Genomic DNA, 144,179 nt, shown 5'->3' with positions numbered 1-144,179 from the left:
TCAATGCTTTATCCATTCTGCCACCACAGGTCAGGCAAACAACTCATACTATGTGGTGTAGTATTAAGTACATTTCAACTTACGGTATTTTAATCTATAATGGGTTTATCAGGACATAACCCTATCATAAATTGAGTAACAGCTATAATTTCAAACCTATAGAAATATTGCGAGAATAAGAACAGTGCAAAGGAAACCCATATACTCCCTACCCAGCTTAGTTTAGCCATTGACTTTATCATGTGCACACCCTGTCTCTCTCCCTGCGCATACATACAATTTCTTTTTGTGAACCATTTGAGATTATCTCACCAGAACTCTTTACTTCTAAATGCTTCAGTGTATATTTCCTAAGAATAGAGATATTTTCTTACTAATCCAGCACAGTTAACAACTAAGGAAGATTTAATATTGTTATAATATACCTATTCCATAATTTGTATTCCAGTTATATTCATTGGTCTAATATTTTTCTTTTTCTTTCTTTCTTTCTTTTTTTTTTTTTCGTGACAGAGACAGAGAGAGAGATCAAGGAACAGGTAGGGACAGACAGATAGGAAAGGAGAGAGATGAGAAGCATCAACTCTTCATTGTGGCACCTTAGTTGTTCATCGACTGCTTTCTCATATGTGCCTTGACCGTGGGGCTACAGCAGAGTGAGTAACTTCTTGCTGGAGCCGGTGACCTTGGACTCAAGCTGTTGAGCTGTGCTCAAACCAGATGAGCCCGCGCTCAAACTGGTGACTTCAGGGTTTTGAACCTAGGCCCTCCACCTCCCAGTCCGACGCTCCATGCACTGCGCCATTGCCTGGTCAGGCTGGGCTAATATTTTTCTTTAAAGCATTTTTTTTTTTTTCCTAGTATGGGATCAGTTATCACGTCTCTCTGAATCTGAAACATTTCCGCAGCCTTTCTTTGTCTCGTATGACATAGGGACCATCAGTTTTGATGCAAAATTTCCAGGGAAATTCACTGTTCACTGTTCAGTTAATGCTAGCTTTCATAAAACTTTGAGTCAGAGATAAATCAATATAAGATGTGATTTTCCTCCTAGGATTTCATTAGGATCACACAGAATTCTGGACATGAACCACAGCACCTAATGACGCCTGATTTAATCAGCTTGATGGTCCTGTCGTTCTCTAACAGGCTTCCCTCAGCCAGGTTCCCTCTTTGCCCTGGGCAGTCAGCGGCCAAGACAGACTTCGCGTCTGAGATTCTATGACTAAGAGCTTATTCTGAATTAGAGCGGGGTTGCGAATGAGAACCAGATCTGTTTTTCAGTTAATTAATTTATAACATAAGAGAAGTAAACTAAGAGCTCGAGTTTAAAAAAAATTAATGAGAAGACATTGAAGTCATTAGGAACAAGCTTTTCCCAAATATGTTTCCTTCAGCTTTATTTAATATATGTTATAAAAAAACAAATATAATTAAACTAGATTTAGCACAAAACAAGCTCTGGGATTTATTTATTTTTTAACTGAGGGGAACATTCGATTAAATTATTATTTATCTGAAAATATTATTTTTTTCCCCTTTCTAAGTGAGAGGAGGGGAGACAGAGAGACAGACTCCTGCATGCGCCCAACCAGGATCCACCCAGCAACCTCCATCTGGGGCTGATGCTAGAATCAACCCAGCTATCCACAGTGCCATGGGCCAATGCTCAAATCGGTTGAGCTACTGGCTGCGGGAGGAGAAAAGGGAGAGAAGGAGGAGAGGGAGTGTCAGAGAAGCAGATGGTTGCTTCTTCAATACCTGACCAGGTATTGAACCTAGGATGTCTGCACTCCAGACACTCAATCCACTGAGCCAACCGGCCAGGGCTGAAAATATTATTCAATGGGGAAAAACCCATTAGATGCATAAAGAAAGGGAAGTTAATTGGGAGCAAAGACTCAATCATGCATTTCTTAGAAATGCAGATAACTAAGAAAAAGAATTATTTGTTTTGAAATAAGTTTTTTTTTTTTTACAGTGTCCTGTACAGTTAGTCTAGTTAGAATCATTGTCATGGTACCTTTAGGACCAAAAAAGGAAGTCATATAGTGTATCATGCAACATTTTCACATTGGCTGACTCACTGTCTTGGCACGGTTTTTGCTTCAGATGAGAACAGAGATGGTTCATGTCAGACTTTAGGAAAATGTCTTCAGATAATAACACAGAAATAACATAGTTAAGGAGATGTCTGAATTATTAGATTTTTTAAAAATATTTTTTATTTATTCATTTTACAGAGGGGATAGCGAGAAGTTATCAGCTTATAGTTTCTTCGCTCTGGTTATTCATTGCTTGCTTGTATGTGTGCCCTGACCGGGCAAGCCCAGGGCTTTGAACCCGTGACCTCAGCACTCCAGATTGCTGCTCTATCCCCCACACCACCACAGGCCAGGCAGAATTTTTTTTTTTAATAGAGAATTAATTTACAGGCATATTCTTGTGACCAATGCAGATGACTTAGTTGTTGTTTTTTTTTAAATAAGAGAAATACTAAATAAGAATTTGATGCAGTGGGGTGGGAAGGGTTTTACATGTTTAGGTAATTAACAATTAGTTGATTGCCAGTCAGAAATCCCTAAATAGTAGATACCACTTTTGTGAAAAAGAAAGCTTTTTTTGTTGTGCTTAGAAAACTTGATGAATAAAATGATTACCATTTTTAAAAACTGAATACCATTGTCATTTATAAACCAACTAGTTGTGCGCCTATACCCCAGTCAGGAAGTTAGTAATAAAGCGTATCGAGACAAGCGGACTGACTTACTTGATTCAGTGGTCACCTCCTGCTCTGGAAACCCAAATGACCTTGAGCCCAAAGAAGATCTGCTGGTACTAAGTGTAAAGCATCGCTGATGAAACAAAGGTTTCCAGACACATTTCTAGCCAATTTTTATAATTTACCATACAGGAGGTTAGGCGTGATGCAAATGAAAGGTAGTAATTTTTTTTTAAAGATTTTATTTATTCATTTGAGAGGAAGAAGAGAGACACAGAGAGAGAGAGAGAGAGAGGGAGAGAGAGAGAGAGAGAGAGAGAGAGAGAGGGGGGAGGAGGAGCAGGAAGCATCAACTCCCATATGTGCCTAGACCGGGCGAGCCCAGGGCTTCGAACCAGCGACCTCAGCATTCCCAGGTTGACGCTTTATCCACTGCGCCACCACAGGTCAGGCGAAAGGCAGTAATTTTTTTATGTGAGAGCCACCCACCTTCCCCGGGTCACCTTGACAAAGGACAGAGGCACAAACATGTCTTTCCATTGTGTACAGGGAAGATTGTTTCCTTCTGAGTGCGTCTGTACAGGCTGAATGCAGAAAGCAGTCGTGAGCCCAGGGATAGATTCTGACCTTTGCCTTCCTGCTTCTTGAAGTTGTTTTCCATCCCTTAATGCACCTAAATGGGATTTAGACAGGCTGCTCCCCACTTCCTCCCAAAGAGACAGCTCGTCCAGTGAGTCATGCAAACAGCCACCAGCGTCCAGGGCGTTTTCTCTTCTAAGCACAGACAGGGTCTCATGTTGCCTACAGCGTCAGCAGCCTCCTCCAGTTTCTCAAAGAAACTGAGGAACCCAGGCGTGTGTCTAAGGACCCGACAGAGTGGGAGGGAAAAGCGGGTGGGTGCCCATTTCACAACAGGAGCAGCAGGTGTATACGTGTGGAGGGTGGGTGGATGGGTAGAACTGTGTTGGTCCTGAGGGGAGGGTAGACTGGTGGAGGTAGTAAAGGGATCTAGGGTTTGGATTGCCTACAACAGTATTTTAAGAATTAGGTATTGCTTTTTTTTTTTTTTTTTAAGACAGAGAGACAGAGAGAGGGACAGATAGGGACAGACAGGGACAGAACGACAAGAAGGAGAGAGATGAGAAGCATCAATTCTTTGTTGTGGCACCTAGTTGTTCATTGATTGCTTTCTCATATGTGCCTTGAGGGAGGGGTACAGCCGAGCCAGTGACCCCTTGCTCAAGCCAGCGACCTTGGGCTTCAAACCAGGGACCTTTGGGCTCAAGCCAGAGACCATGGGGGTCATGTCTATGACCCTGCGCTCAAGCAGGTGAGCCCACACTCAAGCTGGATGAGCACATGCTCAAGCGGGTGAACTCGCAATCAAGCTGATTACCTCAGGGTTTTGAACCTATGTCCTCTGTGTCCCAGTCTGATGCTCTATCCACTGTGACACTGCCTGGCCAGGCAGGCATTGCTTTTAAAATCACTATGAATAATTTCCTTTCCATTCACCCAAGAGAGCTCAGAAGTAATCATTAAATTTTCTAGCTTGTAGAAGGTTTTAAACCCGTGGGTTCAGTAGCTGTTGGATTTTATTGACCAGAATGCAATTAGATGATTAAATAAATTGTTGGTTACTTTGCCAGTAACTATGACCCTTGTGGTATTATTGCTTTTGAAAGGCTAAAATTTTTAAACTTCCAAGTTTCCTGCCAATCCGTGTGAAAGAAAAAATTATTCTGATGTTAGTTAAAATGGTAAGGAAAACTATACGGGACTATTATAGTAAAAGCATTGCAGTAGAGGAGAGAGATGGGACTCAACTCCAAATACAGTAAAGACAGCTGGAGGTTAATAAGTGACAAGTTGAGTGAGGAGCTCAGTAGATGGACATTCCAAGAGGAGAACTGGGGGACTTGCAAAACCAACTTAACAGGATTCTTGCCAAAGGCCAAGTTAAGAAATATGCATCAAAGTTGGGGGATGAGGAACTTGATCCCAGTGAGGATGATGGCCAAGGTCAAGGCCTAGTCAAGAAGAGGGCTCAAAGGAATCTGACTCCAGTTTGGTCAAGGAGAGTCTTTGTAACATGTACTAAACTGACTGTCTACTGCAGAGAGGAGACTGGGGCCCCTGGTGCAGTTCATCTGAGAAGGGCAAGAGCTCTTTTTAGACTTGTGCTTAGAGACAATACACACAGAGGGGCTATGCAAGGGCCCAGGCCTTTTCTGAAGGGGTAGCTGTAAATGCTGCAGGGGTCAGCAGCGGAGCTGGGCACAGCTTTCCACCACCACCCAGTCCTGCCACACAATTTGCTGTTAAACCAGATCCAGAAAGACTTGAAAGTCTATGGTCGAATATCCCAGAGTCAAAGTGGGAGAATCACTTTTTGTTAGTGTTATGTGTTAAAAAATATTGGAAATACATTTTTAGATTTTAAACTTGATCTGGTGTTAGGTAAGATAATCGCCTCAAAAACTTACTCAGTTTTTTTTATTGTGACAAAACATACAAAGCATAAAATTTACCGTTTGAGTATACAATTTGGTGGCATCAAAGCATGTTCATTCGTCACATGAAAGTATGTACATTTCACCACCTGAAACTGAAACTCTATATCCATTAAACACTAACTCTTCACTCCCCCCTTCCCTAGTCCCTAGCACCCATTGTTCTATTTTATGTCTCTGTGAATTTATGTATTCTATGAGGTGCTCTATGTACTTCATGTAAGTGGAATCACACAATATTTCTCCTTCTGTGACTGGCTTACTTCACTTACTATGTCTTCAAGGTTAACCCATGTTGCAGCTTGTGTCAGAACTTCCTTCCTTTTTATTTTATTTTATTTTATTTTATTTTTTTGGTTTTATTTATTTATTTTTGTATTTTTCTGAAGCTGGAAATGGGGAGAGACAGTCAGACAGACTCCCGCATGCGCCCGACCGGGATCCACCCGGCACACCCACCAGGGGCGACGCTCTGCCCACCAGGGGGCGATGCTCTGCCCCTCGGGGGGGGGGGGTCGCTCTGCTGTGACCAGAGCCACTCTAGCGCCTGGGGCAGAGGCCAAAGAACCATCCCCAGCGCCCGGGCCATCTTTGCTCCAATGGAGCCTTGGCTGCGGGAGGGGAAGAGAGAGACAGAGAGGAAGGGGGGGGTGGAGAAGCAAATGGGCGCTTCTCCTGTGTGCCCTGGCTGGGAATCGAACCCGGGTCCCCCGCACGCCAGGCCGACGCTCTACCACTGACCAACCGGCCAGGGCCACTTCCTTCCTTTTTAAAGCTGAATAAGATTCCATTGTATGCATATTCCACATTTTGTTTATACATTTATTCGTCAGTGGACACTTGGGTTACGTCCACCTTTTGGCTGTTGTGAATAATGCTGCTATTAACAGGGATGTACAGATAACTGTCTGAGTCCCTGCTTTCAATTATTTTGGGTATATATATATATACTAGAAGTGGAATTAGAGGATCATGTGGCAGTTCTGTTTTTAATTTTTTGAGGAACCATCCTACTGTTTTCCACAGTGGCTCCCTTCCCACCACAGCTCAAGGTTCCAGTTTCTCCACACCCTCCCATTTGTCATTGTGTTTGTTTTATAGTAACCATCCTGATGGGTGTGAAGTGGTATCATTGTGACTTTGACTTGCGTTTTCCTAATGATTAATGATGTTGAGCATCCTTTCATATGATTACTGTTCAAGCCCTTTGTCCATTTATAAATTGGGTGGTTTGTATTTTTGTTGAATTGTAAAAGTTCTTTAAAGATTCTGGATATTAATCCCTTATCAGGTGTATGATTTGCAAATAGCTTCTCCCATTTTGTAGGTTGGCTTTTTAATCTGTTGATTGTATCCTTCGATACACAAAAGTTTTAAATTTTGATAAAGTCCAGTTTATCTATTTTTTCTTTTGTATTTTTTTATTTTGACACCATATCCAAGAATTCATTGTCAAATTCAGTGAAACATTTCCCCCATGTTTTCTTCTTAAAGTTTTATAGGTTTAAGTCTTTAATACACTTTGAGTTAATTTTTTATATGGTATAAGGTGTGGATCCAAGTTTATTTTTTGCATGTGGATATCCAGTTTTCCCAGTACCATTTGTTGAAAAGATTATCCTTTCCCCATAGAATGGTCTTGGCACCCTATTGATCAGTTTTACTTTATATTTGAAGAAGAAACTATTAGAATAACATTATTTTTAGATGTGCATTTCACTTTTATTTTTTTATTTTAGTAAGAGGAGGGGAGGCAGAGACAGACTCCTGCATGCCCCCTGACTGGGATCCACCCAGCAATCCCACCAGGGGGCGATGCTTTCCCCATCTGGGGCTGCTACTCTGTTGCACCTGAGGCCATTTTAGCACCTGAGGCAGAGGCCATCCATGGAGCCTTTCTCAGCACCTGGGGTGAACTCACTCTAATCGAGCTTTGGCTGCAAGAGGAGAGAAGAGAGAGAGAGAAACAGAGGGAGAAACAAGAGGGGGAGGGGTGGAGAAGCAGATGAACACTTCTCCTGTATGCCCTGGCCGGGAATTGAACCCAGGACTTCCACACACCAAGCCAACACTCTACCACTGAGTCAGCCGGCCAGGGCCAGATGTGCATTTCACTTTTTAATCGCTTTTTCAAAATCTATTCACCAGCCCTTTAATCAAGAATCAGTGTGGGTAGTGACTTCATCCCTATTAGGGTGATGAGACCTGGCCAAATAAAGGACTCTGCCAGTCTGATGGTACTTGCATAGTTTGAGGAAACTCAGACCTCTCTAAATTTTTTTTTGGTGGGTATCCTACCGATTAAACTTTCCTCCTAGGGAACACATTCCTTGAGCCTAACAAACTTTTAGAATGCCAGAACAGCCTGAACAGGTGGTGATGCAGTGGATAAAGCATCAAACTGGGACGCAGAGGAACCAGGTTCAAAACCCCAAGGTCACCAACTTGAGCACGGGCTCACCAGCTTGAGTACGGAGTCGCCAGCTTGAGTGAGGGATCATAGACATGACCCCATGGTCGCTGGCTTGAGCCCAAAGGTCACTGGTTCAGCCCAAGGTCATTGGCTTGAGCAAGGGTCACTCCTTCTCTGTAGCCCCTACCCCGGTCAAGGCACATATGAGAAAGCAATCAATGAACAACTAAGGTGCCGCAATGAAGAATTGATACTTCTCATCTCTCTCCCTTCCTGCCTGTCTGTCCCTATCTGTCTGTCTCTGTTTCTGTCACACACACACCTAAAAGAATGCCAGCACACATGGAAGAAATAAAAAAAATACTAATCACTTACACTCCAGTGTGAATTCATTTACAACATGACTTTCCTCCCAGTTAATCAACTGAGGAGAAAGGACTTTTAACTTGAACTGTATTGGAGGATTGGGGAGAAGTAAAGGGAGAGGAAAATATCACATTCCGAAGAGGGCAGGACAAGGGTGTGGTGCTACCCTGGACAGCATGAGGCATTGAGCGCCATGGCTGGACCCAGAAGAGAGGACCACGGCCCAGAAGGGGAAGTAGGAGGATCTAAAGATAAATTTTGCCTACTCCACAGCTGTGCCAGGGAGAGGCCCTGGAAGTGAGTTTGAGTAATCCATAGAAGTGCATGACCAAGACCTGTCCCTTTCGGATTTATTTTTAAAGTAGCAGCACATATTTCTCCAGGCCTGGCAACATTTCTTTTAGGTATTGTCAGTCCGGTCCTTTTTTGGAGGGAAAAATGTCAAGATTTCAACTCGATTTGTGGTGGTGAACACACAATACAGTATGCGGATGATGTGTTGTAAAATTGTGCACCTAAAACCTGTATAATTTTGTTAACCAGTGTCACCATAGTGAATTCAATAAAAAGAAAAAAACTATTTTTACAATGAAAAAAAAGATTTCAGTGCTGAAAAGCATCTAACAAGAGGATTTTCTATCTGTGACCCCCCCCCTTTATTACACACACATACACACAATGATCAGTTGGGGGGATTTGTCATGATTTTGAAATGATTCTAATCTGGGTTGATTGCACGTATTTAAATAGCAGACATTTACCATGTAGACTGTGTTGTTGAAGTTGGATACTTCTGGTAAGTAGTGGATATTTATATATATATATATATATACTTATATATATATATATATATTTATATATACAATGTATACAGTGTGTCCGTAAAGTCATGGTGCACTTTGACCGGTCACAGGAAAGCAACAAAAGATGATAGAAATGTAAAATCTGCACCAAATAAAAGGAAAACCCTCCCAGTTTCTGTAGGATGATGTGGCAGCATGTGCGCATGCGCAGATGATGATGTAACACCGTGTATACAGCAGAGCAGCCCACGGCCATGCCAGTCGAGATGTGGACGGTACAGAGGAAAGTTCAGTGTGTTCTGTGGCTCACTAAATTCAAATCCGTGACCAAAGTGCAACGTGAATATTGGCGTGTTTATAATGAAGTGCCACCACATAGGAATAACATTACTCGGTGGGAGAAGCAGTTGAAGGAAACCGGCAGTTTGGTGGAGAAACCCCATTCTGGTAGGCCATCAGTCAGTGCCGAGTCTGTAGAGGCTGTACGGCATAGCTACCTAAGGAGCCCTAAAAAATCTGTGCGTGAGCCCACATCGAACTGTACTGAATAGGTATGAAACTGGGAGAGTTTTCCTTTTATTGGTGCAGATTTCACATTTCTATCGTCTTTTGTTGCTTTCCTGTGACTGGTCAAAAGTGCACCATGACTTTACAGACACACTGTATATATTTTTTATCTATAAGAAGCCATAATTTTATTAATGATAGAAACAGTACAAATTTCAAAGCAAGTTGCAGTTACTTTTTTGAAACACCAAAAATCAAACAAACAAAATAGTTCTTCTTTTTAGATGGTTACACTGTGAATTCCATAAAATAGCATCTGCAATATTATTACTGTTGTTCTACGAGGCTCAGGCTGGCTTTGCTCTTGATACATTTGCTTGTGACATGACCAATTTTATGTCCTTACCTTCCACACCTGTTCCTTCAACTGCTTCTTTGTCACGCTGCTCTTGTGCAGTTGGAGTCTGTATATTTTTTGAATGTCTGAGACAGCTTCACCTTGAACTTCGAATTTCTCAGCAGCTGCTAGCTCTGCTTGATAAGATAAATCCTCACTCTTGGCTTCCCCTAAAACTATGTAGGTATCTGAAGCTAGGCTCTTGTAGACATGTGGTTTTGTGATGACAAAGAGGATATTCTTAGATTTTCTGACGGTGACTCTAGTAACCCCTGTAACCTATTGAAGACCATATTTGGACAGTCTTCCGTGCCTTTTTGCACTCCAGCTCTGTTTTGCCTTATTGGCAGTTCTTCATTGATTTCAGCTGCTGCCTCCTGGGCTTGTTGTGTGGCTGCCTGTGTGGAATCCTGTTCCTCGAGCTCTGGTGCTGATTCATCACTGTCAGATTCTGTTCCAGACCCTCCCTCAGCCTGGGGCTGTGGTGATCCCACTCTGTAGCGGGACAGTTTCTGCAGCTTCACTAGGCATTTGTGGAGAACACAGAACCAAGATGGCTGAATACTAAATATTTTAATAATCCATTCATATATTTCAAGAATTAGAATTTTTTAAAAATTATTAAAGATTGACATTTTGTCCAGCTCCTGTTTCTAGCCAAAATCATCTATCTCTACTACATACTAAAGAAAATAATTTTAAAATTTGATTTTGTTTTCTCTAAAGTATCTTTTATTCACAAAGGAAAAGAGATGTACCTAGATCACATCCAAAATTTGTAACTCATTAATTGGCCACATAGGCATCAACCATGCTGAATGTTAGTCCCATAAAAAGTACCACTGATGCAAACCCTCATTCCCTCGGTTCTGTGCTAAGGTTCTGCCTCTATCACAGAGCTACTTATCTCTCATGTCTTGGTCTTTGTACTGTAACAGGAGAGTTGACTTGTGACACTAGAGTGCGTGATAGCACAAATCACTCTGGCCAATGCCTTTTCTCTTTAACAAATTACACTTGTTTTTTTTTTTATTCATGATTTCTTTAAATGATTTTTTTAAGACCTGTATTTAACCCCACATCACAGAGCAAGTACAAAATTCCAGTGAGCAATTTTAATTGTATTTCTTGAAACCCTGAAAATAGCCATGAGATCTTAGAAGTTGTCTAGTGCAGCCTAAACATAACATATCATTTTGGGGCATGCATTACTAGTTCTTTACTCCTCTCCCCATAACTGTTACTTTTATTTTAATAATTTTTTAAATTTAGAAATTAAATTTAATAGGGTGACATTGATCAGGAAGAGTAGGTTTCAGGTGACCATCTCTATAGCATCTGAATAGTTGATTGTGTTGTGTGCCCATCACCCCAAGTCAAATCATCTGCCGTCACCATATATTTATTACTCTTTACTCCCCTCCCTACACCCCTCCCCCGTAACCACTTTACTTTTGTCTATGCCCATGAGGCTCAGTTTTATATCCCACCTATATGTGAAATCATATAGTTCTTAGCTTTTCCTGATTTACTTATTTCATTTAGTATAATGTTTTCAAGGTCCATCCATGTTGTCATAAGCGGCAGTATGTCATCACATTTGACTATTTTTAAGAAGTTAAATGAGAGGACCTGGCTGGTTGGCTCAGTGGATGGAGCATTGGCCCAGCATACACACTTCCTGGGTTTGATCTCCGGTCAGAGCACACATGAGAAGTGACCATCTGCTTCTCTTCCTGTCTCATTCCCCCTTCTCTCTCTCTTCTCCTCCCACAGCCAGTGGCTCGACTGGTTGGAGCATCAGCTCCAGGCACTGAGGATAGCTCAGTTGGTCCAAGCATTGGCCTCATGTACTAAAAATAGCTTAGTTGATTCAGCATTGGCCCCAGATAGGGATGGCCAGGTTAATGCATGTGGGAGTTGGTCTCACTATCTCCCCTCCTCTCACTTAAAAAAAAAAAAAGAGTCTGCAAGCAACTCTTACGTATTGCTAGTGAAAATGTAAAATAGTACACCTACTTTGGGAAAAGGTTTAGCAGATTCACATAAAAACCAAACATACATCTACCCTTTGACTTAGAAATTCCACTCCTAAGAGAAATGAAACACATGTTCAAATAAAGAATGTTCACAGTAGCTTTATTCATAATAGCCCCAGAATGGAAACATCCCAAATGTGCATTAGCAGGAAAGTAGATAAACAAATTATGATGTATTCAGACAAGGAATGAACCCCTGATACATTCAACAACATTGGAAAAATCTCAAAAAATGCTGAGCAAAGGCAGCCAGATACAAGAGGACACGCTGTGTGACTCCATTTATAGAAGTCCTGGAAGAAGCTAAACTAATCTAAGGTGGAAAAAACCGAAAGACAGGAGCAGTGGTTGCCTCTGGGGACAAGGAGGAGTGACTGGGAAGGACGGGGAGGCACTGTCTAGGGAGAAGGGAATGTTCTGAATCACTAAAGGACTGGATTACACGTGTGAACCCATTTCTCAGATTATACAGATGGAATTCGTGTGCATTTCAGCGTATGCGTATTTTGTTTCAAAAAACTGCACAAAAATAATTGAGTGGAGAGTAGACAGGTAAAGATGATGCAAGAATGACAAGATAGTGATACCTGTTAAAATTATGTGATGACACCTGGGGGGTTTTATTCTATTTACTTTCTGTACTTTTGAATTTCTTCCAGAGTAAAAAGTTTTTAAAAGTGCTTATAAAATATCCAAAGTGAATTGATTGGAAGGATCATGAATTCTTCTCGCTGCAGCACTTTTCCTGGGCAACGTTCAATTGTCCCGTGTGAATGGAGCAGAATACAGTGGTTTCAGATCAGAAGCTTTGGAACCATTTACTGGTTATCTGGGTTTGCGAAAATTCCTTGGTTTCTTCATAGTTCAGGACCTTCATAGGGCTTTGAGAGGTTTCAATGAGAAGAAATACAGGCAGAGTGCTTTGCCAAGTTCTTGCTCAATAAATGCTATTAGTGGAGGGGAAGGAAAATGTGGCAGGGATCACTTTAAAAAAAATTCTTATTTGGCTTTGAAGAAAATCCTTTTCTGTTTAATTTGAATGTGCCTGGCACTGATATTCGGGGTCGACGTGACGGGGTCACACGGGGAAGGTCTGGCCGAGCAGAGATTAGAAAAGGGTTCCTGCCCTGGCCGTGAACTCTTCTATTTCATGTTTAAGTTGAGAATTAACACCTAAACTTTATTTCCATGAGATTGTCTGCAAATTTGTCACATAAAACTCATAAACTGATAATGCATACAATCCCCAAGTCTTTTTTTCTTCTTGTTTGTGTGCTTTTTGAATTTGAAGGTTTTTTGTTCGTTTGTTTGTTTGTGTTTTGTTTTTCTTTCGAGAGCACCTGTCTCTGGGAGGTTTTGCTTGGGCCAATATTTCAATTGGCTCTGTTTTCTAACTTCAAAACAGCTAGTGGTAGGGAAAGCAGGCTAAGATTTTTGGACCTAAAAATAGCAAGATAAATAATCCCCAGCTGGCTAATAAAAAAACACACACACACACACAAAAACAAGTGCCTACCCATGTTCCATCTCAGGCCCAGAGTGCAGTTCCCTCCGAGTGTCTCTCTTTAGCCACCTGCACCTCCACGCGCTCATATCCATCCTTAGGGGCTCATTTTCCTTCACGGCTGGAATTCTTTCCCTTATTCATTCAAGAAGTACACTCGGAGCCCATTTTCTGTGCCCGGTCTCACTGGGCACTGGGGGGAGGGGCGGTGAAGGACGAGCACCACCCTCGTAGGTCTGTGACCTCTGGAGACAGACAGTAAACAATGAGTAACTTGTGGGGACACAGAGAGGGTTGTCAGGGAAGGCCTCTCGCAATGTCATGAGTGTGGTCCCTGTCAGATGAGAAGGTCTCAATTGGTCTCCCTTTCTTGCTTTACATAGTGTTGGTTATAATGTTGGTGTTTGGTGTCGTTTTTCTTTAGAGGTCCTGAACGGAATTTGCCAGATAGAGCTGTCTTTGACAACTTACTTGTGGTGATCATCTTTCCAAATCCTTTCCCAGGAGTTTCCCTGCGCACCACAATATATTTTGCTTTAGAAAAGCAGATTTAGGCACATCTGCTCTGGGTCAAAGTTCCCCGTGCACCACCGGACGGTGCCGCTGAGAGATTCCCACGCCTCAGCAGTGCAGCTGGAAGGCTGGGATTCCTCCCCTCCCCCTCCCCCCCTCTCCCCTCTTTCCTTCCTTTATCCTCCCCTCCTCCCCTGAGGACACATCTCACGCTCCTGTGCTTCCAGGTGCCCCCTCCTCTCCTTGAAATGTAAGGAGCAGCTTCAAATGGAAGTCAGCCTTCCGCGCATCCTCCCCATGGCATCTATGTGACGTAAGGCACGTCTTCACCTCGTGCAGTTGCAGCACTTTTTTTGTTACAGTCTCATCTTTGTTTCTCTGCTGCTTTTTGAAAAATACAAGCGTTTATACTAATGAAGGTTACAGCTGGTGATTCTTCACCTGTGCACCTTATTGTCCATGTTTGTTCAGGATGATTTTGAGTGGTTTCCCCCGACCGTGCTTCTGATACAGTTACCTAATTTCAGCTTCATTTGGATAACTCAAATCCATACCACTGCACGATTTCCCTGGCTAAGTCCTGTAATCATTTTCTTTCTTTCTTTCTTTCTTTCTTTCTTTCTTTCTTTCTTTCTTTCTTTCTTTCTTTCTTTCTTTCTTTCTTTCTTTCTTTCTTTCTTTCTTTCTTTCTTTCTTTCTTTCTTTCTTTTCTTTCTTTCTTTCTTTCTTTCTTTCTTTCTCTCTGTTTTACGTTTTCACAGACATTTATTGAACACCTACCATTTCCTTGTGTTAAGACTGGGGTTTCTCACAGACCTAGACCTTGCTTCCTGCCCTCTGAGTCCTCTCCATCCGGCCGCCTGTGTCCCCTGGGGCAGGCAGTTCTCCGGGGCTGCTCTGGCCCCCAGCATTCTCTGACCCGTGAGTACTTATCACCTCCATTGCTCAGTGGCAGTTAGTCATAAACTGCCATGTGACATGTACCAAACTTCTCATGCGCTGTCTTCTACGATTACAAGTCTTTTTATCTCTGGACCCTATTATCACTTGAGAGAGTATTCACTTCCTCTGGTGCTCAGATGTTAGAATTTATTGAAAAGATGATCGCTCCTTCCTTTCTGTTCCTCCACCTTCAGCTTCAGCGACCTACTTTGGTATGGAGTCCACCAAGGAAAGTCAACTCCCTTTCGCAAAAGAATGTCAATTATGTAGCTTTACCTGCCTTGTGAGAAGAGATATGACTTTATAGGTCTCTTGGAACAAGATGAGTTGACTGGCCTCCATGGATTTGTGACCTCTTGGAGACAGAACTCAAACAATTCATTATTAAACACCCTTCTGTTTTTAAAAGAGTTGCCTAAGAGATTGCAAAAGACTATATGCCCTAGGCTTTTACGGAACACAGCTCCTTAGCACAGCTCCTCAGAATATAAATCAAGGGAAAGGTTCAGAGTCAAATCTCTATAAGCTTAGAAATCATTTTTGTTTATAGAGATCGACATAAGTTGATCTCAAGCAGTTCTGGGGCCTAGAGGAAACATTGTTCACTCAAGTTGTTTGCCTAAAAACAAAACAAATCAACCCCTCCCCTCCCTACATGTACACACAACTCTAGAAGTTCTGCATTCCACAGATTTGTCTTAACCTGTGAAGATGAAAAAAAACATCTGTCCAGTTGTCTCTTGAAAGATCTTCATGGCAGGAATTCTGAGTGTGTGAAAGGAGTCAAGTTCACAGGGGAGGCCTCTATCTATAGTGCCCTAATGTCTGGAGGGGGCTTTGCTAGGAACTTAATTTTGACTTCCTGCTAAGAATATGTAGAAGGCATTTATTCTTCATTATGTGGTTGCTTTCAACAAAATTTATGAGAAAGCAAAAGGAAGTTTCCAAACTACTGCCAGATGTCAAGTTCTTGGAGCACTCAAATGAGACTAAAACCCAATCAGAAAGAAACATAACATATTTAGGACAAGACGGGGGTACCTCCCTTGAGAATGGCTGAAACTGAAACACTTCCAAGCGTTCCGCGAAAACACACAGGCTGATCATACAAAATTATTCCTTGAGTTTGAGGTTTCGAAATAAAAGTCAAACCTCAGTGACAAAGAGGACCTCAATGACTGCCTCCTATCTGCTGCCTACCTTTTGCTCTTGTTAAGTAAGTTTCTTCTCTGTTGAGGCTGTTTTTGAAGAGCTAGCTTCCTTTTCTCCATCTTTGGTACAGATCAACTGGTGTTGTTACACTCTGGTAGAATGATGGCTTTTCAAAATACAGTTGACCCTTGAACAACATGGGTCTGCTAATAAACTAATGGGCCCTTTGTATCCCCGGATTTCACATCTGCATATTCAACCAACTGCAGATGGAAAATACCAGTTTCTTTCCTTTTCTTTTTTAATTTGAAGGCAAAATTTATTATTCCAAGAACCACATTTATTTTATTTTATTTTTCAATTGCAGTTTACATTCAATATTATTTTGTATTAGTTTCGGGTGTAGAGTCTAGTATTAAGATAATCACATTCTTTACAAAGTGACCCTCCCTGATATTTCAAGTACCCACTTGGCATTATACTTAGTTATTACAATATTATTGACCATATTCTCTATCTTGACTATTTTGTAACTACCAATTTGTACTTCTCAATCCCTTCACCTTTTTCACGCAGCTACCTCCCCCCAATAACCATCAACTGTTCTATGTATCTATGGATCTGTTTCTATTTTATTTATTTTGTTCTTTAGATTCTACATAGAAGTGAAGTCACATGGCATTTGTCCTTCTCTGTCTGATTTATTTCACTTAGCTTACATAATACCCTCTAGGTCCATCCATGCTGTTGCAATGGTGAGATTTCATGCCTTTTTATGGCCGAGTAATATTCCATTGTGTATGTATGTGTATATATATATGTGTGTGTGTGTGTGTGTGTGTGTGTGTGTGTGTGTGTGTGTACTTACACATATATACACCACAGCTTTTCATCCACTTGTGTATTGATGGGCACTTGGATTGCTTCCATGTGTTGACTATTGTAAACGATGCTTCCAATGAACCTAGGGGTGCATATAGTCTTTTGAATTAGTGTTTTGGGTTGCTCCCAATATATACCCAGAAGTGGAGTCCCTGGATCATAAGGCAGTTCCATTTTTAATTTTTTGAGGAACTCTGTACAGTTTTCCTTAGTAGCTGCACCAATCTGTATTCCCAATAACAGTGCATGAGGGTTCCGTTTTCTCTACATCCTCACCAACAGTCATTTGTTAATTTGATGATAGCCATTCTGACAGGTGTGAGGTGATATCTCATTGTGGTTTTAATTTTCATTTCTCCGATAATTAATGATATTGAGCATCTTTTCATATTCCTCTTGACCATCTGTGTTCTTTTTTTTTTTTTTAATGGGAGACAGAGACAGAAAGAGAGAGGGACAGAATGGTACAGACAGATAGGAAGGGAGAGATGAAAAGCATCAGGTCTTCATTGCGTCACCTTAGTTGCTCACTGATTGCTTTCTCATAAGTGACTTGATGGGGGGGGGGCTACAGCTGAGTCAGTAACTCCTCGCTCAAACCAGCAACCTTGGGCTTCAAGTCAGCGACCTTTGGGCTCAAGCCCTGACCATGGGGTCATGTCTATGATCCCACGCTCAAGCCAGTGAACCCGCACTCAAGCCGGCAACTTCAGGGTTTCAAACTTGGGTCCTCTGAGTCCCAGGCCGGTGCTCTATCCACTGCACCACCACCTGGTCAGGCTGTATGTACTCTTTGAAGAACTGTTTATGCAGGTCCCTGCCCACTTTTTAATAGGATTTTATTTATTTTTTTGCTCTTGAGTTATATGAGTTTTTTTTTTATATATAAATTTTGGATATTAACCCCTTGTCAGATGTGTTTTCTCCCATTCAGTGGGTTGCCTTTTTATTTTATTGATAGTTTTCTTTGCTATGCAAAAACTTCTTAGACTGATGTAGTCCCATTTGTTTATTTTTTCTTTTGTTTCTCTCACCTATGGAGATATGTCAGGAAAATATATTACTAAGAGAAATGTCAGAGATTTTACTACCTATGTTTTCTTCTAGGAGTTTTATGGTTTTCGAATCTTACATTTAAATCTTTAATTCATCTTGAGTTTATTTTTGTATATCGTGTAAGAAGGTGGTCTAGTTTCATTTCTTTTTGCATGTATCTGTCCAGTTTTCCCAACATGATTTATCAAACAGGCTGTCTTTACCCCATTGTATGTTCTTGCCTCCTTTGTCATGTATTAATTGGCCATATAAGTGTAGGTTTATTTCTGAGTTCTCCATTCTGTTCCATTGATCTATGTGTCAGTTTTTATGCCAGTACCGTGTTATTTTGGTTACAATATTCTTGTAGTATAATTTGATATCAGAGGTAGTGTGATGCCTCCAACTTTGTTCTTTCTCGATATTCTTGTGGCTATTTGGGGTCTTTTGTGGTTCTATATATTTTTTGGATTATTTGTTCTAGTTCTGTGAAAAACATCATTGGTATTTTGATAGGAATTGTATTGAATCTATAGATTGCTTTGTGTAGAATGGACATTTTAATAATATTAATTCTTCCTATCCCTGAGTACAGTATATGCTTGCATTTATTTGTATCTTCCTCTGTTTCTTTCTTCAGAATCTTATAATTTTCCAAGTAAATTACTTTTACCTTCTTGGTTAGATTTACTCCTAGGTTGTTGGTTTTTTTTATGCAATTGTGAATGGGATTGTTTTCGTAGTTTCCCTTCCTAATAGTTCATTACTGGTGTATAAAAATGCAGCCACTTTTTGAGTATTTATTTTGTATCCTGTTACTTTACTGAGTTCATATTTCAGTCCTATTAGTATTTTGGTAGAATCTTTAGGCTTCTCTGTATGTATAGTACCACATCATCTGCAAGTTGTGACAGTTTTACTTCTTCATTTGCAGTTTAGAAGTCTATTATTTCTTCTTCTTATCTGATTGCTGTGGCTAGGACTTCCTGAAAATAGTTCCTTTTTAAATTTTAATTTTTTAATGAGTTTTAGAGAGAAAGGAAGGGACAGAGACAGAGACAGAGAAAGACAGACATCAACTTGAAGTTTCACTTATTTACACATCCCTTGGTTGATTCTTGTAGGTGCCCTGACTGGGGATTGGACCCGCAACCTCGGCATGCCAGGACGGCGCTCTAATCCACTGAGCTACCTGGCCAGGCTGAAAATACTGTTTTTAATTCATGGTTGGTCGAATCCATGGATGCAGAGAGCTGAAGGTATGCACTGATCTCTGCCATTTATATAAAGGACTTGAGCATCCTCGGATTTTTTAATTCATAACAGGCGGTGTCCTGAAACTGGTCCTGAGGGGTGACTGGTAGTTTTGGGGGAGTCACAACTTATATGTGTATTTTCAACTGCCCAGAGGGTTGGTGCCCCTAACCCCCATGTTGCTCAAGGTCAACTGGATGCCCTTGTAAGAAAATTTATATATATCTTGTTTATTAGTCCATGATACTGTCTTTTCCATTTTTACTGAACCTGCACTGAACTAGTTTTACTGGTCAATTTTTTATAAAACGTCTTCTGTTTTACTGTAATCACGCCTTACTCTGGTACTTTTTGTATGATCCAGGATCATTTAAAAACAGACCAATCAAAATAGATTCAAGATTGTCCTGCTATATAGCAGTGTGTGTGTTTTTAAATCTACCTTTCCCATCCCATTGACTCTGTGTTAATACATTTATAAAGCACTTTCAAATCATGAAAACCTAATTTCTTGAGAAGTAACATGTTGTTCAGAATTCCTATCTCCTCAAGTCAGCACCTGTGTATAGAGGCTGACGCGGAAGCTCAGGGACACCTCTGACACGCACTGGGTGGCACAGGTGGGTGTCCAGGAAATTCCTTGATTGCTTTGCTGTGACCCGGATGTTTAATAAGATCTGGGTTGACATCGTCTCAGTGCTTATGAGTAACAACACGGCGATTTGTACACTGACCAGAGCCTTGAGTTTAAAACTGATTTTCTAATTGAGCTGATCTGTTCTTCTCTTGTCCGGTCTCTCTTGTGACTAATGCACATTTACAGAATAGTGGTGCAGCCTGTGAGCATGAAACAGTGCAAAACCAGCTGGACCACAGGGGACTGAACCCCTGACCCTGTGGGGTCAGTCGTTAGCTCCATTCTTAAACCAGGACGGCCAAGTAGTCAGTCAGTCGTGCTTCACTTGGCAGCACGGGCCGGACGCGTGTGCTGGTCTAGTCCAGACCCAGTAAACTACAGATATCAAAAGAGCGGAATGGCAGCTGTCACGTTCTATGGTTGGGCCACAGTGACTTCTTTGTGTGTCACAATGCTTCACACTGGACTTTAGAATCCCCAACAATCTATCTTTTAGAAACGTAGAATTTATTCCCCAATAGAAGAGAAAAATATTTGCCACTTCTGTTCTTTTCAGTGTTTAAAACGTTTAATCCGATTTTAAAACTTTAGTTATACTATGAGTTCTACAGCTAGACTTTGCTTCCACATCAGGTTGCCCTTCGTCCCTTTTGTTTGTATATTGGAATTTATTCGCCGCTAATATTTTATTCCATTTGATGAGTGTGTTGTACTTTATCCATTCTAAGTGATGGACGTTTGTTCCCAGTTTTTTGCTGCTGTCAGTAATTCTGATACTCCCGTGCATGACACCTGGTATGCACATGCAAGTCTCCGGGAATATCTAATACCGAGGGTTGTAATTGCTGGGTCCCAGGGTACTTCTTGAATTTTACTAGATGATGTCAAAGTATTCCAGTGACTGCATACTAGCAATATCTGATATTGTCAGATTGAAAATTTTACAAATACACTGTGTGCAACTATATTTTAATTGTATTTAAAATTTGTCCTTTTCCCGTTTTCTAAATTACTAGTGAAGTTGAACAGTTTTCCATAGATTTTTTTTAATTTTTTTCTTAAAAGATTTTATTTATTCATTTTAGAGAGGAGAGAGAGAGAGAGAAGGGAGGAGCAGGAAGCTTCAACTCCCATATGTGCCTTGACCAGGCAAGCCCAGTGTTTTGAACCGGCGACCTCAGCATTCCAGGTCGACGCTTTATCCACTGCGCCACCACAGGTCAGGCTCCATAGATTTTTGAAATAAGATCATAGAGGTGTCAAGTGTACATTTCTGTGATACATGACCTATACATTGCACTGTGCGCCCACCACCCAGAGTCAGATCATCTTCAGTCACTATATAGTTGATCCCCTTTATTCTTTACAACTCCCCCCACCCCCTTCCTTCTGATATCCACCATACTGTTGTGTCTGTGAGTTTCAATGTTAGTTTTATGTCCCACATAAGAGTGAAATAATATGGTTCTTAGCTTTTCTGACTTATTATGCTTAACATAATAATCTCAAGGTCCATCCATGTTGTTGGAAATGGCGGTATTTCACCCTTTCTTCTGGCTGAGTAGTATTCTATTGTATATATGTACCACCTCTTCTTTATCCAATCTCCTCCATCAAAGGACACTTTAGTTGTCTGCATGTCTTGGCCACTATAAATAATGATGCAGTGAACATAGGGGTACATATATCTTTGCAAATAAATATTCTTGAGTTTTTAATTTTATTTATTGACTGACTTTAGAGAGACAGAGGAAGGGAGAGAGAAACATTCATTTGTTGTTCCACATATTGGTCGCTTCCCATATGTGCTCTGACTGGGGATTGAACCTACAACCTTGGTGTTTTGGGACAATGCTCTAATCAACTGAGCTAAATGGCCAGAGGCTGTTTTTAAGTTTTTCGAGTAGATACCCAGAAGAGTTGTTACTGGGTCATATGGTAACTCTGTTCTTAATATTTTGAGGAACCGCCATACTGTTTTCCATAGTGGCTGCATCAGTTTACATTCATTCCCACCAACAGTGGATGAGGGTCCCCTTTTCTCCACAGCCTCTCCAGCACTTGTTATTACCTGTCTTGTTGATAATAGCCAACTTAACAGGTGTGAAGTGATATCTCATTGTATCTTTGATTTTCATTTCCCTAGCTAGTGAAGTTGAGCATATTTTCATATATCTGTTGGCCATCGAATGTCTTCATGGGAGAAGTATCTGTTTACGTCCTCTGCCTATTTTTAAATTGGATTGTTTGGTGTTGAGTTGTATGAGTTTTTTATATATTTTAGATATTAACCCCTTGTTGGAGCTGTTGTTTGCATATATCATCTCCCATTCAGTTGGTTGCCTTTTTGTTTTGGTGGTGGTATCTTTTTTTTTTTTTTTTAATGCATACATGCAAGACAGAGAGAGAGGGAAGGAGGGAGAGAGAGGGGGAGGAGAGAGAGAGAAGCATCAACTCGTAGTTGCATCACTTTAGTTGTTCATTGATTGCTTCTCATACATGCCTTGACTGGGGAGTTCAGCTGAGCTAATGACCCCTTGCTCAAGCCAACAACCTTGGGCTGCAAGCCCAACAATCCTGCGCTCAAGCTGGCAAGCCTAGGCTCAAGTCAGATGATTCCACACTCAAGCTGGTGACCTTGGGGTTTTGAACCTGAGACCTTAGCATCTCAGGTCAGGTCAATGCTCTAATTCACTGTGCCACCACCAGTCAGGGTTTCTGGCAGAAGCTTTTTATTTGATACTGTCCCATTCATTTATTTTTGCCTTTACTTTCCTTGCTTTTGGGGTCAAATTAATATAATGTTTTCTATGACCAAGGCCATACAGTTAGTACTTGTGTTTTCTCCTATGTGATTTCTCATTTCAGATCTTCTATTTAGGTCTTTGATCCATTTTGTTTTTTTGTTTGTTTGGTTTATTGGACTAGATAGAATATATTCCTTTTTTAAAATAATTCATTTTAGAGTGTCGGGGTAGTGGTGGGGAGAAGGAGTAGGGGAGGAACAGGAAGCATCAACTCTCATATGTGCCTTGACCAGGCAAGTCCAGGGTTTTGAACCGGCGACCTCAGCATTTCAGGTTGACGCTTTATCTACTGCACCACCAGAGCTCAGGCACCATTGATCCATTTTGAATTAAATTTTGTGCATGGGGGACAAACCATAATCTAGTTTCATTCTTATGCATGTGGCTTTCCAGTTTTTCCAGCACCATTTATTGAAAAGGCTTTCTTTTCTCCATTGTATGTATTTGGCTCCTTTGTCAAAAATTATTTGCCCATATTCATATGGTATTATTTCTGGGCTCCCAATTCTATTCCATTGATCTGTGTGTCTGTTTTTCCATGGATGTTTGTGGCCATTCAGTTTTTTACCTTTTGTAAAGTACCCAATGCAATGTTTTATCCATTTTTCTTTTGGCCTGATCAGTTGAGCATGTGTGTAGTATTTATTACATTCTAGATACTAATCCTTTGTCCATTATGTTTTTTTTTAATTTTTATTTATTCATTTTTTAGAGAGAAGAGAGAGAGAGAGAGAGAGAGAGAAGGGGGGAGGAGCTGGAAGCATCAACTCCCATATGTGCCTTGACCAGGCAAGCCCAGGGTTTCGAACCGGCGACCTCAGCATTTCCAGGTCGATGCTTTATCCACTGCGCCACCACAGGTCAGGCCTTGTCCATTATGTTTTGCAAATATCTTCTCCCAATTTGATTTGCCTGTTTACACTTTATAACCTATAGTTCTCATTTTAATGCGATTGCTTTATATGTTTTGTGCCTTATCATAAAAGCTTTCCTCAATGTCATATAAATGCTCTCTTATGTCATCTTTTAAAAGTTTTAGTTTTCCACTTCTCAGCTAAGTCTTTAATCCATTTGACATTTATTTAGACTGCTACATACATAGATGAGGTAGGGGTCCAGATTCCTTTGTTTCATAAAGGTGACGGCTGGCACCATCACCCGGGGCCCTTCTGCTCCGTCCTGATCTAGACGGCTGGCTCAGAACTCGGGTTTCCATTTGTGTGTGTGTTTGTTCCTGGAGTCTCTGTGTGGACTGCGTATTTTATTGATCTCTGGGCTGGCACCACACTTTTGCTGTAGTTTCATACTGACTCCTTGCTGTCTGCTAAGGCTACTCCCCCACCTATTCTTTAAGCATCTTTTAACTATTGTTGGCTTTTTACTGTCCTGGGTTAGAAGTAATGACATTTTCCAAATTTCCTCTCAGAGCTAATTGAATTCATAATTAGGTAAGAAAGATAGATATAAGATTTAGATATTCTGCTTGGTAAACCTGAGAGTAAACATGTTTATTTTTCACAAAATTTAGAGTTGAGAATTAATGCTTGTATAGTGTTGTCCTCTTTATCAGGCGGTATCTACAAACCCTATTAATACAGATATGTTCAACCCATTTGGTTGGTTGTGCTGTTTTTATCACAAATTTAATTAACATTGAACTTGGACCACTTCCCTGAGCGGTAATACAGATAATGCCTGGCCAATGAAGCCGCATGAGACTATAATTAGATTTCATGAGATAATGATCTCAAATTATTTTAAGTGCTTGTAATTTTTAGTATATGCAGGCTGATGCATAAATATCAAAAAGGAAACTTAACTAGGGGTATGTGTGTGCTGGTAACTGTTTACTAAGGGAGCAGAGAATTTTAATGTACACATTCAGTCTGGGAAACCGTACTGTTTATTAAATAAAGCGGAGAAAGCAAGAGAGGAATTATGCACATGGGAAGTAAGGTCACCAGATAAGGCTTTTATTTTTGCTATTCTGTTTCCTGTTCTGGTGCCTCTGGGATCCACTGTAAAAATTTCATTCCCCTTAACCCAGACTGAAAATTTCCCATTTCCCGTCTCTATCTCCCCCAATTCTTTTTCTTTTTCTTATTTTGGTTTTTGTTCCTCCCTCACTCTTGAGCTGCCAAATGCCAAAGCAGTTCAAACAGATAAAGACACAGTTGATTTTTTGAGGAGCACAGAGCTTTCAGTAAACAGCTACCGGGACATCACTGTGTAGAGATTACAGGAACTTGATCAGCTGAGTACGATTGTACCGTGTCTGGTAGGTCTACCCACACAGCAAGTCAGCTCGTTGTCTTCACAGCTACATAGCTTCAAAAAAGAAGGAGAGACTACAATAGCTACAGAAATGCCTGTTACTGGGTTTCAGAGAGCCCTGTGCTCTTATTTTCTGAATTATTAGAGTGGTGAAAATGTTGCCAAGATTTAAGGGATTAGTATAGAAACAGCAGCAGCCTTTGTCAGACTTATAGATGGTAGAATAGTTAAAAGGCATAGGATAGGGAGGCATTCCAGAGGATTAACAAAACACACCTGTAATGTTTTACTGGGAAACTACCATATTCAATGTAGGGGCAACGTTCGATACTTTCAACCTCTTATTTAACTCGGTAAGGTATCTGACCAGAATAGAGTCAGGAACCCCGGCTGGCCTGATCCCACAGCATCGCTAACTGGTAACTAATTAAAAGCACCTTACTAAGAGAGAAAAATGGGACAAATACAGTCTGCCACATCATTACTTTTGGGCCTGTGTAAGAGCAGAAGCTCAAGAAAGGCAAGTGGCGTTCCTTCTACAAAGTTCATGTCTCCAGGGCAGTGGGCATGTTAAGTAGACGGTGGGAATCCTTTCGTGATATATATACATAACAAGTCACCAAGATGTTCTTTAAATACCTTACAGTTTTGTCAGTTTATACCTCAGTAGAACTGAAAAGGAAAAGTTCATGTCTCTATGTTCCTGACTTATGAAATTCAAGGTTGTGTAAAAAGTAATTTGTAGCAAGATCCCTGATTAACTACATCAGGGGCTTCCAGGTGTCTAACTTGATGATTTAAGAGAAACAGAGTCCAAGAAATCTCGGCTGGACCACATGACACTGAGTCACACATAGCAGAAAGCGGAAGCATCCCTGGAAACCCCAGCCAGAATGCTTTTTAGACTGATGTCGTCTCTGTAGAGACCACTACCAATACGGCGCCTCGGGATTCCTGAAGGGTTTTGCTGTTTTATTTTTCAATTACAGTTGACATAGAATATGTTAGTTTCAGGTGCACAGCACAGTGATTAGACATTTAGATATCTTACAAAGAGATCACCTGGATAAGTCTCAAACCAGTTATTACCGTATTTCCCCATACGTAAGATGCACTGTTTCGAAAAATTTGGCGTTTACAAACTGGGTGCATCTTATACAGTGGTAGTAGATTTTTTTACTTGCATTTCCCACTTTTTTGAGCTTGTTTTTGCGCTCATTGTTGAAGACAGTGATTCATCCTCAGACACAGATGAGGACAAGTGATGAGGAGTTGTATGAATTTTATGATGAATAACACTTGAGTTCAATAACTTTATATAATATTTTTTTTTTCCAGAATTCAGGCCCTCAAATTAAGGTGCATCTTATACATGAGAGCATCTTATACACGGGGAAATACGGTACATAATTGACTGGCTGTACTGTACTTTTACATCCCTGTGACTATTTTTTTTTTTTTTGTATTTTTCTGAAGTTGGAAACGGGGAGGCAGTCAGACAGACTCCCGCATGAGCCCACCGGGATCCACCCGGCATGCCCACCAGGGGGCAATGCTCCACCCATCTGGGGGTGTTGCTCTGTTGCAACCAGAGCCACTCTAGCGCCTGAGGCAGAGGCCACGGAGCCATCCTCAGCGCCCGGGCCAACTTTGCTCCAATGGAGCCTTGGCTGCGGGAGGGGAAGAGAGAGACAGAGAGGAAGGAGAGGGGGAGGGTAGAAAAGCAGATGGGCGCTTCTCCTGTGTGCCCTGGCTGGGAATTGAACCCGGGACTCCCGCACGCCAGGCTGATGCTCTACCACTGAGCCAACAGGCCAGGGCCCCTGTGACTATTTTTATAACTGGCAATTACTAATTCTTAATCCATTCACCTTTTTCACCCAGCCCCGCAACCCCCTTCCATCTGGCAACCATCACTTTGTTCTATGAAATTTTGTTGTTTTTTTTTGATTCCACATATAAACAAAACCATAAGGGATTCATCTTATTTTACGTAGCATAAGCTTTGGCCCATTCATGTTGTCACAAATAGCAGCCATTTCCCTTTTTTTTTATGGCTAATACTCCATTGTATGTATGCACATCTTTATCCTTTCATCTATTGATGGACACCTAGGTTGCTTCTATATCTTGGCTATTGTAAATAATGCTGCAATGAACATAGGGTGCCTGTATTTTTGTGTGTGTGACAGAGACAGAGAGAAGGACAGATAGGGACAAACAGGAAGGAAGAGAGAGGAGAAGCATCAATTCTTTGTTGCGGCACCTTAGTTGTTCATTGATTGCTCTCTCATATGTGCCTTGATGGGGGGGGCTACAGCAGAGTGAGTGACCCCTTGCTCAAGCCAGCAACCCCATGCTCAAAGACATGACCCCATGGTCGCTGGCTTGAAGCCCAAGGTCACTGACTTGAGCAAGGGGTCACGTGCTCTGCTGTAGCCCCCCCCCCCATCAAGGCACATATGAGAACACAATGAACAACAAGGAGCTGCAATGAAGAACTGATGCTTTTCATATCTCTCCCTTCCTGTTTGTCCCTCTCTGTCAAAAAACAAAACAAAAAACCCCCCACAACTCAGAAGTAGCATTGCTTGGTCATGTGGTAGTTCTAATTTTTCAGGAATGAAGGGTTATTTTTAACAATACTGGATAGGGAGATAGAAATCTAGGCTCCACTTCCAGCTCTGCTGTGGCAACAACTAATTATAGCTGTGTGACTTTAAATAGGTCACTTGGCCTCTCAGAGCCTCATCTATAAAATGAGGCAGGATGATATGACTCTTTTTTTTTTTCTTTTACAGAGACAGAGAGAGAGTCAGAGAGAGGGATAGACAGGGACAGACATGCAGGAACGGAGAGATGAGAAGCATCAATCATTAGTTTTTCATTGCACATTGCAACACCTTAGTTGTCCATTGATTGCTTTCTCATATGTGCCTTGACCGCGGTCCTTCAGCAGCCCAAGTAGCCCCTTGCTTGAGCCAGCGACCTTGGGCTCAAGCTGGTGAGCTTTTTGCTCAAACCAGATGAGCCCACACTCAAGCTGGCGACCTCGGGGTCTCGAACCTGGGTCTTCCGCATCCCAGTCTGATGCTTTACCCACTGCGCCACCGCCTGGTCAGGCGGTATGACTCTTTATTAGAAGAGTTAACATATGGGAAAGCATGTAGCAAAATTCATAGCACATCGTTGCTGTGCAGAAAACATGTTCATTTCCTCCATATGAACCTGTGCTGAGGCTGTAAAAACTCTGAGTTGTAATAATTCCTTGATTTTCAAGTTTTGTTATTTATATTCAACAAATGAATGTTAACTGATCCTAGGTGGAAACCATAAGGCTCAGACCTAGTCCTCAAGGAGGTATTAATTTATTAGGGAAAATGGGATATAATCATAATTAGGATGATTGCTCTGAAGTTCCAAAAAGACCAAAATCAACAGTAGTTCAGAATGAAGAAAAATTTCTGGCAACAAGAAAATTTGGAGGTATTAGTGGAAGAAAAACACTCTCAAATTTCTAAAATGCAGGAAAGGTAGAAACTGGCGGGTTTGGGGATGAACACACCCCTGGTTTGGGAAAGAACACGGAGATGGCGAGTGGTGTGTCTGCAAATGTGACCTGTCCAGTTTAGACTGGAATGCAGGGCTGTCAGAAGATAACTGGGAGCCGGGAAACAGACCACAGGCCTCTGAGCACTGACACAGAACTCTGGCATTTATGCTGTAGGCAAGCAGGAGCCAGGGAGCTGAAATACAGCTGGTCTGTGCTGGGCCCGAGTTCCTCTCACAGAACGCCGGGAGGACTGGAGACAGTGGGGCCCACCCGAGGCAGGAAAAGCAGCAGAGGCTGCTCTCACCTGCGGGGAGGCTTTGGAACTATAAAGGACTTGGATTGTCACAGTCTAAATAGATTTTAGGGCTTTTAGCAAGTGATTATACAAATTGGTGGCCTGTACTTAAGATGAGGTAAGGGAATATATTACATTTTTAATGGAAAGGAGCTCTTAAATTTGGAGTGAGGTCTGTTAGGACCGGCCTTCGAACACAGAGAAAAGCCCTGGAGAACGTGACTGAGCTTTGCTTTAAGAGTTGGCTGAACCTCAGCAGCCCAGGACGGAGACCTGATTTGGTGGCAGTGATAGGTAGCAATGGCACGAGACAGACACAAGGTTGCATGAGGGAGAAAATCCGGAAGACTTGGCCTGATTAAATGCACAGGTCAAGGAGAAAAGGCACAAGACTAAGTGTCGAGTCTGAATTAATAAATGGTAGCAGTAACAGGGACATTAATAACGTGGGCAGTGGTTTTAAACCGAGTCATTTTGCTTATTTAAAAAAACAAATTCTGCACAAGTCACTAATGTATGTTAATCTGTCATATTTTTGTTTATAACTAATTTCCAACATCTAAATATTATACAGTTCACTTTTTAGTAGGAAAAATGAGACATTCTCATTTTAAGGAAGAATTTGTCTTGGAGATTAAGTTATCTCCATCTACTGCTCACAAAAATTAGGGGATATTTAATCACTTCATATTCATTTTTGAAATATCCCCTAATTTTTGTGAGCAGTATAGTAACATTTTGGAATACTAGAAAATTGTTTCTCATAACACAAGGTGTAGGGAAAGCATTTCCAAAAGGCAAAAGTTCATTTCTACAAACTATAAAAACAAGAAATACATAAACATTAAATAAAAGATTTTTCTTTTATTTAAAATAAAATGCATTTATACAGTCTTTAAACCGTGGATTATTGGACAACACTAGTAACCCACCCTCCCGGCCCCCCTGGGCTGTGTGAGCCAGGAGTGCTGACTAGCACCGGCGCAGATGGGAACAGCGCAGCAGACAGGACACGGCCAGTCCAGGCCTTCGAGTTAAGGACATTGTGGCGAATCATGACTAGACTGAAGTCATTTTTAATTTAGCAGATATTAAAACTGCACATTCATTATATTTTAAAAGCATTTAATTAATGTAAAGATGCTACATATCTAAGTCATTTGCTAGCTGTGAGTAAATTTTTTTAAAAAACTGTACAATTTTATAAAATTTGTGTTTGTACATTATTACACAGAATGCATACTTCATAGACCTTCACTTCATATCATAATGCAAAAGTTGCATATTTTAGGCAGACAGTGAATATGCTGGTGAATACTAAGTGTTGTAATACAATATGGTGTAAAAATAAAAACACAAGACAATATACATACATGCTTATTCAAGGACAAAAACAAATAAACCAAGCATAACACACTAACAGCATCTTCCTTCAAGGTTAAACAATGACATCATTATCAGACATCTTTTGTAGGCCTGATTTTTGGGGGCGGGGAGGGGAACATTTTAAAAGGTTACCAGAAGAAGTAGGATGTTTTAAAAACACGAGGTCAAATTAAACGTACATTAAAACACATGCATTAAACATGATAAATAGACTTCATATAGGTTAAGCCCTGGATAGCTGTGAAGTAGATGGCTTGAGTTCTTCCTTTGGCTAGCTTCAGTCAGTGATGTTTGTCCCTGACTGCCCAGCACTTCGGTTTCAGTCCTCGGCCCTAGGAATGTGCCGTATTCAGGTTCATACACTGTATCAGGAGCAGGTTAACTGTCGTGCTTGTTAGTGCACAAGGTAACTGGTCTGGTAAGGCAAAAATGTTTTCATGGTAAAATGATAAATTTCAAGCTTACTTTATTAAGCAGCATATAACAAACAACAGCTTTTAAAGTTAAATATTGTTATGGCATGGAGTTTCATTACACAGTACTTCTATTCACACCCAACCACTGGTAAGTTTGTAGAACATTTCTTCATCTAGACTCTCGTTTTGGTCTTTTGCCCGTGTTGAGAGAAATATGTAGCCACCAATGAATTCATGAACCACTTTGCAATCCACTTCAGTACAGAGGAAGGACAGCCGCACTTCATCCGCAAACTCCACCGTGACCTGGAACACAGACAGAGAACTGTGAGCCCAGTCAGACCCCCGAGGGCAGCTCGAAGCGAACCTAGGGTGCTATTTAAGGTCTGCCCCATCACACAGTATTTGGTCCTCAAATACTCTTTTTAGTCCTCAGCTAATAATGCTTTCAAGTCCAAAGAGTAAGGAAAGGTTCCTAGTCTCTCCCGCCTCCTCTTAGTTGTCACGTTCTGAAGAGGAAGACAAGGGGTTCAGGTCATTAAGTTCCCAAACGGTCTCTGGTGACTCAATTAATGAGAATGTCTCTCTTCAAGTCCTGGGAGAAAACCTACTTCCTGTGTTTAATTTAGTATTTGCTTCAGATAGTTAACCTTTTAGGCATCATGTTTAAATATTTCAGAAATATGAGATGCTAATGAAGTAACAGGAATTGATACAACAAACCCAGTGATCTTAAAACAAATGACTAATTAGTAAAAGATTCTGTTTATTTTAAATGATACTCATGTACTCCAAGGCAAGAGGCAGCATGACATATGGTAGTAGATATGCCAGCCTGGAGCCCTAAACATCTGTCTGAATCCTGATGCTGTTACGAGTCTGTGATCTTGGACAGTGACGGCCCTTAAGGCCTCTACATTTTAGTGTCCTCACGTGTCAAGTAGGGAAAATCCATCTAACTCACAACGGCCTTAAAAAAAAAAAAGATCAGGCAATATTCTAAGTAGAGCATTATGTTCTTAGAATTTTAAATACTGGGCTAGTTATGAAAAAGTTTAAGTGGGAAAGTAATAACTAACCATATTTATTATACTTTAAGAAGTAACAGTACAAATAATCTAAAGAATTATAGGGCTTTTTATTCTTAATGTACTAATTTTTAGCAGTGTTCCAGTAGCACTGTTATGGCTTACCATTTTTATTTCCCAGTTTACATTCCACTGCTTCATGTTACTGAAACGCCAGGTTTTGATGGCGTCTCCTGTGCTGGCGTCCATCCTAATCAGTCTGTTGTATGCAATTCCAATAAGTTCTTCTTTTTTGCCTCCTTGGAACCTATAGCAGCAAAAACACAGTAAATAAATGATATTTAAAAACATATCAGGGGTTGGGAAGCATGTTGATCTCTTTTCCTTCAAGATGTGTGTTCGTAACTCTAGTCTTATACAAATAAGAACAAATGCAATCATTTTGAACTTTAAATGTAAAAATTACAAGTATAGAAAATACATTCCAATATTCTTTAAATTTTACTGTAAAACAGGTTAATGGGTCTCAGTTAGTAGCTTTCATGTTTAATTTCTAATTACACAAAGTAGATTAAATAAAAAGGTACCACTGACCTCGCAATAAAGTGTGTGATGCCGAATTCTGGTAAGGACTGCCAAGCTTGTATAAATCTCATCTTGGCTTCAATGAGACTCATCTGAGCTACGTTCTGATGGGCCTCCAAAATTCTTGCCGTTATCTAAATACGACCGAACATCAACATCACTTTACCATGAGACACTCTTCTTTCATGGTAGATTCAAGACAAAAAGAATAAAAAACCGAACTGTGTGCCCCACCCCAAAATCATACATTGCAAGGGCAGGTATTAGAAAGCTACATTTGGGAATTTTAGTTAAATGACTTTTCCAAATAGATCTTCATGTATTTCTTCTTAGTTTCAGTTTCCTATTCCTAATAGTTCAGTTTCAGTACTTCAGTCTCAGTACTCCTAATAGTTCTTTATATTTCAGATATCAAGAAATATAAAGAACTATTAGGAGTCCCTAACTGCCAGTCTAGAGACATATTCCAAATACACACATATATGATACTGCTATTATAAAATGGCATGTTCTAATGCTTATATACATGGGAATGTTTAAATTTAGCATCAGGATATATCATCAGAATGAGTACCTAGAATACAAGTTTCTAGCAGAAATATTTATTACCATAACTTTAAAGTTTTTCTAAAGGAATCAATCATCCATTAAAGTTAAATTTCAATTTACATTATACTTACTTCGAGAAGGCCACTCCCACAGGAGTGGAAGGAAATTAATTCCTGAGGGGAGACTGTAGCTAGGGCTTTAAGTATTTCTACTTTCTTTTTTGATCAATATGAAGAACTTACCAAATCTCTTATATAGCCTGGCTGCAGATGGCAATGCGAAGAAAAGAAAAAGGAAGCAGAGAGAAAAAAAAAGCAATCAGAAAAAATGGCAATGAAGCAAAGAAAAAGTTGCAGTAAACTGCAAACCAAAATTCCAGCCAAAACCATGCAAAAATGACTTCAGGTGGAAACCAAGCAAAGTAAATGCAAGCATGAAAATGAAAACGAGGAAGCAGGCTATTTCCATTCGGAATCTGAGAAACACTCCATATTGTTTTAGGTTAAGTGTTACTAAAATTAAGGGTAGAAGGTTGAGGGAGAAAATAAAAAGAGCAAATTCCCCTTTTCCTCCTCACATACCAGTTTTTACTGGTTAGGATAAAGCTAATTATTTTAGTAGCAAAATCAAAATTAATATTTAAAAGCCTTCAGTATTGTCTCAGATTGAGTCAGATAATATGATCCATGCACCACTCTTCAAAAATAAGCTGAAGGCATAAAATAAGCACCCTGAACATACTGTTTCTTTACACCAGAAAAGCAACCCCTCAATTACCATCTGTTTTTTGCATCCTTTTTCCTGGAAGGGAAAATAAAGAGATGCCATAGGCTACACTAGAAACGTGGCTATAAACATAGTAGTCCATCTCAATTGGGATTAACATGGATAAAACGTCAGAACAACTCTTGTCTTTAAAATGTAAGAGTCCCATTTGGGAGCCATATTCATGTGAAAATATTCACAGCAAGTTTAATTAATTTATAGCTTTGAGGAATTAAAGTAGATACAAATATAACAAAGGCTATCCTGACGACCCCAAAGGAAAGCAATGCACTTTCGCCCTGGCAGGGATGACTGCCTTCAGGGCTACACATCTGCTTGACCCCTGAATGCCCCTGGATTACAGGTTAACAAACACTGAGCACAGGGTCCAAGGTCCAGCCCAGCACCTGACACAGCAGCAAATGAACGTCTGCCCTCAGCATTACTAGGTGTCAGGGCAACACATGGTTTCCACCTGCTGGGAACAACCTGTCAGGCTAGTTAGGGAAAGGAGGGTTTAACGAACTATAGAAACGACCCATGAAAGTCCAGTCTTTGGAAAGGAGGGTTGAAAATGGATGTGCATTTGATGAGATGCCAACGTGGAAGACAGGCTGGAAGGACCTTCCCCACAGACCACACATATCCTGCTGTCCTGCCCATTCAGGACAGTCCCCACTCATGGTCTTTGTCCTCAAAAAGTGTGTTCAGCTGACAACCTAGTCTAGAACTTTTTAAAGTGGAAACTATCGTTAAAAAAATTTGACAGCAAACCAACATTTGGTTGTTTTCACAATTACACTTTAAGATCATTTCTCTTGATATTTGATAGTGAAGATAAGATCGCTAAGATTGGAATTTATACATTGCCTTTGAAGTCAAATGAATCCCCTTTCTGAACGTTTCTTTTCATAAAATTACTAAGAATAAAAATAAGTTAGTATTTGGTTCCCTTTGCCTTTTAACTTGCACTCTGCATTCCCCCGGCTCTCTAGGTGGCACCCCCATTCCTCACTACTCCCACACACGACAGGCCCACGGGGCTTATGCAACCTCAGAAACTTAAAGACAAATTCTTGGTGATTAAAACTTCTGAGTATTTAAATTTCTAGTTAAGTGATTCCGGACTCATCTGATAAGCATTCTAAAGTTAAGATTTACTACGTGTTCTGGGTATTTCACTGGGCCTTTTCAGTAATGTTTAAAAACCATTCCTTAAAGATCAAAATGAAACTAGATAAAAATAAAATATTTATTTTAAAGGTCTTCTTCACCTCCCTCCTTCCAAGCTGAAGCCTTTTCCTTTTATGGCAGGATGTTTGGTGTAGAGAATACTGGGGGTTATCCCAAGTGAAATTCCCCTGCAAAAAACCCTTTAATGTTGTACCATTTTCCTAAATAGCAATCCTTTTATAGTATTAACTTCCAGGAAAGGAATTCTAAACAGAGTGAACAAAAGCAGTGAATTTCAATGAAAATTTACCAAACTTTGTCACATTATGCAATTCTTGGTTAGGTTTTGACTGTTAATGTTAAGAAAAGACGATGTTAAAATGTAGACTATTTCTATCCTGGTAAAATTTACTTCCAAAGATGAAAAAGTCCATTTCAACAGCAAGAAGAGTCAATATAGATTTTGTTGGGAAATGAATAAAAGTGCATGAATTAAAGACCACAAGCATAGATCATATTTAATTCCCTGAATGAGCATCCTGTTAAGAGTGATTTCCTCAAGTTGTTTAGCATAAATATATTCCCAACTATTCTACCTCATTATCTACCAAAATAATGTTTTTTAAATGACCAATTTAAAATGACCGATGGCTACTTATTTCCGATTTTATATTCTATCACCTGATATGACATTAAGATTACCAATTAAAACTCAAAAGTTTTGTGTAAGAGGAGATACTAAAGTATGTATACAAAACTGTTAAACTAACGAGCAGAAAACAGTAGATGAAGTAATATGAATCAGGTACCTGCTTGTTCTTGTACTTCTTTAGATAGCGAGGGGACACCAAACACTCAGGGTTTATATCAGTTGTGATTTGCTCTGGTATTAACTGAGGGTCTGGGTTTAAATGCTGCATCTTCAGAAAGGAAAGAATATTCTGCACTTCTAGGTTGTAAGAACTGTCTGCCATGGTCTTGCCCTTGGAGGCTAATCTGCAGGCTGCCATCCAGTGGGCATACTGTTTTTCCTGTTGAAAAGAAATACCGAGGTATGAACCGAATCACATCATGGGTCTTATGAGTATAGAATACAAGGATGACGGGGTAAGTCACTAAGGAATCAAAGAAAATTGAGGTTTACTTTTAATTGGAAAACTTACATTGTCACAACGAAGCCAGATTTCATTCATACCCTCTGCAACGGGAATCAGGAGTTTAATGTTAAATTTTTGGCCTGAAATGTTTACATCTGGGGTGACTTCACATCCTGTAGTAAAAAAAATTATTAGGATGGTCAAATTTACTTTTAAGAAATCCTAAGGCAATAAAGGGGTCCCTCATTCTGTGGCATCTTAACATGCATAATTTTGCTGTTATGGAATCTACAAGTCAGGGAATAAGTTCTTTATGCCCAGTAACTTTGTTTGGAAGGGGGGCAAAGAGTCAGAGCAATTTAATATAGAGGAAAGGTAATAGCACAGAGGTTGTGGCCCTCACAATTCACAAAACTCGACTGAGAAGAGAAGGAAAGGTCCTGTTAAAAAAGATACTACCCAAAGCCCCAACTCACAACCCAAGTTTTGATATGTGCTGTGTTAGTATCATTCAATTCTTTGAATCTTAAGTTACTTAGAATTTTTAAGTTTCTAAATGTATAGAGATTTAAAAATATCTTTCTATAGTTAAATTGTTCTGGTTAGAATTGATGGCTTTTATTATGCCTTAAAGTGTGTGAGGGGATCAGCCAGTTAAGCTGGTCCTAACTATCCAGGAACCTCTTCAGAGCCCTGTAATCAGCTCTGCTGAGCACTAGCCAGCGGCTTCCAGGAGAAAACACAAATTTACTGAGCATGTACCCAGTTAGGTAATGGGGTAATGGTTGGCATAAATAATCAGTGGCCAGTATAATACAGTGGAGAAGAGCTTTACAATCAGACAGATTTGGTTTCCAGACTTTTTTCTACCACTTAATAATAATGGCCAATTTATTTTACATCTCTAAGCCCAAATTACCTGTGACCTTAAACTCTACTCAAAGGGATGCTGGAAGGATAAATAAGACAATGTGCACATCAAAGCTTGCTGCAAAGTATTTCGGTCCTTTGTACCTAGTCCATGTCACCGCCAGTATGTTGCAAAATTGTTCAGTAGGCTCTACTGATGACAAATGTAAACTGTAGCAGGGCCTGCTACCTTGCTCTTTGTACTGGAGCAACTTCTCTTGGAACCGAGTACAAAGAAAAAATAATAAACCTCTATATCACTACCACAGAAGGAACAAATGTTAAAGCTGGCATATAATCCTTCAAACAGAAACACATTAAAGGGGACCCTCCACTCTTCCAAAAGCAACTCCTAATGTTTGGTGGACTTCTCCCCCCTTATTTTTTTCAAAACACATTTTCTACATATAAATAGCTACAGCATTTAACTCCCTCTCTACAAGCATCAGAAACTCTGAGGAAGTGGTGTGGCAACGTGTTAAGCTGCAAAGTTAAAACAAAGATATTTGAAGATATATAATCTTTTGAAACATTCCATTAATCAAGTGGATTTAAAGTACACAATCCTGTAATAACTAGGCCTCTTTTGTAAGTAAAATCCTAAGAAAATGAAAAAGGGAGAGACAGAGGGAGTGGGAACTCAGTGCCAGTGGGCAGAGGCACCCCCTGGGCCACAGTCTTCACTGCCTACGGCCTCAGCTCCACGTTGCCATGGGGACATGCTGGACTTCACTGAAGCCCAATGACTATTTCTCTGAGTCCTTAAATGCAAACAGCCTGTTCCCATCATGATCTTCAACCCTAACTTTCTTCATACTCTTTGAGGGACCCTATCCTGCGACCCCTCAGCTTTCTCCCGGGACATCAGCAACGTGTTTCCACTTCTTCCTTCTCCCCAGTCCAGTCCAGCCTGGACCCCGTTCTCCAGGTATCACCTCGTTCCCTGGACTCACTGTCTTTCCATCATACACACAGAGCAAAACCTGAAGCCTGGTTCAATCCAACCATCTCTCTCAGTGGTCCCCAACCTTTTTTTGGCCACGGACCGGTTTAATGTCAGAAAATATTTTCACGGACCGGCCTTTAGTGTGGGATGGATAAATGTATCACGTGACCGAGGCAAGCGTCAAAGAGTGAGTCTTAGATGGATGTAACAGAGGGAATCTGGTCATTTTTAAAAAATAAAACATCGTTCAGACTTAAATATAAATAAAACAGAAATAATGTAAGTTATTTATGGCCCACAGACCGGTACCGGTCTGCAGCCCGGGGGTTGGGGACCACTGATCTATCTTGTACTTGCCTCTCTTCAGGCTGCTGAGCACTGTAAGAGGGGAGGGGATAAATGTCACAAAACTGAGCAGATGGGTTTCACTAGAAATTCACAGATCCCAGCCTCATCCTGGCCTTGACACTGGCAATCTTGTTTACAGACATTCTCAAAATATTTATTTCAAATCTTCTCAGGTCTCCTATTCTGCTCTCTCTCAGGGGACAGCCTCACCTATTTTTCCAGGTACACGAAAGCCACCAGAAGTCAATTTCCCACAGCTTTCTGCCCCGGCACCAGGTAAACCTAGCCTGCCCTGGCTCCCACACAGCAGAAAAGGCAGCTCCAACAGGGCTGAGGTCTGTACCATCCAGGAACCTTGCTCCATCCGAGATCCTCTCCCTGGCCCAGATACTAGGTTTTTCTTTCTACTGTGAGGTTTCCATCAGCATTTAACTTCCTTGACTCCATCTTTTCTGTGTGTGTGCGACAGAGAGAGAGGGCCAGATAGGGCCAGATAAACAGGAAGGGAGACGAGAAGCATCAGTTCTTTGTTGCAGCTCCTTCTTCTTAGTTGTTCATTGATTACTTTCTTGTATGTGCCTTGACTAGAGGGTTGCAGCAGAGCGAGTGACCCCTTGCTCAAGCCAGTGACCCCACGCTGAAGCTGGTGAACCTGCACTCAAACCAGTGATCTCAGGGGTTCGAACCTACTTCCTCTGCGTCACAGTCCAACACTCTTTATCTACTGTGCCACCGCCTGGTCAGGCCCTGGACTCCATCTTAAACCACAAAATGCCTGTCTCCTCTTTATACCTCTTTGTTACTGCCCTCTTTCCTCCTTCCTTGTCATATATAGACAAGATACATTAAAAAGCTGTCTTTGTTTCTAATTTACTTCTCAGAGACTGTACTTTGACTCTCATAGTCACTACGCCACTGAAATTTGTTGAACCTGTTCTTAAGGCCACTGACCACCTCAATGTGGCAAAATCCTATGGAGGCTTAACGATCTTTCCTTTTTCCGTAGCATCTGATGCTGAGTTTACTGTTCTTTTTTAAACAACTTTTGTTTTAGCTTCCATCATACATTATTTCCACAATCTTTCTATGCATTTTTTTTGTTTCCTCTACAAGCTTTTCTTCCTCTAATATGCCCTGTCCCTTAAATAGGAGTCTTCTGCAGGGTTCTGTTCTTGTATGGATCTCTCCCATGATCCAATGCCTACAGGTTATCTCCAAATAGATATCCCACAAATACCTCAAATTTAAAATATCCCCAAATTAAGCTTACCTTTTCCCCAAACTCAGCTCTTGTCTCTTCCCAGTCTCAGTGACAGCCTACCCACCTAACTGCACAAGCCAGAGACGAATCCTTTCCTTCTCACCCCGCCCAAATCAATCCGGCAGTCTAAACTTCCTCATGTCTACTAAATTTGTACCCTTTCTCCATCCGTACTGATAACCTTAATTTGAATCACTATCATTAACTGAATTTGAATCACTCCTCTAAACTGTAGCCCATATAAATATGATGGATCCTGTCATTTTCATGTTAATTTTTCAGCGGCACTTCACTGCTTGCTGCCAGCCAGTTGAAACTTTTATCCACTAAATCTTGCCAAACCCTTCTGCTGTCCTCTCCCGTGTCAGCAGAAACCACATTTAGCAGCTGCTGAGGAAGTGCTCGTCCTCCTGAACCTGCATTCCAGCGGCACCGACCCTGGGTGCTGATGCCCCCTCCCCGGCATTTCTGCACACCAGTCTCTGCCTGGAAGGCTCTTCTACCAACTCGCCCTCCTCCGGGAATGGTTTCTCTTCTGGATCCTAAATGCAACAGCATCTTCCCTGAGGTTTCTCCTCATTCTCTCCACCATTACTGAAGACTGGATGATAGAGCCCTTTAACCCCTTGCTCCTTTGACCCATTACTTAATTTTTAAACTACCGCTTATTGCCCAAATTATAACTGTTTATCTTCCCAACATGCTCTAAACATTTTGAGGGCTGGGACTATAATTAGTTCTTGCTCATGTATCTAGTACCTAGCAGTTTGTGGCATGGGAGCTCAATTAATATTTGCTGAACTGAGTTTTTTACAACTTTACATTTTAGATCTCTCAGGGACCTTGGAGCACTAGTCCAATAGATTCATTTCTCAGAGGAAGACACTGAGGTCCAAATAGACTGTTTTTCCAAAACCACAGGACTTGTTTAGTGGCGGGGCAGAATCTGGCCATCTGATACTGAGGCTAGTACTGTCATCCTCTGCAATGTGCGGGAAAAGTGCTCCTCTGACGGGGCCTGGGCGGGTGGAGTGGGGGAGAGTGCCGTGTGGGCTGTTCTCCATACCAGGGCCTGACTTCTCCGTCACGCGGAGGGAGGTTAAGGGTAGGACCGGGACAGAAAGGACAGAGCCAGAAGACAATCAGGAGTGGATAATCTGAGCTGACCCTGGGTAGTTTAGTAAGCAAGAAGAAAGCTAAAACAGAGTCTGAGGAACAAACACTGGTGGAGACACACAGGTAAATTCGTGACCGGGAGAGAAAGGCGGCGAGGCAGACAGTCTGAGGACCGCCCGGCACCTGGGCGCGGCGCCCTCTCCCGGGACAGGCTTCCTCTTCCCACTCTGTGTCCAACTCCAGAACAACAGTTCAGATGACTGCTTGGCAGATGAAAATAAAGTGCAGATCTGGAAATGCTGTGGAAGTATACTAAAAATACCGTAATGTACAATTTTCTAAGAAAAAAGATCAGGAAAAACACCTTGGTATTTTAAGTGAGGTGAGATTATTTTGGGAATCATTTTTGTGAAATGAGTCAGGGGACCTTTTTCTTCGGTACTTTTTATATAGTAACATGTGCATGTAAAATGTAACGCAAAGGAGGTGGCTGGGTGGACGGGAGTGACCCCAACGCTCAGAGCTGGCCCGCCGGGAGGGGCTGCCCGCGCAGCCAGAAGCACCCACTCCCTTCGCAGTTCTGCCTCTCCAACCCTTCACCTCCGCTGGAAATGTAAGTCTCACATGAATGCATCTGATTAGAATCTAGAAATGAGTGTAAAAATGTATTTTAATTTCTAGCCTTTGCTGCGAGGGAAGGCACAGTAACGAGCATGGAGCAGTCTACTGCCTCCTCTACCAAGCACACCAGGTGCCAAGGGCACACAGACAGTCCCCAACTTACAATGACTCCACTTACAATTTTTTGACATTACAATGGTGTGAAAGTGATATACACTCAATAAAAACTGTACTTCAAATTCGGGATTTTGATCTGTTCCAGGGCCAGCGATACCCCGAACGACACTGTCAGGATGCTGAGTAGAGCGGCAGCTCCCGGTCAGTCACGTGATCGTGAGAGTAAACAACCGGCCCTTCACGGTGTCCTGTGTGCCAGCAGGGGTTTTTTTTTTTTTTTGGGGGGGGGGGGTCAGGGGTGGAACAGGGGTACAGGGTTATATTATGTTCTGAGCATTTTTTTTCCTTGAGGGGGTTGGGAGAGACAGAGAGAGAGAGAGAGAACAAAAACAGGAAGGGAGAGATGAGAAGCATCAATTCATAGTTGCATCACTGTATTTGTTCATCGCTTGCTTTTCATTCATACCCTGACCCTGCGGGCTCAAGTTGAGCCAGTGACCCCGCCCTTAGGCTGGCAACTTCGGGGTTTAGAACCTGGGTTCTCAGTGTTCCAGGTTGATGCTTTGTCCACTGCACCCCACTGGCCAGGCCTGAGCACATTTAAAGTTGGCTAAGCTATGATGGTCAGTAGGTTAGATGTATTAAATGTATTTTCAACTTAGGACGGGTTTATCTACAGTGGTTCTCAGGGGTACAGTTCCTGAGACTTTTGTTCTGAACTGGAAGTGAGCCACGTGGTTTTAGTGATGAGTATCACAAGTGAGAAGCTCATCAAAAATCTGTAAGACTAGCTAAAGGCCCTACAGAGAAGTCACAGCAAGAGGCATGCCGATGTCCTCCAGCGGCAGGAGCAGCAGACAAACTTGGGGGAGTTCTACTACTACCTGAAGCAGTGCATCCATCAGATGCAAGAGGTGAAGGAGGAGCAGTGTGAAGAACCAACAGAAGTAGTCTAAGGCAAGTCCAAGACAAGAAGGAAAAAATATCTATCTAAACACAGGAGGCAGAAACTGCTGAATACCCCCTCCCCCCAGCAAAGTGAGGTTTACTGACTGTTAGCTAATAGGTATCCTACCGTCAGCGCTGGCCATCCCCAGGCTTCCTTACCTCTTAGGTTCATCTGATGAGCTGGAGTGCCACTGGATTCTTCTTTGCTCTTGTAGCAAGAGATAGATGTATCTTTAAAGGTGCACCAATATTGCTTATAACCTTTTAGAGTCAGCTTTTTTGGCCTATGTGTTAAATAAAATGAAGAGAAAACCACTTTTGAAATAACTTTGTATCAATTCTTTGTTTTAGCATCCGAGTTCCACGATGTAAAAGCCTAAGGCCAAGTTTTACATGGGCTGCATTCAGTTATCCAGTTCCCGCTGGCCAGTGTGCTGTACTCCACGTTCTGTTACTGGATCTGCCCCCTCCTCCCCACCAGTCTGCTCAGGAAGATCTCCCAAACAGGGAGTGGGCAGAGGAGAGAGACAGGAGGACCAACATCTAGTATTTCTGTCAGTTGTAGCCATCTGTATCATGAGCAGGTCACATAGAAAGGGCAGGAAAAGAAATGCGAAGTAGTGCCAGGAACTGGAAATCTCCCAGGGCCTGTGATTATGCACAGGCTCACGGGGGTCTGCAGGGCTGCCGCTGGAGCACTCTGAACTGGCCAGTCCGCCTGGCGGGACTAAAGTGAGGACACTGCCCCTCTCTCAGGGATGTGTTTCAACAGTGACTTTACCTGCCACTCCAATGTCAAACATAAAGAAGACAGAGCAGTCATGAGGGAGTAGATAAAGGTACAGGTAGATGACAAAGGTGTAGAAATGGCAAAGAAAGGGGGCAGACAGCAGCACCTGAGGTCATGCCCTTCTTTCAGAAGAGTTGTATGTGTTGAGCTGGTCATGTTTAGCTACAGTAACTGGTTTACTCTGTAGCGGCTCTGCCTACCATACCCCACACCCCCTCCCTTCCCCTTTCTGCCTCATACTCTTGGGACCCTGTGGAACATGCCTCAGTTGGTTGTTTGAAAGTCTAAACAACATAACTGGAACCTTAATTTCCCCATGTATAAGACGCACCTTAATTCTGGGGCCCGAAATTTAGAGAAAAAAATTATTACACAAAGTTACTGAGCTCAAGTTTTATTCATCATAAAATTCATACAACTCCTCTTCACTGTCAAAACTCCCATCCATTAGCTTGTCCTCATCTACGTCTCCAACAATGAGCGCAAAAACAAGCGCAAAAAAGCAGGAAATGCAAGTAAGAAAATCTACAACCAGTGTTTAAGACGCACCGTTTTTAGACCCTAAATATTTCAGAAAGAAGTGCCTCTTATACATGGGGAAATATGGTACAAAATGTCCTTGAACAAATGAACAGAATTCAACAAAACCTGGGGCTCTGAACACTGAACACGGACTGAACCGCTGGCAGTAGCAGCTGCCCGTGCTGAGCTTTCACCCAGATGGTCGCTTTCCGTGATGCGCCGCTGTCTGCCCTCTGCAGCCTAAGTTACCATCATGGGGTTTTCCTCCTTAAGAAAATTGTTTTCCAACTAAAACAACTTAATGAGTACTGTGACTTTAATTTGGTAAAAATGGTTATTTCCTCTCATTATAATTTAGTGTTCAACTAACTGGTGCTTCTACAGATGCAATTTGCCAAACTTATAGTAAATTTCAATGATGTGAACGTAAACTATAAACCTGACCACACTTATTTAATAGTATTTGGAAGCCCTCCGCTTTGTGTACTTACTTGAAAACTTTAATATAGTCAGCAAGTTCAGGAATGGAAGTGATGTCACCCTAGGGAAAGAATTTAATCATTTTTTTTCTTGAAATGAGAAACTAATATTTGGTATCTAATCTCAAGAACCAACTTATTTAATAAACAAAATTATTTAAAAAGATTTTAAAGATACAGTCATATTATATGGTCATAGTGCAATGGTATTTTCAAATGTCATAAAGAGCTAATAAAATTTGATCAAAATGGCAATTTATACAGCCCATAAGAATATACTAGTAATTCAAATACAGCTAAAAATGTCTTTATATGAATATGGAAATTCCATACACCATAGCAGTACCAGATAAGTGCTTCTTCTTAACTAACTCCTAAGCTTTAAAACCATAACACTAAACTTAGCATCAGAAGACCTGTCTTCACTGTTCTGGAGGCACTAGCGACTAAAACAATAATCATTTTTAAAGTTTCTGAAAAATCAATGCCTGAATTCTCTAAAGCATTAAATATTTCTCTACATTCCCCCCCCAAATACTTCATGACAACCTAAATCGCCACAAGGTAAGCATCAAGTTAACGTAAATTAGTAGTAAGAAAATTGACCCTACCAAAATTGTTGATGTTTTACCCCCTTCCAAAGTAATCTCCAGGTCTGAAAGGGCAGCATCAACCTCATCAACTTCTTTGTCACTGTTGTTCAAATGATTCTCTGATGTCATGATTGACAGCTTATTGATATGATACTGAAACCAGAAGTGATATTATATTTAAATGACTGTTCTAACTGTAAGACTTTAAATGAGATTATTATCTACATCTATATTGAATGCTTTTCAGCACCTAATTTGAAAAGATAAAAGTGCCCAGGAACTAAAACGATAGGAAAAGAAAGGGCATGGCAACTAAAATCAATGTCCTAAATCTGCTAATAAATATTTATCCAAAAGAAGTAGGGTCTTTCGGTGTACAGAAATGAATTCAGTCTGACTTGTGGTGGAGCAGTGAATAAAACGTCAACCTGGAACACTGAGGTCACTGGTTTGAAACCCTGGGCTTGCCTGGTCAAGGCACATATGAGAGCTGATGCTTCCTGCTCCTCCTCCCTTCTCTCTCTTTTCTATGAAATAAATAAATAAATAAAATCTTAAAAAAAAAATGAATTCATAGGTTGGCAGTCCTTAGACCTTAAGAGTGTTACATGTCCCCCTTTGAATTCTACACAGAAAAAGATTTTTGACTTTTTTCTCCACTGCACTATTTATTCCCTGTTCTAGAACAGCGCCTGGAAACAATAAATATTTAATGAACAGCACATGCACAAGGTCATTTGTAGAAATGGATTCATACTGATTACCTAAAAAAGGGAAGTTATCATGATCATGTTGAAAACTAAAGCTGCACTTTGCTCCTCCTCAATTCAATACTGAAAACATGACCAGAGGGAGATGTTGTTTCTATTCTGTTACATAAGAATGGTAAGATAATGTTTACATACTTATTCATGACATGCACATGAATACTAACATATACATATATACATGCATGAGCAGTGATAACTACTCCTTATGTAAACAGAAAAGTCTCTGAGTATAGAATAACTAGTCATTACTTTAAACACTTAGGTAAGTGACCTAGAAGAACTATTAATAACCAATCAGATTTTGATTCTAAACCTTAAGAAAGATTTTATACAAAGGGAAGGAGAGCTTCTAAATCAATCAGTTGCCTTCAAAGCACTAAGTAGCACTCCAAAGTTCTGAGTATATATGTTCACTGAGTATGATCTATTCATGGGAACATTTAAGGAACTAATCTGAGGCCAATCATCATTGTTCCTCTGTATTTTAAGATTTAGTGAGTTACCATGAAAAGTCTGTGGCTCTGCTTTCAGTTGTGCTGAAATGAGATCCTTAGAGTGGCAGATACTTTCCTGTCTACACAACATGGAGAACAAGATATGATGAGGCTCTCACAGGCAGCGGCCTCAAATGAAGAGGTATATTAAGAATCAGGTGCTGCCTGACTGGTGGGGGTGCAGTGGATCAAGTGTTGACCCAGAACACTGAGGTTGCCAGTTCGAAACCCTGAGGTTGCTGGCTCTGAGTGTGGGGTCACTGGCTTGAGCAGGGGGAATCGTTCACACGATCCCAAAGCTCATCAGCTTGAGCCCAAAGGTCACTGGCTTGAGCAAGAGGACACTACACAGCCCTAGTCAAGGCACATATGAGAGGCAATAAATGCACAACTAAATGAAAGCAACTATGAGTTGATGCTTCTCATCTCTCTCCCTTCCTGTCTCTCTCAAGAAAAAGAGTCATGTGGAGAGTCAGTTAAACATATAGATCAGGGGTAGTCAACCTTTTTATACCTACTGCCCACTTTTGTATCTGTTAGTAGTAAAATTTTCTAACCGTCCACCGGTTCCACAGTAATGGTGATTTATAAAGTAGGGAAGTAACTTTACTTTATAACATTTATAAAGCAGAGTTACAGCAAGTTAAAGCATATAATAATAATTGCTTACCAAGTACTTTATGTCGAATTTTCGCTAAGTTTGGCAGAATAAATCTTTACAAGACAACTTAGATAGTTAAATCTATCTCTTTATTTATACTTTGGTTGCTCCGCTACCGCCCACCATGAAAGCTGGAACGCCCACTAGTGGGCGGTAGGGACCAGGTTGACTACCACTGATATAGATTCTTAGGTTTACTCTCAGAGATTGTGATTCAGCAAATCTGGCATTCAGCCTGGAATCTGCGTTTTTACCAAGTGCCTTATGTGATTCTGATGCAAAAGAGCCTTGAATTAAATGCTTTAAAAACAGTGTTGCTAACTTATCTACTTTATTTTTTATTTACAACTCCTTATTTTAAATTACTTTTTCTTTTAACAACTACAGATTTATTTTATAAGCCCAAAGGAGAGAATAATTCAGCGTGGAGGTGTGTCCCAAATAAAATATAGCAGGCATCTATCTCTTCGTCATACTTTCCAAGTCTTCCCCCTCTGATGCTGGACGGCCGCCGAGGGCCTTCCTCCGCTCAGTCTCTGGGAAGGGCTCTCACACCTCAAGGGACTCGTAGCACAAAATTCTCTCATTAAGGGTAGATCCTAAAATTGTTAGGAAAGCTATGCTTGGCACATTCAGTCTCCACAAATTAAAACCCATGGTTTCGAAGGTGTTTTTTGCTGCAATGAAATGGAGTATCTACTGTACACTGGGTGAGGGACCTGCAGAAGAATCCCATTTCTGTGACAATGTGACTCTGTATTCTCATTCAACAAACATCAATACTTTTTGAGTACCTACTATATGCTTAACACTGTTATATATTGGCTCTTTTTTTAAAATGTATTTTTACAATACAGAGATAAAAAGAAATACCATACAATATAAATCAGTGGTTTAAAAAAATTTTTAGCTTTTCTCATATATATTTTACATGTATTATTACTGTTACTGGCAAAATCCTCACTAAAAGTTTACAAGTTCCAAGTGAAAGTTGTCGGTAGAAAGTCATAACCAAGTGAGAACTTTTAATAAAATTGCTCCAGAATTTAATTCAAGAAATTCTTCAGTTTGAATCACATTTAAAAACACAATAGAAGAGTTTTAACTAGTCTCCAGAAAACAACTGATTAAACTAATTCATCTGTCATCAAAGATTTTCCTTTTCTGAGCTTCTCTGCAGTTCCCTTCAAAAAAAATTAAGCTGTTCTTCCTCTCTAATGGAAAATTTTTCAGTCTTAACTGGAAAACTTCTCTGAGTGTATAGAAGCATTTGGAGTACTAAGAGCACTTTTATTTGTGTTCTAAGGGAAAAAATCATTTTTATAGTGAAAACTTTTCATAACTGAATACAACTTTGCTCCTTGTATTTAATCATCCATACTTTAGGTGAAACCAAAATGTATCTGAAATATAAGGAAGACTAACCTAGTGGTCAATCAACATCAGAGCCTTTAAAATGCTGATTTGTGGAGGCCACCCTAAAGTAACTGTCACCAGAGAGGGTAGCAGAAATGAAGTGGACAATTTCTTAACAAGCCCTACTGTAATGATGAAGCAGGTGGTGTGCAAGAACTACATTTAGAAAAACACCAGTTTAAACAAAATACATTATTCGTTACCTACTTCTTAAAGATTGTCATTCTAAAAACTTACTGATATTTATGTTTAGTCTCACTAGTTCCTTAAAATTTTTTCTTGTTAAAAGGTATTATTTCTGCCACAGCCCATTTTACAAGTATTGTTATTCCCAACTGTTTTTGAAATTATGCAAGTAAGCTTCATTTCAGAAATCTGACTTCAATACAGACTATTTCCAACGGAAAGTTGGATAGTTCATAAATATCTGGAGAATGGGAGGATAATTTTTCTCCTAGGATACAAAAAAGTAACTATTAAATATATCACAAAACTCTTAGCTAAGACAAAATTAAATTCATATATTCATTTTGCCTTAAGTATCTATTCACTTTCTACATAGCAAAAAGTAAACACTATTAAAACACTACTGGATTACTATGCCATTTTACTGTTTAGAATAACCCCCCAGCCTCTACCCCCCCAGAAGTCCCATTTACCGATACTCTTCACTACCTGCAAGGCTGCAAACATCATCATTTCTTCTTCCGTGCATTCAATTTCTTCTAGGAGAATAGCCCATTTGGCCTGCTCATAAAGCTGATTGATTCTGATTGCATCATACTGCAGCAAGAAAGACACAGTTCTTTTATAATACATCACTTTTAACATCAAGAAGTTTGAAAACTGAATATTTACTTTAAAGCTTTACAAGAAAAAATTAATACACAAATTATTTTCTGGGATTTTTATTCATTATCAGGTATGTAATAACGAGAAAGAAATATACCTATAGGGTTAGATATACATATATATTTACATCTAATTTCCCATTAAAAATGACAATAAAATATGCCAAAAGATTACTTTCATTCAGTATTGGAAATATATAGATTCTGTGTGTTACGTTCCAGGGAAGTAACCACTGGATATTACGGCCCTTAACAAACGGGAGCTAACTTGGGGACATTAAAGTAAGGTAGAACCGACTGCTCTTAGTAGTCTTACTGCCACGTGCCACACTGAAGTGTCATAATCAGAGAGTAAATTATTTCACCAACATCTTGCTGACTATGGAAAATATACCCAAAGTGACAGGTCCTTGGAAACAGTTATAAAGAATCCAAAATAGAGGCTACATATATAGACTTATAGAAAAGATTTACTTATATTATTGAATTCTATTTAGTTATGTTAATAAAAACCAATAGTAATGTATTGATACAATCTTAAAACATTAACAAAATGTATAACCCCCTTTCCTGCTTTCAGCAAATGTACTTATGTTCCCAAAACTGTTTTGGTTTTACTAAAATTAGATATGCCCTAAAAAGGGCCTACAATGACTTTTTATAGTTCTATATATTTTACTGTTGTATAATAAATTATTTAAGCACTTAACAAAAAATTATAACTATATACATTAAAATCTAGACTATAATCTAGACATGAGGGATAAAAAGATAGTCAAGAGACCTCTCCCCCATCATGGATGACAGGGAAGCAAAGATCCAAATCTCTGAATCTCTGTGTCATGTCTTTTCTGAGGTAAAATATTCCATGTATTTTTATAGTAAATTTAAATCTTATCAGGAAAACAAAGTTGTTCAGTAACAATCATTTGACAGTAAAAACATATTACAATGTTTAGCTATAAGATAGGAAGACATGTACTTTAAAAAAAAAACTTAAGCAACACTGTCTGACCAGGTGATGGCACAGTGGATAGAGCATCGACCTGGAATGCTGAGGACCCAGGTTTGAGACCCTGAGGTGGCTGGCTTGAGCATGGGCCCATCCAGCTTGAATGCGGGATCACTGACATGACCCATGGTTGCTGGCTTAAAGCCCAAGGTCACTGGCTTGACGGGAGCTCCCCCCGCCCCATCAAGGCACATATGAGAAACAATCAATGAACAACTAAAAGTGCCACAACTATGAGTTGATGCGTCTCATCTCTCTTCCTTCTTGTCTTTTTGTCTCTCTCTCTCCCTCACACACAAATAAAAGCAAAATAAATTTAAAAGTTTAAGCAACATATATGGTATATAATTATAAATCAAAGTAAATGAAAGATTATCTTTCAGAAACTTTTCATTTACCGAAAGTCTAGTTGAAGAGAGGGATGAGAAAAACCCCAAAACTAACTTTACCAATTCTGTGTCTTTCATCAAATTAGTACCTTTAAGATACAAATCAACCAAAAATTCAATGATCTTAAAAAAAAAGTTTTATTTATGCTTTCAACCTACCAAAACAACAAACCTATTTAAAATACAAATGCTTTGTGTAAATACAAATGCTTTGTGTCTAATGCGTTAGGTTTTTAGTATTCAAGACTTGCTATTTACAAACAATTCGTTGCCCCACCAACTTCCAAAAACCAAACATCCAAATGAACAAAACAAAAAGAAAAAAAAAAAAAGATATTCCTCTAAACCCTCGGTACCTTTGGATTCAAATCAAAAAAGCTGTAGTACTTGAATCGGAGCAGCAAGGCTTCGTTTTCCTTCACATCCTGTTCCATGAGAGATCTGGAGGAATCGAGCCACCTGGACAAGTTAACAAGAGCAGTGGAAAAAAGCAAAACAGGTTTAGTCAACTATTTCTACCTCTAATTAGATAAAGACATTCTTCAATTATATCTACATTTTAAAACTTACCCTTGGTTGATTTTTGCTTTATCAAGAAGAGCTTGAGGCTTGAACATTTTTGCCAAGATTTCGGGCGATGTGATTGGCTGACTGACAGCAAGTATACCAGGGTTCCCTTCTGACAAAGCACTGTCACCAAACCAAGCAGAAGTCGGTGACAAGGGGCTTCCATCATGAGCATCATAAGTGGGAGTCATTGTTTTACTATAAAGTCCTGGGCTGGAATATATACTTCCTAATAAATAACATGAAAACAAGGAGTCACGGTGAAGTCCAGAATCTTAGTTTTCAATAACACGCTATAATGATATAAAAACACATTGTGAAACTCAAGCTTCATTCTGGAGAAAGCTGAGTACATTACTTTACCTGTACTGAAAACATGAAAATTAACTTGAACACTCTTACTTGTATAACATTACATCATAACAAGGCCAAATGAATATAATTAAGTTGGTGGAAATCTGGACAAAAGTCAGTTCAAGAGAATTGGAAGATAAGTTAGGATGTAACTAAAGCAGAGTAACATGTTTTGTTTTTAATTGTGGCAAGGCTCACCTTTCAGAGGGCCAATGTAAAGAACATCAGTGCCTATAGGAGAGGAGAGAAAGGAATTCAGAAGGTAAAGGAAAGGCAACAATAGATGACAGAAACAAAAGAATGAAAATGAAAAGGAAATTGGAAAAAGAAAAAACAGATTTTTTCTAATTGTGAATCAAAATGAAGTACAGGCCCTGGCCGGTTGGCTCAGTGGTGGAGCGTCGGCCTGGCGTGCGGAAGTCCCAGGTTCGATTCCCAGCCGGGGCACACAGGGAAGGCGCCCATCTGCTTCTCCACCCCTCCCCCTCTCCTTCCTCTCTCTCTCTCTCTTCCCCTCCCGCAGCCGAGGCTCCACTGGAGCAGGGATGGCCCGGGCGCTGGGGATGGCTCCTTGGCCTCTGCCCCAGGCACTAGAATGCCTCTGGTCGCAACAGAGCGATGCCCCAGATCGGCAGAGCATCGCCCCCTGGTAGGCATGCCGGGTGGATGCCGGGTGGATCCCGGTCGGGCGCATGTGGGAGTCTGTCTGACTGCCTCCGTTTCCAGCTTCAGAAAAATACAAAAAAAAAAAAAAAAAAAAAAAGGAAGTACAGTACATATTTTAAGTGGATTTAAGAGAAAAGAACCTTAGAAGTTATAACCTAAGTAAATTTCTTGTCCAATTCAAAAGATGAAGTTGTGCTTTAGTCAAGTGTCTAGTAACTTATCACACTGTGAAATCCATACCGTTTTAAGACAGCTCAATGTAAGTGAATTCACATAAATTAGAGAAATTATTTTATGTTAATGTTTTCTTAGTGCAGGGGTTGGGAACCTATGGCTTGCGAGCCAGATGTGGCTCTTCTGATGGCTGCATCTGGCTCGCAGACAAATCTTTAATAAAAAAAATAGTAACAGCCTGACCAGGTGGTGGCGCAGTGGATAGAGCGTCGGACTGGGATGTGGAAGGACCCAGGTTCGAGACCCCGAGGTTGCCAGATTGAGCGCGGCTCATCTGGCTTGAGCAAAAAGCTCACCAGCTTGGACCCAAGGTCGCTGGCTCCAGCAAGGGGTTACTCGGTCTGCTGAAGGCCCACAGTCAAGGCACATATGAGAAAGCAATCAATGAACAACTAAGAAGTCACAACGCGCAACGAAAAACTAATGATTGATGCTTCTCATCTCTCTCTCCGTTCCTGTCTGTCTGTCCCTGTTTATCTCTGCCTATGTGGAAAAATAAAAAATAAAAAAAATAATAACATTAAAAATATAAAACATTCTCATATATTACAATCCATTCATTTCCTACAGCTCATATTCATGGTGGCGGGTGGCTGGAGCCAATCACAGCTGTCCTCCGGGACAACGCCAAATTTTTATTGGATATTGCGTAAGGTACACAGGTCATTGTATGGCTCTCATGGAATTACATTTTAAAATATGTGGTGTTCATGGCTCTCTCAGCCAAAAAGGTTCCCAATCCCTGTCTTAGTGAATAGCTAAACTAGTTCCAAAAGATTTACAAATAAAACATTAAAAGTAAAGGGGCAGGTAAAATTTTGCCCTGGAAAGAGGCTAACTAATAAAGGTATAACTTTACAATGAAATCCTGAAAGGATTTTTATCTTCTGATTACTTGGTATTAAAGAGCTGGGCATACAGTAGATGCTATATAACTACAAATTTGTTGACTTAGTAAACTGTCATTTAAACTGCAAAAATGAAAGAGATTAGATTAAGACTTTTTTTAAAAGTTCAGAAGGACAGTAAGTAAAAGTACCTCTCCTCTGAAGTCCCAACTCTATAATATTTTGATTTTGGTTATAATTTTTAAAAAGAAAATGTGTAAATGGCTATCACATTGTTAATGGATGATGAAAAAGAATGGCAGCTGATTCCCTCACCTGTCTTAGAAGTATGCTTAGGAATCTCTCCCCCTTCCTCTCTAACTCCTGCCCCACGCAATGACAGAAACAATTACCTATGAAAAAGCAGTGGTTTGTAGTTGTCATGACCTACTCTTGGAGAACACAATAAAAGAAAAAAAAATCCTCTTGCTAGCTACAGGGTATCTGATTTGATGTCCTTAATATGAGTTCTTCCAATGTTAGGATTAAAGCAATCTGTATAATCTGAACATTGTTAAATAAGCAACAAAGTAAGCTGTGAACTCTTTTTAGAGGAACAACCTGAGGCACAAAGATGTTAAACAATTTGTTCAGGTCAAGAACTATTAAGTTGCAGAGCCAAGCTATTAATCAGCCAGTCTAACTGCAGCTATCCACACTGTGCACTGTAACTTAAGTCATTCCCAATGGGGTGCATTCGTTTGTTTAGTGTTTTGTTACTGATGTCACCACTGTTGTTGCAAAATAAGGTTTCTAATAAACATTTTGTGCTTATTTCCCAATTCTAGCAGCACTGCTAGGTCAAAGGGTATATGCATTTTGAACTCCTTTTAAGTCTCAGTTCAGTGGCAATCCCAACTAGTTTGTATTCCTGATTGCCCAATTTAAAACATATTTGAAGCAGAAATATAATACAAGGTTAGATGAAGAAATATACTTAGCAACAAAGTATGAATTTGCTGAACTGCATAATGATAAAACTATGATGAGAAAAAAAGAGTTCAATAAGCACTACATTCTCAGGCCACCTGCTATAGGTATTTAAAAACCCCACAGAATCTATCTGGTCCTGAGAATGTTGCTATATGTTAATATAGGATCTTCTGCCTCATAGATTGTTATTATATATTATACTCATATATTTTTTAAAGAAAGTATAAAAGTATTTTAATACATTTTAGAAAATTTTGCATCAAAATATCCTATACAAAACTACAGGTAAATTAAAAAAATATAAATGTTGACATTACAAATATATGATCAATATGAAATAATTATGGAAGTATTAAAAATATAGAATTTTTATATTTATAAAGATCATAGTGAAAATCCAGAATTATTAAGTAAATAACAGATGACTACATAAAAATGTACAACTTTAGTGAGGTAAAAGGCCACAAACAAAATTAAAAATAGTATAGAGAAAAATATCTTAACATATCAAATGATTAATACTACTGAAAAACAAAAATATAAATGAAAAAATGGAAAAAAAGTCCATGCTTTGAAAACTGATAGAACAGAAATGGCTAATAAATACTATATGTGACACATGTTTATAAAGGAAATAAATGAAAGTAACTCTGAAATACTGCTTATTGTCACATCAACAAAAATTTGTAAAGATTTACAACATTTCATACTGGCAGAATGTAGGAAGGCTCATTGTAATATACTCTTGATGGGAGTGTGAAAGCATCACTTTTACACAATTTTGGAGTACACTTGAACTTTTGGGAAACTTTTTGGAATATATCAGATAGAAAAATTAGATGCCACCTACGCAGAGAAACAGTTGAACAGTTTTTCTATGTGGAAAGCTCTGAAGCCAGTTGGAATAAAAACTAGGAAGACCTCTGTTCACAGACAGAACACTAACACTCAATGAAAAATCTCTAATTGCAGAATACACACTGTATCAGGCTTTCACTTGTATTGTAAAAAACAAACCTAGACGTGCAAGTATATCTAAAAACAGAAAAGGTACTGAGAAGTCCGCACTTCACCTGTTTGTAACATAGTTTATACACAGCAATCAAGAAATGGCTCCTTCTTGAGAGGGAGTAAGTAGCAAGGGAATAAACTGAAGTGGAATTTTCACCTTCAGTTTAGTAAATTTTCTGTACTATTTGAATTTTTTATAATGAGGCTAAAGTATGACTTAAAATTTAAAAGATATGAGGTCCATTAGTATGTATGACTGAGTGAAAAAAATGCAAATTTCAAATGTGTTTAACAGTCTTATTTTCATTAAGAACAGAAATACATAATGCTATAATATTTGAATTTTACTATTGCATGCATTACTTTTATAATTAAAGAACAGTTCTAAAGAAATGTTTAGTTGCTTAAAATGGCAAGTTCCAGTTAAAAGATGGCATCCTGCATAAGTGATTTTCCTGACCCTGCCAAGTGAGTATAGATTACTTCCTGTATGTATTAATTTAGGGCCCACAGTTTTCCTGGCTTTAAGATATTTCATAAAAGTTTCTGATAAGATAATTTTGTATTTCTATTTACATAATACATCCTGAAATTAGCAATATGTACATCAGTACTATACTGTACAATTAATTTATTTTTAGAAAAACTATTTTACCCACATCTGGGATCAGGCTAGTTCAATGGGTTCACTCTAATTAAGTACTTAGAAATTAGGTATTTACCTAGTTACAGCTAGGAAGTGGCAAAATTTCAAGAATGTGCCATCTGACCACAGCCATATAAGGAAGGTATTTAAGAACTCACAGAATTTATCATAATTCTATGTATATGACTAAAGTCTGACAATCATTAATTCACAATCATGATCTTTTACCTCTTAAAATATTACTTTTTAAAAATTAGCTGTTCAGTTATAATTTACACATTAATATTTTATCAAATGTTCCTATTAGAATTCACAAAATATTTAATTGAAGTATAACTGAATAGATTAACTGAAGCCAGACAGATATGGATTTGAATTCTAACTCTGTCCTTTAATAGCTCTGTGACACTGGGCCAATTACTTGACCCTATTAGAATATTCTTTCCTTGTAAGTATAATATACAAGTATAATACAAGTATATACAGGTATTATACAAGTATATACAGGTATAATACAAGTATATACAAATATAATACAAGCATATTCAGATATTATACAAGCATATACAGGTATTATACAAGTATATACAGGTATTATATAAGTATATACAGGTATAATACTAAGAAAACAGCAGAAGTGCTGTGAGGCTCAAGTAAAAATAATGTATGTATTAAATAATAGTTATAATTTATTGAATACCTATCTTTGTTGACCATGTGCACAGAGATGTTCACAATTCATGAAGCATGTGGGAACTAAGAAAAACTATTCTCCTCAGTAAAATGAAGACTATATATAACCCTCACTACCTTCACAGCACAGGAACAGCTGTGAAGCACAGAGTATTGTGTCTGATGTCCTGAAATGTCACGTATCGTGATACACATATTGATTGTGCTACTATTTACACAACATACAACTGATCATATTTTTCAGTATTTGGTAATTAATTAAAGTCCCAATAAGTCACAAAAGCAAAGTGAATAGTTAATATTATTTTTAAAAATTGCACACTAGCCTGACTAAGCAGTGGCACACTGGATAGAGTGTCAGACTGGGACGCGGAGGACCCAGGTTTGAAACCCTGAGGTCCCCGCTTGAACGTGGGATCATAGACATGACCCTATGGTTGCTGGCTTGAGACCAAGGTCACTGGATTGAGCAAGGGGTCACTCGCTCTGCTGTAGCCCCCCAGTCAAAGCACATATGAGAAAGCAATCAGTGAACAACTAAGGTGCTGCAACCATGAGTTGATGCTTCTCATCTCTCTCCCTTCCTGTCTGTCCCTATCTGTCTCTCTCTCTAACTGTCAAAAAGAAATAATAAAAAATAAAAAATTGCACACTACTTTTTTACATGTGTATGACACTCAGTGGACTTCTCTATACAGATCACCAGTCCTCTTCATAGTACTATATATTTTGTGTACTTTTTTAATGTTAAATATCAACTTACTGAAACTCCTCAAATGTTTTTAATTAAACTGCTTGGGTATAGACAACTACAACTTGCTTTTTTTAATTGCTTCGTTCAAAACACAGCTGCTTCACAAATACAAGATAAGCACATAGTCTATGATTTATTCATGATATTCAACAGAAAACGCTAACCTGTAGTCACAGAGACAAAAAGTGGTTATTTTATGAGATAATGACTGGGAAAAGGCATGTGGGAAGCCTGGGTTTCTAGTATCATGTTATACGCTATATCAGGGGTCCCCAAACCTTTTACACAGGGGGCCAGTTCACTGTCCCTCAGACCGTTGGAGGGCCGGACTATAAAAAAAAACTATGAACAAATCCCCATGCACACTGCACATATCTTATTTTAAAGTAAAAAAGCAAAACGGGAACAAATACAATATTTAAAATAAAGAACAAGTAAATTTAAATCAACAAACTGACCAGTATTTCAATGGGAACTATGCTCCTCTCACTGACCACCAATGAAAGAGGTGCCCCTTCCGGAAGTGCTGCGAGGGCCGGATAAATGGCCTCAGGGGGCTGCATGTGGCCCGCGGGCCATAGTTTGGGGACCCCTGCGCTATATCATGTCCCAGGTGATTACAAAGCGTATACATCTGTAAATAATCCTCTGTAATTTAAAACTTGTTCATTTTACTGTATATAACACCTGAATTTACAAAATAACAAAACCAAAAAAATCCCCCAAACAAAAAACCTACAGTTAGTCAAAGATATATAGCTGTCCCTCATCTAAATTCACCATCCTACCTGACCAGGAGGTGGCGCAGTGGATAGAGCGTCGGACTGGGATGCAGAAGGACCCAGGTTCGAGACCCCCAGGTCGCCAGCTTGAGCATGGGGCTCATCTGGTATGAGCAAAGCTCACCAGCTTGGACCCAATGTCGCTGGCTTAAGCAAGGGGTTACTCGGTCTGCTGAAGGCCCACAGTCAAGGGACATATGAGAAAGCAATCAATGAACTAAGGTGTCGCAACGAAAAACTAATGATTAATGCTTCTCATCTCTCTCCGTTCCTGTCTGTCCCTATCTATCCCTCTCTCTGACCCTCTGTCTCTGTAAAAAAAAAAAAAAAAAAAAAAGAAAGGATTATATATAAATAAATAAATTCAACATCCTTTGTTTTCAAATTGTTTGTTCTTAAGCACTGTACAAAATCTTTTGTTTGTTATTCTAAGACCAATACTGCCTAGTTTCAACCACCACAAAATCACCCCATAAATAGAGGGTGAGCAAAAGTAGGTTTACAGCCTGAGCCGGATAGCTCTGTTGGCTAAAACATCATCTCAAAGTGCAGAAGTTGCCAGTTGGATCCCTGGTCAGGGCACATACAGGAACAGATTGATGTTCCTGTCTCTCTCTCCCCCCTTTCCTTCAGTAAATAAATATTTTTAGTGTGACCAGGTGGTGGTGCAGTGGATAGTGCGCCAGCCTGGGAGGCTGAGGACCCAGAATCAAAACCCCAAGGTCACTGGCTCAGCTGTAGCCCCCCCCCCAACCCCCCTGGTCAAGGCACATATGAGAAAGCAATGAATGAACTAAGGTGCCATAACAAAGAACTGATGCTTCTCACCTCTCTCCCTTCCTGTCTGTCTGTCCCTATCTGTCACTCTCTCTGTTCCTCTCACTTAAAAAAAAAATTTTTTTAAGTAGGTTTATAGTGGTAAGCACACAAAACACAGTGTTTATTCTTTTATTTTTTTATTCCTTTTTAGAGAGGGGACAGAGACAGAGAGGAGGGGGGGAGGAGCAGGAAGCATCAACTCCCATATGTGCCTTGACCAGGCAAGGCCAGGGTTTTGAACTGGTGACCTCAGCGTTCCATCCAGGTTGACACTTGATCCACTGCGCCACAGGCCAGGCAGTTCTTATGATATTTATTATTGTATTATTTTCCATATGAACTGTAAATGTACTTTTGCCCACCCCATATACTTTTCTATATGGTTGTGTGTTGTAAGAATTAAATGAGTTTCCATTTAAACTATAAAATAACTGAAAGCTGGGATTCTATTGCCTGTCAGATGCCTTTATCAATATAAACCATGTCTAAATCAAAATTTTAAATGTACTTTATTCTAATGATGAACATACTCTTTTATATTCTTTTATCTCCTCAATTTGTAGGCTTTTACCACTTCCTGAAACCCTTTCCCCTCATTCCCTCGAATGTATTTACTGACTAAAAGTAAATCTGGTATACTTCCTAAACTAATGATTTGTTCAGTTTTTTTCTTTTTAAAAAATTAATTTATTGATTTTTAGAGAGAGGGAGGGAAAGAGAGAGGCAGAAACATCCATTTGTTTCTGTATGTGACCTGACTGGGGATGGAACCTGCAACTTTTGTACATCGGGACACACTGCTCCAATCAACTGAGCTATCTGGCCAGGGCATAATTTGTTCATTTTGTAACATACTCAGTAACCAGTGACTCTACAATGCACTCCTCTGAATTCCGCAGCAGCCTAACATTAATTACCTGCCAGTGTGAACCTGAAGTTCCACAGAGGGTTCTCCTCCATGAACTAGCTCAACTGGTTTGTCGGTGTTTTGCACTTTCCTTCGGCCAGCATGTTCTTTGTTTGTCATTATCATTCTTTCTGCTTGGATGGCCTATTCTTCCCATCAAAATCCTAGCCACTGGAACTTAAAATGTTCAGTTCCCAAACTTCCCTCCCCAACTGAACATACCCGTTTGGAACTGTTTTGTCTTCTGAATCCCTATACCTCCTTAAACACAGTAACTATGTTTTTCAACTAGCCTATAAACTACGTACTTAAGAGTAAGGATTATCTTATTGTAATCTCCAAAACGCAATCAGTATGCAAGGAGTAACATAAAAGTAACATAAAAGTAAAAATGTATATGGCCTTAAGATATTCTTAACCTTAATATGCCATAATTTCTTCATCCTTTAACTGTAACAACACAATCCCCCTCAAACAACTACAGAGAGAATGAAATGAGTGTCCACAGGTAAAGCATGTGAAATAGTTCTGGGCATAGTAGGCACAATATAAAGTGTTTGCTTTCATTCTCATGACCATCATCATCATCATCATCATCATCATCACCATCATCACCATCATCCCCAAATTTAAAAAGTTCTGGAGGTAATGAAAAGAAATTTGAAAAGGCTTCTTACAGGAGCAAATCATTAAAGGAAAAGGACATGGAGGTTAAGCGACTAGCATATGCAAAGCACACAAAAGGTTTTAAATTAACCTGACAAAAGTAAAAAATCTGAACAAAATAGTGGTGATTTTCACAGAACACAGAAAAAAGAGACTAAATACTGAAATACTATCCAATATCCAAAAAGCAAGGAACTGTGCCCAGTTAAGATTCTTCCTGAGCAGAGAACCGGCCTTTATCTTTACTGACTGATGCAACTGTTAGCACCTGACATGACAATGTGCACAGGACACACTCTGGTGGGACTTTATAAAGCTTGAGGGAAAAGATGCCGAAGGTGAGTTTTTTAAGTAGACCTCTCTCCTGATGTACGTAATCCATGTACTCCTTATTGAAAAGACACAGGCCTCCAGCCCAGGGTTCTCACTGAACCCTTGCTCAGTCAGAGAGACTCACCTGATCCAGGAGTAATGAGAGGCCCCTCTAATTCTAGAGCCTCGTCTTCAGACTGGTCATCTAGCTTTTTCTTTTTTTTCTTTGTTGGATCTCTGGGCTTTTTCAAAAGAGAAAGTTCTTCAGGGTGTCTGATATCTGTTGAGATAAGAAAACATTATTTTACTAGAATAACAGAAAATTTAAACACTTTACATTTGGTAAATCCATCTATTAATCCATTTCACAGTAAGAATTTGTAATTTCCTTCTGTGTACATGTGTTTGTTTTGCCACTTATCAATGCCATGCAAAAGGAAATATAACATTTTGGGTTTTTTTTTATTTTTCTAGATTTTAGAAAGAGGAGAGGGAGGGAAAGAAACATCAATTTGTTTTTCTTCCCTTCCATTGCACTCAACTGGTTGATTCCCGCATGCACTCCAACTAGGGATCGAACCCGCAACCCTGGCTTATCAGGATGATACTCCAATCAATCAAGCCACATGGCCAGGGCTGAAATAGGACATTAAAAAAAATAATATACTAAAGCACTCTTAATTCATACCTATCTTACAAATGTGGTGACCTCAAAGTGGAAAGATAATGATCTATAGTACAAAAATAAAATATCAGAATTCTTACTTATGTATTTATTTTTACATAGAACCATACGAAATTAAGCTTTGTATTACATGGCAGCCCTCATTCATGTTGCATATACAATAAATGTAATGAAAATATCATTACTAAATCTCAAAATTTTGAGTCAAACTTTTCTGCCTTATTTCAAATGGCTACAAGTTTCTGTTTATTCTATTCATTTTCATGTGAGCCATCTGATTCTGATTTCATGTGAGCAAATAGTTAAATGAAAGTAACAAAAAGAATTAAAGACAATTCAAATAGGTATATATTACATTAATATTATATATTACCATGTCCCTGAATTGCAAGAATTGTTAAGAAGTCAATTCTCCCCAAAGTGAGCTAAAGATTCAATGGAATCCAATTCAAAATTCCAACTTGCTTTTTTGTACAAGTTCACAAATTGGTTGTAAAATTTATATGAAAATGAGAACAATTTTAGAATAGTCAAAGCAATTATTAAAAATAAAGTTGGAGGACTTGTACCTGATTTCAATATATCATAGAGCTACAGTAATCAAGACAGTGCAGTTATTGGCTAAATGATAAGACACAGACAAACAGAACAGAAGACAGGGCCCACCTGGCCGGTTGGCTCAGCGGTAGAGCGTCGGCCTAGCGTGCGGAGGACCCGGGTTCGATTCCCGGCCAGGGCACACAGGAGAAGCGCCCATTTGCTTCTCCACCCCTCCGCCGCGCTTTCCTCTCTGTCTCTCTCTTCCCCTCCCGCAGCCAAGGCTCCATTGGAGCAAAGATGGCCCGGGCGCTGGGGATGGCTCTGTGGCCTCTGCCTCAGGCGCTAGAGTGGCTCTGGTCGCAACATGGCGACGCCCAGGATGGGCAGAGCATTGCCCCCTGGTGGGCAGAGCGTCGCCCCTGGTGGGCGTGCCGGGTGGATCCCCGTCGGGCGCATGCGGGAGTCTGTCTGACTGTCTCTCCCTGTTTCCAGCTTCAGAAAAAAGAAAAAAAAAAAAAAGAAAAAAAAAAAATAGAAGACAGGGCCCAGAGCAGACTCATATATAGGTAGGTGTCAATTACCTTGAACAAAGGTGCCATGGCAATTCAAAAGGAAAATCTTTTCAAGAGTGCTGAACAAGAATCATGTCTTTTTTTAAAGAACATTAGTCCTTACCTGATACAATATGCAAAAATTAATTCTAAGTGGATCACAGAGCTAAAAGAAAATATAAGTAGACAAAGCTAGATAAGACACACACGTGCACACACACCACCGAAAAATATCTCCCGCCAATACAAAGAAAAACAAAGCCAAAAACAAAGCCCTGTTCTTTAAAAAATATTGTTGAGCCTGACCAGGCACTGCTGCAGTGGATATAGCATCAACCTGGGCGCTGAGGACCCAGGTTCGAAATCCCGAGGTCGCCAGCTTGAGCGCAGGATCATAGGCATGATCCCAAGGTCACTGGCTCAGCTGGAGCCCCCGGTCAAGGCATATATGAGAAGCAATCAATGAACAACTAAAGTGCTGCAACTACAAGCTGATGTTTCTCATCTCTCACTTCCCGTCTGTCCCTCCTCCTCCTCTCTCTCTCTCAAAAAAAGAAAATATTGTTGAGATAACAAAAAGGCAAGCTGTATACACAAAATATTCACATAACATATACATATACCTGACAAAGGACTTATATCCAAAAATAGTAAGAACCCTTACAACTGAGACATGAAGTAAAGATTTGGACAAGGACTTCACCCGAGTACAAAAGAATGGCTAAGCAAGACATGCGCAACATTATTAGTCAGGAAAATACAACTTAAAACCATGAGATAGCATTATACACACATCAGAGTAGCCATCATTATTATTGATAATACCCTGTGTTGGTAAGGATGTGGAGGAAACTGTAACTTTCAGACTCAGCTGGTGGGAATGTGAAATGAGATAGTTTTTAAAAAAGTTTTCTTATGAACACATACAACTTAAACATTCACTTCCAGTTCTTTACTCAAGAAAATGAGCACATCTGTAATAACTTTATTCATAAAAGCCCAAACCAGAATAACCCAAATGGATGAACAAAATGTTTTCTTTTCATGTCAGTGGAACACACAATGGAATATACAATGGAACACAACTCATCAGTAACAGGAAACAAACTACTGATACATGCAATAACCTGAATGTATCTCTGAACTATTACACTAAGTTCAAGAAGCCAATTAGGCCCTGGCCCGTTGGCTCAGGGGTAGAGCGTTGGCACGGCACAACCCGAGGATGTCCTGGGTTCGATTCCCAGCCAGGGCACTCCGGAGGCGAGACCATCTGCTTCTCCACCCCTCCCCCCTCTCCTTTCTTTTCTTTTCTTTTTTTAATTATTTTTTATTAATATTTTCCTCTCCTTTCTTTCTGTCTCTCTTCTATGGCAACCAAGGCTCAGTTAGAGCAAGTTAGCCCCAGGCGCTGAGGGCGGCTCCATAGCCTCATCCCCTAGGAGGCCTGCCAGGTGGATCCTGGTTGGGACACATGCAGGAGGAGTTTGTGTCTCTGCCTCCCAGCTTCTCACTTAAGAAAAAACGAAAGCCAGTTAGAAAAAGACATATCCTATAGGATTCAATTCATAAAATTTTAAAAATTAACAAATATGTAGTGACAGGGCAGATCAGTGAGTATCTGGCTACAGTTTGAGGGCTGATAAAAATGTTCTATATCTTGATTATGGTAGTTTCACAGATATAAACGTGTTAAAACTCATCAAACTGTACACTTCAAATAGGTTCAATTTATTTTATATCAATTATACCAAAATAGTTATAAAATAAAGAACATAAAGATCATGAAAGCCAAGGGAAAAAAAGCAGAAGGGAGAAGCACTGAGTCTCTATATCATGTTTGACAGCACTACATTATGTCAAGGTCTGAATGAACCAAATACAACTCACTCTGTAACTTGTAATGCTCTTGGATTGCTAGGTTGCTAGATCAAAGTTGGGGTTTTTTTTTAATTTTTATTTTATTTATTCATTTTTAGAGAGGAGAGAGAGAGGGAGAGAGAGAGAGGAGAGAGAGACAGAGAGAGAGAAGAGGGGAGGAGCTGGAAGCATCAACTCCCATATGTGCCTTGACCAGGCAAGCCCAGGGTTTTGAACCGGCGACCTCAGCATTTCCAGGTCGACGCTTTATCCACTGCGCCACCACAGGTCAGGCTAGATCAAAGTTTTATAGTAGTTTGTACCTTCTGGAGCTCACAATATCCACCAATTTCAACCCAGTATTATAAATTTAAAAAGCTCTTTGGTTGTAGGGGAACCTGAAAGCAGGACGGACCACACTGCTACAGGACTGATGAAGCACAATTTGAGGTGGAAGTATACAGCCAAACTATTAATTCACACCTCAGCTTTACTAGTATTGCTGTGTGACTTTGGGCAAGCTACTCAGCCTGTCAGTGTCTGAGTTTTCTTATCTGTAAAATAAGAATAACAACACGCCTCAGGAGACTGTTATGAAAACTAAATGATTCATACAGGTAAAGTTCCTTGAACAGGGCAGGCACATAACAACTGTTCTGTAAGTATTAGGTGTTTATGCTTTTCTCTAACTTTAAAAATTATACAATCATTTGGAAATTACAAACAGTATAATCAAGTCCTTCAAAACCTGTTCTTGAGCCTGACCAGGCGGTGGCGCAGTGGATTGAGTGTCGGACTGGGATGCGGAAGGACCCAGGTTCGAAAGCCCAAGGTCACCGGCTTGAGCACAAGTTCACAAGCTTGAGTGTAGGGTCTCTGGCTTGAGGTGGGATCATAGACATGACCCGTGGTTGCTGGCTTGAGCCCAAAGGTCACTGGCTTAAAGTCCAAGGTCGCTGGCTTGAGCAAAGGGTCACTCGCTCCCCGCTTCCCCCCTATCAAGGCACATATGAGAAAGTAATCAATGAACAATGAAGGAGCCGCAACAGAGAACTGATGCTTCTCATCTCTCTCCCTTCCTGTTTGTCTGTCCCTCTCTGTCTGTCTGTCTGTCTGTCTGTCTGTCTCTCTCTCTCTCTCTCTCTCTCTCTCTCTCACACACACACACACACACACACACGTGCACAAATAACCTGTTCTTGAAAAATGAAATGACTGGCTAAATGGGATCATTTTAATAGATGTATAAAATTCTGTGTAAATTATATAATTTAACCATTCGTCTAATACTGAGTCCTTTATAAATAATATAGTTATACAAACATCTATCTATGTATATTTTTTCTCCATATTTTATTTCATTAGGAATTCACTGAAGTAGAATTACTGGATCAAATGTTTTAATAAATTTAAGGCAAAAGTGAGCAATATGGGCAAATGTCATGTTTTCAAGCTTACTTATTTGGAAAACAGTATGTTTACCTCCGTTGTTTATATTTCCAAATATAATGTACAATATTTCCTCAAGTATTTTTGGCCATTTATATACATTTCCTTCCTTTGCTCATTTTTCTATTAGATTTCTTCTAATCAAAAGTTAATCTGCATATAAAGATTAACAGTGGCAATCACTGCAAACAAGTTTGGACTTTTATTTTTTAATTTTATATATACTTTATCCCATGTATAAAAAAAATCCAAATAAATCTTTTTTTTTTTTGTATTTTTCTGAAGTTGGAAACGGGGAGGAAGTCAGACAGACTCCCGCATGCGCCCAACAGGGATCCACCAGGCACACCCACCAGGGGGCAATGCTCTGCCCATCTGGGGTGTTACTCTGTTGCAACCAGAGCCATTCTAGCGCCTGAGGCAGAGGCCACAGAGCCATCCTCAGCGCCCGGGCCAACTTTGCTCCAATGGAGCCTTGGCTGCAGGAGGGGAAGAGAGAGACAGAGAGGAAGGAGAGGGGGAGGGGTGGAGAAGCAGATGGGCGCTTTTCCTGTGTGCCCTGGCCGGGAATTGAACCCGGGACTCCTACATACCAGGCCGATGCTCTACCACTGAGCCAACCGGCCGGGGCCTCAAATAAACCTTTTAATAACTACATAGATTGTTTCTCTGTTCATTATCTGAATTTTACCACTAGGAACACTGATACTCATTTGATTTTTGTTTTGTTCTGTATTTTACAGGCTATTTTCTGGGGAATTTTTTTCTGAAACATGAAAATAGAATTACCAAAAAACTGTCTTGAACAGAGAGGTTACCAGACAGTAGATGAACATAACTGTTTTTGAATTATTAACAAATTTGGGAGTAAGTACATCTTAAATACTAACCAGAAAAAATCACATTAAAAATAAATGCTTGTTCCTTAAATTCTACCACTTTCTCAAGAGCTTCTAGGTATATCTGGTTTCTTTTTAAAGTTAAAAATAGAGCAGCATAGCCTGATCAATGGTGGAGCAGTAGACGGAGTGTTGATTTGGGACACTAAGGTCCCAGGTTCGAAATCCCAAGATCGTCAGCTTGAGCACAGACATGTCAAGTTGAATATAGGCTCGCCAGCTTGAGTAAGGGGTTGCCGGCTTGAGCGTGAGATCAGAGACATGACCCCATGGTCACTGACTTGAGCAAGGGGTCACTGGCTCTGCTTGAGCCCCTCAGTTAAGGCATATATGGAGAAGCAATCAATGAACAACTAAAGTGACAAAAGTACAAGTTGATGCTTTTCAACAAATTGATATTTCTGTTCCCCCCTCTAAAATCAATACATTTTAAAAAATTAATATATAAAAAAATTAAAGGGGGTAAAAGTGTAGAGTAAAAGGAAATGAACAGATACCTAAAACTAATAAATCAAGAAATAACAGTATAAGCATCTTATTTAGAATAATAGTACTAAATGTCAGAAACACTTTAAAAAAAGTGGTTAAGAACGTGCTTAGGGCCGACCTTTTTTTTTTTTTTTTTTTTAAAGTGAGAGTAGGGGAGATAGACTCCTCACATGAGCCCTGACTAGATCACTGGCAATCCCCATCTGGGGCCAATGCTCTGCCCATCTGGGGCTGCTAGCAACTGAGCTATATTTAGCACCCGAGGTGGAGGCTCCATGGAGCCATCTTCAATGCCAGGGGCCAATGTGCTTGAATGGAGCCATGGCTGTGGGAGAGGAAGAGAGAGAAAGAAAGAGAAGGGGGAGGGGAAGGGAAGGAGAAGCAGATGGTTGCCTCTCCTGTTCTACTGCTGAGCCAACTGGCCAGGGCTGTGGCTGGCCTTTTTAACTTTAATTCTGCATCTATTTGATAAAAATGTTTTAAATGTTTCTGAACAAGAATGGATAAAGGAAAACTGTTTAAGAAACTGTTGGAACATCTAAGGGAGAGAGGATAGTGATGTGGTCTACTAGAGCAGTAGTGCTGGCAGAGGTGGAAAGATGTGAAAAGATTCAGGATATATCTTGGGAGACAAAAGTAACAGTTCTAGGTGACTAAAGAGGTGCAGGTGAGGAAGAGAGTGGCGCTAAGGATGACTCCCGGGTTTCTAGTATGTGTATCTGGGATGGTGGTCCTTCTCCTGCTACGGAAACTTCTAAGTGACAGTGAGGGAAGAGGGAGCACAAAGATTTGGGAAGAAATGCTATGAGCTCAGTTTTGTCCATGTTCAATTTGAAATTTCTGTGAAAGAAATGGTTATTATAAATAATGTTTCACTGAGCAAATGATAGCTTTCAAAAGATGTATAAACTAGACAAAAATCAAGGATAAATTAAAAATAGAGGGTCTCCACTAAGATGGAGCAATAAGGACCAGGTTTTACTTTCTGCATTATTTAACCAATAAAAAAGGAAAAGTTTTCAGACATTAGACAAGAAGCACAGGAGAAAAGAGAAAAAAACAGGAGGAGCCCTTTGAGTACACCAGCATTCTGCCTAGAAGTAGTGCAGGGACAGGAGGGGCAAACAGAGCCGGGTCTTACTGACTTGGAGATCTGATATGGAGTTCCCGGAAGCCAAGAAATGACTAGAATTTATGAGTCAGAGTACTGGAGAGACGGGAGCTCCGCAGAGAGCTCTGGGGGTCTGCAATTACGTACTGGAGTCTGGCTGGATACTAATCTGTGCATCAGTGAGTGAAAAGGCCTCCTAATACAGGGTACTGAAAAGAATCCCCAGAAGGAAATTAGTTGTAGTCCAATGGCAGCTCTGGACCTACCCTGACAGCTTAAGAGCAAGCACCAAAGGGATCCAACTGATTTGAATTTCATGTTAATCCCTCCAAAAGTTAACACTACTTAAAATAAATCCAGGTACCAACAATGTACAATGTAATGAGTCCAGTATTCAATCAAAAATTACCAAATATAAAGAGGTGGGAAAATATGGCCCATACCAGGAGTTAAAGGAAAAAAAGAAAGTAACAGAAGTAGAAACAACTATAACGATAGAATCAATAATCAAAGATACTGAAGTAGCTATTATAAATACACTTCATGTTAAAATAAAGGAAAGCATAATGAGGAAAATAAAAGATCTGTGTATTTTAAAAAGGCCAAAAACAAACTTCTAGTGATGAAAAAAAAATACATCTGAAATGTTGGAAAATACACTGGATGGGATTATCATATTAGAAGAAAATCAAATGAGCTTAAAAATACAGCAACGGACACTACTCAAATGAAGCACAAAAATAAAAACTGAAAAAAGAAATATAGTATCAGTGACCTTTGGAACTAGAGTCCACAAAGGATAGAAGATGTGGGAAGGAACACTAAAAATTATTTGAGAAGCTACTGGTTGGAAATTATCCAGATTTGATGAAGATCATAAATCCACAGATCTAAGAAATGCAACGAACCTAGAACAGAATAAACCTAAGGAAAACTATGCCGAGACACATTAGAATTAAACTGCCGAAAACCAGGATAAATATAAATTTCTAAAAGGCTAACAGAGAAAACATACAGGGGAACAAATAAAAGATCAACAACAGACTTCTCTGAAATTACACAAGCCAGAAGATACTAGAAAGATATCTGTAAATTACTGGGGGGGGGGGGGGAGAGGGGGGGTCTGAATGCTTCACTCAGCTGCAATATCAAAAATTAAAGCAAAATCAAGATTTTACAACAAAAGGTGTGTGTGGGGGGGGGGGGTCACCACTAGCAGACGGGCACTATATAAAGGTCATATGAAGTCTTTTAAATAGAACAAATACATAGAGAGTTATCCTTAGAAGGAGCACTGAAAAGTAGTAAATGTGTGGGTAATTGCAAAAAAAACATTTTCCTTATTCTAATACTATGAAAGACAATTGTTGTTTTAGGGGAAAATAAGATATTCTCGGTTTTAGCATATGTGAAAGTAAAATATATGACAATTATAGAAAGGACAGGAAAGGAGAAATGGAACTATGGTGTTAAAAGGTTATTATACAATGTATGAAATGGTATATTACACTCTTTGAACATAGACTGTGAATAAATTAAAAGTCATGTTGTTAACCCAAGAGCAACCACTAAAAAGACAAAATAAAAGTAGTATAGCTATTAGAGTAGGCACAGGTGGATATAAATACAATCATAAACAAACCCTCCTCAATTCAAAAGAAAACAAACACAAAAAAATAAAAATAAACACCATATAAAAAAGTAGCTATCAGATTTAAACCCAACTATATTGATAACCACAAATATTAATGGTCTAAAAGTTTATAAAAGAGTAGGGATTATCAAAATAGATTTTTTAAAGCAGCCTTAACTATATGTTGTTTATAAGAAATCTAATTTAAAGATACAGATTAAAAGAAATACGCTAGAAAAAGATACAGTATTATCAGGAATAGAGAAGATCATTTCATAGTGATAACAAAGTAAAGTCTTCAAGAGGACATATTCTACATGTGTGTATATACCAGTAAGAATACCACAATAAAACTGACCAAAGTGAAGGAGTAGGAACAAATCAGTAATTCTAGTTGAAGGTCTCAACATCCCTCTCTTATCATCCGGTCATTCACATGACATTCCCACCTGATGACAATTACAGTCTTTCAAATGGATATATCAATAGAAAGTTTTATATATTTGAGATAAACCTTAATCATAATCATGATGTGTTAAGCTTTTTATATACTGCTAGATTCAAGTTGCTAAAAGTTTGACTTTTTAAATCTATGAACAAAAATCATTAAAGAGGTCTTCATCAAAATTAAAACTTGTTCTTCAATAAACACTTAATCAAATTAAAAGGTAAGCCAGAGATTAAAATATTTGTAAAACATATCCAATAAATTTTCCATATCCAGAATATGCAAAAATGCTTACAATCCAGTAAGATGATAGATATCCTAAAAAAAGGGGGGGGGGCAAAGGATTGAGCTACTTTACTAAAGAATATTCATGGTGGCAATTAAACACATGAAAAGATAGTCAATATCATTAGTCATTACAGTAATGCAAACTGAAGCCACAAGGAGATATTACCCCACACCCACCAGAATAGCCCAAACTAGAAAATGTTAACAGTAGTTTAAGTATTCTCCATTTGTTTTTCATCTTTACTTTTATAGAAAAAGTAATCTTTATTGTTTGTTTTTGTTTTGTGTAGTTTATTTTCATTCCACAGTGAGATCTTACAGTATTTGTCTTTTTCTGACTTATCTGACTTAGCATAATACTCTCAAGGTCCATTCATGTTGTTGCAGATGACAGGATTTCCATTATTCCACTATGTATTATGGGTAAATGAAATTCTATTGTGTGTTCATTCGTTCACATCTGTATTCATTTACCTGTTGAAGGACACTCAGGTTGTTTCCAAATATTGACTACTATAAATAATGCTTCTATGAATATAGGGGTACAGGTATCTCTTTGACATACTGTTTTCATTTCCTTTAATGTGTGAGGGGGAGACCAGAAATAGACTTATGTAAATATAGTCAACTGATCTTCGGCAAAGGAGCAAAGGCAAAACAATGGAGAAAAGATCATTTTTCTCCTTCTAAGTTTTTAAAATTAAATTTATTGGGGTAACATTGGTAATAAGTTGTGTTTCATATACACAACTTAATACATTCCATTGTGTATTCACCACCCAAAGTCTAGTCTCCTTCTATCACCATATATTTGACCTATTATATACACTCTTTGTCCTCCCTGGACCCCTTCCCCTCTGGTAACCACCACTCTGTTGTCTGTATCTAAGAGTTTACACATGTAGGATTTTATGGGGTCAAAGCTGAGAATCAGCCTGACCCGTGGTGGCATATCAGAGAGGGCATCAACCTGCGACACTGAGGTCCCAGGTTTGAAACCCTAAGGTCACCGGTTTGAGCAGAGGCTCATCTGGCTTGAACACAGGCTCAGCAGCATGGTGTGGGTCACTGGCTCACATGGAGCTTCCCCACCCCCCAGCCAAGGCACATATGAGAAGCAATCAATGAACAACTAAAGTGACGCAACTACAAGTTGATGCTTCTTGTCTCTCTCCCTTAAAAAAGAAAAAATTGAACCAGTTGAGTAAATACCTAAGAATACAACTGCTGAATCATATGGTAAGACTATGTTTAGCTTTGTAAGAAACTGCCAACTATCACATAATTAAAAAAACAAAACAAAACAAAAAACGATGCTCAAACAGGACATCCACATGCAAAAAAAAAAGAGAAAGAAACTAGACCTAGACCTTTCACCTTCACAAAAATTATCACAGGCCTAAATATATATAAACAAACTATAAAACTCCTAGAAGATAACATAGAAAAAAATCTGATGATGTTTAGGGTTGGCGATGTCCTGTTAAGTACAACAAAAGCATAATCCAAAAAAGAACAGATAAGCTGGAGTTCATTAAAATTAATTTCTGCTCTCTGAAAGAAACTGTCAGAGGTAATGAAAAGGCAAGCCAAAGACCAGGAGAAAATATTTGCAAAGACTTATCTGATAAAGAACTGTTATCCAAAAATTATAAAGAACTTTTCTCAACATTAAGACAACACCTGAATAAAAAATAGGCCAAAGACCTTAACAGACACCTCATTACGGAAGATGTACAGAGAGCAAAGAAGCCTCCACATTATATGTCATCAGGAAAATGCAGATTAAAACAATGAGATACCACACCATATATCAATATGTATATATTGGAACGGTCACAATCCAAGTCACTGACAATACTAAATGCTGGTGACAATTTAGAGCAGGGGTCTCAAACTTGCGGCCTGTGGGCCGCATGCGGCCCGCCGAACAATTTTGTGCGGCCCGCAGACTAATCCACGGGCTTACTTAATTTTATCCAAAATATTTTGAACTTCGTGGATTAGTCTGCGGGCCGCACAAAATTGTTCGGTGGGCCGCGAGTTTGAGACCCCTGATTTAAAGCAACAGGAACTCTCATTCACTGCAGGTGTAAATACGAAATGATACAGCTACTTTGGAAGACAGTTTCGCAGTTTCTTACAGAACTAAACACATTCTCACCATCTGATCCAACAATCACACTTCTTAGTATTTACCCAAAGGAGATGAAAATGTACGTTGACACAAAATCCTGCACATGGATATTTATAGCAGCTGTATTTACAATTATATAACCTGGAAACAACTAAGATGTCCTTCAATAGGAGAATGTATAAACTTCGGTACATCCAGACAATGAAACATCTTTTAGTGGTAAAACGAAATGAGCTGTCAAGCCATGAGAAAACATGGAGAAAACGTAAATGCATATTACTAAGTGAAAGAAACCAATCTGAAAAGGCTATATACTCTATGGTTCCAACTATAAGACATTTTGGAAAGTACGAAGATAGTAAAGAAATTAGTGGTTGCCAAAGGCTGGGGAAGCAGGAAAAAAACAGAGCACAAGAGATTTTTAGGGCAGTGAAACTACTCTGCATGACATAATATGATGGATATATGTCATTACACATTTGTTCAAAGCCATTCACTATATGACACCAGGAGGAAATGTAATAATGTAAAACACTGACTTTGGATAATAATAACACTGGGGAACAATTTTTTTTTTCATGTTCTGTTGCATGAGGTTTTAGAACTGTTTCTGTATATTTCTGCATCACTGATTCCAAATCTGAAATCTGTTTTTTGGCGCATGCTCTAGTTTTTATGCAATTTAAATTTCTTTTTGTTACAGTTAATGGCATGAATTGGTTTTTCAATTGGAGTTAAAAAGCTACGGCTCTTGGATTGAACATAACCACAAGGCTATTAATGTTTTACAAACATCACTTTTACATAATTATAGTTGTTTTTAAATGTAAAAAATTAATATCTGATAAAAACACCCTCTTATTTTGTTTTAAGATTGAATCATGGCTTCTTCGAGTAGGCGTAAATGTAAGAATAGTCCTGACACCTTCTGTTATATATGTATGTGGCTGTTACACACTTCAACGTAAAAGGCGCAATATTTCATCATTTGTGACACGTGCATATATTGCAAATTTTCAGCGGTTCCAATTGGTTATTCAACTCATCTGCAAGATTATAATGACATAAAAATTGTCCTCGAGCCTGACCAGGCAGTGGCACAATGGATAGAGTGTCGGACTGGAATGCCAAGGACCCAGGTTCGAGACGCTGAGGTCGCCAGCTTGAGTGCGGGCTCATCTGGTTTGAGCAAAACCTCATCAGCTTGGACCCAAGGTCGCTGGCTCAAGCAAGGGGTTACTCAGTCTGCTGAAGGCCTGCGGTCAAGGCACATATGAGAAAGCAATCAGTTAACAACTAAGGTGTCGCAATGCGCAACGAAAAACTATTGATTGATGCTTCTCATCTCTCCATTCCTGTGTCTGTCCCTGTCTATCCCTCTCTCTGACTCTCTGTTTCTGTAAAACAAAACAAAACAAAAGAAATTGTCCTCGACTTTCTGAAGTATGAGGAGCATAACTGGATCATTTGTGTGGATCTTAAAATGGTAAATTTCCTACTAGGACAACAGAAAAGTTTCATGAAGTATCCTTGCTTTCTGTGTTTGTGAGACAGCTGAGCTCAGGAGAAACACTGGACACAGAAGGAGTGGCCGAAACGTGAAGCTTTGTAAGTAGGGATGCAAAATATAGTGAATGAACCTGTAGTTAATTGAGGCAGGATCATTTTCCCCCCACTTCACATCACACTTGGCTTAATGAAGCAGTTTGTTCAGGCTCTGAATAGAGAAAGTGAATGCTTTCAACATATTATTTCTGCTTTTCTTGCCTTGTCTTCCGAGAAGATAAAAGCAGGTATATTCTATGGACCTCAAATTTGAACCCTCATACGTGATGAAGAATTTGCTAGGAAGATGAATAAGGAGGAGAAAGCAGCATGGCAGTCTTTTGTGGCAGTTACAAAGAACTTCCTTGGCAACAAAAAAGCAGAAAACTATGAACTTCTGGTTCAAAGGATGCTGTTGGCTTTCTGTGACATTGGATGTAACATGAGCGTTAAGATTCACTTTCTGAACAGTCACCTTGATAAGTTTCCTGAAAATCTTGGAGCTGTTAGTGATGAGCAGACTACTGCTGGAGCATCAAACAAGATTGTCCTCAACAAGTACACAAACACAAGAGCTACAAATGCAAATTTTTGCCCGAATAGAATTTAAATAAGTTTTGCGCAAACTTTACGATTAAAATAAGTGTTTTAATATGTTCTATTTTGAAATTGTAGACAAATTCTTTTTTTTTTTTTTTTTTTTCATTTTTCTGAAGCTGGAAACAGTCAGACAGACTCCCGCATGCGCCCGACCAGGATCCACCTGGCATGCCCACCATGGGGCGACGCTCTGCCCACCAGGGGGCGATGCTCTGCCCATCCTGGGCGTTGCCATGTTGCGACCAGAGCCACTCTAGCGCCTGAGGCAGAGGCCACAGAGCCATTCCCAGCGCCCGGGCCATCTTTGCTCCAATGGAGCCTTGGCTGCGGGAGGGGAAGAGAGAGACAGAGAGGAAAGCGCGGCGGAGGGGTGGAGAAGCAAATGGGCGCTTCTCCTATGTGCCCTGGCCGGGAATCGAACCCGGGTCCTCCGCACGCTAGGCTGACGCTCTACCGCTGAGCCAACCGGCCAGGGCCTGTAAACAAATTCTGATGCAATCATATCTTTTAGTTTATCAGTGTATTTACTGCATTATATAAATTATTATATTTTCACAAAGATGATGCCCAAGAAGACATTCTACTTCATTATGTTAAACTAAATGTTGAAAATTTTACAATAAGATGAAAACCTAAAATCTTGAATTGCAAAACACAGTAGCTTACAAAGAAAAATTAATGTCAGATTTGAGACCAGCACTCTCGAATTAGGTAAGAACAAGTGTTTTTGTGGATACAACAAAAATTTTGTTCCCCAGTGAATGAGTCGATTTAGGCTTATCTATTGCAACAAACATACCACTTTGGTGTGGGATGTTGACAGTGGGACAGGGGATAAATGGAAACTTTGTACTTTCTCCTTTATTTTGCTGTGAACCTAAAACTACTCTAAAACTTGTTTATATCATTTGTATTTATTTTAAAAATTAATAAACAGGCAATTCAAAATAGAAGAAACAGAATTAGGTGGCCAATAAAGATATAAAAACTACTTTATAAACTAAAATGAAATAGTGTATTTTTTTCACTGAGAGAAGCAAACACTAAAAACTGACAACATTCAAAAGTACTAGTGACGATTTGGAGCAAGGGTTTTCATACATTGTGAGTTGGAATGTAAACTGGCAGAACCACCTTGGAGAGCAATTTGACAGTACCCTGAAGTAAATTAAGTGTACACTTAAAACAATAGTACTTTTTACTTGAACGCTCAAAAGAAATTCCTGTACACACATTCAAAATTGTATTAAGAAAATACCCACAGAGCAATGGAAGTAACATATATATTATTTGGGGGTATATTTACACACAGATATGAATACATGCATATATGTGTATGTGTGTTTACATATTTTTAAAAGTATTGGGAGGATACAAACCAAATTTATGATAGTTGATTTCCAAAGAGGAATTAAGAGAATATCCTCAAGAACTTTTTCTTATATATTTTTTTAATTTAATTTATTTGGGTGACACTGGTTAACATAATTATACAGGTTTCAGGTGCACAATCTACAGTGTATGTCTGTATACTGTTTTGTGTGTTACCCCCCCATATCATTTTGACTTAAGAGTCTGGCAAAATGATATTAGCTTAATTCTAGAAATAGGTAATTGTTATATAATTACTTGTACTTTTCTGTTATTTTAATTTTCCTCAAAAATTCCAGTAAACATATAAAACGTAATTTCAGGCATTTTCAACCTTTTTCATCTCATGACACACAAACTACTAATTATTAAAATTCTACAGCACACCAAAAAATTTATTTTTTTGCTGACATGACCAAAAAAAAGGTGTAATTCTGATTCAATCACACCAGATGGCTACTGTTGTGTTGGCTGTTGTGGTTTTTTAATTTGACAGTCTAAGAATAAAGAGGTCAGAGCCCCTGACAAAACAGGCAGATATAGCATATTTTAAAAATTTTGTGGCACACCAGCTAAAAATCGCTGCCCTAGTCTGTAGCAAAACAGTTAAATACTAGTGAAAAAGGCAACAGTTCAAATTTTCTCTGATGGCTGAATAATTCCAGTCACATGATATAATCAGGTCGGCCAAAATTAATGCACATCTCATTTCAGAAATCATAAGTAGAATTACTACAACAGCGTTCAAATCATGGACCGGTTAAGGAAGATAGTACTCAAGAGTCATTTCCTTAGGAGCTGTGTCAGCCTTTAATGAAGGAAGTGACATCATCTGCCTGAATCGCTAAAATCAAAGAGTGACTTTTGTGAAGGAAACACTATAAAAGCTACATCCCTCTGAAAATAGTACCTGTTTCCTTCCCTGTTCTCTTCTCCTTCCCATAAACATAAGTCACCAAATGAAGTATTACATAACAATAAAATACCTTATATATTTCTAGTAAGGAAAGAATCTTCTTAATTCCTTCTGTTCTACTTTAAGGCAACATTTATCTTCAATATAAAAACTTTAAAGAAGAAAGTAAAAATTTCACATATCCATATAAACAGCTCACTCCACTCCCCACTTGAGATGAGCCGAATGCCAGTTATCAGTCACAGCATACATACACCACACAGCTCAGACTTTTGTGAAGAATTGACCTAATACTTACTGAAAGTCTTACAGATGTCAGAAACAGCTTTGAAGACTCTATCAGAAAAATTCACTTTCACTTTCACATACTTCATGTTGGGAAGCTGCAGGCGGAGCAGTTTGTGCTGGGGGGTGAACTGAAGTTTAGCATCTGCCTGAATGCCATACTTATCCAAGGTCCAATGTGTCTTAAGAAGCCAAGTTCTCTTCTTTTCCCACCACAGAGCATGGTCTGACCAATCTTTTTTTACATCTATAAAAAAAAAAAATAATAAATGAACAAACAAAACACTTAAAAATCACCAAGATTACCTTGAGAAATTAAAAGCAGAAAATCAAATTGGGTACTTAATACAAATAATTAAATACTAAATGCCTGTTATGTGATAGGTACAAAAGAAATACTAACCAGCTGAGGAAGCACTGTCTGCCCTGAAAAGCCAGCATACAAGGTAGCTAAGGCAGGAGGCCCAGGGCCACTAATAATGCCTAAATTCAGTCCAATATAAGACCCATGGATGGCAGAGTAAATATTTTCTGTAGCCACTCAGAAAACAAAGAAAACCATGGGGCTGGAATGTGAAGGATAAATATGAAGTGGAGTTGGTGGGTTCTGAGCCCAGCTGTGAGCAGTGGACAACATTCTGATGATGAAGCAGATGAGAAGGCTGAGGTTTGTGAGGCAGCAGAATTATTATATTGAGTTGGGTAAGAGGTGGTGAAAAGATAGGGAACCAAAGTGAACAAAACCCAACAGCCTCATTGAAGAAGAGCAAAAAACCACCTATGAGTAAAACACTATAACCTAAGAGAGAGAAAAACAACAGAAAAAAAAACCCCTACTTCCCAACCTACACAATGTCCCAAATATATTCCAAGAAAAGTAATCTGTCAAGTCATGCTAACATTTCCCCCCAATATAATCTGGTACAAGTGGAACAGAAAAAGTTAATATCAAACTATTCAGTAGCCTTATGCAGTTAAGTGAAGCCAAATAAAGAATTAATTTACACAGAATTTGCTACCCCTAGATAAGGCAGACCTTTACAGTAAACTGGCAAAATACACATAAAATCTAACTTGTGCTAGTTTTTAAAGTAGCAATAAAAGTGAAAATATTTTGGCTATGTTAAACTATACTCTGGCCCTGGCCAGATGACTCAGTAGACAGAGCATAGCTCCTGTGTTCAGAGGACCCAGGTTCAACCCCTGGTCAGGGAATATACAAGATGCAGCCAATGAGTGTTCAGCTAGGTGGAACAAGCTTCTTTCTTTCTCCCTCTCTCTCTCAAACCAAAGGAAAAATAAAAAAACAATCAAAACTATGAAACAAAAAAAGGAAAAAATGTTAAAAAAAAAAAAAAAGAATAGCCAAACAAAGCCTTCTACGGGAAGAAAACACCCTGGAAAATAATGTTCTTACAAAGCATAAATGAAACCATTACCATGATCCTAATATAAATAAAGATCATTTTAACTTAGCTTTAAGAAGAGTTAATCAACTTTAAAAAAATAAGTTTAAAAGCTTATACTAATCTGGAATTTTTTTTGTTTTTAGCTAGAGTGAGAATGAGAGACAGACAGACAGGAAGGGAGAGAGATGAGAAGCATCAACTTGTTGTGGAACTTTAATTGTTCACTGATTACTTTTTCATATATGCGCCTTGACCAAGGGGTTCCAGCTGAGCCAGTGACCCCTTGCTCAAGCCATCAACCTTGGGCTCAAGTCAGTGATCATAGGATGTCTATGATCCCACACTCAAGCCAGCGACCCCGCACTCAAGCTGATGAGCCCATGCTTAAGCTGGCAACCTCGGAGTTTCAAACCTGGGTCTTCTGTGTCCAGGCTGACGCTCTATCCACTGTGCCACCGCCTGGTCAGGCTAATCTGGAACACAGCCTGTCTTATCTGAAAGCCTCAGGAAGTAAGAAATCAAATTTCCACAAACACCTTCCATGGTGAAATTTATGTTCTCAATTTGGAAGAAACACATTACAAGTTGTGGAAAAAAAGACTTTCAATTCCCCAGACATTAAAATATATCATTTTAATCAGAAGTACTCCACTGGGAGAATTATAGTTGTTTCTGATTACATTGCCATATTAAAATTTTAATATTTCCTGACCCGTGGTGGCGCAGTGGATAAAGCGTCGACCTGGAAATGCTGAGGTCGCTGGTTCGAAACCCTGGGCTTGCCTGGTCAAGGCACATATGGGAGTTAATGCTTCCTGCTCCTTCCCCCTTCTCTCTGTCTCTCTCTCCTCTCTCTCCCTCTCTGTATCCCTCTCCTCTCTAAAAATAAATAAAAATTTTAATATTTGTTTTGTGAAAACCCAGTCAATTATGTTAAAGTCTGGCTGCAGAAATACATATTACTGCAATTTTACCACTCACCAAATTGTGAAACATTGTATAGTATCCGGCATCTTAAATTATTTTCCAGCACAGAATTTGTCAACTAACTTTTAGAAACAATAAATCTGACCTAGTTCACAGACAACCAAGGTTGACTCTTTTTTTTATATGTGAGGTAAATGGTCACACATGATACAGATGGTTTACATTTCAAGAATACAGAGCCAGAGCAGGAAAAGATAACTCTTGCAAAGAATGGTAATAACCACATAGAGTAAGGCTGAGCTGGACTGAATTAAAAGTAGGCAGGTATATAATGCTTTCTTCCCTACACCTCAGTTCACTCACTTCTGTGGTATTCTAATACCAATGTCAACCATTCAGGAAGCTGCTGTATCATATACTCCCAGTGGGGGGAAAGCCTGTCCCCTGTCCCCTAATCATCATCATCATCAGAAAACACTGAATTAGGCCCTGGCCAGTTGGCTCAGCGGTAGAGCGTCGGCCTGGTGTGCGGGGGACCTGGGTTCGATTCCCGGCCAGGGCACATAGGAGAAGAGCGCCCATTTGCTTCTCCACCCCCACCCTCCTTCCTCTCTGTCTCTCTCTTCCCCTCCCGGAGCCAAGGCTCCATTGGAGCAAAGATGGCCCGGGCGCTGGGGATGGCTCCTTGGCCTCTGCCCCAGGCGCTAGAGTGGCTCTGGTCTCAGCAGAGTGACGCCCTGGAGGGGCAGTGCATCGCCCCCTGGTGGGCATGCCGGGTGGATCCCGGTCAGGCGCATGCGGGAGTCTGTCTGACTGTCTCTCCCCGTTTCCAGCTTCAGAAAACAAAAACAAAAAAACAACAACACTGAATTAAATCATTTGGTTTCCCCTAAAACAGTTGTCAGCAAACTGCGACTCTTTGTCCCCTTGAGTGCGGCTACCACGTGCAAGCGCTACCTCGATAAGGAATGTACCTACCTATATATTATAGTTTAAGTTAAAAAAATTTGGCTCTCAAAAAAATTTCAATTGTTGTACTGTTGATATTTGACTCTGTTGACTAATGAGTTTGCTGACTACTGCCCTAAAAGGTAAACCTGAGATAAGAATTTTTATGCAAAGAACTTATTTGTGGGAAGCAAGAACCAGGGAGCACACTTGAGGGGATAGAAAAAGTGAGTCACAGAAAGAAAAGTCTATTAAGGCCTTACTAAAAGCTGTGGATAGCCTGACCAGGTGGTGGCGCAGTGGATAGAGCGTTGGACTGGGATGCCGAGGACCCAGGTTCAAGACCCCGAGGTTGCTAGCTTGAGCGCGGGCTCATCTGGTTTGAGCAAAAGCTCACCAGCTTGGACCCAAGGTCGCTGGCTTGAGCAAGGGGTTACTTGGGCTTTTGAAGACCCGCGGTCAAGGCACATATGAGAAAGCAATCAATGAACAACTAAGGTGTCGCAATACGCAATGAAAAACTATTGATTGATGCTTTTCATCTCTCTGTCCCTGTCTATCCCTCTGACTCTCTCTGTCTCTGTTAAAAAAAAAAAAAAAAAAGCTGTGGATAACTGGAGTTAGTCCTGCTAGAGACACTTTGAAGAATCGCATAAAACATGCCTTTCAATTGTCCCACTAAGGAAAGAGAAAGCCGGGGTATCTATCCAACTTGCTTGGTTGAAGGGTGCTCCCAGGGCCATTGAATTCCCAGCACTTCCTGGCTGCCATGCAAGGGGCTGACCACCCACACTCAGGAAGGGCAAACTCAGAGACCCCAGTGCTCAAGGAAAGAAGACCTCAGGCTCTGTCCACCGCAGCAGCCAGTGAACTGTGGTGGAGGCAGGACCTCAAACATCTGTTGACAAGCTGGAAAGAAATACTTATTCAAACAGACAAAAACATGCTATTTTACAGTGGCATCAGGACAAAAAGCAATATGTAAAGACATAATAAATGGCCATCTCAAATGTGGGCCAGCAGTAAGGTGGTAAAACAGAGGCAAAGACACCAACATAAGGAGCTGAGTAGTTCTTTGAAATAAGTTACAGGTAAACGTCATAAAGAGGCCATTAATCACCAACACCAAAAATTAAAAGTTTAAACACAGCATCTATAATGTGGAGAGTGAAAAGGACTATTGGCCAAGAATCTGACTTCTCAGGTCAAAACTACATAAGAATGTCATTACTGTTAATTTCCCCAGGGCCAAATCCTGCCTTCTGCCTGGTTTTGTATGGCCCTGCAGTTAAGAATGTTTTTTTATCCTTTTAAATGATTTAAAGATGAACTGGGGTTCCCGGAACTAATTCCACTGTGGGGGAGGGGGGTGTTCCCACACAAACAATCAATTCTAGACACCAACAGGGTGTCCAAGAATTCAACTCAATCCTGATGCTGTCTACCAGGAGAGACAGCATCAGATTCCACAGGCTAAGAGTCCAAGCCTACAAGACTGCCCCTTCCTTTCCCCCACCACACACTTCAAACACTAGCTGCAAGCCCAGGTTAACTGAACTTCTGACCAACTGGGCTACACAGTGGAGGTACCAATGAACCCTTCCAACTCAAATGCCAAATGCAAGCCCAGGGTGTCACCTGTACTTCTGAACAAGCAGGCTATAAATCAGAGGTTCCCATGAGCACCTCCTTGGGTTTGATGAATTGGCTAGAATGGTTCACTTACCCACAGAAACACACTACTTACTAGATCACTGCTTACTGTAAAAGGATGTAACTAAGGAACAGCCAGATGGAAGAGGCGTACAGGACAAGGTACGTGAGGAAGGGTGCTGGGCTCTGGTGTCCCCTCCAGGCCTGCCACCCTCTGCGTCTCTGCATGATCACCAACCTGGCTACTTTCTGAACCCCACCCCATCCTTTTTATTTTTATGGAGGCTTCATTACATTGTTGTGATTGATTAAATCATTGGCCATTGGGGACTGATTCAACCTCCATCCCCCTCCCCTCCTGGAGAGGTCAGGGCATGGGATTGAAAAGTTTCAACCCTTCACTTCCCATGTTATATAAATGTCTAATCACTATGATGTACTCCTGAAGCTAATATAATATTGTATGTCAACTTTAACTGGGGGGATAAAAAGTCCAACCCTCTAATTATATGATTGGTTCTCCTACAATCATCCTTAGGTGCTTTCCAAAAGTCAAGTTCATTAACGTAAAAAAAGACAGACACCGCTCAACATTTAGGAAATTCCAAAAGTTCCAGGAGCTGAGAGCCAGCAATAAGGAGGAACAAATTTATATGAGAAATTTGGTCATCAAAATGATTAAATATATATTTCTCATAAATGCTGCAGTAGATAAAAAACTAAAATGTATTATTCATATAACATTTATATAAAATTCAATTTTTAGTGTTTACAAATAGTTTTATGGAACACAGCCACAGTCATCTGTTTACAGCATCTATGACTGCTTCCGCACTGCACCAGCAAAGCAGAGTAGTTGTGACAAGAGACCCTAGGACCCACAAAGCCCAAAATACTATCTGGACTTTCTCAGAAAAATTTTGTGGGGTCCTTGATGCAATAAAATCTCAACTCTCCATCAATTAGGCTTCAACTCGGACCTAAGAAACAGATACCTTCAGCCCTGGCCAGTTAGCTCAGTCGGTTAAGAGCATCATCCCAAAACAACAAGGTTGCGGGTTCGAATACTGATCAGGCTTCATGAGAAGCAGCCAGTGAGTGCACGATTAAGTGGAACAATAAATGAATGCTTCCCTTCCTCCTCCCCTCTCTCTGTCTCTCTGAAAATAAAGAAGAAATTAAGCCCTAGCAGGACAGCTCAGTAGGTTGGAGTGTCCTCTCAAAGCCCCAGAGCTGGAGGCTGCCGGTTGGATTCCCTGGTCAGGGCACATACAGAAGCAGTTTCCATGTTCTTGTCTTTCTCTCTCTCTCTCCTCTTGCCTTTCTCCAAAGATACTCCCCTAATATCCATCTTCCCTTTTAAAGTCTGACCCTCCCCATCAATTCCATCTTGGTGTTTCACAACAATGGAGCAGCCACCAGCATCCAGCAAGAATAATTAGACAAGAAAGGCATATAATTCACAGATGTGCTAGATACTCTATGGGTAGTGTATTTACCCATAGAGCCCCTTACTGACTGGTAACACTGGTTAAGACCAGTATTTTTTATTCACAGAAAACAGTGGATCAGTAACAACATAAAAAATACCAGCCCTGGGCCTGACCTGTGGTGGCGCAGTGGGATAAAGCGTCGACCTGGAACACTGAGGTTACCAGTTCGAAACTGGGCTTGCCTGGTCAAGGCACATATGGGAGTTGATGCTTCCTGCTCCTCCCCCTTCTCTCTCTCTCTCTCTCTCTCTCTCCAAAAATCAATAAAAAAAAAAAAAAATTAAAAAAAAATATTTAAAAAAAATATTAAAAAAAAAAAAAAGACCAGCCCTGGCCAGTTGGCTCAGTGATTGAGTGTCAGCCCAGCATGCCGAAGTCCTGGGTTCGATTCCCAGCCAGGGCACACGGGAGAAGTGCCCATCTGCTTCTCCACCCTTCCCCCTCTCCTTCCCTCCTTCACTCCCTCTTCCCCTCTCCCTCTCCCTCTTTCTCTCTCTCTCTCTTCCCCTCCTGCAGCCAAGGCTCCATTGGAGCAAAGTTGGCCCGGGCGCTGAAGATGGTTCCATGGCTTCTGCCTCAGGTGCTATAACGGCTCCGTTTGCAAAGGAGCAACACTCCAGATGGGCAGAGCATCACCACCTAGTGGGTATGCCGGGTGAATCCCGGTAGGGCACATGCAGGAGTCTACCTCTGCCTCCTCGCTTCTCACTTCAGAAAAACAAAAAACAAAAAAGAAAACAAATAAAGAAAATTACACAAAACAAAAGCAGAAAGAGAACACCAGAAAAGAGCAGAAGTGTCAATGGTGTGTTAAGTGCCAAGAGACAGAAACAAGGGGAAGCAGTCATTCTAACAGCAAAAGTAGTAGACAGTGCTGGAAGATGAAATATTTAGACTGTGCAAGCCTGTGACATATGTTCAAATAGAACTTTTAGTACTAGCATTCTTTTTTTATTATTCATTTTTAGAGAGAGGGGATAGAGGAGAGAGAGAGAAAAAACGGGGGGGGGGGAGGAGCAGGAAGCATCAACTCCTACATGTGCCTTGACCAGGCAAGCCCAGGGTTTCAAATGGGTGACCTCAGCATTCCAGGTCGATGCTTCATCCACTGTGCCACCACAAGTCAGGCAATAAATAGTAGTAGCATTCCTGAAGACTAAAAATGCCTGCAACCTAAACAGTATTTATTATAGGGTTATCACAACTACAGAAAAATAAGTGTCTGTCTTTAGCCCTGGCCATATAACTCTAGAGCATCACCCCAATGTGCAAAGGTTATGGGTTCGATCCCCTATCACAGGGGTCAGGAACCTATGGCTTGCGAGCCAGATGTGGCTCTTTTGATGGCTGCATCTGGCTTGCAGACAAATCTTTAATAAAAAATGTTAAAAATATAAAACATTCTCATGTATTACAATCCATTCATTTCCTACTGCTCATGTTCATGGTTGCGGGTGGCTGGAGCCAATCACAGCTTTTGGAGCCAATACCAAATTTTTATTGGATAATGCGTAATGTACACGGGTCACTGTATGGCTCTCACGGAATCACATTTTAAAATATGTGGCGTTCATGGCTCTCTCAGCCAAAAAGGTTCCCGACCCCTGCCCTATCAGGACACATACAGGAAGAGATCAATGTTTCTGTCTCTCTCTAAAATCAATAAATAAAATTTAAAAAAAGAGCAGTATCTATAAAATATTGATTCAACAAGTATCTATTGAACAGGTACGATGTTCAATAGTAGGCGCTGTTTTAGTGCTAGAGATAGTGATTAGAACAACAAAGCACCATCATCTTTAAAGAAGGCCCATATAGCCTGACCTGTGGTGGTGCAGTGGATTAAGAATCAACATGGAATGCTGAGGTTGCTGGTTCGAGACCCCCAGCTTGCCCAGTTAAAGTACATACAACAAGCAATAAATACAAGTTGATGCTTGCCACTCTTCCTCCACCACCTTTCTCTCTCCTAAAATCTTGAAAGAGAGAAGGGGGGGAGGGAAGGAAAGGAGGGGAGGGGAAGGGAAGGGAGGTCAAAACTGTTTGGATTTCATTAGGAGTATGAGAGAAGCCACTAGAGCAGTGGTTTTCAGTCTATTTCACATTAGAATTATCTGAACAACTTTACAACTCTGGACCCATCCCTAACTACCTTGGTTTTAAGCAGGGGAATGATTTGTTTGAAAATCACTAATAATTTTGAAGAACTGCAGGAGTAGGGGTGAGCACAAGGAAAAATGAAAACATGCAAAAAGTTAAAGTGCAAGCTGAAATAATGAAAGTCTGAATTTCAGTGGTTGGGCAATATGAAATAGAAGTAAGTAACAGAGGCAACTTTTCCTGAGTCTTTTGTTATAGTGGGGAGAATACATGGTACATGGGCAGAAAGGGGATACTAAGTCCAAGGAGTATTTTTAATTTTCTTTTTTTAAAACTGAACTTATTGGGGTGATATAAGTTAAAAAAATGACATAAGTTTCAGTGTACCATTCCAAAATACATCATCCGTACACTGCATTACACATGCACAAGTCAAGTCTCCTTTCATCGCCATTTATCCCTTTAACCTCTTCTACCTCCCAAGCCTTCTCCCTCCTGTGATCACAACACTATTGTCTGTCTATGAGTTTATCTTTTTCTTTGCTTAATCCCTTTACCTTTTTCACCCAGCCCCCAAACTCCTTCCCCTCTGACAACTGTCAGTCTGTTCTCTGTATCTATGAGTCTGTTTCTATTTTGTTAATTAGATTTCACATATAAGTGAAATCATATAGTATTTCTTTCTCTGACTGGTTTATTTCACTTAGCATAATAATCTCCAGGTCCACCCATGCTGTTGCAAAAGGTTGGATCTCCTTCTTTTTAATGATCATATAGTAATCCATTGTTAATCTGTACCACCACTTTTTTATTCACTCTTTATTGATGGGCACAGCACCTGGGCTGCTTCCATATCGTGGCTATTATAAATATTGCTGTAACGAACATGGAGGTACGTGCATTCTTTTGAATTATTATTTCGGGTTTCTGTGGGTATATTCCCAGAAAAGGAACTACTGGGTCATAAAGCCATTCCATTTTTAATTTTTGGAGGTAACACCATAGTGCTTTCCAGTGACTATACCAATCCGCATTCCCACCAACAGTGCACGAGGGTTCCCTGTCCTCCACACCCTCGCCAACAGTTCCATAAATTTATTGATGATAGCCCATTCTGACAGGTGTGAGGTGATAAGTCATTGTAGTTTTAATTTGTATTTCTCTGATTAGTGACAATGAACATCTTGTCATATATTTACTGGTCATCTATATGTACTCTTTAAAGAACTGTCTGTTCAGGTCTTTTGCCCATTTCTTAATTGGACTGTTTGTTTTTTTGGTTTTGAGTTTTTTAAGTTACATTTTGGATATTAATCCCTTAACAGATGTATTTGTAAATACGCTCCCATTCAGTGGGTTGTCTTTTCATTTTGATTGTTTCCTTTGTTGTGCAAAAGCTTTTTAACTTGATTTAGCCATGTATGTTTATCTTTTCTTTTGTTTCCCTTACCTAAGGTAATATATAAGAAAAAATATTGCTACGAAAAATGCCCAAGATTTTTAAAAAAGATTTTACTTATTGATTTTAGAGAGAGGAGAGAGAAGAGAGAGAAAGAAAGGCAGAGGGGAGGAATAGGAAGCATCAACTTGTAGTTGCTTTTCGTAGGTGCCTTGACTAGGCAAGCACAGGGTTTCGAACTGGTGACCTCAACATTCCAGATAGACACTTTATCTACTGCACAACACATTTGCATTCAATCTATATATTGCATTGGATAGTATGGATATTTTAGTGATGTTAATTCTTCCTACCCATGAACATGGTATATGCTTCCACTTATTTGTATCTTCTTCAATTTCTTTCTTCAGTGTCTTATAATTTTCTAAGTACATGTCTTTTACATCCTTGGTTAAATTTATGCCTAAGTATTTTATTCTTTTTGAAGCAATTGTGAATGGGATTGTTTTCTTAACTTTCCCTTTCTGATAATTCATTATTGGTATATAAAAATGCTACTGATTTCTGGATATTTACTTTGTTTCCTGCTACTTTACTGAATTCATTTCTCAGTTCTAGTAGTTTTTTGGCGGAATCTTTAGGGTTCTGTACCAGGGGTCTCAAACTCGCGGCCCGCCAAACAATTTTGTGCGGCCCGCAGACTAATCCACAAACTACAGTTTCTGGTCGTTTTGTGACACTGAAAAGTGTTGCGTAACAGTTGCCTTTTGTAGACCTAGTGCGGCCCGCCGAATGGCTGTGATCTTGCTCTGCGGCCCACATGCTGAGTTGAGTTTGAGACCCCTGGTATATACAGTATTATGTCATCTGCAAAAAATGAGTTCTACGTCTTCCTTTCCAGTTTAAATGCCTTTTCTTTCTTTCTTCTTGTTGTGGCTAGGGCTTCCAGTACTATACTGAATAAGGGTGGTGATAGCAGACATCCCTGTCTTGTTTCTGATCTTAAGGAAAATGCTTGTACTTTTTGGCCATTGAGTATGCTGTTGGCTGTGGATTTGTCATATGGCCCATATTGCATTGAGATATGTTCCCTCTATTTCCACTTTGCTGAGAATACATAACATAAATGGGTGCTGGATTTTATCAAATGCTTTGTCTGCATCTATTGGTATGATGATCACATGATTTTTTATCCTTTACTTTATGTGGTATATCACCTTTATTGATTTGCAGATGCTGTATCAACCTTGCATCTCCAGAATAAATCCCACTTGATCATGGTGTATGCTCTTTTTAATGTATTGCTGGATCTGGTTTGCTAAAATTTAGCTTCTATGTTCCTGAGGGTTACTGGCCTATAATTTTCTTTCTTTGTAGTGTCTATCTGATTTTGAAAGCAGGATAATGGCCTTGTAAAAGAGCTTGGGAATCTTCCCTCCTCTTGAATTTTTTTGAAATGGTTTGAGGATAGGTGTTTGTTCTTTGACTGTTTGGTAAATTCACCAGTGCAGCGATCTAGTCCAAGACTATTCTTTGTTGGAAGTTTGATTACTGCTACCATTTCAGTAGTTTGAATTTGTCTATTAAGATTCCCTGATTAAGTTATGGAAAATTGTATATATCTAGGAATGTATCCACTTCTTCTAGATTGTCAAATTAGTTGGCATACAGTTGTCTGTAATATTTTCTTACAATCCTTGTATTTTTGTTGTCTGTTGCTGCTTCTTTTTTATCTGTGATTCTATTTATTTGGGCCTCTCTTTTTTGTGAGTCTAGTTAAGAGGTCTATAAATCTTGTTTACCTTTTCAAATAACCAGTTCTTGGTTTCACTGATCTTTTATACTGTTTCGATAGGCTCTTTTTCATTTATTTCTGCTCCGATCTTTACTATTTCCTCCCTTCTGCTCACTTTGGGCTTTTTGTTCTTTTTCAAGTTCTTTTAAGCCTGACCAGGCAGTGGCACAGTGGATAGAGCATCAGACTGGGATGCAGAGGGCCCAGGTTCGAGACCCCGAGGTTGCCAGCTTGAGCGAGGCTCATCTGGTTTGAGCAAAGCTCACCAGCTTGGACCCAAGGTTGCTGGCTCGAGCAAGGGGTTACTCGGTCTGCTGAAGGCCCACAGTCAAGGAACGTATGAGAAAGCAATCAATGAACAACTAAGGTGTCGCAACGAAAAACTGATGATTGATGCTCCTCATCTCTCTGTTCCTGTCTGTCTGTCCCTATTTATCCCTCTCTCTGTTTAAAAAAAAAGTTCCTTTAAGTGTCAAGTCAGATTTTTTATTTAAGATTTTTCTTGTTTCTTGAGGTAGGCTTGTAATGCTATGAATTTTTCTCTTAGGACTGTTTTTCCTGTGTCTCATAGATTTTGGGTTGTTGTGTTCTCATTTTTATTTTTTTCAAGGTATCTATATTTCTTCCTTGTTTTCACAGTTAACCCATTCATGTTTTAGTAACATGTTATTTAGTTTCTATGTCTTTGTGAGTTTGTTGGTTTTTCCTCTTGTGACTGATTTTTAGTTTCATACAATTATGGTCAGGGAAGATGCTTGATACGACTTCAGTCTTCTTGAATGCACTGAGACTTGTTTTGTATTCTAACATGTGGTCTTATCATAGAAAATGTTCCAAGTGCATTTAAATAGAACGTATAGCCTGCTGCTTTGGGGTGAAATGCCTTGAAGATATCAATTAAATCCAGCTAACCCAGCTGATGTAGTGTGTCATTTAAGGCTGCCATGTCCTTCTTAATTTTCTGTCTGGAAGATCTACCCACTGATGTCAATGAAGCATTAAAATCACTTACTATGACCATATTGCGGTCAATTTCTCCCTTTATGTTCATCAAGATTTGCTTTACATATGTAGGTGCTCCTATGTTGAGCACACAAATGTTTATAAGGGTCATTCATATCCTCTTGTTGGATTGCTCCCTTTATAATTATGTAGTATCTTTGTCTCTTACTAAAGCCTTTGTTCTAAAGTCTATTTTGCCAGATACTAAGTATTGCTACCTCCGCATTTATTTTTCAATTCCATTTGCATGAAATTTTTCCATCCCTTTATTTTTAGTCTCTGTGTATCATTCTGAGCTGGGTCTCTTGTAGACCCCATACATATGGATCTTGCTTTCTTATCCATTCAGGTATCCTATCTATGTCTTTTGATTGGAGCAATTACGCCATTTACATTTAAAGGGATTACTCATAGGTACTTGTTTATTTAGTGTCACTTTATTTTTTTAACTATATTTCTGTTGTTTTGTCCCCCTTTTTAAACCAGACTCACTAACATTGCTTGTAATACTGGTTTGGTGGTAACAAATTCTTTTAGCTTTTTCTTCTCTGGGAAACTCTTCATTTCTCCTTCAATTTTAAATGATAGTCTTGCTGAGTAAAGTAATCTTGACTGATGAAAGTCCTTGCTTTTCATCACTTTGAATATTTCATGCCATGACCTTCTGGCCTGAAATGTTTCTGGCCAAAGGATGCTCCTTTGTAGGTAACTCTCCTTCCCTTGCAGCTTTTAAGATCCTTTGTCTTTAACTTTTTTCATTTTAATTATGATGTTTCTTGATGTGGACCTTTTTGGGTCCATCTTGTTTGAGATTTTCTGTGCTTCCTGTGTGCCTTTTCCCTTCACCAGGTTTGGAAAGTTTTCAGCCATTATTTTCTGAGATGGATTCTTGATCCCTTGCTTTCTCTCTTCTCATTCTGGTACACCCCTATGATGCAAATGTTGTTATGCTTTATGTTGTCCCAAAGGTCACTTAAATTATCTGCACTCTTAAAAAAAAAAAAAAATATATATATATATATATCCTCATTTTTTAATTCTTTCTGCTCTGATAGGGTGTTTATTTCTACCTTGTCTTCCAAATAGTTGATTCGATTCTCTGCTTCATCTCACCTACAGTTTATTCCTTTTAGTAATATTCATTTCAGATACAAATATTGATCGACTTACGACCTATGCAACTTACAACCATTCGACTTTACGACCACAATAGCTAGCCATGGCTGCTCCGTGTCTGGCAGTGCAAGCGTTGCCCAGCTGGGCATACGACACTGCGGACCAGCTTCCGGCAGCACTACCATCTCTGTGTGCACCATTTCAACTGTTATCTCAGACTCGGTACAGCAATTTGTGTTTTGTGTCTTGGATATCTTTCATCAAACCCCTCCCAAGATGTCTACCAAGAGGAAATTGTCTTCGCAAATATTAAACCAGTTGTACTCATAATGTAGTGTTTTACTTAAACCTGATAAATGTAAAAATAAGAAACAAAATGGTGTAGAGATGATACAAATGTCATAAAATGAACAAAGAAAATTGATATATAACAATAATAAAAGAAAATTATGATAAAATATGACTTAAAGATTTTTATAACATTTCACAGTACTGTACATATAGCCTACTCAACTTACGACCAAATAGTGTTACGACTGGTCTGTTGGAACCAATTGTGGTTGTAAGCTGAGCACTAGCTATATAGTATTGTTTTTGACTGGTTCTTTTTTATGGTTTCTACGTCCATTTTCATGCTGTTTTAGTTATCACTTAATTCCTTTAGGATCCCTATAACCATTATTTTGAACTCTTTCTGATAAATCGCATGCTCCATTTCTTTTAGCTTTTTTTCTGAAGAGTTCTCCTGTTCTTTCATTTAGGGCCTGTTTCTTTGAGTCTCCATTTTGGCTGCCTCTTTGTGTTTGTTTCTATGAATCAGACAGATCTGCTCTGACTCCCAGTCTTTGTGGGGTAGCCTTAGGTAGTAGATGTCTTATGGGATCCCCTGGCACAGTCTCCATGGTCATCTAATCTGTGTGCTCCAAGAATGTCCCTTGTGTGGGTTATGTGAGCCTTCCTGTTGTAATTGAGCCTGGTTGTTGCTGGCCTGTTCACATATGGGATCCACCCTCAGGCTGGCTACTGTGAGATTCAACCCTGACCACAGCAAGCACTGCTGTGCAGGTGGTGACACACAAACCGAAATTCGCTTCAGCTGGGTTTGGTACACGCCAAGCTCTTCCTTTGGATATGCTGCTTGTGAAGCTAGTTGGATCCTGCTCTGAAGTTGTGTGAATCTGGCCACTGGGTGTTTTAAGCTCTGGGACTCTCGGGAGGGACTTTGGAGCAGCCAGTGTCAGACACTGTCTATGCCTGGCCCTGAGCAACCCATTTGGAGCTATAAGCAATCTATAGTTAATGGCAGCCTTTGCTGGGCTTGGGTGCATGTGGAAAGGACCAAGCTGCATACCAAGGCCAGCTTTTACCAGCACTAATGGAGGGTAGGGAGCAGGTCAGCAAAAGTCCTAAGGCACCCTGAGTTCAGCCTCTCCCTGCCTTCACCTTCTGGCTGCCTATTAGCTTCAGTCACTGAAAGAGCATCTGCTGGAGTTGGGAAGGGTGGGGCTGGTGGATCTTCTCTGATAGGGAGGTGCTAGTCAGGGTTTAGGGTAAGTGGTGGGCAAGGCCCCTACCCCAGAGCCACAGGACTCAGTCTGTTCTGAATTTTGCCCTGACCTCAGCAGGGCAGAGCCACTAGGAGTCAGGTGTATAGGGCCTACTGTACCTGGAACATGGGTCTGCTAGAAGCCAGGAGGGTGGTTCTCCAGGATCTCCCATGAGGGGAAAGCACAAGTCAGATTGATGAGAAAGTGGAAGGAATGGCCTCCAACCGAAGGCTAGACAACTCAGTCACCAATACACACTAAATCCGCCCAGGCTTCTACACCCTGGCTAAGGCGGCAGACTCCTTATCAGGGCCTAATCTCTGCAGGGTGGGATAATTACTTTCTCCTAGGCAGAAACCACACGGATGGAAGTGCTCTACTCAAGAAAGATGGTGTCTGTGGTACTGGAGAACAGACAAGAATCCTGGTGGCTGTCCCCCAGGTGTCTCTGCAGAGCCACAAACCCCAGACTCTGCTCATGTGACTATTTTACTCCAACCTCCCTCCGCAGGATCCCAGGGTGAGTGGCTGAGAACTGAACTTTGTGCACTGGCCCTTTAAGAAGGTGCCTGAATCCCTGTGGACTCCCATCCCTTTCTGGCAGATGGAAACCCCACTGCCTTTCACAGCCAAATGTTATGTGGGCATCTCCTGGGAGCCACACTTGCGGTGAGACCCCACGTTTCTCAGGGGAACCGCCTGTAGCCGAGATGTCTCTCCAGAACCTTAGCCAATGCCCATTAGAGTGGGGCCAGAACATTTGTATCTCTACCCTTTCTACCAGTCTCGATGTGGCTACTTCTATAAATCCCTGGTTATAAAAGCTGTCTTCAGCTTGTCTTTGGTTGGTTATTCAGGTTGGTTATTCTTTTATTTAGTTGTAACTCCAGTTTGGTTCTGGGGGGAGACGAGTGTAGCTTTCACACCTATTCTGCTGCCATCTTGGATTTTAATTTTCTTTTTAAGAAGGGAAAGCTATTACAGGATTAAACAATGATCAGAATGATCCTGTTAAGCTTAAAATATATTTACAATTCTTCATCTTTTTATTTAGTAAGCCAGAGCAAGCGAGAGGGACAGACATGGACAGAGATGAGAAGCATCAATTCTTTGTTGTGGCACCTCAGTTGTTCATTGATTGCTTTTTCATATCTGCCTTGACTGGGGGCTCCAGCAGAACAAGACTCTTGCTCAATCAAGCCAGTGACCTTGGGCTTTAAGCCAGAGACCTTTGGGCTCAAGCCAGCAACCATGGGGTCATGTTTGTGATCCCACGCTCAAGCCAGTGACCCGACACTCAAGCCGGTGAGTCCACACTCAAGCTGGATGAGCCCATGTGCAAGCCGGCGACCTTGAGGTTTCAAAGCTGGGTCCTCATCATCCCACTGCCTGGTCAGACTCATTCTTCATTTTGATTATCCTTTAGCAAAGAGTCACTGTGTCACAGTGTTGCTTCAAAACTTTTTAGAGACTTGACTGAGCTCTCTTAAATATGCAAGACAATCTTTTCCCATCGTCTAAAAGAATCTTTGGTGCTAGCATTGTATTATATTATGTTTCTTAAAACTAACAGTATCTCCACATTAAGTCTGCCAAATGGGCTCCACTCAGGATACAATAAGTAGCAAAACCAAATTTTATATACTGACCAAAATCCTGAGAAAAATTATGTTATACCAATTGAGAATCAATCATTCACCTAGCCAAACATAAGAGCCAACTACACATCAAAAACACTTAACTGCACAATTGTGTGTGTGTGTGTGTAAAGCAGTATTTCTTGATGCAACAACCCTTAAAAGTACATAAGTTATCTAGTATACTACAGCACTGCTTGTCTCTACAGTGGGAAGTTAAGCCATAGCTCACTATGTATAATAGCTGCAACCAATATAAATAATGTGTGCACTATATTAATTTCAGATATCAACACACACACTTACTATTTCTCTAGTTAAAGACTAACCAAAGGCATAAAAACATGCTGACTTTAAAAGGAACATGGATAGCATGACCAGTGGTGGCGCAGTGGATACACCGTTGACCTGGGATGTTGAGGTCCCAGGTTCGGAACCCTGAGGTTGCCGGCTTGAACATGGGATCACTGGCTCGGCCTGAGCTCCCTACTCTCCAGTCAAAGCATGTATGAGAAGCAATCAACAAAAACTAAAAGTGATGCAACTATAGGTTGATGCTTCTCATCTCTCTCCCTTCCTGTCTCTCTAAACAAACAAATGGAACGTGAACATCTATAATTAATTTTGAATAATAATGGCAAGCAAAAGAAAATACTACAGTCCTGGCCAGAAAGCTCGGTTCCTTAGAGCATCACCTTGAAACACAGAGGTTGCCAGTTTGATCCCCAGTCAGAGTACACACAGGAACAGAACAGAGTTCTGTCTGTCTGTCTCTCTCGCTCTCAAGTAAATAAATAAAATTTTAAATAAAAAAGAAAAAGCTACTGATTAATAAAATAATAGTTTATTTTTCCTGTGTGGTATTAGGATTTATAAAGAAAGTTATTAACATTCCCTGTATTTGCATATGATAAGGCTTTAAAACAACTGTCCATACATGTAATCCCCTCCACATCACATGCTGGGCTGTGGACCACGTTCAAAACAAACATTTCTGCCTTTTCAGAATGACAGCCTTTGTTTCCAACATAACATTAGACAACTGAATGCAACACACACACGCACAACAAAAAACAAAAAAACAACGCAACCAGGCACTTGCCATGGTAGGCGTGAGCAAGCATCACTGAGGTAGACTTGTTTCAACCAGTATTATGAAAGCACTCAACAGTACAAAGGTCTTTATAATAACTTTTGGTAAAATATATTATTTTAAACATTTTTCCAGGATTCTGAAAAGAATTATTCCTATGTTCTTCCCTTAATAGAGCCAATCATGCTGTATACTCTGCTGCACATAAAACAGTATCTGGCACTCAAATTCATATAATTAAAATTGCAAATGGTTAAAACACTAACTGAATCAATAAAAATCTCCCTCAACTGTTAACAGAATGCTCCTCAAATTCAAGAAGTGGCTATATATCTATTCTACAAAGATATCATGTGTGTGTTCTAAGGAACAAAGGTGTAGGATTTTATCATTGGAGGTTGAGTATACAAATATTGCTATTCTGCCAAATGGCTTTTGGTATCACAGTGTTCACCTGCTCCATGAATCACAAAAGAAAAAAACTGTTTCAAAAAACTTTCTGCTACAGAGAAAATATTATATGCCCCTCTTTATGCAATGATAACTAGCTTTTATACTCTAGAATATATGACCAAGAAGAAAGGAGACACATCAGCGATTTTCAACCAGTGTACCAGGAGAATTTTTAAAACGTGCCAATACCTGACATTTTGTCAGGGGCACTGACCTCTTTTCCCTTAGGTTGTCAAATTAAAAAATGACGACAGCCACACAATAGCTGTCCGGCGTGAATAAATCAAAATTATACCTTTTTTTTTGGTCAAATCAGCAAAACATATATTTTTTTGGTGTGCCACACTATTTTAGTAATTAACGTGTGCCATGAGATGTAAAAGATTGAAAATCACTGGGATATACTATTGATACTAACCAATTTTGATCTTTTTCTAATAGGGTTACCAATTACCACTTGACTGTTTTGATACAAGCTTCTAAAATGCAATTTTTTTCATTTAAATAAAAACTTTTGTTTAAAATGTCAAGAAAATGGTAAATAGAAAATTAACCAAATAACTTATTTTTTCTTAAGTACTCACATTTTAAAAATAAGTAACTCATTAGTAAGTTTGCAATGAAGTGATTTTACTTTTAAGTGACTTATATTCCTAGCTGTATAAGAAAGAATATTAATTCAAGAAGGAAATGAAGCCCTGGCCGGTTGGCTCAGCGGTAGAGCGTCGGCCTAGCGTGCGGAGGACCCGGGTTCGATTCCCGGCCAGGGCACACAGGAGAAGCGCCCATCTGCTTCTCCATCCCTCCGCCGCACTTTCCTCTCTGTCTCTCTCTTCCCCTCCCGCAGCCGAGGCTCCATTGGAGCAAAGATGGCCCGGGCGCTGGGGATGGCTCTGGTCGCGGCAGAGCGACGCCCCGGAGGGGCAGAGCATCGCCCCCTGGTGGGCAGAGCATTGCCCCTGGTGGGCGTGCCGGGTGGATCCCGGTCGGGCGCATGCGGGAGTCTGACTGTCTCTCCCTGTTTCCAGCTTCAGAAAAATGAAAAGAAAAAAAAAAAAAAGAAGGAAATGAAAAATTTGTTTAGCATTCTCTTAATTTCCATAAACCAGAAGCAAAGTTTATATTACTTTAGATAATCTTTGGTAAAGCAACATTTTATTTAAAATTTCAAGTTCAGAGGTTTCTGCGCAGATGCCTTATTTGTGGTAAAAAAGAGATTTTTAAATTTTGCTAACATTGTTGACACTTTCTGCTGTTTCCTTTTGTTTATGTTCCTCTTGAACCACAAATTAAGCAGTATAACTATTACCGTATTCAAGAGTTTTTTGCCTGTATTTACTACCAGTAAAGGACACTTCAATCCTAGAGTGCTAGTAACAAAAGTACTAAGCAACTGGTCTGAAACTATTGGCAAGTGAGTCATGTACCGACCAGACATGGGTCAAGGTCCCAACCTTCAAAATAAGACTTTCAAACTTCTCTCCACACACACACTATTTACTATAACACCTACTCACTCACCTACCAAACTTAGAAGATTTTTCCTCCTTCATTTCACAAGCAGACAGATTGAAACAATTACTATACATTTATGGTCAACAGGGTCCAATATACCAGAGGCCAATTCCACTATGTTCCTTCTTTCCATCGCTGTATTTCAAACTTCTCGACCATCCTCAAAATCCTGAGTATCCTCTTTCTCAGTAGACAACCAATACTAAAGCCATCAGATTGTAATTATTTCACCTATAAATCTATGAACCTCCTTCCATCTGAACACTTATAGGTCTCCTGCCTTTGTGTTATTAGGAAAGAAGCATCTTTCTATTTATCTGAAATCAATCCTGCTACCTATGCTCTGCTGCCCTTCCCACCTTCTTGGAACCATGCACTTCTCTCCTTACAGTGGCTCCCTAGATATTGCGACCATTCCCACGGCTTTAAATGGCATGTTACCTTCCTAATTTCTATCCCCAGCCCAACCTCCTGCTTAAAGCACCAGCTAATACACCCTACTGTCTATCCCATGTCTCCCCTGGATGTCTCATGCTGACCTTGGGCTCCAAATCAGCAATCATGAGGTCATGTCTGTGATTCTGCACTCAAGCTGGAGGCCTCAGGGTTTCAAACCTGGGTCCTCCGGGTCCCAGTCCGATGCTCTATCCACTGCGCCATCACCTGGTCAGGCAATGCTATTACTATTATCCACTAATTCCCAAGCTAGGGACTTTCTAGCTTTCCTCTTCACCTTCCAGATGTTCTCTCTCATCTGTAATCAGTATCGTTAAAACCGGTGATTCTAGCTTAGACGTGTCTCATGTGGGTTCTGTTAAGCTTCTGCCTTAGGTCAGGTCCACGTTATAGAACAGGGCAGTACTTTTCTTGCTACCAGGCTCTTCCTTTGTCTGATTCATTCTCCATAATCCCATCATAATTGCCTTCGTAAACCAGTCTGAGAGCCTGCATTTTCTACAGGACAGTTACTCTTGGCTCATGTTGAAACTGCCCCATCTCGCCCTGGCCGGTGCCGGTTGGCTCAGCGGTAGAGCGTTGGCCTGGCGTGCGGGGGACCCGGGTTCGATTCCCGGCCAGGGCACATAGGAGAAGCGCCCATTTGCTTCTCCATCCCCCCCTTCCTCTCTGTCTCTCTCTTCCCCTCCCGCAGCCAAGGCTCCATTGGAGCAAAGATGGCCCGGGCGATGGGGATGGCTCCTTGGCCTCTGCCCCAGGCGCTAGAGTGGCTCTGGTCGCGGTAGAGCGACGCCCCGGAGGGGCAGAGCATCGCCCCCTGGTGGGCAGAGCATCGCCCCTGGTGGGCGTGCCGGGTGGATCCTGGTTGGGCGCATGCGGTACGGGAGTCTGTCTGTCTCTCCCCGTTTCCAGCTTCAGAAAAATACAAAAAAAAAAAAAAAAAGAAACTGCCCCATCTCTTAAGATCCAGGTAAACCGTCACCTCTTCTTCAGACCCTAATTAATCTTTCACATTTAAAGTTGGTTGCTTTTTGTTCTTTTATCTGTTTAGCTCATTTTACTTGTCTGTGTCCTTTCTTGGACTGTAAGCACCTCAAAGATGGGAATTCTTACTAATTTTATATTCTCATGGCCAAGCTTCATGTCTGGCATATGGTTTTTATCTGTGAAATGTTTATTAGTTCATTTATTGATCTGTGTATCTGAAGAGCAATACACTTCATCCATTTTCCCTCCTCTTTCCCTCATAAAGAGAGAAGAATAAGACGGCACATTCTAGTGCCTGACCTGTGGTGGTGCAGTGGATAAAGCATCGACCTGGAACACTGAGGTCACCAGTTCAAAACCCTGGCCTTGCCTGGTCAAGGCACATAGGGGAGTTGATGCTTCCTGCTCCCCCAACCCTTCTCTTTCTCCCTCTGTCCTCTCTAAAAATTAAGGATTAAAAAAAAGGGGATGGCACATTCTAAGGGCAAGGGAGGGGAGTTCTCAGCTTTCTCAGCTCTAAAATGAAAAGGACTTTGGTTAGACATCAAAAGGCTGGGGAATAAGATTTTAAGAAAAAAGATTGTGATTCTGTAGTGAAATTATTCAACAACCTTTATATTTCAGAAAGTATTAGGGATAACAATGTTTAAAACATATTCAAGCATTAATTTGACTTGTAGACCCTGTCTTCACACATTATTGGCAACAATATCTTATTAGTAACATTAGAAGACTTGAGTGTTTCAGGAATTAAAGAGGACATCAGAAACTAAAACTTTCTGTTGTGAGTAGCTTAGTAAAGGAAAGAGATGTTGACCTAAGACAACAAATTGTATCTGAAAAGAGGAAAGAGGCAAGTTTATTTCTTGGAATTTGTGGAAAGATGGCTGGCGAGCAGCTCATTACTTTAGCAGGAAGTCCTTGTGTCCCTGACAGTTTACCAGCAGCATTCCCATTCTTCCCATCCAGTCCACGCGCTGCTGGCCCCACTGCTAGTGGTTCTCTTGACACCTCAAGTTGAAACCTTAACTGCAGAAAGCCTTATAATCAGTATAGGTTAATATTCCTAGTAATATACTTTGGGTTATTTTAGATTGGGTTACAGTCTGATTTGGAACTTATTTGTTAATAATGTTTTTATGTGGTGAATCAGAATTCTAAGACTAACAAAGGAATGTTTGGAACATAATCCTTTTGTTCAATAGCAATTGTCTTGTGCAAAAGAATTCATCCTTTTTAGAAGATGGGAGAAAGAAGAAGTTGCGTCAGTTTGGGTCCTCGTGTCTAGGGGAATCTCTGCCACATTTCTAATTAGTATAGAAGGATGTTTTAATTCTGAAGTTGAAGAAGATAAAGTTGATTTTTAAACATACAATTAAATTATCAAATCTTACATACTATTTTTTATTGATGGTTTAAGAATAATTTCCCGGTTGGGATTAATGTTTTATTAGAGTAACGGAGTAGCTTTAACATTTTTGGTATGAGAATTCATTCATTTATCGGATGTTGCATTCCAGGCACTGGGCTAGGTGCTAGAAATTATAGTGGCAATCAAAATAGACATTGTCCCTGTCTTCTCAGAGTTGATAATCTAGTAGGAAAGAAAGATATCTCCTCCTTTGAACAAAATGTGCAAATTTTAATAAGTGCTATCACAGTGTGCTGAAATAGAGAATAAGAGGGACATAGAAGGGCTCATCTTCACCAGGGTGGTTAAGGAAGGCTTCTCTGAGAACCTGGAATTTAAACTAAAATTTGAAAGAGGAGAGGAAATTAGACACTCAGAAGCAGAATAGCAGGTTCAAAGCCACTAAGGCAGGAAAGAGCTTACTTCTTATGCAGTCCCTGGGATTTAGAAAGCGGCAGGGTGGTTGAAGCAGGGGAGTAAATTCAGAGGAGTGAATGGGCCATGTAATGTGGGGCTCTAAACGATGACAAGCATTTGGATTTATTCTGAGTGCCACTGGAAGCTGTTGAAGGAGTTTCAGTGGGGGGCTGATGTGAAGGTATTGAACAAATCACCTTGGCTGTTGTGTAGAGAGGACTGAATGGAATCAAGGATACCACTGAGAGGCTGTTGCTGTAGTCACTGGAAGAGATGATACTAGATTGAAATAGGCTGGTGCAGTGGAGAATTTGGGAACTGAAGGGCTTGCTGATAGATTGGGGAATGCAGGAAAGAGAAGACTCCATTACTTTTAGATTTCTCACTTGAGCAACTGGATTGATGGTTAGTACTATTCCGTAATATAGTAATACGGTAGGAGAAAACTGGGTTAAGTTTGGAGATACTACTGAGTTTGAGAGCAAGGGGTCACTTGCTCTGCTGTAGCTCCCCCCCACTGGCCCCCATCAAGGCACATATGAGAACACAATCAATGAACAACTAAGGAGCTGCAACGAAGAACTGATGCTTCTCATCTCTCTCCCTTCCTGTCTGTCTGTCCCTATCTGTCCCTCTCTCTGTCAAAAATAATAATAATAGCACTAAGTTTTGTTTATTAAACATTTAGTATGTATCAGCAGCATTTAACATATTCTCACAAAAATGCTAAGCATACAGTCCTTATTTTAGAGATGAGAAAACAAAAGACAGAAATTGTATAACTTGGCCAAATGATAAAGCTAGTATATATATAGAAGTTAGGATTTCAATCCAGATCAGTGTGACTTCAGAAGTGGCATTCTTAAATAACAATCTATTAACCAAGGCAAAGTTATTCAGAATAGAAGCTGGTATAGACATGGTGAATTTGGGGACAATGAACTGTTAAGATTTATTTACAGTTCATAGTAAAATCTTGATGATTATCTGTACATTTCTTATAAGAAACAGGTATTTAGGAGTGACAAAGTAGACTGCATATCAATAGGGAAGTAAAGAGATTATTAACTAAAGTAGAAATACCACATCTTGTCAGGGGGAATACAGTGAGAAATGAGATCTGTGTCACATGGGAACTGTATTTACTTCCTTCCCTCCCTTAATCAAGCACCTGCTTTTCCTACCTCAGAGCTAAGTGACCTGCACTCATAAGAGGACTATCGTGAAGTAGATTCCCAACAATCCTGAAGGCAAAATTCTGCAGCAGACTGAAATTCCGGTGAGAGTTTTAGCAAACTTTTAAGGCTCCGATGACTAACTAAAGCAGATGGATTGGCCAATTAGGCAAAACATTTAGAAAGTAAACATTTTTTAAAAAATGTTTATTTTATTGATTTTAGAGAGAGGAAGAGAGCGAGTTCTTGTGTGTGCCCTCACCGCGGATCAAACTGGCAACGTCTGTGCTTCGGGATGATGCTCTCTAACCGAGCTATCCAGCCAGGGCTACAAAATAAACTGATAACAAGTTGGCAGACTGGTATTTCTTTGATATAGCTAGCTGACTGAAAATCAAGAACTCACTTGTCAAAACAAAATCATCTTTTAAAGTTACTTATAAATCCATCTAGTAATTTCAATTTAATATCTGATACTACAAAATACTCTAACTACATAGTTGAGAATCATTTTGAGATCACATAAACCATGTACGCAATTACAGAATGCACACAAATAGAAAGTATGCCTATTATTCATTTCCAGAGGGTGGATAACTTTCTATCCAATCCTGAAGGTTACTACTTATTTGGTTCAACTTGGCTTACTTCCTAGAAGACTGGACCCAGAGTCCATACAATGTCAACAGCTGACAAATTCTGAGAGTAACATCAGGGCTGAATTCATCAGTTAATATTTGACTAATAGAAATGCTAACAGATTTGTCTTTTAAAGGTGATCAAAGGCACTAGCTATTCAATAGTTCAAAAAAAAAAGTCACTTAGTAAGAATGTTTTATTGCCTCTGATATTTTAAATTTACCTCAGAAAGTACTAACAAATACTAATGCAAGACTGGAGTGCAGACTACTGGAAAAAAACATTTATTGGAATCAAAGAGACTTATTATTGCTTACATTTTCTGTTGATGACTTACAGGTACCTGAGGAACTTCAAATTTGTAAAAATTTGATATCTCTCCCTGTTTAAAATCCTTTAATAGTACCTCACAGTCCTTATTATAACACAATGTTTTAAACACGGTTTACAAAGCACTTTAAGTCCTTGCTTATTTCTTAAGCCTGTCAAGCCACTGGTTCCCAGGACGGCTCCTCCATCATTAGACTTCTTACAGTTCTTCCAGTGGCCACCTCCCTTGTTCCACCACTCATACTGGGACTTCTTATCTTTTCCCAACATAATGTTTTTTCCACCCCATGTCCCCACACTTAACATCTTTTGCCACTCTTCTTATTCCTACTCTACTTTCAGCTCTAGGCTTAAAAGTAATTTCCTCCGGAAATCCTTCCCCTACATACTAGGTCACGTTCCTGGGTACATACTCCCATAACTATTTCAATTTTCATCACACTCATCACATTATAGCAATGAATTATTTAAAGACTGTCTTGCTCCTGAGACTTCCAAGTTGAGTGAGGCTAAGAAATTAGTTTCTTTTGTTCATGTCTCAAATCTCCTATTCATAGTCTAGTGTCCAACATTTAGTAGGTTCTCATTTAAAATGTTAAGTGGGTGAATGAACACTAGGATATAATTTCCTCATTTAGCTATTGCTTCCTCTCTATAATCTTATCTTCTACTTCTCTAAGCTAGTTTCCAACACACCATAAACACTACAATCCTCAACCTAACTTTTCACCCTGACCCTCCTTCAAATAAGGCCAGTCATTGATGATCCTTCTAAATCTCCACCACTTTCCCATGCCACTTATTTGGCACTTCATGACCAGACCATCAACTCAAAGCAATCTTCCGTTTTCATTTCGGTACTAGAAAACTGTTCACATTTTGAGTGAGGACTGTGTCTTATTACCTAATGTAATGTTTGGCCCTCCACAAGATGTTTGCTTTTGATGCTACTGATAAGGTCCAACTCCTGTCCCCACAGAAGTCTCATGCTATATACATCTATGACCTATCAAAAATAGAGTATATAGACTTATCTTTATGCAGAAACATTTACATATGAATGTTCCATCTCTCACTAAAGGCCCTCTTTCCTAGTCTAAGTTTTTTTTGGGTATTTTAATTTTTTTATTTTAATATTTTAACTGAGATCATAGGCTCTATTTTTTTTTTTTTTAAGAAATTAAATTTAATGAGGTGACACTGATCAATAAGAGTACACAGGTTTCAGGTAAACATCTTCATAGCACTTGAACTGCTGACTGCGTTGTGTGCCCATCACCCAAAGTCAACTCATTTTCTGTCACCATATATTTGTCTCCCCTTATCCTCTCCCTGCCCCTTTCCCCCAGTAACAACTTCAGTTTTACCTGTGTCCATGAGTCTCTGTTTGTTTCTTTGTTTGGTGAGAGGAGGGGAGATGGTGAGGCAGACTCCCCCACCTAGCAACCCCTGTTTGGGGCTGATCTTCGAGTACCAAGCTATTTTTAATGCCTGAGGCTGATGCACTCAGACCAACCGAGCTATCCTCAGCGCCCAGGGCCATGCTTGAACCTACCAAATGACTACCTCCACTAGCTGCAGGAGAGGAAGAGGAAGAGGGAGAGGAAGGAAGAAGCAGATGGTCACTTCTCCTGTGTGCCCTGACCAGGAATCAAACCTGGGATGTCTATACACTGGGCCCAGTCACCTATGTGTGAAATCATATAGTTCTTAGCTTTCTCTGATTTACTTATTTCACTTAGTATAACGTTCTCAAGGTTCATCCATGTTGTCATAAGTGGCAATATATCATCATTTCTTATAGCTGAGTAGTCTAAGCTCTTTAAGGCATTTATTCCCCCAGCAGTCCAATAGCACCTCAATAAAATAAAAACAGTTATCATGACTAGTATTATGTACCAAGCATATATATATTCATTTAATCCTCACAACAACCCAATGACGTAAGTATATTATTATCCCAATTTTACTTATAAGGAAACTAAGTCACAGTAATGTTAAATAACTTGGCACAAGGTCACAAAGCTTCTAAGTAGTGAAGCCAGTATTCAAACCCAGGCAGTCGGGCTTTAGGGAACATATTCGGAGAGTTCAGAACCATTATACAAAATTTATAAAAGCAAAAAGGTAATAGGGGTTTCTGGTTAAATACTTCATAAATACAATGAAAATAAATTAATTAGATAACCTATTTCAGTCTACAAATCAAATTTGTTTTAGGTTTACATAGTATTTGAAGGATAACTGAGGACAACATTTTATTAAGCTCTAACTATATTCCCTTTACTAATTGCCAGGGATTCTGTTACTCCTTTTTTTTTTTTTTTTTTCATTTCTGAAGCTGGAAACGGGGAGAGACAGTCAGACAGACTCCCGCATGCGCCCGACCGGGATCCACCCGGCACGCCCACCAGGGGCGATGCTCTGCCCACCAGGGGGCGATGCTCTGCCCATCCTGGGCGTCGCCATATTGCGACCAGAGCCACTCTAGCGCCTGAGGCAGAGGCCAAGGAGCCATCCCCAGCGCCTGGGCCATCTTTGCTCCAATGGAGCCTTGGCTGCGGGAGGGGAAGAGAGAGACAGAGAGGAAAGCGTGGCGGAGGGGTGGAGAAGCAAATGGGCGCTTCTCCTGTGTGCCCTGGCCGGGAATCGAACCCGGGTCCTCCGCACGCTAGGCCGACGCTCTACCGCTGAGCCAACCGGCCAGGGCCTCTGTTACTCCTTTTAATACCATACTTAGATCCTATATTAAATTCAAATAACAGACAAGTAAGCTAAAGTTAAATAAGATTAAATAACCAGGAGATGTTAAAAATAACATGCCAAGGTCATATAAAACTATTAACTGGCCATGTCTTGGACATAGTTCTTAAACACTAACAAAGTTCACCTTTTAAAAAGTAGAATATTGAATTTATTGGAGATACTTCTCCATTTTACCATATAATTTATTATTATTATTTTATATATACAGTGGAGCATAAAATCTACTATCATACTGTATAATGTTACCAATAGTAATTACTATATAATATAGCTCAACAAAGGTTAAATACTTAATTCCTAGTATTATAAAGAATAACTATTTTCGTTCGACTAGGTGGTGGCTCAGTGGATAGAGCGTCGGACTAGAATGCGGAGGACCCAGGTTCGAAGACACGAGGTCTCCAGCTTGAGCACGGGCTCACCAGCTTGAGTGCGGGGTCGCTGACTTAACCAAGCGGTCACTGCTCTGCTGTAGCCTCCCCCCCCCCACCATCAAGGCACATATGAGAAAGCAATCAATGAACAACTAAGGAGTTGCAACGAAGAATAGAGGCTTCTCATCTCTCTCCCTTCCTGCCTCTCTGTCCCTATCTGTCCCTCCCTCTGTCCCTCTCTCCTGTCACACAAAAAAAGAATAGGAATAACTATTTAGACTTGACCTGGGGTGTGGCGCAGTGGATAAAGCACTGACCTGGTACACTGAGGTCACCGGTTTGAAACCCTGGGCTTACTTGGTTAAGGCACAGATGGAAGTTGTTGCTTCCTGCTCCAACATCCCCACCTTCTCTCTGTCCACTCTTTCTAAAAACGAATAAATAAAATCTAAAAATAAATAAACTTAAAAAAAGAGAGAGAGAGTAACTACTTGGGCCTGACAGGCAGTAGCATAGAGAATTGACCTGGGACACCTAGGTTTGAAACCCCAAGGTCACCAGCTTGAACGTTGGTGCCAGCTATAGCCCAAGGCCACTGGCTTGAGCAAGGGATCACTGGCTCGCCTTGAGCCCTGCCCCATCAAGGCACGCATGAGAAAGCAATCAATAAACAACTAAAGAGCCACAACTTCCCGTTGATGCTTCTTAACTCTCTCCCTTCCTGTCTTACTTTCTCTCTCTCAAAAAAAAATTATTATTATTATTTGGGGCCCTGGCCAGTTAACTTGGTTGGTTAGAGCGTATTTCAATATGCCAAGGTTGTAGATCCAATTCCTGGTCAGGGCACATAGAATAAACAACCAATGGATGCATAAATAAGTGGAACAACAGATCAATGTTCGCCCCTTTCATCAATAAATAGCTAAAAAGATTTTTTTAACTACTTACTTACCTTTATAAAAGACACATTCTCAATTTTTTTATAAAATACCATTATTTCACCTGATCAGGTGGTGGTACAGTGGACAGAGCATCAGCTGGAATGCTGTGGACACATTTGAAACCCCAAGGTCACCGGCTTGAGCACAGGGTCACTGGCTTGGCTGGAACACTCCCCCCCTTCAAGGCATGTATGAGAAAGCAATCAATAAACAACTAAGGTGAGTGACGTCACGGAAATGGCGCCGTGAGCAGCGCGTCCGACAGATCTCCCCAAAATCACAACAAATTTATCAACTAGAAACAGGAAAATTTATCTTCGGAGCAAACTGAAAGCAATAGGACTGTTATCACTCGAATCTGAGAGACGAGGGTGTGGAGGAAGCTACCCCAGGGACGTTCATTCAAGCCGCGAGAAAGTGCGCCTGTGGTAAGTCATCCCGCACTCGGAAGCCGCCGCCGGCCGCCGCCGCCGCCGCCGCCGCCAGCCGCCGCCAGCCCGGGTCGGTTGCAGAACGAGCGGCGAGCAGCCGCTGGCGCGCTCCCGGTCTGGTTGCAGACCGAGCATTGCAGACCGAGCACCGCTAACGTTCCCAGCGGCCCGCGCACGGGGAGCGGGAGAGGCCCCAGGGCGGTATTCCCTACTTGGGAGATTCTCTCCGCGGGCGGGGCACCTCACCCAGCCATTCAAGCTAACAATCAAGCGTTGGGGGAGGGGCGCGCGCAGGCAGCCTGAAATACCTTCGGGAGCACAGCTGCGACCCAATTACTAAAATTAACTTAACCCGTGAAATCTGCGCACCCTCGGTTCTAATTGATAAGATCTCTCTCAGTTCACCGACCCAAGACAAGAGGCGTGATATTTTTTGGTGCCTCTCGCTAAAGGGGCGGGGGCAACTTCTGATTGATAGAGCCTCCATATTCAGGGATAAACGCTAACAAGAAGGACTTGGCAGATAATAAGATCTATAGCACACTAGTCGCAAGCAGAGACTAGTGCCTCTTCTTACCGGCCAAAACAGGCTACAAAGTGTGGAAAGCCTGGGTTGAGAGGTCCAACGGAATGCTAGGCGCTGAACAATCACCTTGACAACAATTGACTCCCACCCCCGCCTGATTACACTGGAGGCCCTGACTGTCAGAGCCCTTCCCAGAGCCTTGCACTGAGTGGGGATAGAGTGGGGATTTCCCAGCTCTTTGAGCCTCTTACTCCCCAGGCAGAAGCAGTGGCAGCCTTGTGGCTGGATCACCAGGCTGCTAGTTCGGGAAGGGGGGACTGGGAGAGAGAATCCACGAAGGCGAACTCTCTCGTCGGTAGACCCTGCAGACGCCGGCAGGCCTTGACTACCAGCAAGACTAAAGCCAATGGTGTGACATTGCCGTAGAACCCCATCAATTGCAAGTCCCTGCCTGGGTGTGGCGCAGGGGCAGGGCCTGGGGTGCAGAGTCGCCGACCGGGAAGAGGGAGAGAGGAGAAGGAGGAAGAGGTTGACATCTCAAAATCAGGAAAAATCCACAGACTTTGCAGCTTGTTCCACTGTTTGTTTTTTTCTGTTTTTTTTTTTTTGTTGTTGTTGTTGTTGTTGTTGTTGTTTGTTCCTTCTATCTTATTGCCTTTATTTCCTCCACCTCAGTCCTTCTATTCTCTGCCCATCTTATGCTTCCCTTTTATTGAACTACACTACCCATAAGTGTTACATTTTATTTCTCTTCTTCATCCTCACCCTCCTTTGGGGTTATACTCCAGGACACTTAATTCTCACTCTCTCCTCTTTTGTTTTTTTTTTGCCTTATTTTGTTTTATTCTCTTCCTTTTTTATTTCTTCCTTCGTTTTTCTCTTTTTCTTATTTTTTCCTTTCTATTCGTTTTTTCTTTTCTCGTTTTACTTTCCTCCCATTTAATCCTCAATCACGAACAAATTAGTTAATTTGGGACTCAAGGTTTTTTTTGGCTTTGTTTTTCTTTTTCGGTTTTGTTTTTGTTTTTTTCTGGTAGGTTTGTTTTTGTGGCATTTTGGGTCCTCCCAACCCAAGGTCTCCATTGTATTTGGTCTTTGCTCCACTTAATACAACGTATTTTTACTTATTATTTTTATTTTTTCTTCTTGATTATTCCTTTTTTTGTCCTTTTTTCTGGTTCCCTCTTGTCCCTCTCATTATATCTCTTGGTTGACCGTCACCCGCAGGCAGATCAACTTATGCTTGTCTAAGATTTTCTTCCATTTTTTTTTTTTTTTTTTTTGCCCCCTTGAACTCTACACCGCAAACCAGGCCCTCCATTATAGGCACGATATTTCCCTGAGGAGGGGAGAGGAGAGAAGGAGAACAAAGAAAAAAAAAAAAGGGGGAAATAATAAATTATTACTGCTTTTTTTTGTGGGATGTTTTACCCTTTGTTTTTTGTTTTTTTTTTTTGTTTGTTTTTTTTGTTTTTTTGTTTTTTACTTTTTACTCTTTATTAATTCTAATTAGTGCTATCAACAAGACCACCCTCAGATGCCAATAAGAAAGAGGAAATCGAATATTATGGATACAAAAGAAAGAGAGGTAACACAAATAGATGTGGAAAAATCTATGGAGAAAAGACTTAACATATTGTAAGCCTTGGAGCTAAATGACAGAGAATTTAAAATAGAAATCTTAAAAATACTCAGAGATATACAAGAAAACACGGAAAGGCAATATAGGGAGATCAGAAAACAACTCAATGAACACAAAGAATATATTACCAAGGAAATTGAAACTATAAAAACAAATCAAACAGAAATGAAAAACTCAATTCACGAGCTGAAAAACGAGGTAACAAGCTTAGCTAGCAGAACAACCCAGATTGAAGATAGGATTAGTGAAATAGAAGACAAACAACTTGAGGCACAACAGAGAGAAGAAGAAAGAGACTCAAAAATAATAAAAAACGAGAAAGCCCTACAGGAATTATCTGACTCCATCAGAAAGAATAACATAAGAATAATAGGTATATCAGAGGGAGAAGAGAAAGAAAATGGAATGGAGAATATACTCAAACAAATAATAGACGAGAACTTCCCAAGCCTGTGGAAAGAACTAAAGCCTCAAATTCAAGAAGCAAACAGAACACCGAGTTTTCTTAACCCCAACAAACCCACTCCAAGGCACATCATAATAAAGATGACACAAACCAATGACAAAGAAAAAATTCTCAAGGCAGCCAGGGAAAAGAAGAGTACAACATATAAAGGAAGGCCTATTAGATTATCATCAGATTTCTCAGCAGAAACTCTACAAGCTAGAATAGAGTGGACCCCAATATTTAAAGCCCTGAAAGAGAGGAATTTTCAGCCAAGAATACTATACCCATCAAAGCTATCCTTCAAGTATGAAGGAGATATAAAAACATTCACAAATACAGAAAAGATGAGAGAATTTATCACGAGAAAGCCCCCACTCCAGGAAATACTAAAGGGGGTTTTCCAACCAGATTCAAAGAACAAAAGAAAACAACACCACAAGTAACAGCTCCACCAAGAACACAATAAAACCAAACTTAAACTGTGACAACAAAGGAAAAAAAAATGGGGGGGGAGAGAATGGAGATTAACAGTAGCAAAGGACGATGAAGTGCAGAAATACTTATAAGATAGGGTACTACAATGAATATGGTAGGTACCCTTTTCATTACTTAATGGTAACCACCCTAGAAAAAAACACCACAAAAACACATGACTTAAAAAAGGTAGCAACAGAGGAAAGAAGTATGGAACACAAACAAACAGAAACAAATGATAGAAAAACAAAAGAGAAGAATCAAACTAGATACAAAACTAACAGAAAGCAATTTATAAAATGGCAGTAGGGAACCCACAAGTGTCAATAATTACACTAAATGTAAATGGATTAAACTTACCAATAAAAAGACACAGAGTAGCAGAATGGATTAAAAAAGAAAATCCAACTATATGCTGCCTACAAGAAACACATCTAAGCAACAAGGATAAAAACAAATTCAAAGTGAAAGGCTGGAAAACAATACTCCAAGCAAACAACACCCAAAAAAAAGCAGGTGTAGCAATACTCATATCTGATAATGCTGACTACAAGACAGAAAAAGTACTCAAAGACAAAAATGGTCACTTCATAATGATTAAGGGGACACTGAATCAAGAAGACATAACAATCCTTAATATATATGCACCAAACCAAGGAGCACCAAAATATATAAGACAGCTACTTATTGACCTTAAAACAAAAACTAACAAAAATACAATCATACTTGGAGACCTCAATACTCCGCTGACGGCTCTAGATCGGTCATCCAAACAGAGAATCAATAAAGATATAGTGGCCTTGAACGAAATACTAGAACACCTGGATATGATAGACATCTACAGGACACTTCATCCCAAAGCGACAGAGTATACATTTTTCTCTAGTGTACATGGAACATTCTCAAGAATTGACCATATGTTGGGCCACAAAGACAATATCAGCAAATTTAGAAAAATTGAAATTGTACCAAGCATATTTTCTGATCATAAAGCCTTGAAACTAGAATTCAACTGTAAAAAAGAGGGGGAAAAACCCACAAAAATGTGGAAACTAAACAACATACTTCTAAAAAATGAATGGGTCAAAGAAGAAATAAGCGCAGAGATCAAAAGATACATACAGACAAATGAAAATGAAAATACGACATATCAGAATCTCTGGGATGCAGCAAAAGCAGTAATAAGAGGAAAGTTCATATCACTTCAGGCCTATAAGAACAAACAAGAGAGAGCCGAAATAAACCACTTAACTTCACACCTTAAGGAACTAGAAAAAGAAGAACAAAGACAACCCAAAACCAGCCGAAGAAAGGAGATAATAAAAATCAGAGCAGAAATAAATGAAATAGAGAACAGAAAAACTATAGAAAAAATCAATAAAACAAGGAGCTGGTTCTTTGAAAAGATCAACAAAATTGACAAACCCTTAGCAAGACTCACCAAGGAAAAAAGGCACAGGACTCAAATAAATAAAATCCAAAATGAAAGAGGAGAGACCACCACAGACATCATAGATATACAAAGAATTATTGTAGAATACTATGAAAAATTATATGCCACCAAATACAACAATCTAGAAGAAATGGATAAATTCCTAGAACAATACAACCTTCCTAGACTGAGTCATGAAGAAGCAGAAAGCCTAAACAGACCAATCAGCAGGGAGGAAATAGAAAAAACTATTAAAAACCTCCCCAAAAATAAAAGTCCAGGCCCAGACGGTTATACTAGTGAATTCTATCAAACATTCAAAGAAGACTTGGTTCCTATTCTACTCAAAGTCTTCCAAAAAATTGAAGAAGAAGCAATACTTCCAAACACATTTTATGAGGCCAACATAACCCTCATACCAAAACCTGGCAAGGATGGCACAAAGAAAGAAAACTACAGACCAATATCTCTAATGAATACAGATGCTAAAATTCTAAACAAAATACTGGCAAACCGAATACAACAACATATTAAAAAAAATAATACATCATGATCAAGTGGGATTCATCCCAGAATCTCAAGGATGGTTCAACATACGCAAAACGGTTAACGTAATACACCATATCAACAAAACAAAGAACAAAAACCACATGATCTTATCAATAGATGCAGAAAAGGCTTTTGATAAAATACAACACAATTTTATGTTTAAGACTCTCAACAAAATGGGTATAGAAGGAAAATATCTCAACATGATAAAGGCCATATATGATAAACCATCAGCCAACATCATTTTAAACGGCAAAAAACTGAGGACTTTCTACCTTAAATCAGGAACAAGACAGGGTTGTCCACTCTCTCCACTCTTATTTAACGTGGTGCTAGAAGTTCTGGCCAGAGCAATCAGACAAGACAAAGAAATAAAAGGCATCCATATTGGAAAAGAAGAAGTAAAGGTATCACTTTTTGCTGATGATATGATCCTATACATCGAAAACCCGAAGGACTCCACAAAAAGATTATTAGAAACAATAAACCAATACAGTAAGGTCGCAGGATACAAAATTAACATACAGAAGTCCATAGCCTTTCTCTATGCCAACAATGAAATATTAGAAAACGAACTCAAAAAAATAATCCCCTTCACGATTGCAACAAAAAAAATAAAATACCTAGGAATAAACATAACAAAGAATGTAAAGGACCTATATAATGAAAATTACAAAGCATTGTTAAGGGAAATCGAAAAAGATACAATGAGATGGAAAAATATTCCTTGTTCTTGGATAGGAAGAATAAATATAATCAAAATGGCCATATTACCCAAAGCAATATACAAATTTAATGCAATTCCCATCAAAATCCCTATGAGATTTTTTAAAGAAATGGAACAAAAAATCATCAGATTTATATGGAACTATAAAAAACCCCGAATAGCCAAAACAATCCTAAGGAAAAAGAATGAAGCTGGGGGCATTACAATACCTGACTTTAAACTATATTATAGGGCCACAATAATCAAAACAGCATGGTATTGGCAGAAAAATAGACACTCAGACCAATGGAACAGAATAGAAAGCCCAGAAATAAAACCACATATATATGGTCAAATAATCTTTGATAAAGGGGCCAACAACACACAATGGAGAAAAGAAAGCCTCTTCAACAAATGGTGTTGGGAAAACTGGAAAGCCACATGCAAAAGAATGAAACTCGACTACAGCCTGTCCCCGTGTACTAAAATTAATTCAAAATGGATCAAAGACCTAAATATAAGACCTGAAACAATAAAGTACATAGAAGAAGACATAGGTACTAAACTCATGGACCTGGGTTTTAAAGAACATTTTATGAACTTGACTCCAATGGCAAGAGAAGTGAAGGCAAAGATAAATGAATGGGACTACATCAGAATAAAAAGTTTTTGCTCAGCAAGAGAAACTGATATAAAAATAAACAGACAGCCAACTAAATGGGAAATGATATTTTCAAACAACAGCTCAGATAAGGGCCTAATTTCCAAAATTTACAAAGAACTCATAAAACTCAACAACAAACAAACAAACAATCCAATAAAAAAATGGGAAGAAGACATGAATAGACACTTCTCCCAGGAAGAGATACAAATGGCCAACAGATATATGAAAAAATGCTCAGCTTCATTAGTTATTAGGGAAATGCAAATCAAAACTACAATGAGATACCACCTCACCCCTGTTAGATTAGCTATGATCAACAAGACGGGTAATAGCAAATGTTGGAGAGGCTGTGGAGAAAAAGGAACCCTCATTCACTGTTGGTGGGACTGTAAAGTAGTACAACCATTGTGGAGGAAAGTATGGTGGTTCCTCAAAAAACTGCAAATAGAACTACCTTATGACCCAGCAATCCCTCTACTGGGTATATACCCCAAAACCTCAGAAACATTGATACGTGAAGACACATGTAGCCCCATGTTCATTGCAGCACTGTTCACAGTGGCCAAGACATGGAAACAACCAAAAAGCCCTTCAATAGAAGACTGGATAAAGAAGATGTGGCACATATACACTATGGAATACTACTCAGCCATAAGAAACGATGATATCAGATCATTTACAGCAAAATGGTGGGATCTTGATAACATTATAAGGAGTGAAATAAGTAAATCAGAAAAAAACAAGAACTACATGATTCCATACATTGGTGGAACATAAAAATGAGACTAAGAGACATGGACAAGAGTGTGGTGGTTACCAGGGGTGGGGGGAGGGAGGACAGGGGGAGAGTTAGGGGGAGGGGGAGGGGCACAGAGAACTAGATAGAGGGTGGCGAAGGACAATCTGACTTTGGGCGAGGGGTATGCAACATAATTTAATGACAAAATAACCTGGACATGTTTTCTTTGAATATATGTACCCTGATTTATTAATGTCATCCTATTACCATTAATAAAAATTTATTTAAAAAAATAAAAAATAAAAAAAAATAAACAACTAAGGTGCCACAACTATGAGTTGATGCTTCTCATCTCTCGCTCTTCCTGTCTGTCCCTCTCTCTGTCTCCCTTTCTCTCTCACTCGCTAGAAAAAAATTATTTCGCTAGTTCAGTAAAAGGGGAAAATATACATATCACTAAAATAGCCTGTCTGCAATCATCATCATCACATCATCATCATCATAGCTGCATTTACACGGCCACTCTAAACTCTTCATATATATTAACTAACTTAATCCTTACAAAAATCCTATTAGAAAGGTACTACTATTATCTCTGTTTTACAGATGAGATACTGTTGGGCAGATCAAATATATTATGCTCACTTTGTTAAAAATGGCGCTGCCCACATGGAAGCCTGTCGCCCAGGTGATATTAATGTGTGTTGGTGGCGGGCTGTGGGCAGGCAGGATCTTTGTAGCCTGGGGCTTGGTTTTAGGACTAAGCCTTTCCCACCCTTTTTTGATGTGGGGTGGTACAATCCCATCATGCCTCAGATAAGTGACTTTGTATTAGAGACTTCCCTATTTTGTATATTGGATTAAAGGTTTTTATTTCTACACTATAAAGTGGGGGCAGACCAGGAGCTTGCTCTCTTGGTTCCTGAGATTAGCATTAGAGAGCAGAGAGCAGAGAAAGGCCACGTGGAGGAAGCCAGGAGAAGTAGCCAAGATGGCGGAGTGCTGAGTGAGAAGCCAGTTTGTGCAGAGTTTGTGCAGGGAGAAGGAAGGAGATGGGGAACAGAGGTGAATAAGTCTGGTGAGCTAGAAACCTTTGATTCTAGGAAACCAGGATAAGTCAGTAGCTTTGTGAGCACTGAATGAGTGGGTTTTGGAGCCCAGTGTGTGTTTTTACTTGTCCGCTGGGTGCAAGCTAGGATTAAAGATGATGGCCCATCAGTTTTTGGCTCCGTTGTTTCTTTACCGACTGTCCGAATCCAATGTGAACCTGCATGGGCCAGGCGGCTGTGATGGTGGCCCTGGATACTGGCTTTACATTGATACCACAGGCCAGTGTTTTTCAACCAGTGTGCCGCGGCACACTAGTGTGCCATGAGACATGGTCAGGTGTGCTGTGGGGAAATTAAACATGGGTCCCCAAACTACAGCCCGCGGAGGCTATTTATCCGGCCCTCCGCCAGCCACCTCCATCTGAACATAAACATTCCCCTCACAATCCCTCCAGCTATCAGCGACAGGAAGAGTGGAGGCACAGGGAACGCTCACTGACCAATCACCTTCTAGGATCCATCCTGACCACTAGCGATGAACCAATAGTAGGCCGCCTCTCATCCACACCCAGGAAGGTCCCTGCTCAGGCTGCTGCGCACTTGTCATTGTGTGGCCGCAGGCTTGGCGAATAGTTGAAGCTGCTACTCCTCCCCATGGTCCCGATTTCTAATCCTGGTCAGGACTGGAGGTAAATGTTGCCACCACTAGATGAAGCCTCAGCCTCAGCTGGTTATGTCTATCCTGATGGTGTATATAGATATTTGACCTTTTTCTTTTTAAAAGAGGCCCCTGCAGAGGGTGATATACAATGCATCACAATGTTATCTAACTTTAAAGCTAAAGTTTGCTGATCTTCCTTTGGACAGTTTTTGGTTATCTGTTGCCAAGGAGTTCCCCATTCTGGCCAACAAAGCTATTTTGACATTGCTCCCGTTTTCAACCACATATCTATGTGAGCTGAGCTTCTCAAGCTTGACTGCGATAAAAACTAAAAACAGAGAGAGACTGAGAACTGTTGAGGAAGAGCTTCGTGTGTCTTTCTACCATTCCTGCCAGGATATCCCTTCTGTGTTCATTGAAACAGGCCCAGGTTTCACACTAAGTGAGTATAAATACATTTAGAAACTATATTATTAACTATATGTATAATATGTACTGTGTTAGAGTGTCATTTTGTGTCATTTTGGTAGGTGGTGTGCCCCAGGATTTTGTAAATGTAAAAAATGTGCCGCGGCTCATAAAAGGTTGAAAATCACTGCCATAGGCAGACAGGTAGGTCACGCAGCCCAAGGTTAAACAGAGCACCCTGAAGTCAGGGTGTGACACAGGCAGCCCTCCCCCCAGGCCATGCTCCACAAAATAAGAACACCATCACAGCAACAACATTCATCAACACCTTGAATAAAACTTTTGAAACGGATACAGCAATTATTTGCCTTTTTTTAAGTTACTTTTAAATTTCAAAGTTTATGAAATTCTTAAATCTGACTTTAAGGAACTACATTAAAAAACATTAAGCTGGTAACATCATACTAAATGGCACAAAACTGAAGGCTTTCCCCCTTAAATCAGGAACAAGACAGGGTTGTCCACTCTCTCCACTCTTATTTAATGTGGTACTAGAGGTTCTTGCCACAGCAATCAGACAAGACAAAGAAATAAAAGGCATCCATATCGGAAAAGAAGAAGTAAAGGTATCACTTTTTGCAGATGATATGATCCTATACATCGAAAACCCCAAAGAATCCACAAAAAGACTACTAGAAACAATAAGCCAATACAGTAAGGTCGCAGGATACAAAATCAACATACAGAAGTCAACAGCCTTTCTATATGCCAACAATGAAACATTTGAGAATGAACTCAAAAGAATAATCCCCTTCACGATTGCAACAAAAAAATAAAATACCTAGGAATAAACATAACAAAGAATGTAAAAGACTTATACAATGAAAACTATAAACCATTGTTAAGGGAAATCGAAAAAGACATTATGAGATGGAAGAATATTCCTTGTTCTTGGTTAGGTAGAATAAATATAATTAAGATGGCCATATTACCCAAAGCTATATACAAATTTAATGCAATTCCCATCAAAATTCCAATGACATTTTTTAAAGAAATGGAGCAAAAAATCATCAGATTTATATGGAACTATAAAAAACCCCGAATAGCCAAAGCAATCCTAAAGAAAAAGAACGAAGCTGGGGGCATTACAATACCTGACTTCAAACTCTATTATAGGGCCACGACAATCAAAACAGCATGGTATTGGCATAAAAATAGACACTCGGACCAATGGAACAGAATAGAAAGCCCAGAAATAAAATCACATATATATAGTCTAATAATTTTTGACAAAGGGGCCAACAACACACAATGGAGAAAAGAAAGCCTCTTCAACAAATGGTGCTGGGAAAACTGGAAAGCCACATGCAAAAGAATGAAGCTGGACTACAGTTTGTCCCCCTGTACTAAAATTAACTCAAAATGGATCAAAGATCTAAACATAAGACCTGAAACAATAAAGTACATAGAAGAAGACATAGGTACCAAACTCATGGACCTGGGCTTTAAAGAGCATTTTATGAATTTGACTCCACAGGCAAGAGAAGTGAAAGCAAAAATTAATGAATGGGACTACATCAGACTAAGAAGTTTTTGTTCAGCAAGAGAAATTGATAACAAGATAAACAGACAGCCAACTAATTGGGAAATGATATTTTTAAGCACCTGCTCAGATAAGGGCCTAATATCCAAAATATACAAAGAACTCATAAAACTCAACGACAAACAAACAAACAATCCAATAAAAAAATGGGAAGAGGATATGAACAGACACTTCTCCCATGAAGAAATACAGATGGCCAACAGATATATGAAAAGATGCTCATCTTCTTTAGTTATTAGAGAAATGCAAATCAAAACTGCAATGAGATACCACCTCACACCTGTTAGATTAGCTATTATTAACAAGACAGGTAATAGCAAATGTTGGAGAGGTTGTGGAGAAAAAGGAACCCTCATCCACTGTTGGTGGGAATGTAAAGTAGTACAACCATTATGGAAGAAAGTATGGTGGTTCCTCAAAAAAAACTGAAAATAGAACTACCTTATGACCCAGCAATCCCTCTACTGGGTATATACCCCAAAAACTCAGAAACATTGACTTGTAAAGACACATGCAGCCCCATGTTCATTGCAGCATTGTTCACAGTGGCCAGGACATGGAAACAACCAAAAAGCCCATCAATAGATGACTGGATAAAGAAGATGTGGCACATATACACCATGGAATACTACTCAGCCATAAGAAATGATGACATCGGATCATTTATAGCAAAATGGTGGGACCTTGACAACATTATACGGAGTGAAATAAGTAAATCAGAAAAAACCAGGAACTGCATTTTTCCATACATAGATGGGACATAAAAGTGAAACCAAGAGACATTGATAAGAGTGTGGTGGTTACGGGGGGGAGGGAGGAGAGGGAGAGGGAAGGGGGAGGGGGAGGGGCACAGAGAGAACTAGATAGAGGGTGACAGGTCAATCTGACTTTGGGTGATGGGTATGCAACATAATTGAACTTTAAGATAACCTGGACATGTTGTCTTTGAATATATGTATCTTGATTTACTGATGTCACCCCATTAAAAATAAATAAAAGTAAAAAAAAAACAAAAAAAAACACATTAAGCTGGGCCTGACCAGGCAGTGGCAGTGGATGGAGCATCAGACTGGGATGCGGAAGGACCCAGGTTCGAGACCCCGAGGTCTCCAGCTTGAGCGCGGGCTCATCTGGCTTGAGCAAAAAGCTTGCTAGCTTGTGTACAGGGTCGCTGGCTCGAGCAAGAGGTTACTCGGTCTGCTGTAACCCCCCAGTCAAGGCACATATGAGAAAGCAATCAATGAACAACTAAGGTGTCGCAACGAGAAACTGATGATTGATGCTTCTCATCTCTCTCTGTTCCTGTCTGTCTGTCCCTATCTATCCCTCTCTCTGACTCTCTCTCTGTTCCTGTAAAAATAATTAATTAAAAAAATTAAAAAAAAACAACAAAAAAAACCATTAAGCTGGAAGGCAATTATCCAACAGACATCATCCACAATCAATAATGCTGGCACTTTCTTGGGGTGGTGAACACACAATTTACTGATGACATATTACAGAATTGTACATCTGAAAGCTATATAATTTTATTAACCAAAGTCAACCCAATAAATTCAATGAAAAAGAAAAAAAATGTTAAAGAAAAAGAAAATGCTAGCACTTTACTGGTGTTTTATTCATAACCCTGAGTTTTCCATTAGGAAAAAGATATCAAAAGCATCATTACACTGATGCCTTAAAATTACAATTGGTCTTTAAAATACCTGACATAATTTTTAGTTAACAGCATAATATAAAAATAGCATTTAAATATGTGAGAAAAGATTGACTATAGATTCTAAGGCAGATATCACCTCCTCTGGACTAGAGGTTAACAAACTCCAACTTTGAAAACTGTAAGAGCCTCCTAAGGATATACTGACCCTGGCTGGTCCTTCTACAAGAGGAGAGTAAATAATCAAGTCTGAGAACTGAGTCAAAAAAGGAAGGGAAATCAAAGTGTAAACCTCACATTTTAACCCTTTACTGCTTATTTTTTCTCATATACACTAATTCATTGAGAAGCAGAATTGAAATTGAGAGAAAATATCAGAAAACAAAATTTTTGCCCTGGCTGGTTGGCTCAGTGGTAAGCGTTGGCCTGGCATGCAGGAGTCCCGGGTTTGATTCCCGGCCAGGGCACACAAGAGAAGCGCCCATCTGCTTCTCCATCCCTTCCCCTCTCCTTCCTCTCTGTCTCTCTCTTCCCCTCCCACAGCCAAGGCTCCATTGGAGCAAAGTTGGCCCGGGCGCTGAGGATGGCTCTATGGCCTTTGCCTCAGGTGCTAGAATCGCTCTGATTGCAACAGAGCAACGCCCAGAGGGCAGAGCATCGCCCCCTGGTGGGCATGCCAGGTGGACCCCAGTTGAGCGCATGCAGGAGTCTGACTGCCTCCCCGTTTCCAGCTTCAGAAAAATACAACAAAAAAAAGAAAATAAGAAAAAATAAAATAAAATAAAAAAAAGAGGAAAAAAAGAGGAAAAAAATTTTTTCAAAACATTTTACCAATATAACATTCTCAATGAAGGAAAAGAAGACCAGGATTGTTTGACCCTTTCATCCAGTGGTACTGTTTTAGAATAGTATCTTCTAGTTTAAAGGTTACCATACTTGAGAAAAACAATTTTAAAGTTTATTTAGAAATTAAATTTAATGGGTGACACTGATCAATAAGAGGGCATACATTTTAGATAAACATTTCTATAGCCTTTGAATTACTATGTTGTGTGCCCATCACCCAAAGCCAAATCGTTTTTCGTCACCATATATTTGTCTCTCTTAAAAAAAACCCAACAAAACTTATAAAGAACTCTAATCCATTAAAAAGTGAAGAGAACATAATTTAAGGCTTATTCACTGTTTATACTGTACAGAAAAGGAAACATTCTAAATATTGAAAACCCTGCCTTTATAATAAAATTCATTCAATTATTAAGTGGGATGGCCAGGACTGAAACCCAGACTTCTTTCTTTAACATTAATATCTGAAACTTTCTAATGATTATTCAAAGATGCTTTACTTCCCATTTTTATTACTTAAATTCTAAATATCAAAGTTTTCTAGATCGTTGATAATACTTTTATTAAACTATTATTTTATACCTCAGATTCTACCAAATAAAATAGTAATTACAGGGCTCTGGCTAGGTAGCTCAGTTGGTTAGACTGTCATCCTGATACTCCAAGGTTACAGGTTCAATCCCTGATCAGGGCACGTACAAGAATCAACCAATGACAACATGAATAAGTGGAACAACAAATCAATGTTTCTCCCTCATGTGTCTCTGTCTCTCTCCCTTCCCCTTTCTCTAAATATCAATAAATTAAAAAATTAACAATATTTTAGTAGTTCCATAATGTCATCAAATAGCCAATGTTCACATATTCCTGATTACTTATATAATTTTAATTGTTTGAAAACAAAATCCAAATAAAGTTCACAAATTACCAAAAATAATAAGAGTAATTATATTATTTTAAATTGATATAATGCAATTCTTTCCTTTCCTATACTTAATCACTACTATACCTCATACATACCTCCTTTTAATATGTAACAGTAAACAGGAACTATAGAACATACAAAACACATTCTTTGTGAGACTGATTAGGAATATTTCTTATATATGACATTTTTAAATAAAAAGCTCAATCCAGAAAAGAAAAACTGATAAAATGGACTTTATCAGGATTAAAAACTCTGGCCTGACCAGATGGTGGCACAGTGGATAAAGCATCTATCTGGGACACTGAGAACTCAGTTTTGAAACCCTGAGGTCGCTGGCTTGAGCACAGGCTCATCCTGCTTGAGTGCAGGGTCACTGGCTTGAGCATGGGATCATAGACATGACCCCACAGTCACTGGCTTGAGCCCAAGGTCATTGGTTGACCAAGGGGTCACTGGCTCAGGTGGACCCTCCCCATCAAGACACATATGAAAAGCAATCAATGAACATCTAAAGTGCCGCAACTGTTCATTGATGTTTCTCATCTCTCTCTCTTCCTATCTGTCCCTGTCTCTATCTATCTCTCTCAAAATTAAATTAAAACCTCTGCTCTTTGAAAGATACTGTGTTAAGGAAAAGACAAGCCACAGACTAGAAAATACTGCAAAACACATTAACTGATAAAGGACCTGTATCTATACTATATAAAGAACTCTTAGTAAGAAAAACACAATTTTTTCAAAAAGGCAAAAGATATAAACACACTTCACAAGATATACAAAAGGCATATAAACATGTGAAAAGCTTCCCAACATCATTAATTATTAAGGAAATGTTAATTAAAATCATAATGAGGCCCTAGTGGTTGGTTGGCTCAGTGGTAGAGCGTTGGCCCAGTGTGTGGACATCCCAGGTTTGATTCCTGGTCAGGGCACACAGGAGAAGCGCGCCCATCTGCTTCTCCACCCCTAGCCCTCTTACTTCTCTTTCTCTCTCTCTCTCTCTCTCCCCTCCTCCCTTCCTGCAGCCATGGTTCAATTAGAACAAGCTGGCTGCACCACTGAGGTTGGCTTCATGGCCTCCACCTGAGGCGCTAAAAAATGGCTCCAGTTGCAATGGAGCAAGGGCCCCAGATGGGCAGAGCATTGCCCCCTAGTGGGTTTGCTGGATGGATCCTGGTTGGGGCGCATGCAGGAGTCTGTCTCTGCCTCTACTCCTCTCACTAAAAATAAAATAAATCATAATGAGAACCACTACATATTTACTAGATTGGCTAAAATAAGAAATAAAAACACCTGACAGGACCAAGTGCTGGTAGAGGACTCACAGCAACTGGAATTCTCACACAATTTTTTTTTTGGTTTTCATACAGTGCTGATAGACATACAAAATGATGTGGCAGCTTTGGAAAAGTATGGCAGTTTCTTGTTAATTTAAGGATATACTTAAGACACCAGCCAACTATCCGACTTCTAAGTAGTTATCCAAGAGAAATGAAAATATATATTCACGCAAATGTTTACAAGCAGCCCTATTCATAATTTCCAAAAAAAATGCAAACAAAACAAATGCCCTTCAACGGGTGAGTGGATAAACTGTAATACATATCCATATAATGACTATTCAACAGCAATAAAAAACTACTGATATACACACGAGTGAATTTGAAAGGTATTATCCTATAAACTTTTTAAAAAAATAAAATACAATGTACATATATTACCTCATCCACATCATTCCACATCTATTAACTCTCATCAAAATCTCTGAGACACCTGTGGTGGCGCAATGGATAAAGCGTCTACCTGGAATGCTGAGGTTACTGGTTCAAAACCCTGGACTCCCCTGGCCAAGACACATACAGGAGAAGCAACTACTATGAGTTGATGCTTCCGCTCCTACTCCCCTTTCTCTCTATCCTCTCTCAAATCAGTAAGTAGAATCTTTAAAAGAGAAATCTATGAGAAAGTTTGTTTTCTTTTTTTATTAATTTATTGATTTGAGAGAGAGGAAGGAGGAGGGAGGGAATAAGTGAGGGAGAAGGGGGGGGAGAGAGAGAGAGAGACACCTTTGAAATTTAAAATTTATGCATTCATTGGTTGATTCTTGTATGTGCCTTGGCCAGGCATCGAACCTACAACCTTGGCATATCAGGACAATGCTCTAACCAATGGCCTGGGATGCTGAGGACCCAGGTTCGAAACCCCGAGGTCACCAGCTTGAATGCAGGCTCATCCAGCTTGAGTGCAGGGTCGCAGACTTGAGTGTGGGATCACAGACATGACCCCATAGTTGCTGGCTTGAAGCGCAAGGTACCTGCTTGAGCCCAAGGTCACTGGCTTGAGCAAGAGGTCAATGGCTCAGCTGGAGTCCCCTCCCCACCATCAAGGTACATATGAGAAAGCAATCAATGAACAACTAAGGTGCAGCAATGAAAAACTGATGATTGATGCTTCTCATCTCTCTCTGTTCCTGTCTGTCCCTATCTATCCTTCTCTGACTTTCTCTGTCTCTGTAAAACAAACAAAAAAACAAACAAAAAAACCAAAGGTGGAAAGAGACCTGAATGGAAAAAACAGGCTATTACTAGAACAATTTGCAAACTTGAATATGGATACATAGCAGACAGTAGTATTGATTCAATGTTAAATTTCCAGGATTTAATCGTTGTACTATAATGTTTAAGAGAAAGTCCTTGTTCTTAGGGGATACATATTTTAAGAATCTAGGTAATGAAGGGTTATCATGTCTTCAACTTGAAAGGTTTAAAATTGTGTGTGTATAGACATATGTGTTTGTACAGAGAAATCAAATGGAAAAATGCTAACTGGTCATCTAAATGAAGATTATATGATATTTTGTAACTATACTTTCTTTGATTTTAGAGAAAGACAAGAAGACAGAAAAGGAGAGAGATGATGATAAAAGCATCAACTTGTAGTTGTATAACTTTAGTTGTTCACTGATTGCTTCTCATACATGACTGGGGGGGAGGGAGGGGCTCCAACCAAGCCAGTGACCTTGGTCTTAAGCCAGTGAACACAAGATCCTGTCAATGATCCCGCACTCAAGGTGGTGAGCCTGTACTAAAGCCAGCAACCCTGGGGTTTTGAACCTGGGACCTCAGCGTCCCAGGTTGACACTCTATTCACTGTGCCACCACCAGTCAGAAACTGTTAATATTCTTGAACTTAAAAATTTCAAAAATATAAAGAGTTAAATAAAAGGTATACCTTTAAATTCTTTCTATTTTCTTAACTAGCCATTGGATATTTGCAACAAAATCTTTTGTAAGAAATTGAATAAACAAACATACATCCTTTTTAGTGCCTCTATAAATAAGTTAACTCTAGCTAGAATCAAATAGTATTTGCTGATTTTTTGTGTGTGTGACAGAGAGAGGAACAGATAGGGACAGACAGACAGGAAGGGAGAGATGAAAAGCATCAACTCCTCGCTGTGGCACTCTAGTTTCTCACTGATTGCTTTCTCATATGTGCCTTGATGGGGGGGTGGGGGGGGCTACAGCAGACCAAGTAACCCCTTGCTGAAGCCAGCGACCTTGGGTCCAAGCTGGTGAGCTCTGCTCAAACCAGATGAGCCCACGCTCAAGCTGGCAACCTCGGGGTTTCAAACCTGGGTCCTCCACATCCCAGTCCGACGCTCTATCCACTGCGCCACCACCTGGTAAGGCTTGCTGATTTTTTTTTTAAATAAAGTGTAAAACATGGAGCAAAAACGTTTCCAAGGAAAAGCTTACACTTTGTTAGATCCTATGAGAGTTTCAGTAAAATTTATATACTGTCCTCTATTTTTAAGGAGCTTAAAATTTGCTAAGAAATATGAAATTCAATGTCCAGTTTTTATAGATCATTAAGAGTATTCTCAACACCGAGTAAGTTGCTATCAAATAGTACGTAATTAAAATTCAGTTCACTTTAATATGTATAGTTTCATCATTAAATGTTTCTCTCACTATACTCCAAGAATTTTTTATTTTAATTTCTTTTATCTTCACATTTTTCACTATGAATGCAATGAGGTTGCATCATGTAGACACTGAATTTCCATGAATTCAAGCCGTCAGAGGAGAAAACTGAAAATCTGAACGTTGCCTGGCTTGTGGTGGCTCAGTGGATAAACAATCAACCTGGAATGCTGAGGTCGCCTGTTCAAAAGCCCTAGCTTGCCCAGTCAAGGCACATACAAGCAGCAACTACTATGAGTTGATGCTTCCTGCTCCTCCTCCCCTTCTCTCTCTCCTCTCTCTAAAATCAATAAATAAAATCTTAAAAAATAAAAAAAGGTAAAACTAAAAACAAGCAAAAAAACCAATAAATCTGAATGTCATAGACACCATCCACTACATCATCACGCCTTCCCAAAAGAGCAGCACTCAACACGAACAAGAGAAGGAGCTGTCCAGTCACCTAGGCCTCCCTTCCTGTGTCCATCCTGCCAAGCTGTAATCCTAGTAGTCAAAGTATTTTTGTGTAACAAAGCCCTAATGCAAGCCAACTTCATCTGGTGCTCCACTAAAGAAATTTTGTTGTTGTTGTTTCTAAAGGAAAAACTAGCTATGTTGCCCTTCTGTGAGACAGAATGAAGGTATATCGTACTTTCAGATCACCTCAAGAAATTTTTAAGGATAATTCTGGCCCTGGCCGATTGGCTCAGTGGTAAAGCATTGGACAGCATGTGGGGTCCTGGGTTCGATTCCCAGTCAGGGCACACAGGAGAAACACCCATTTGCTTCTCCAACCCTCCCCCCACTTCCTCTCCTGCAGCTATGGGTTGATTAGAGTGAGTTAGCCCTGCCCTGAAGATAGCTCCATGGCAGGGGTCCCCAAACTTTTTACACAGGGGGCCAGTTCACTGTCCCTCAGACCGTTGGAGGGCGGGACTATAAAAAAAACTATGAACAAATCCCTATGCACACTGCACATATTTTAAAGTAAAAAACAAAACGGGAACAAAGACAATATTTAAAATAAAGAACAAGTAAATTTAAATCAACAAACTGACCAGTATTTCAATGGGAACTATGCTCCTCTCACTGACCACCAATGAAAGAGGTGCCCCTTCCAGAAGTGCGGCGGGAACAAGATAAATGGCCTCGGGGGGTCGCATGCGGCCGGGCCCTAGTTTGGAGACCCCTGCTCCTCAGCCTCAGGTGCTAAGAGCTCAGTTGCTGAACAACAGAGCAATGTCCCAGATGGGCAGAGCATCCCCCCTAGGGGGCTTGCCAGGTGGATCCTCCCCTCCTCTCGCTGAATAAAAAAAAGTGTATATACATATATATATTTTTTTTTTTTTTTTTTTACAGAGACAGAGGGAGAGTCAGAAAGAGAGATAGAGAGGGACAGACAGACAGGAACAGAGAGAGATGAGAAGCATCAATCATCAGTTTTTCATTGCGACACCTTAGTTGTTCACTAATTGCTTTCTCATATGTGCCTTGGGGGGGAGGGGGCTATAGCAAACCGAGTAACCCCTTGCCAGCGACCTTGGGTCCAAGCAGGTGAGCTTTGCTCAAACCAAATGAGCCTGCACTCAAGCTGGCGACCTCGGGGTCTCAAACCTGGGTCCTCTACTTCCCAATCCGATGCTCTATCCAATGCGCCACCGCCTGGTCAAGCAAGGATAATTTTAACTAAAATTTCTTTTGATCACATGTGATAAAACGTAACTCTATCCTAACATACAACTCTAACATAAATATACCCATTTCATTATTACGGCAAGAACATATCACAATTTAAAGTAAGGACAATTTCTTTCTAGATACTACATTCAGAAACATATTTCTAAAATTTTGTAAGTCAACTCCATACATTTCTTTCTAGTTACTCTTTAGTCCTCCAACTTACACTTTTCCATTTGAATTATTGTTTAACCTAATCTAAAAAGATTTCTACATTCTTCCTACTCATAATCAAAGCTAGAAGAAACTTGGAAATCACAGTCTATTCTTCCTTTCAAGCTCATAGAGTTGGCTATAACATATAAAAATTAAGGCGATCAATGTTGAGATTATTTGTCCAGTATCAGCCTAGACTGAATCACAATATAATTCTCTAAAGCCCACTTCATGGTGCACGCTCTTTGCTTTTGATTAGTACAGAATGACAAATGTGTTTAATACTAAGAGTTAAAAGAGACCTTTCAGATCTCTGAATTAAAGTCCTAAATCTAAGAATCATGGCTTAATGACTTTAACTGAAATGTAAAATTTATAAAATTCTAACTAAATATAAAGAGCTGCTGACACATACTAAGAAAGCATAACTTTTTTTTAGAGAGAGACAGACACAGGAAGGGAGAGAAATGAGAAGCATCAACTTGTAGTTGCAGCACGTTGTTTTTTTTGTTTGTTTTTTTCTGAAGCTGGAAACAGGGAGGCAGTCAGACAAACTCCCGCATGCACCCGACCGGGATCCACCTGGCACGCCCACCAGGGGGCAATGCTCTGCCCATCGGGGCGTGGCTCTGTTGCGACCAGAGCCACTCTAGCGCCTGGGGCAGAGGCCAAGGAGCCATCCCAGCGCCTGGGCCATCTTTTGCTCCAGTGGAGCCTCAGCTGCGGGAGGGGAAGAGAGAGACAGAGAGGAAGAAGAGGGGGAGGGGTGGAGAAGCAGATGGGCACTTCTCCTGTGTGCCCTGGCCGGGAATCGAACCCGGGACTTCTGCACGCCAGGCCAACGCTCTACCACTGAGCCAACTGGCCAGGGCGCACGTTAGTTGTTCATAGATGGCTTTCTCATATGTGCATGGATGGGGGCGGGAGGGGGGTGCTCCACCTGAGCCAGTGACCCCTTGCTCAAGCCAGCAGCAACCTTGGGCTTTAAACCAGCGACTATGGGGTCAAGTCTATGATCCAACACTCAAGCTGATGACCCTGCACTAAAGCTGATGAGCCCTCATTCAAGCCCGTGACCTGGAGGTTTCAATCCTGGGTCCTCAGCGTCCCAGGACAATGCTCTATCCATTTCAATACTGCCTGGTAAGGCTCATTAATATTTTTTTAATTTGCTTAATTAAACTGCCTAAGTCTGAGATAGAAAGTATACCTTTACAATAAGGCTCACCCTAAAGGGCCAATCCACAGGCTTGTGTTATAACTTTTTTTTTATCACAGGCCTCTTTGAGAATCTAATGAAAGCTAACAAGCCTCTTCCCAGGCCCTGGCCAGATAGCTAAGCTGGTTTAGAGTGCTGGCCAAATACGTGCAATACGCAAAGGTTGTGAGTTTGATTCCCGGTCAGGGCACAGGCAGGAACATATCAATCTCTCTCTCTTTCTCCTTATCTTTCTAAAATCAATCAATAATTAAAAAAAAAAAAACTTACTGATCAATGTCACCCCCATTAAATTGAATTTTCTAAAAAAGAAAGAAAGAAAGATACCTCCTCCCAGAAAACTCCACAAGTGCAAGTACACACAAAATTTGAACACAGTAGTAAGGGGAGAAATCATTGTAAAAATCTATTAATCCCAGAGAAGCAATTCTTATCACTGATTATAAGGGTAAACAGCCTTAAAACACAATGCTTTAGTATATATTTATACACAGTCTAATGAGAACAAGGGTATCATATAAGCATCTGAAGTTTAAAGTTGTAGGTGAATGATGAGATAGCTTCTGTTCTGAGGAACCATAACTGTTCCAGGGCTACTGAAGCTCATTGGTCCTAATTGTCCATCCCTGCTCTGCAATCCTGAGACATAAAGACCCTGTGCCATTTCATTCCAACCATAATCTCCACCTCTTATCATCTAGACTCTGTAAACCGCTTTGATCTATATACTTTAGCTACTCTTAACAAGTAGTCATTCAGTCTGTTTAACACCTTCAGTGACACAACATAGGACTTCAGGGGGCAGGTCACTCCAGTTTTAGGCAACTCTAAAGAATTATATATTAAGTTCCTTTCTAATTTTACTAGACTGATTTATAAACTTTAAATGGTGCTCTGCTGAATCTCTCCTCTATTTTACTTGCCAATAAATAACAAAATAGTTTACCATTCAAAGTATCTAATCCTAAAACCAGGAACAAAAACCCACTTAGCTCTACTTGTACCAAACAGCAGTCAGAATTATGTTGATAAACATTTTCTATTTGGAAGTCAGAATATTAAGAGGATAAATACTGGTTAAGTTCAAGATGCAAGGTGTCCATATACACAGCATTTCCTACCATGTTGGGCTCCTTTTTACTATATAAGAAATTTAAAATGCACGAACTCTACTAAGAGATTAAGATTACAGTCACTTAAAATTAACATCAGTTCTCTCCGCAAATAGTTTATTCTCTATATTTCTATTTTTGCCTGTGATTCTGTAATAAACAATTCTAATCAATGCAATACAAATATAGAAGTCATTATTTATTCATTAAAGGCTGGCTCTCAAGAACTACAAATTGTCTCAGTCACCTTCAACAGCTCCTTTTTCATAATGAGAAAAATCTCTTGTTGAAACCAGTGTTATTAATAAGGTCTATTAATCATATAAAAAGCAATCTGATTTAAATACATGTTTCCTCTGAAAACAAAGGACATATAAAGTTATTTCTGATATTTTCTTCTTTAAATAATCCCACACTAGTGCTGGACAAAAAAGGTTCACAAATATTTTGCAAACTGTAATTGATTTACTCAAATCAGATGAGAAAAATGTGAACCACCAGTTAATTGGATATAACAATACAGCAAAATCTCATTTTCAAAGAACTACCCAGGGGGATCTCTTTCCTGGGCTGTCTTAGAGAGCCAAACAATGCAGTCTGGAGGAGGAGGCTACCTTGTAAGGAGCTTCTTTTTTGGCACTTCAATAATTAAATTTCCTGCAGGGATACAATGACAGCCTACCTAAATGAATTCTGCCTTATTTAGCAAATTTGCATTGGGCACTATTCCAGTAAGTTTACATGGTAGGTATACAAAAATCTCTTGATAAGAAACAAATTTCCTGATAAACACTTCTCTACTTTTCCAGAACAGCTTGAAGAAGGAATGCTATTAAAAAAAAAAAAAAAAGTCCAAAAGCCTAAAAAGACTATGCCACACTTATCACTTTATCAGAGCTGCATTACATAAAAAGGCACTTTAAATCTCAGGAAGACAGTCCTCCCAGCATTTGTCTTGTGATAAAATTGTATATTGAATCATTTCAGTATTCTTCCAGCTGAAAATGGTTACATCCATCACACAAACAAAAATGTGTGCTACTGTGAAATTTCCTTACATTTCATATTGTTGGTTACCCAACTATTTAAAATTGAGTCAGTTTTAAACCAACTCAATATATATCTGTACCCAAGCAAATACTGTCAATTTCAAATTAGCTTCATGTCTGTTCTTTTAACACAAAATTCTTTCACTAGCTTGTTATTAATATAAAACGGAACGCTCGAAATAGCTTACTTAAAACACTAACTATAGACAGTCAAACACTGCCCCACCCCTCGTAAGCGTGAATGACTGGAACATTATTTCAGTACACTCCACGCAGTAGTACAGTCAGCTATAGAACCTTCACATCGGCGCCAGAAGTTGCACATTTTCCATTAGTTTATTCTTAAATAGATTTTGCATCATCCTCAACACCAAACCTCTCCAACATTCAGGAACACTGAAGATTAATAATTGATAAGCACATGCCCTGCAATATCCCCCTCTCGACATACACTTGGGCACTTTTCTCATTTCTTTTAACGTGAGCTCGCTAAACGTAAAGAATTAAGTTTTCCCGGTAACTACGCAATTAAATTTATGAACTGACAGGCTGGAAATAACACTGTGAACATTTCAAAGAGTAACAGTACAAAACAAGGTGCAAAAGGGGAAAAGTCTATTTGCTTAACTATTGAAAGGTCTTACATTTTTTTTTTAAAAAGTATTTGCGGGACGCCAACCAAGATTTCTAAAATCCACCCCTCCCCCCCACCCCGAGTCTGGGAGGTCGTCACTTGGACGCGACTGGGATGCTACTCACCGAGTTTTTCCACCAACTTGAGCATCACCCCTCCTATGTGCACCTCCCCGGTCACTCTAAGGGTCACATCGCGGTTCAGGTCCGTAACATGAACACTCAGTTCCCACGTTCCGTCCGCATAGCAGCCATCTGGCATCCTTATCCCGTCCAGAGCCATGGCTCCTTCCTGCGAACACGGAGGAAATGGCTCTCGTTAGCGTCACTCCTCCCAAGGCAGGCGAATCCCACCGAATTCGCGCAGTCGGCCGCGGGGTGGGAGAAGGTGAGGACCCCGGGGTTCCCGCACCAACTCGGGAGAGCGGCGGCGGGGGCCGGGCTGGGCAGCCGTGTGCGCCCCCGCGCCCTTCCCCGGCGGCCGTCCCGCACTCCCGCCCGCGGCGGCCACGACGCCGCCCGGCCCAAGCCTAGCGGACCCGGCGGGCTTCACCTGCCCGCCTGCTGGCCGCGCCCCGGCCCGGGGAGACGCCGCCGCGGGTCCACATTCCTCCTCCTCCGCCCGCCCACCCGCGCTTCCCTCAGGTCCCGCCGTCCCGGCCCCTCACCGCGCTCCTCGCGCTCCGGCCCCGCGGCTCGCGCGGCGATAAGCGCGGAGGCGGTGGCTCGCGGGACAGCGGCGTCCGGTCCCCGGCGTCAGCCGGCGAAGCGCAGCCTCCCGGCGGGAGCGACTAATGGAGTCCCGTCGTCGCGGCCCCTCGCCTCTCCCCCGGTGCTCCACCCCTCTCTCCCCGCCCCCTCAGCCCGAGTCCGGCTGGGGCTGGGCGCGCCGGCTCCCTCCTCCTCGCCCGCCGAGCCGCCGGGGCGGGCGGGCAGCCGCGCCCTCCCCCACCGTCCCCGCGGCCGCGCTCGGGGCAGGGGGCGCGCGGACTCGGGCTGGGGCGGGGCGGCCCGGGCCGGGGCGGGGCGGCCGGCCTGCGGGGGCGGGGGCTGAGCCGGCAGGCGGGGGGCGCCCGCGGCGGCCGCAATCTCAGCCCCGCCGAGCCGCTGTCCTTTTATGGAAATGAAGGACCCGGCGTAGGGATAGAATCCAACATCCGGGCTCTCGGCGGGACCTGAGGAGGGGGAGCGAGGGGGGCGCGGTGGGCAGCGGGCTGCTCCCTTCCCCGCTCGCGTCTCGCTCCGGCACCCGTGGCAGTGGGTGTCCGCGCTCCCAGCGGGTGGAGGGGACTTGTCTGTGAGAAACGGCCACAGGAAATTCCCAGGGCAAGGTCGTGTTCAGGGAACAAAGTCCCTCCCGCCCCCTCCCCATGCCTGGAGCGAGTCCAAAAGCCTCGGGGCGGTGAGGCGGGGAGACGTGCGGCACTCCGGGAGCTGGAGAGACGGGTGTGGGACGTGAAAACTAAAAAGTAAATGCCCAGGCCAGCTCCATGAACATCCCACGAAAGAATGAGAAAACCCAGACGGAGGAGAGCCACAAAAATTGCTTTGTAAGTAATGTCCGGCACGGCCAGCAACTCCTACTGGACTCCCAAGAGTTTGCACGCGCTCTTAACCCATTCAGAATCTCCAGCCAGAAGCGAGCCAGGTCCGTCCTACGATGCTCTTGTTTCAGAGAAAAAAAGGAGAATCAGTACTGTGGTTTTTTTACTTAGAAACTTTCTACAGCTCTGTCTCTGTATCTCTATATTCAACTTAAATCTAACAGTCTACGAAGACTTTTAGATGGATATACCTCCTCTACCCCACCCGCAGCCACACCTTGAAGGAATTTTAATAGTTCTGGACCGGTGCCAGCAATTACAGGCGAAGCACTAAAGAACCTCACCTGTTGAGACTGCCTAGCGATGGAGACTGGTCCTCCTCCTTCCCAGTTTACTTTCCCCCACGTACTGATGCGCTCTGGGGAGTGGGCTCTATCCAGAAACAGCCGGGGAAACTGCCTCGTTGGCAAATGCTTGGCTCAAAAACAATGTAGGTTAGGAAGACTCATAAGCTATCCCGGGTCCCATAAAAGACCCCAGTTTTTAAAGTCTCAACGAAGTCTTGAGTTGTGTCAAACACTTAGACGAGGAACCCACCAGATAAATAAGCCTTCATTCACCAACACAATTGGGGAAACCAGGTTAGAGGCCTTAAGAAAGGGGTGGGGCCCATAAAGGAGTGAAAAGAGAGCAGCGAAATTTAGTCAGATGCCAGAGGTTTGGCACAAAAAATAGGGAAAACCACTATAGTATTTTCAGCTAGTCATCATGGAGAAATTGATGCTTTGAGTCTAGTCACTCCACTTTCCAATTATTTCTACCCAAGGAGGTTTTAAGTAGTTCACTTGGAACCAGAAAGGAAGAATGTTTATGTAAATTACAGTGTTGAAAATATATAGGAAAATGTTTTTAATAAAATAGGGAAGTGTTTGTTGGGGAACAAAACTGTACATACAGCTGTAAAGTCACAAGCTTACCTATTCTTTTTTAAAATGTTTATTTTATTGATTTTAGAGAGAGGAAGGGAGAGAGCAAGAGAGAGACAGGAACATCGATCCATTCCTGTGTGTGCCCTGACGGGGGATCAAACCTCAGCCTGTGTGCTGCAGGACGATGCTCTAACAGAGTTATCTGGCCAGGGCACAAGCTTATCTATTATTAAAAATTTAGAGAAAAAAAGTCTAGAAGGAAACACACTACAAAATTAAGAAGCTGTCTGGGTGTTGAGATCATGGGATATTTGTGGGGGAGGTCTTTTATTCTTCTTAACATGTATTTTATAAAAACTCCAAAGCTTTACATTCAGAGCCCTTTTTTTTTTTTTTTTTTCCAGAGACAGAGAGAGAGTCAGAGAGAGGGATAGACAGGAACGGAGAGGTGAGACGCATCAATCATTAGCTTTTTTGTTGCGTGTTGCGACACCTTAGTTGTTCATTGACTGCTTTCTCATATGTGCCTTGACTGTGGGGCTACAGCAGACCGAATAACCCCTTGCTCAAGCCAGCGACCTTGGGTCCAAGCTGGTGAGCTTTTGCTCAAACCAGATGAGCCCGCGCTCAAGCTGGCGACCTCGGGGTCTCGAACCTGGGTCCTCAGCATCCCAGTCCAACTCTCTATCCACTGTGCCACCGCCTGGTCAGGCTCAGAGCCCTTCTATCACCAGCTCAAATTGTATTCATCATCTCTACTTCTTTGTGCATGTCATTACATTCACAATGATAGGGCAGCTACCAGATTCCTGGGCAGGGTTTTCAGGGCTTTACTTGTCTTTTTTTTTTTTTTAATATCCACAAAAAAGCCCTGCTGGGTAGCTCAGTTGGTCAGAGCATCATCCCGATACACCAAAATTGTGGGTTTGATCCTGGGTCATGGCACGTGCAGGAGTCAATCAATGAATGCATAAATAAATGGAACAACCAACAGGTCTATGTTTCTCTCTCTCTCTAAAATAAATTTTTTAAAAAGGTAAAATCTACTTTAAAAAATATATGTATATCCAAAAATAAAACACGAGTTCTTTGAGAGCAGGAACTTCAAATTATTTGCATTGCCCACAAATTTACAAATAGATCGGCACAAAATGGAAACATGATCATACCAAATCAACACAAATGTCAAGGAAACAGTTGGTCTTTCTCATGGAGAAAGCTCATTATTGGGGAAACCCTGGCTTTTAAGTTTTACATGTTTATTTCCACACATTGTCCCCAAAAAGATTTATGGCACTGTATAAGGATGCATAAACTATGAGATCGAATACATTGTCAATGTCAGAAAACAAGGAAAAATAAAAAAAGGCCAGAGGTAGTGGGACAGGGATTTACAATGGAAGCTGGAATGAGGCTAAGAATTGTGCCTAATGACCTTCCCAGGTTCCCAGGTGCTCCAATAAGTTCCGAATAACTATGCCTTCTCAAACATGCCTTTACAGATATAAGAAGATCCTTTCATTTGTTTTTTTTATTGATTTTAATTTATTATGTTTACATAGATTCTAGTGTTGCCCCGAATGCTTCCCCCTCCCCCGTATTCCCCTCAACATCGCCCTTGCCCTCCCCCTACAGCGCCCTGCCCCCTTCCCTTCAGGTTTATCCCATCCTATTATCTCCTTTCCCTCTGTCCTCTTTTCCTCTGGTCCCTTTGATCTCTCCTCTGTCTCAATTCTGTTCCTCAGTTCACAGTGTTTATTGGATTCCTCAAATGACTGAGTCATATGATATTTTTCTTTTTCTGCCTGGCTTATTTCACATAATAGTTTCCATGTCCATCCATGTTGTCGCAAAGGTAAGATTTCCTTCTTTTTCATGGCCCCATAGTATTCCATTGTATCTATGTACCACTGCTTTTTAATCCACTCATCCACTGACGGACACTTGGGCTGTTTCCAGATCTTCGCTATTGTGAACAATGCTGCCATAAACATGGGGGTGCATTTCTCCTTTTGAAATAGTGCTATGGTGTTCTTGGGGTATACTCCTAAAAGTGGGATAACTGGGTCAAAAGGCAGTTCGATTTTTAATTTCTTGTGGAATCTCCATACTGTTTTCCACAGTGGCTGCACCAGTCTGCATTCCCACCAGCAGTGCAGGAGGGTTCCCTTTTCTCCACATCCTCACCAGCACTTATTCTGTGTTGTTTTGTTGATGAGCACCATTCTGGCTGGTGTGAGGTGATATCTCATTGTGGTTTTAATTTGCATTTCTCTAATGATTAGTGATGTTGAACATTTTTTCATATGCCTATTGGCCATCTGCATGTCCTCTTTGGAGAGGTGTCTATTCATTTCTTTTGCCCATTTTTTGATTGGATTGTTTATCTTCCTGGTGTTGAGTTTTACAAGTTCTTTTTTTTTGAGTTTTACAAGTTCTTTATAAATTTTGATTACTAACCCCTTATCAGATGTATTGTTGAATATGTTCTCCCATTGTGTAGTTTGTCTTTTTATTCTGTTCTTATTGTCTTTAGCTGTGCAAAAGCTTTTTAGTTTGATATAGTCCCATTTGTTCATCCTGTCTTTTATTTCCCTTGCCCGTGGAGATAAATCAGCAAATATATTGCTGCGAGAGATGTCGGAGAGCTTACTGCCTATGTTTTCTTCTAAGATGCTTATGGTTTCACGGTTCCCATTTAAGTCTTTTAATCATTTTGAGTTTATTTTTGTGAATGGTGTAAGTTGGTGGTCTAGTTTCATTTTTTTTGCAGGTAGCTGTCCAATTTTCCCAACACGATTTGTTGAAGAGGCTGTCTTTACTCCATTGTATTCTCTTACCTCCTTTGTCAAATATCAGTTGTCCATAAAGGTGTGGGTTTATTTCTGGGTTCTCTGTTCTGTTTCATTGATCTGTATGCCTTTTCTTATGCCAGTACCAGGCTGTTTTGAGTAGAATGGCCTTGTAGTATAACTTGATATCAGGAAGTGTGATACCTCCCACTTTATTCTTCCTTTTCAAGATTGCTGAGGCTATTCGTGTTCTTTTTTGGTTCCGTATAAATTTTTGGAATATATGTTCTATATCTTTGAAGTATGTCATTGGTAAAAGACCCTTTCTAAATATACCCTTTCCCTAAACAAATTTGTGAAAGCCAACTTTCATGTTTCAGAAACCCTTTTAATAGCCTCCATATTCTAGTCTTTTTCTCACTCTCCTGTGAGTTACTTTCTGAATTCCCCACCTCAGTGCCTACTACACTGACTGCTGCCCACTTGTAGGAATGTTCCCTACATTCAGTGACAGAGGAGGGTGGGTTTTATTTTTTTATTTATTTTTATTTTTTATTTTTTCTGAAGTTGGAAATGAGGAGGCAGTCAGACAGACTCCCGCATGTGCCCGACCAGGATCCACCCAGCATACCCACCAGGAGGTGATCCTTTGCCCATCTGGGGCGTTGCTCTGCCACAACCAGAGCCATTCTAGCTCCCGAGGCAGAGGCCATAGAGCCATCCTCAGCACCCAGGCCAACTTTGCTCCAATGGAGTCTTGGCTGTGGGAGGGGAAGAGAGAGACAGAGAGGAAGGAGAGGGGGAGGGGTGGAGAAGCAGATAGGTGCTTCTCCTGTGTGCCCTGGCCGGGAATCGAACCCGGGACTCCTGCCTGCCAGGCCAACGCTCTACCACTGAGCCAACCGGCCAGGGCCGAGGGTGGGTTTTAATATTGTGAATTATAACCCATTTCTTTACATTTGTAATAGCTTAATTATATCATAGCTTTCTAAGAGACTTGGCTAGCTTTTGAAAACCAGCAGTTGATGTCTGAGCAGTACAAAGTGCAAGAAGGCAGTGACCCTCCACTGAGTACCACTGGAAGAATAATTAGGTTAGGATGGATGCCGCTGGTCCCTTGGGGCCTTCTTTTTAAATATTTCAAGTTGTTGCTTGCTTTGAAGATTAAAGAGGAGCCAGACTTGAATCTCTGAAATGTTTTTTTTTTTTCTAGTTTATCAAGTGAGACTTTCAAGTGCATTTCTTAAATGTTTACTTCCACCTGAAGTTTTTCAGTGTATTCAGATATGGAATCCTGTCTAGAAACTCTAGGACAGTGCAATACTTGTGGTACTTACATCATACTGAAAAGTAGCCGAGAACTCCAGTGTTTGGAAGAACAGCTCAAGCATTGAGAGCTGCAATATCCAAATAAGGTACCAAGCACTGGACTTAGATTTAGACTAAATGATACCTCACAGATCTGCTGTCAAATGCAGCCCTCCAGCTTGGTAATCCTCAGATTGACTTCAGCTTTTTCTCTGAGCCTAAACTGTGCTTTATATTTCTAGAAGATTAATACAAAATATAACCACAGGGTCTGAAAAAAAGAGAAGTTGGGGAATATAAGAAAAATAAGAGGTTTGTGTGAGTATGAATGTGAAAGGGCGGTTTAAAATGCTCTTAAAAAATGCCGAATGAGGCCAGCAAGATGAAATGTAATGAATTATTTCTGTCAAATGCCAGGTGAGCAGAATTCTCTCTTTGTCTCAGGGATTGCCACGATTGGAACAAACTGGTAACGCTACTAAGGAGCAAGAAATCAAGGAGCATGAGGTGTGAACTCAGAATGGAAGGGAAGGTTGTAGGGGCCACTTTTTTCAGTAAGGGTAGACAGTCGCTTTAAACAGCAAGGAAAGGGCTGGCAAACTGAAGAACAAGGAAGATTTGCTAGGAGTGGAGCTCTTTCTACATCAACCTAAAGGAGGGCTCACTGGGGATAGGTAATGCTTGCATTTACTGCTCTAGATTATAAAAAGTGAAAAAATTTTCCTTTGATTTAATAAGTTGCACATCATTTCATCTTTGAAAAATTCTCCTCCTGACAAAAAGATGAAATGTTTATACATTTGTTCATACTAACAAGGTAGCTAATTGGGTGGTTAGCACTTTGCAGGCAGGGCACCAAAACAGACATGTAAGCATATAACTGGTCACAGACTCTTAAGGAACATCTTATATAATACAGGAGTCTTATATTTAAAACATCAGAAAGGATATTCACATACAAAAAGAACAAAATCAGACTGCTACCTTATACCATAAACAAAAATTAACTCAAAATGGATGATAGACCTAAATGTAAGATCTACTATAAAATTCTTTGTGGAAAACACAGAAGACAAGCTTTGTGGCTTTGGATTAGGCAATGGCTTTTTAGACATAAAAGCAAAAGCAACAAAGGGAAACAAAATCGGGCCCTGGCTGGATTGCTCGTGGATAAAGCATCATCTCAGAAAACCGAAGTTGCGGGTTTGATCCCCCAGTCAGGTAGGAGAAGCAATGAATGAGTGCCCAACTAGAGGGAACAACTAGGTGAAACAATGAGTTGATGCTTCTCTCTCCCTTCTCCCCTTTCCCTTCCTCTCTTTCTCTCTCTAGTCAATGAAAAAAATAAAAGAAAACAAAATTGAATTTTATCAAAATTTAAAATGCCTTCACATCCACTGAAATGACATGATAAAAAAAAGGTGACAGAACAAGTTTTGGATAGGATGTGGACAAATTGCAACCTTCATTGCTGGTGGAAATGCAAAATGGTCAGCTGTTTTGAAAGGTAATTTAGCAGTTCCTCAAAACATTAAACATAGAGTTACCAGACAGCCCAACAATTCTACTCCTAGGTATATACCCAAGAGAACTGAAAACATGTCCACACAAATTCTTGTGTATGAATATTAATAATAGAACAACACAAGGTTGTTTCAAACAATGATTCATAAAATAAATCAGAAAGGCCTGACCAGGCGGTGGCGCAGTGGATAGAGCGTTGGACTGGGATGCCGAAGACCCAGGTTCAAGACCCCGAGGTCGCCAGCTTGAGCGCGGGCTCATCTGGTTTGAGCAAAAGCTCACCAGCTTGGACCCAAGGTCACTGGCTTGAGCAAGGGGTTACTCGGTCTACTGAAGGCCCACGGTCAAGGCACATATGAGAAAGCAATCAATGAACAACTAAGGTCTCACAATGAAAAACTGATGATTGATGCTTCTCATCTATCTTCATTCCTGTCTGTCTGTCTGTCCCTGTCTATCCCTCTCTCTGACTCTCTCTCTGTCCCTGTAAAAAAAAAAAAAAAAGAAAAGATATAAAAAATAAATAAATCAGAAAGGAGCCTGACCAGGTGGTGACACAGTGAATAGAGCATTGGCCTGGGATGCTGAGGACCCAGGTTCAAAGCCTGAGGTCACCAGCTTGAGTGCAGGCCCACCAGCTTGAGCGCGGGCTCTCTGGCTTGAACGTGGGATCATAGACGTGACTCCATGGTCGCTGGCTTGAGCCCAAAGGTCGCTCGCTGGCTTGAGCAAGGGGTCATTGGCACATATAAGAAAGCAATCAATGAACAGCTAAGGTGCCGCAATGAAGAACTGATGCTTCTTAACTCTCTCCCTGCCTGTCTGTCTGTCCCTATCCGTCCCTCTCTCTGTCTTTCCTTCTGTCTCTGTCTCACAAAAAAAAAAAAAAAAAAAAAAAAATCAGAAAGGAGAAAAACTGTATTACTCTAAATTGTGAAGTACAGACCCACTTTGTGGACTAGGATGACCTAGCCTCTAAAAGGAGGTCACCAGTGAAGTCATGGAACATTTTAGGAAGGAGATAACTAAAATGGATCTGGAGGAGTAGACAGATCTATAAAGAGTAGTATGGAAAATCATGAGGCTGAAGTGCACATGGCATGCTCACCAATCAGGGAAAAGAAAGGAAGGACAGCTAGGGAGATGCTTGTGGGAAGAGTGAGTGGAGTGAGGCCAGACCAGGGAGAACAGAAGTTTAGACTCTGAGATAGAAAAAGGGAGCCATTAAAAAATTGGCTGGTGCATGATGATAACATCGCGAGAGCAATGTTCAAAAAAGATTAATCCAGTACAAATATGCACACTGGATTGAAAAGCTATGGACTCATATCCAGAAGGTTGGTTTGGAATTTGCTTGTAGCTTAGATGTAAGAAAAGGCCCTTCTTTGGTAAGGTAACAGCGGGTGGAGGGCAATGGGAATTTCAACAGAATCATTATCTGCTTTTGAACATTTTGGTGTTCCTCAAAACAATTTTGAGTGTTTATTATTATCCTTATTTGATATAAATTAACTGATGGTCAGATTGGTCCTCTGGTTGTTTAACTTATCCAAACCCACACAGCTGGTATACGGAAGAACTGGGATTAAAACCTAGGTCTGAAAGGTCATAAATGCTCCAGAGTTTTTATGTTTGGGTGACCAAGAACAGTGGAGTTACTGTACTGAGAAACGGAAGTTGGGGGGAGCTGATTTCAGGGAGCAAAAGAAAGACGAGATATTTTAAAAAAAGAAATATTGGAACTCTCCCTTCTGGGAGCACGCATATGCCTTCCTCCTCCTCCTCTTCTTCCCCTCGGGCTCATTTTTCTTGCCTCTCTTTTTCTCCTAAGCTCTAAGTCAGTGGTCCCCAACCTTTTTTGGGCCATGGACTGGTTTAATGTCAGAAAATATTTTCACGGATCGGCCTTTAGGGTGTGATGGATAAATGTATCACGTGACTGATACAAGCATCAAGAGTGAGTCGCCCTGGCCGGTTGGCTCAGCGGTAGAGCGTCGGCCTAGCGTGCGGAGGACCCAGGTTCGATTCCCGGCCAGGGCACATAGGAGAAGCGCCCATTTGCTTCTCCACCCCTCCGCCGCGCTTTCCTCTCTGTCTCTCTCTTCCCCTCCCGCAGCCGAGGCTCCATTGGAGCAAAGATGGCCCGGGCGCTGGGGATGGCTCTGTGGCCTCTGCCTCAGGCGCTAGAGTGGCTCTGGTCGCAATATGGCGACGCCCAGGATGGGCAGAGCATCGCCCCCTGGTGGGCAGAGCGTCGCCCCTGGTGGGCGTGCCGGGTGGATCCCGGTCGGGCGCATGCGGGAGTCTGTCTGACTGTCTCTCCCTGTTTCCAGCTTCAGAAAAATGGAAAAAAAAAAAAAAAAAATATAGTGAGTTTTGGATGTAACAGAGGGAATCTGGTCATTTTAAAAAAATAAAATATCGTTCAGACTTAAATATAAATAAAACGGAAATAATGTAAGTTATTTATTCTTTCTCCGTGGACCAGTACCAAATGGCCCACGGACCGGTACCAGTCCGCGGCCCGGGGGTTGGGGACCTCTGCTCTAAGGGACCCTATGAGGCTTGCAACCAGGGGAGCACTGAGCAGCAGCAGCTCATCCTAGGCTAACCCCCTGGACCTGTCTCTAAATCCCCTTTTCTCTGACTTTCTTCATGACCAATAAATTCTTCCTTTACTTGCTGCAAAAATAAAACAAAGTAAAATGAAGTTAAAAAGAAATATATATATATTAAATTTGGGGTGAAAGCCATATATCCCAATGGAAACATTTAGAGGACAATTAGATATATAAGCCTGGCTATCTTGTGAGAGAATCCAATCACACAGAGAAATCATTAACATAGAAGCCAGTCATAATGAATGGCTCAAACCCCACCCCCCCAAGTGAGACTGACCCTTGGGTCACTTCCCCCCAAAGGCAAAAGCAAGAAAAAGAATCATCTAAGGCAACAAAGAAAGGATCAGAGGTGGGAAAGGAATCAGGTTAGGCCAGTGTCAAGCAAGCCAAAAAAAAAAAAAAAAAAGGAAAGAAAGAAAACATTTTCAAGAAGGAAAGGGTGATCAAGGGTGATTGAATGATGCAGAGAAGTCTAGGAGAATAAAGAATGAGTGAAGAACATGAGGCCTCTTAAAAATTATTGCTCACCTTACAGAGGACAGTTTTGTTGTCAACTAAAGACAGGTTTGAAAGAGTTAACAAAGAAAAAGAGAAGTTTATCAGGGAAAGTAAAGCAAGAAATAGGGTGGTAATTTGGAGGTGCTTCAGGAGCAAAGATGCTCTTTTGAAAAAAAGGAGACCTGAGCATGCATAGAGACTATGGAAAATACAAGGGGGGAGATAGTTGTTTAAAACTAAAACCAAGCCCTGGCCCGTTGGCTAAGTGGTAGAGCGTCGACCTGGTGTGTGGATGTCCCAGGTTCGATTCCCAGTCAGGGCACACAAGAGAAGTGATCATCTGCTTCTCCACCCCCCCTTCTCCCACAGCCATGGCTCAATTGGTTTGAGTGTATCAGACCTGGGTGCTGAGGATGGCTCTGTGGAGCTTCTGCCTCAGGTGCTAAAAATTGGCCCCAGACAGAGGTTGCTGGGTAGATCTCTGTTGGAATGCATGCAGGAGTCTGTCTCTATATCTCCTCTCACTTAGAAAAGAAGAAGAAAAAAACTGTGACGGAGCTACCTCCTTGGATTACCTGGAATAATCTCAAAGATTCAGGGGGAAATAGGAGCAGCCCTGGCCAAGGCAGAGGCAATACACACCAGTTTGTACGAATAGGACTGGGTTATTGGAAGGGTCTAATTTTATAAATGTGGAGAAGCACAGCAGGATACAGCACTGCACATAAACGTTTAATAAATACTGCACTGTTTTTTGTTGGGTTTTTTTTTTTTTTTTTTTTTTTTTTTTTTTAATACTGCACTGTTAATATTAGTCAGCCAGCAGGTGGGGCTGGCTGGGTTATTGTGCTGATCAACTGGATGTCCTCCGGAGGTCAGATTCGGGCTGGGATGTAAAAAAGGAAGGATGTGATTAAGAGATTATTTCAGTACATCTAGGACAGAGATTCAAAGGCCCACAAAGGAAAACCAGTGTTGACAGCACAAATGCCAACTTGCCCAGCCCAGGGGTGCTGCTAGGGATCAGCTGGCCTGGGGACAGTATGGCCACTGCTTATAGTCATTGGAAGGATTCAGGGCAAGGGGCCAAGCCCTGCAGCCTTTATGCAGTCAATCCTACAACCCAGGAGAAACTCCGACTTGATTAGCATTTCCTTTCTAATGAACACTCTAGGCTCCTCCCTGATTTTCGGTGTTATTTATTGTCTTGTTGGTTCCTCCCAGTTTTTGGTAGCAGTTACATTGCTGACTCCCAACCCCCATTCTGAGAAATGATCCCTCCCTATCCTTTGTGCTTTGTGTCACAATGTCCTTTCAAATGCATAAACCCTCCATTCTTTCCAAATCAGGAGTTGCAGTTCCACTAAAAGAGCCAAACCAGAAAGTCACCTACAATTCCAACTGCCCTAGGGCCAACTCAGTCCAACTTGGAAGGACAAAAGTGCTTTTTATCTACTTGCTCCTAAGAAGGTGCTCAGGTGACCAAGAATTGACCATAGCTGAACATCACCATCTGGTGCCTGGGAGGTGTCATTGCAAATCTTTTCTCTTCCCTTGAACTAAATCCAGTAAATCATTCATTAAGAATTTAGTAAGCAAATAGAAAAAATGTCCCTGCACCAATCTAAAGATAAACTTTTCGTTTTCATTTTTTTTTTTTTTACAGAGACAGAGAGAGAGTCAGAGAGAGGGATAGACAGGAACGAAAAGATGAGAAGCATCAATCATTAGTTTTTCCTTGCGCATTGCAACACCTTAATTGTTCATTGATTGCCTTCTCATACGTGCCTTGACCTCAGGCCTTCAGCAGACTGAGTAACCCCTTGCTTGAGCCAGTGACCTTGGGCTCAAACTGGTG

At 40.4% G+C, this 144,179-nt stretch overlaps 1 protein-coding gene and 1 pseudogene across 6 annotated transcripts; both read right to left on the bottom strand.

Moving 5' to 3' along the window:
- Positions 1 to 9,604: 9,604 nt before the first annotated feature.
- Positions 9,605 to 10,252, bottom strand: LOC136377059 (nascent polypeptide-associated complex subunit alpha pseudogene; annotated as a pseudogene).
- Positions 10,253 to 29,457: 19,205 nt separating this feature from the next.
- On the bottom strand, positions 29,458 to 132,077 carry FERMT2 (FERM domain containing kindlin 2). Of its 6 annotated transcripts, XM_066343864.1 has the most exons (18): positions 131,774 to 132,077; positions 131,232 to 131,397; positions 76,902 to 77,135; positions 60,227 to 60,361; positions 50,970 to 51,002; positions 50,421 to 50,646; positions 50,207 to 50,309; positions 48,274 to 48,381; positions 44,276 to 44,410; positions 43,677 to 43,726; positions 42,033 to 42,157; positions 35,674 to 35,780; positions 35,320 to 35,541; positions 33,350 to 33,373; positions 32,815 to 32,835; positions 32,033 to 32,157; positions 31,604 to 31,745; positions 29,458 to 30,716 (listed from the first exon to the last, which is right to left on the bottom strand). In XM_066343864.1, the coding sequence occupies exons 2-18, from the start codon at positions 131,386 to 131,388 to the stop codon at positions 30,543 to 30,545; spliced, it is 2,121 nt and encodes a 706-aa protein (XP_066199961.1). In that variant the 5' UTR covers positions 131,389 to 131,397; positions 131,774 to 132,077; the 3' UTR covers positions 29,458 to 30,542. The 6 variants fall into 6 exon arrangements, with proteins under 6 accessions (XP_066199961.1, XP_066199962.1, XP_066199963.1 ...); XM_066343865.1 differs by lacking the exon at positions 33,350 to 33,373; XM_066343866.1 differs by lacking the exon at positions 50,970 to 51,002 and having other exon boundaries at positions 131,774 to 132,074.
- Between the last annotated feature and the right edge of the window lie 12,102 nt (positions 132,078 to 144,179).

Source organism: Saccopteryx leptura, chromosome 6 (genome assembly GCF_036850995.1).
Source record: "Saccopteryx leptura isolate mSacLep1 chromosome 6, mSacLep1_pri_phased_curated, whole genome shotgun sequence".
Lineage (NCBI taxonomy): Eukaryota > Metazoa > Chordata > Mammalia > Chiroptera > Emballonuridae > Saccopteryx > Saccopteryx leptura.
This window is presented reverse-complemented; position numbering and strand designations above follow the sequence as displayed.

Bases quoted from the DNA above. Each gene is read 5' to 3' on its own strand.
- FERMT2 (XM_066343864.1), bottom strand. From the start codon at position 131,388: ATGGCTCTGGACGGGATAAGGATGCCAGATGGCTGCTATGCGGACGGA. The intron at 50,647-50,969 runs GTGAGCCTTGCC...GTTATTTATTAG, and splicing joins TTACATTGGCCCTCTGAAAG to GAAGTATATATTCCAGCCCA. The intron at 43,727-44,275 runs GTAGGGTCAATT...TTCTTTCCCTAG, and splicing joins GTAAAACATCAACAATTTTG to GGTGACATCACTTCCATTCC.